Source organism: Aotus nancymaae, unplaced genomic scaffold, assembly GCF_030222135.1.
Source record: "Aotus nancymaae isolate 86718 unplaced genomic scaffold, 86718_ANA_hifiasm-v0.15.2.pri h1tg000006l, whole genome shotgun sequence".
Taxonomy (NCBI): Eukaryota; Metazoa; Chordata; class Mammalia; order Primates; family Aotidae; genus Aotus; species Aotus nancymaae.
The window spans coordinates 16,543,886-16,688,064 of record NW_026988417.1 but is presented as its reverse complement, the minus strand read 5'-3'; the positions used below and the strand labels follow the sequence as shown (position 1 = coordinate 16,688,064).

At 40.2% G+C, this 144,179-nt stretch overlaps 1 non-coding gene across 1 annotated transcript; it reads left to right on the top strand.

Moving 5' to 3' along the window:
* The first annotated feature begins 85,669 nt into the window (after positions 1 to 85,669).
* Positions 85,670 to 85,806, top strand: LOC135272111 (small nucleolar RNA SNORA75). The gene has a single exon (XR_010340212.1). It is a non-coding gene; the product is annotated as a small nucleolar RNA SNORA75 (small nucleolar RNA).
* The last annotated feature ends 58,373 nt before the right edge of the window (positions 85,807 to 144,179 follow it).

Here is a 144,179-nt window from a genome sequence, read left to right as displayed (position 1 = left end):
TTAATCTGTTACTATCATTATGTTTTTGATGTTCAAATTTCACCAGGTGACACCCATTAAAGCTGGCCCCTGTATCCTTTGACATGTCCCCATCATTGTTTGAGCATTTTCTTACTTTTTGGAACAAAACATTCCCAGCTGATCTTGTACTTTTCTTGTTTCAGTCCCGGAATCAGACACTTCTTCAAGGAATGCTGATTCCTTTGACTGGAAAATGACATTTAGAAACTAGATCTCATTGCTTTTGGGATATTGCTGTTCTCAGGTGCTCTCAGTGGAGAGAGCAAGTTGAAATATGTATACACATATTCTCTCTCTCAGATAGTCACATTCACATTCTATGTATGTATGTCATCCATCTGATATGGGAGGGAGTCAGGGAAGTGCAGAGTGGAGAAAGGTGGGGCCTCTGGTGAGGGCTCAACCCTCAGGACTGTGCCCACGGACCTAAGTGAGGACAGGCACTCCTGTTTTTGCCCCCACATATTGCATTTCCCAGGACCACCCTGGTTTGCCATGCCACCCATCCTGTGCGTATAAAAATCCCGAGACCCTAGCAGGCACATACACAAGCAGCTGGACATCGAGAGGAACACACCGGCAGACACTGGCAGTCTGTTGATGGTAGAACGACGTGGACACCAAAGGCAATTTGGCCAAGGTGGTTGGAGGAGAGCCCGGCCGCTAAGCAGCCCAACCACTCTCCCTCTCCTGGCTCGCCATCCATCTGCTGAGAGTGACTTCACCACTCAATGAAACCTTGTACTCATTCTCTAAGCCCACACGTGATCTGATTTTTCTGGTACACTAGGGCAAGAACCCCAGGATACAGAAGCCCTCTATTCTTACAATAAGGCAGAGGGTTGAATTGAGCTGATTAACACTAGCCACCTACAGACAGGCGAAAGAGCACACTGTGACACCCGCCCACTAGGGCTCCGGGAGCTGTAAACATTCAACCCTAGATGCTGCCAGGGATTGGAGCCCACACTCGCCAGGACCTGCCTATCTGCATGCTCCCCCTAGAGGTTTGAGCTGTGGGGCACCAAAGAAGCAAGCCACACCCCCATTGCATACCCTGCACGGGGGATAAGGGAAAACTCCTCCCATTTCACATCTATTTCCCTCCCCTCCCCTCCCCTCCCCTTCCCTTTCCTCCCCTCCCCTTTTCCTTCCCTTCCTTCCCCTTTTCCTACCTTCCTTCCTTCCATCCTTCTCTCTCTTCTGTTTCCTTTCTTCGTCTATTGTCTACTTACTTACCTATCTCAAGCCATGAGTTCACATTGATGCCTCCAGTTACAATCTAACAACACAGAGTTCTTTCTTGTTTTCTTTTTTTCTGATATTTATACGTTTCTTCTGTGGCAGTGAGAAACCTGCTGCTCGTTATCTTTAGTATGTTTACCGATGGGATCAATCACCCAGTGTGTAACCAACCTCTCTGCTGTAGCTGATCCTTCTGCTGTTCAGGTGCTTTCTTTGCTCCGTAGGAACCCAGACACTTGCATCAGGCTGCTGCTGCTTCTGTCCCCACCCTGCGTAGAAGCCTTCCTCACTCATCCTGGGCTCAGACACCCACCTATGGCACCACCTGTGCTGACTGCTGACCCCACCTATAGACACTCTCTTGTATAATTATTGTTTTTTAAATTTTTATAGCTTTTTCATTGTAGTAAATATATACAAGGTAAAATTTACCATTTTAACCATTTTAAGTGTATAATTCAGCAACCTTCAGTACATTTACATTGTTATTTAACCATCACCACCCTCCATCTCCAGAACTTTCAATCATCACAAACTGAAACTCTACCCACTAAACGGTAACTCTCCATTCCTTCATCCCCACAACTCCTGGTTTCACCATTTTATTTTCTGTCTCTATGAATTTGATTAGTTACCTCATATAAGTAGAAGTATGCAATATTCGTCGTTTTATGTCTGGCTATTTTATTTAGCACAGTGTTTTTAAGGTTTATCCATATTGTAGCTTGTACCAGAAATTTATTCTTTTTTAAAGCTGAATAATATGAATATTTCACTGATTGTATGTGCCACATTTTGTTTATGTTTTGGTTGCTTTACCTTTTGCCTATTATGAATAATGCTCCATGGATATTGGCATACAGATATCTGAGTCTCTACTTTTCAAGTCTATTGGTTTATACCTAGAAGGGGACTTGCTAGATCATATGATAATTCTATTTTTAATATTTTGAGAAATTGGATTGCTACTTTCCATAGTGTCTGTATCAGTCTAAACTTCCACCATTCATACACAAGGGTTCCAATTGTTCCTAATCATTGTGAACACTGTTTTTTTTATTTATTTTGGTAATAGCTATCTTAATAGGGGTAAAGTGGTATTTCTTTTTTTGTTTTTATTTGCATTTCCCAAATGATTAGTGACATCAAGAAAATTTTCCTGTGCTTATTGGATATTTGTATATCTTCTGTGCAAAAACGTCAATACAAGTTTTGATCATTTTTAAAAATCAGGCTTGTTTTGGTTGTGTTGTGGGAGTTCCTCCACATACAAATAGCGCACCTCTAAGAACTGGGAATGGAAAGCTAGGAAAAGAACGAAAACTCACATGAACTGGAGACACATGCAAGCAGATGAAGCATTCCATTCTCCAGAAAGTCTCCGGTAGAATTTTCTTTTGCAAAAAGCAAATGCTTCACAAGCTCCCTTCTGTGGGGAGCAAGAGTGAGTTGGGCAGCACCGAGTCCCCATTTCTCCTTGCTGGAAGAAGCAGCCCTCTAGCAATGGCTTCTGCTTGCTGGGAGGCTGGCAGGTAGAAGCAGGTGAAACAGAAGGGCGGTGTGATGGGAGGAAAAGACATGAAAGGTCTGGGAGCCTCTATGATGACTGGGAAACTCAGGGCAAATAATATTAGTAGGGAGAGTGTGGGGGAACATTTAAAGCTGGAGAGGAGAGTTTTTCAGAGTTACCATCAGAGAGAAAGTTTTTCTGGAGTCTACTGCTGGGTGAAGGAGAAGGATGACATGGGGAGAGGGAATGACAGTAATAAAACTGTCCCCAAAGGATATTTAAAATATTTTACTATGCATTGGGAATGCAGTGTCCTTTGTCATTTTTCTCAAGAATCTGAGTAAAGATTTGAATTGGCTTAGAACACTTTTTCGTGCTACTGAACTCTGATTCTTTGAAACATAGAAGTTACAATGTGCACAGCCTTTAATTATGCTTGAAATACTGTTGCGTAATGACCCAAAAGAGACAGGAAGGTACCTAGGACAGGGGCCTTGGCTACCACCCTTCTGAAGGAGTTAGCACATGTAACAAAGCAATGTGTTAGCTTGAAGTGGCAGTAATTAGAAAACTATAAAAATAGAGACAGAGAGGCCCCTGTCTCATTTACCCCCATATCCTCTGTCTGTTCTCACAACTGGCAGATAAATGAGTGATGGAAGTCTCTTTGGAAGCCTCTCTGTGTCAGCCTGCTGGGGTTCTCTCAATCCCAAATCTGAGCTTGCTCCAGAATCTGAAGTCATAGCTTTTCGCCCACTCCACCTCGAGGCTTATATTCAAATATAGAGTTCTCAATAGCTAGCCTCGCTTTTGACTGCTCTGTGTCCCTGCAGTTCTGGTTGTTAAATATTTAGAATATCACCCCCAGTTTATCCTACTTTCCCCAAGCCTGCTAGGAGCCCAGATCTGTCCTTAAGGTCAACATATGAGGTGATGAGCATTCTGTTGCAAAAGCTGTTTTAATCTGCACAGTTTGGGATGCTGGATGCATATATGAGGTGGAATTGGGAGTTGGGGGCTCATTAGACTGGCAGGCCAGATTCAGAGGAAGGCTGCAGGCCATGTGTCTATATCTAGCTAGGTCCTATATTCTTGTCTATCAGGTTCTGGTTGCAAGATCTAGTTTCCAAATGGAAATATGAGGATCTTAGAAGGCCCCCTAGGTGATAAATATTTTTTTATAAATGAAGAAATTTCACATTCATCACATTTGTTTCTCATCTATTCTGTGTTTAAAATTATACTATTGATAATGGAAACTATAACTGCGCATAGTGGGTACTCAGACAGGTTGGTCAGATTTGTGAATTGATTGTCCCCAAGGGGCTTACCTTTTGAATTATTTGGGATTGTTATTTGCAATTGATGAAATTCTACTTAAACTAGTTTAGATCAATGGGGAAATTAATTTTCTTGGGGAGATGGGAAGAGAGGGTATGACTTGGAAAAACTGAAGCCAGGCACTTGCTTTCCTTGGACTTGACTTCTTTTTGAATGTCAGCCTCAGTGTCCCTACAGCATCTGGCCTTCTCTGGAGGAGAGAGAGCGATGATTAGTAGCTTCCAGACTCAAATCTTCCCAGAGTAGCCTGAGAAGAAGGGACTCTTACCCTAACTCCAATTTGAGAAAACTTGGATAAGAATTCTTGTTGGCTAGGCATGGGTCATGTGACTAGTTCTTGGACCAATCACTATGCTTGATCAGGTTAAAGTACTAAGATCAGCTCAGAATGGATACAGTATCCACCACTTCTGTGGATACTGTATCCACCACTCAGCTCAGAATGGATACAGTATCCACCACTTCCCACCACTTGAGCTGGGAGCTCAAGCTTCTATGATCCACAGACCCAAGGGGTTGGCATTGTGGGCAGTAACTGTTAACTGAAGGAAAAGTAGAATATTTCCCAGCTGATAGAGGAATGTTGATGGGGAGAACTGCTGCTCACTTTACACATTAAAAAAGTCAAAAACACCCAGTTGATTGAATTGGGTGGTATTGACTCAGTGTATTAGTTATTTAGATTGTAGAGATCAAGCTAGATGAGATAGTCAAATTTTGAGAAGGTAAAACTTGATACTAAAGAAGTATTAAGGGATAATAATTACTGTGGAATACTTGTTCTGCCTGCTTGTGGGATTTTAGCACCATGTTTTTGTATGATTGGAGTAGTTCAGTATTTTTCTCAAAGACTAATTGCCTGGGCCAGATGGATAATTTCACATAGGAAGGGGAAGATCTTGTTTGAGAAGGTGTAGTCTCATTTGTCTGTGCACACATGACCACAGGAACCCTTGGAAGAAACTAGGATCAAGAGAGGCAGAAGAAATAGAATTCTTCCAAAGAAACCCTGGGGTATAGGACAAAGGCCTTTGGGAATACAGATGATTGGTCTGAGATGTGCATTAGAAACATGGGAGGACAGGAGTTCTGTGGGCAGGGCTGCAGCCAGGGCACCTTTGGGCCAGGTGCATGGAGGAAGTAACATGGGTGGTTTTAGTCTCTCCACTCCTGTCCCCAGGGAGCCTGTGGGTAGAATTAGACATGGAAGCTATGTCTCTTGGGGGTTCACAGAGTCATAAGTAACACTCTTCTCCAGTCCTGAGATAAGGACTGTTTCAGAGATGAATGGAGGAGTCAGAAAGATAGAGCTAGAAATTCCACTTCTGAGTATTCCCCCAAAAGAATTGAAAACAGGGACTCCAGTAGATATTTGCACACAGCAGCATTATTCATAGTAGCCAAAAGGTGGAGGCCACCTAAGTGTCCATTGACAGATGAGTAAATAAACAAACAAAATGTGGTCTATAGGTATAATGGAATATTATTCAGCCTTAAAAAGGAAGGAAATTTTGACACGCGCTACAACGTGGATGAAGCTTGAAGACATTATTTCATTTAATAAGCAATAATGGCTTATTTCATTTCTGTCATATTAATAAATAATAATTTATAATATATTAATAATGTCTTATTTCATTTAATAAGCCAGTCACAAATGGACACACAAAGGACACATATGTCCACTTATATGAGGCACCTAGAGTGGTTACATTTATAAAGACAGAAAGTAGGATGGTGGTTAGCAGAGGGTGGGAAAGGGCAGAATGGGGAGCGACTGTTTAGTGGGTATGGAGTCTCAGCTGGCAAGACGAGAAGCTCTGGACATGGATGGTCGTGACGGCTGCACAATAACGTGACAATACTTAGTGCCACTGAACTCTACAGTTAGAAGTGGTTAAAATAGCAAGTTTTATTTATGTCTATTTTGACCACAATTACTTGGAATAAGGAAAGAAAAAGAAAAATAGCAAACAAACATTTCTGCTTTATTTCTAGTATAAGTTAGATTAGGTGATGATACCTAGATGTGTGGCCACAAAGAACTTCTCAGCATCCCTTCTTTTTTTTTCTTTTGAGACGGTCTCACTCTGTCACTCAGGCTGGAGTGCAGTGGCATGATCATGGCTTACTGCAGCCTCAACCTTTCCTGGGCTCAGGTGATTCTCCTACCTCAGCTTTCCAAGTAACTGGGACTACAGGTATATGCCATCATGCCTGGCTAATTTTTGTATTTATTGTAGAAATCGGGTTTCACTATGTTGCCCAGGCTGGTCTCAAACTCCTGGGCTCAATGAACTGAATGACCTGTCTACAGCCTGATCAACATGTGGCCTCCTGCTTGCAGGAGAAGAGCGGGTCTCAGAAGCTCACTCTCCCTGGACAAGCGGAGAATGTGAGTCTTGAATTTGGCTCTTCGGCACAGCCCCTTCACAGAGGCCCTGATGGACATACTTAGTTCTCCCTCTGTCTCCAAACTCTCCAATCAGATGGGTTATTCTCCTTTTCTTCTGGACCAGATAGTGAGGGAGGAGGAAGAAGGTCACAGTATCCCTCCTGCAGTTTCCACATTGGGCAGCGACAGTGGAAATTCTCTCCCCTCTCTGGAGACATAAGGGGTAGAGAATAAATGTGCCTCCCTCACCGTATCTTAAGTATACATGCAAACTTATGGAGGTACATCTCTCTGTAACATGGTGTTCCTGCTTTATGTTTATTTTTGATTTTAATTTTGTGAGAGTTGTGACATTACCACTACTTCAGAATAAATGGAGTTGGACATTGACGTAGTTTGGATGTCCCCTCCAAATCTCATGTTGAGATGCAATCCCCAGTGCTGGAGGTGGGGCCTGCTGAGAGGTGGTGGGTCCTGAGGGCAGATCCCTCACGGATCAGTGCTGTCCTTGTGCTAGTGACTGAGTTCTTATGAGATCTGGTTGTTTAAAAGTGTGTGGCATCTCCCTTGCATTCTCTCTTGCTCCTGCTTTTACCATGTGACTTGCCCACTTTTACTTCACCTTTTGCCGTGAGAAAAAGCTTCCAGAGGCTTTCCCAGAATAAATGATCCAGTCTCAGGTATTCCTTTATGGCAAGGTAAGAATGGCCTAACAGACCTGTTCCACAATACCCCTGTTGATTCACTTATTCTAGTCCATGTTCTCTCAAGTTTCTGAATGTTTTCATACTCTTGTGGGATGTTGGTGAGTTGTACCAGGTCTTTAAGAGGGCAGATCCTAAAGTGGCGGGGGATGGGCCTGCCCCCCTCACCCTGCCCCAGGCCTCTCTTCTGTCTGGCCTCTCCATTGTTCTTTTCCCTACCAGCCGAAACCCGTTTACTGGGTTTCAGCTTGGAAAGGCAGATGGTGGTAATTCTTAGAGCATTCTTTTCAGCAGAGAATGTCTCTCTTAATATATTTTTTTTCTTTTTTTTTTAGTTGTTAAGACTTAAGACTTGTGAACACTGAGGCCCTTCAAATATAGAATCTTATATTCTAATGCTTTGATTGATACCAGATCCAGAAATTCAAAATTCACTCCAAAGTGTAAAATTTGCTACTAAAAGGAAGGTTTCTAATTTGCCTTTGTATTTAGAAAGCATATGGCTTTAAAAGTCCTTCATATCTGTCCAGCATTTGCACCTTAAAACTGAGCTTTGCTCTGACACACCCAATCCTTTCCTTCAGTGTGACGAATTGTGAATGTATTTTTCTAGACACACATATATACCAGCATGATCTCCTGATGAAGTCTTAAAGCCAGCTTGACTGAGGACGGCAGCTTAGTCCCTTGGAAACTGCTTGAGCAGTGGTTTTCAGAGGTTTATTACATAAGCTCAGGTTCAAGTCTGACTCATCTGGGAGGCAGCTGGGAGAAATCCCCCATACAATGGCCATGTGAAGCAGAGGGACGACTCTGACCCAGGCACTCATCTGCCCTCCTCTTTCCTATGACTAGTAATTCACCAGCTAGAAATGAAAAGATTGCGGGACTTTGCACTGCCTAAACAAAAATAAAGAAACATTCTAACAGTAGTTACTCTTTGCAAAGGCAGAATTTACCTTAGGTCTCTAGGAAGAAATAGGGGACTTCAGCTCCCAGGAAGGATGCTGCCAAAATAAGATTTGGAAAGCAAATCCACAAGCAGGGCTTAATACACCAGATTTATACATGCTGTAGGCTTCTGAGAAATGTAATTATTGTCATTTTTCTGCCTTGAGCTATTGCCTCTGGTTCCTGGAAATAGGGCTAGAATATTTCCCACTTGGTGACATTTATTACCACCATGCTTCATAACAAACCTCACCCCATCTTCAGTCCCCTGTCCCCTACTAAATCTCATGTTTAAAAAGAGCCCCCAGTCTTGTTTCCAATTGTTAACATGAAAATGACCAGGTGACAAAGATTCATTTTGACGATATTGTATTGTGATAGTTTTCCACGTCTCAGGCTTGTGAGAAATCACAGACAGTATCAGGTCCCAGTAAACATCTGGGTTAAAGCAAGATGAGAGCCCAAGTCTGCAATGCGACCTCTGTGGTGTAGACAGGTCTGCAGAGTGAACCCATGATAGATGCTTTGACTGATGAATGCAGCATGCCGGAGAGGCATTCCCCTGAGGAGATGGATTTGTTGGCGATGGGGTTCTCATGTATGTGTGCGTGTATACGTGTGTGTCAAATCTCTACCTTTGACCCTTTGTTCTATCCTGTCTCTGGCCTAGAATTGGTGGCTATTTGGCACTCAGGTGTTATTTTTTAACTCTATGGGCTGAGGAACATCTCCAGAGTAGGAATCTACAGATGAGCAATAGTATTGAGAATCAGTCTTGACACTCAAAGATGGAAATCAGTAGCTTGTGGAGAGGCAACGTTAGCCTTGATCTTCTTCTACAGCATCACCATCCTCATCTACATTCTCATCATCACCGCCTTCGTCATCATTGCCATCATTGATGACCGTCATTCCTAACGTTAATCAAGAGTCTTCTCTGTCCAGTGCTGTACACCTCAGAAGCACTACTTATTTAGCTCTTATAACCACACTGCAAATTAGATATTACTATTCCCATCTGGTAGCAAGGCAAATGTGGCTCAGAGTGACTAAGCATCTTACACCAGGTCGCAAAATGGGTAACAGGCCACATGATGTGCATACAGATGCTGCCTCTCTGAAAGATTTAGCTAACCATTTTTCTAAATAGAGGTTTGGTCATGCTCCAATTCAGTACAACTGATAAAGCTAGTTTAAACAAAAAATTTCCTAAAGGTGGATGCTGAAATGAAACAATAGATTCCTTTCCCTACGCTCATTACAGATATAAAGTATTTAGCAATTTAATTAGGGCATACTTTACCCTTCATTGCAGTCAGTGGCATACAAATATTTTAGAACTTGACCTTACTGTTTGGTTTTGTGTGGCTTTGACCTTGCAGGTCCACCTGCAAGTCCCTTCAAATAATATGTTTACACCAAGTTTTCCTTTTTCATAATAGAGTATTCCCACGCATGACTGTTTTTCATTAATTTTCTTGACTTCAAGAAAGGTAGGGGTTGGGGAGATTTTAGGCTCCTAAGATTTCACAAGAATCAATGACCAGGAAAGTAAAATAAAACAAGGCAAAATAACCCAAAACAGAACACACCCAAACCTCAAGAAAGGCTAGTGCTCGCGGTTTAACTAGTCTGCTGGATTACTGAGCATCACAGGTTCTGTGGGAAATAAAGGTGCCTGGGGGTGGGCTGGAAGTCTGGAGGATTATGAAGGGAGGCAGATTACATTCTAGGATGAAATGTAACATTTGCAGCTCATAAAATTTTTCTATGGGCTATTTTCCGCTGAATTCTCATTGCTTCTTGCCTGTTCAGGAGCTTGGCCTGTTAGCATTCATTGGCTTTATAACAGAAGCATTCAATTCAGGTATAAGGAAAGTGTCATTCTGTCACAGGCTGAAAAGAGAAGGGGAGATTTGATCAGAAAAATGTTTTTGGGGGGAAGATATAAACTGGCATTTGCTGCAGTTTTAGTTCTTATTTTTTTAAAGTTTCTTCTTTTTTATTAAAATACTTCTCTGATTAAAGAAGAGAGAATTATTTAAAATTGGAATGGAAATGTTAGCTTGTAAGCATCTCTTGATTTTAATGAAGTCTGGGCAGTATGTTTCTAAGTTGAGAGAGCTCTTAGATTCTCATCTATACTTTAAATCCTTTTGGTAATCTCAGCTCTTTTGGATGGGTACAAGAGGGGAGGAATTTAACAAATGCAGAAAGCTAGTAACTCAAGCCAAGTTTTTGAACAGTCCAAGGGGCAGGTGGTCTCCTGTCTCTGGCTCCACGGTTTTCTGTTTTTTAGTAGAGTAAAACAGGTGAAGCTCGCAGGGTTTGCAGGCATTACATTATTTACATAGACTTCAGTTAGTGGGTGAGACACTGCAGAACCAAGAAATTCTCAAGCTCCTGGGTTTAGATACAGTCCCTATTATTTATGATCCAGGATGGTTTCCTCATGATTCCATCTTTTGCCCCTGAACATTTTCTCCCCAATTTTTACCAACACCCTTTCCTAAGATGGGGCTAATTAAGCTAAATGTTGCATTCTTGTTCAACTGCCTTCATTTTCCTGTGATTTAAAAAAAAAATGATAGTATCGTAGGCTGAGGAAGGGCTTCTTGACCAAGGCAACCGGATTTGTGTCCTGTGCCCCTTCAGTGTTCACTGGATGGAACACTGGATCTCTGCTCAGTGTGCTCGATCCTTTGTGGGCCATTGTTTCTGAGCTATGTAACCCTTTTTAAGCTTTATATGATCCAGAACATGACAGATCTTTTCATTATCTCCAGGATGATCAGTCACTGGAAGCCCAAGGACAAGGGGGTCCAAAGAAATAGATTCGAGCAAGGGCAAGTTCCCTTTGTCCTTCACGGTCTGGGGAAAACGCACCTGACCTCAGGCATCCTGTTGCCTGTATCAAGCATTTTGCCTCTGCCCTAGCAGCTTGGGAGCCTTTATGCGACCATATCTTTCCTCAGCTGGCTTCTGGCTCTTGCCCTGGGTCCCAGAGGTTTTATATCCCTTGTTTATTCCTTTTGGACAATTGCTAGCAGTTGATTGAAGTCATGGGGATGCATTTGACTCACGTTTGTTACCCAGCACCGAGCCCAGGGCGTGGCATGTTGCAGAAGTTGGTTAATAGTCAGTTGGTGAATAATCTACTCTACCTTTTACCGTCCTGAGACCCAAGCAACAAACCCATCAACCAACAGATATTTATCAGATGCCTACTGTTTTTGGGGACCTGTGTTAACCTCTGAAAGTATCAGCAGGAGTGGTTTTCAAAATTCTTGACAACTAGTATGGCATAAATAGTGATCATGCAGGACTGACTTGGACCAATCAGAAAGGATGCCTGCTGTAAATAATTGGGGTGTGTGTGTGTGTGTCTGTGTGTCTCTGTGTGTGTGTATGTGCATACTGGCTTAATCCTGGCCCCAGACCCAGTAGTTTTTGGTCCCAGGCCTTGTGGAATTTGTAGTTCAGTGAGAGACCTAACAATGAATGAGTAATTCTGAGTCTGCTGAGTGTTGGAAGGGTTGAGTCAGGTTGCTATGGAGGTATAATGGGAGGCTTAACTCAGGGTAGGGAGCCATTCTCTGAGAAAATGCTTCTACTCTTGGCCAGAGTTTTCATCCCCAAGGCATCCTATATTGACAGGTATTATCTTCCCTCCTCTCTGGAGGGAAGGGATTGCAACTCTGGTTTCTATTTTCCCATAGTGCCCTAAAGACTCTTAAGCTTTGTATTTGTCTTTTTTGTTTCTTTTTCCTTCCTTCCTTCCTTCCTTCCTTCCTTCCTCCCTCCCTCCCTCCCTCCCTCCCTCCCTCCCTCTTTCCCTCTCTCCCTTTCTCCTTCTCTCCCTCTCTCTCTCTCTTTCCCTCTCCTCTCCTCCCCTCTCCTCCCTCTCCTCCCTCTCCTCTCCTTTCCTCTCTTCTCCTCTCTTCCCCTCCCCTCTCCCTTCCCTTCCACTCCCTCTCCTTTCCTTTTTCCTTTCCTTTTCCTCCCTCCTTCCTTTCTTTTCTTCTTTCTTTCCCCCTCCCCTCCCCTCCCCTCCCCTCCCCTTCCCTTCCCTTCCTCCTTTTGATTTCTTCATCTGTCTCACTCTGTCACCCAGGTTGCAATGCAGTGGCATCATCATAGCTCACTACTGCCTTGAACTCCTGGGCTCCAGCAATCCTTTCACCTTAGCCTCCTGAGTAGCTGGAACTACAGATGTGTGTCATCACACCTATCTAATTAAAAAAATATTGGTAGAGATGGGTCTTGGTTTGTTTCTCAGGCTGATTTCAAACTCCTGGTTTCAAGCAATCCTCCCACCATGAGCTTCGAAAGGGTTAGTGAGCCACTGCACCCAGCCCTTGTATTTATTTTCTAGGGCTGCCATAGCAAAATACCACAGACTGGGAGGTTTCAGCAACAAAAATTTATTTTGCACAGTTCTGGAAATCCAAAGTCAGGGTGCCAGCAGGTATGGCTTCTTCTGAGGCCTCTCTCTTCGGCTGGCAGATGGCCACCTCCTTGCAGTACCTTCATGTGGTCTTTCCTCTATGTGCAAACATCCTGGTGTCTCTCCTTGTGTCCTAATCTCCTCTTCTAATAATGATGGTAAGATTAGATTAGAGTCCACCCTACTGAACTCACTTTAACCTAATTGTCTCTTAGGGGCCTTATCTTGGCTGGGCGCCATGGCTAATGCCTGTAATCTCAGCACTTTGGGAGGCCGAGGTGGGTGAATCACTTGAGGTCAGGAGTTCGAGACCAGCCTGGCCAATAGAGCAAAACCCCTGTCTTTACTAAAAATACAAAAATTAGTGGGAGTGGTGGCGGGCACCTGTAATCCCAGCTACTGGGGAGGCTGAGGCACCAGAATCACTTGATCACGAGGCCCAGAGATTGAGACCATCCTGGTCAACAAGGTGAAACTCCGTCTCTACTAAAAATACAAAAATTAGCTGGGCATGGTGGCGCACGCCTGTAGTCCCAGCTACTCGGGAGGCTGAGGCAGGAGAATTGCTTGAACCCAGGAGGCAGAGTTTGTGGCAAGCTGAGATCACGCCATTGCACTCCAGCCTGGGTAACAAGAGCGAAACTCCATCTCAAAAAAAAAAAGAAAAAGAAAATCCAGACAATACCATTCAGGACATAAGCATGGGCAAAGATTTAATGATGAAAACACCAAAAGCAATTGCAACAGAAGCAAGCATTGACAAGTGAGATCCAATTAAAGAGTTTTTGCACAGCACAGTAAACTATCCTCAGAGTGAACAGACAACCTACAGAATGGGGGAAAATTTTTGTCATCTAGCCATCCGACAAAGGTCTAATATTCAGAGTTTACAAGGCACTTAAGCAAATTTACAAGGAAAAAAACAACCCAATTAAAAAGTGGATAAAGGACTTTAACACTCTTCTCAAAAGAAGACATACATGCAGCCAGCAAACATATGTAGAAAACCTCAATATCACTGATCATTAGTTAAAAGCAAATCAAAACCACAATGAAATAGCATCACACATCAGTCAGACTGGCTATTATTAAAAAGCAAAAAAAAAAAAAAAAAAAAAAAAGAGCCTGGAAGGGTTGTGGAGAAAAAGGAATACTTCTACACTGTTGGTGGGAGTGTAAATTAGTTCAATCATTGTGGAAGACAGTGTGACAATTCCTCGAAAACCTAGAGGCAGAAATACCATTTAACCCAGCAATTCCATTACTGGGCATACACCCAAAGTGGTGGTGCATGCCTGTAGTCCTAGCTACTTGGGAGGCTGAGGCAGGAGAATTGCTTGAACCTGGGAGGCGGAGGTTGCAGTGAGCCGAGGTTGTGCCACTGCACTCCAGCCTGGTGCCTGGTGATGGAGTGAGAGTCTGTCTCAAAAAAAAAAAAAAAAGGAATATAAATCATTCTATTCTATACATGCATGCATATGTTCATTGCAGCACTATTTACAATCATAAAGACATGGAATCAACCCAAATGCCCATCAATGATAGACTGGATCCAAAGAAAATGTGGTACATATACACCATGGAATACTATGCAGCCATAAAAAGGAATGACATCATGTTCTTTGCAGGGACATGGATGGAGTTGGAAGCCATTATCCTCAGCAAAATAGTGCAGGAACAGAAAACCAAACACTGCATGTTCTCACTTATAAGTGGGAGTTGAATGACGAGAACACATGGACACATGGCGTGGGGCGGGGTGGGGGGAACAACACACACTGGGGCCATTCTGAGGGGAGTGAGGAAAAAGGAGAGCATCAGGAAGAATAGCTAATGGACACTGGGTTTAATAGCTAGGTGATAGGATAATCTGTGCAGCAGACCATCATGGCACACATGTACCTATGTAACAAACCTGCACATCCTACACGTGCACCCCTGAACTTAAAAGTTGAAGAGAAAAATATGACAGGACCAAAGTCATAAGAGTACACAGATACTTTCTATTTGGAAGTATCAGGGAAGGCTTATTAATCATAAGAGTAGCTAACATTTATTAAGCATCTTCTCTTCATTCAACCAGTATTTATTATTATTATTTTTTGAGACGGAGTTTCGCTCTTGTTACCCAGGCTGGAGTGCAATGGCGTGATCTCGGCTCACCGCAACCTCCGCCTCCTGGGTTCAGGCAATTCTCCTGCCTCAGCCTCCTGAGTAGCTGGGATTACAGGCATGCACCACCGTGCCCAGCTAATTTTTTGTATTTTTAGTAGAGACGGGGTTTCACCTTGTTGACCAGGATGGTCTCGATCTCTTGACCTCATGATCCACCCGCCTCGGCCTCCCAAAGTGCTGGGATTACAGGCGTGAGCCACCGCGCCTGGCCCTTCAACCAGTATTTATTAATAAATATACATACCGTGTGCTGGATACTATTCTAGACATTGAGAACAGACACCAAATAGCAGGGAAGGTGATTTCTTTTATGGTTTTTATATTCTAACAAACTAACTACTTTTGTTCATAATAGTGATTGCTGCCTTGCCCCACCTAGACCCCCATTAAGCAATCAGGCACTCATTCTTCCTCCTGTTGGCCTTGGCCAGTCTTGGTGACTAGAGGCTGAGGAACCATTCGTGGCTGAATGGTTCATTATGTACAGTGGCTTTTTATTGCATGGAACATTTTAGCAGAAAAAAGAGTTTGTAGGCAGATATTGAGAAGATGATGGGAGAGGAAGATTTTTTTTTTCTTTTGAGACAGAGTCTTGCTCTGTTGCTCAGGATGGAGTGCAGTGGTGTGATCTTGGCTCACTGCAACCTGGGTTCAAGCAATTCTCCTGCCTCAGCCTCCTGAGTAGCTGGGACTATAGGCATGCGCCACCACCCCTGCTCCCCGGGCTATTTTTTTTATTATTATTTTTAGTAGAGATGGGTTTCACCATGTTGGCCAGGCTGGTCTTGAACTCCTGACTTCAGGTGATTTGCCCACCTTGGCCTCCCAAAGTGCTGGAACTATAGACATAAGTCACCATGTCTGGTAAAGATTCTTAAATGCTTATGCTCCTATAGATTATAGGAGATAAACAGCCCTGAAAAGTAAGGAAACATTTCCTAGCTGAATGATTGATTATGTACTGTGTTCTTTCACTGAATGGAAGATTTTGCTGCCTACAAACTCCTTTTTCTAATTCCCTCTTGTGACTGTATTCACAAGAGCTCCTTAGTTCTTCTTGTGACTATATCATGTTGTAACATATACCCCTGTGCAATCCGATGTCATTCCCTATGCTAAAAGTGGCATTTTGGATCATAGTCTTCAAGAAACTTTCTAGGTACAATCTTTATCTCAGAGCCTATTTTCTGGGAAACCTGAGTGTCTTTGTTTTGTGCTGCTGGAATGGAATTTCTGAGTTTGGGTAATTTATAAGGAACAGAAATTTGTTGGCTCATGGTTCTGGAGGCTGAGAAGTCTAAGGTCAAGGGGATGGCTTGGCAAAAGCCTTCTTAGTGTGTCCTTTCATGGAAGAAGGTGAGAGGGTGAGAGAGAAAGAGAAAGAAGGCCAAACTTGTTCTTTTTTGAGGAAACTACTCCAGCAATAATGAACTCACTTCCATGATAATGACATTAATCTATTAATGAAGGGAGAGACTTTATGACTTAATCACATTTTCTTAGGTCCTGTCTCCCAACCCTCTTACACTGGGGACAAAATTTCCAACATATGCTGTTAGGGGAACATATTCAAACCACAGCAGTGACATAAGGCATGATGAGGCTGACTAACTTGGGAGCTAGTAAACAATGAAATTGGGACATGAACTCATCTCTAACTGTCTCTAAAGCATGTTATCTTAAATACTACCCTACAGTATTCTACTCAGAGGTGGCAAGTATATTGGGCCTTGAAGGCTGACCAAATCTTGGGCAAGCCTGGGTTTTAAGGATGACTTCTCTTAGCTCTTATTAATCTGGATGTATTCATTGCCTGGGAAAGAATCAAGTCATTTACTATGGATCCTTAAAAAGCCACTGTTCTTTTTTCTTAAAGTGTCTCTGTAAGTGCAGCATATTGATTCCAGAGAGATAATCTAAGCCAATTTTTTAAATAAACTATGAAAATATACATTTTGTTAAAAACTAAAATCCATAAAGTCATTTTGATTTCTCATGACTACATTCTAACTGCTGACTCCCATCAAAGAAGACCAAATGCTAACTAAGTATAAGAAGGGATGATATTATTGAAATACTTCATCTACGTGAGGTTGAATTCTCTTATTAAAGCACTGAAGTTTTTAAAATGAAGTTTGTTTAAATGCTATCTTCTGTGTATATATTTCATAGCCAACAACATTGATATGGTTTGGCTGTGTCCCCACCAAAATCTCATCTTGGATTGTAGCTCTCATAATCCCCACATGCCATGGGAGGTAATTGAATCATGGGTTTATTTTTTTTCCCATGCTATTCTCATGATAGTGAATAAGTCTCATGAGATCTGATGGTTTCGTAAAGGGCAGCTCCCCTGCACACATTTCTCTTGCCTGCCACCATGTAAGATGTGCCTTTGCCCCTCCTTCACCTTCTGCCATGATTGTGAGGCCTCCCCAGCCATGTGGAACTGTGAGTCCATTAAACCTTTTTCTTTATAAATTACCCAGTCTCAGATATGTATTTATTAGCAGGGTGAGAAGGGATTAATACAAACATATTTTTTCTGTTTATTATCTCACTTGAAAGTCACCTGAAACTGGCAGGTAAGTTTTAGTATTCCTATTTTACAGACAAGGAAACTGGGACTCAGAAAGATTAAAGTGCCCCTTATACAGTTAGAGAGAAGAATCTACTCTCAAAAACTAATCCTCTGTCTCCCACCTCCTAAATACTGGGAGGTAGTGCAGTCAACTGAATATTCTTTATTAGCCATCCTGTACCATATTCACTCAAGCTATTGTTGCTAATCAACAAAAGCATCTTCATCTAGAAATTATCGTCATGTCCAAAACCAGATCTGATGTTCATTCTATATCCCTCGTCTGAGTTAATTATGCAAATGTTTATCTAAGCTGGAAACCCCAAACATTCTTGACTCTTTTACCTTTCTGTTGGCATCCTTATTTCCTCCGCCCTCTATTTATTTATTTTTTGGAGACGAAGTCTTGCTCTGTTGCCCAGGCTGGAGTGCAGTGGTGTGATCTTGGCTCACTGCAACCTCCGTCTCTCGAGTTCAAGCCATTCTCCTGCCTTAGCCTTTAGAGTAGCTGGGGCTACAGGCATGCACTACTATGCCCAGCCAATTTTTTAAAAATTATTTTTGGTAGTGATGGGATTTTACCATGTTGGCTAGGCTGGTCTCAAACTCCTTACCTCAGGTGATCCACCCACCTCAGTCTCCCAAAGTGATGGGATTACAAGTGTGAGCCACCACACCTAGCCCCTCCTCCCTCTATTTGAAACTTCATTTTTTTTTTTATTGTACCAAAAATCTTATCAAGACTTATTGTTACTCTGTCCAGATGATCATCATCTGTTATATAGACTAATATTAATTCAGTAGTTCTCTCACCTGTATAGAGTTAGGTGTCCTTGGTCTGTATTCTCGTTCAATACAAAGGAGTAACATCACATTGTGGAGTCTAGTACAGACTGCTTGTATTTAAGTCATGTTTTTACCAGTAACTCTATAGACTCTCCGGACAAACTCCCCTGGACAAACTTCCTTGCCTTAAGGTCTTTATCTGTTAATGAGGGAAAATAATAGTAACAACTTTCTTGGATTATTGTAAACATTAAAGGAAATAATATGTGTAATGCACTTAGAACAATGTTCAAGATACAGTAAGTACTCAGTAAGTGCTAGCTTTATTATCATTCATCTTTCTTCTGGACATTGGAACAGTCTTTCTCAAACATAAACCCAATCTGATTGCTTTCCTGTTTAAAAACCTACAGTAGCTCCCAGAACCTATAGAATATCATTATAGACACCTTTTCTAAAGTTCAAAAATAGCCTGGCATTATATATTACATTTGATATGGTTTGGCTCTGTGCCCCCACCCAAATCTCATGTCCAATTGTAATCCTCAATGTTGGAGGAGGAGGCCTCCCTCGTGGGAGGTGATTGGATCATGGGAGCAGATTTCCCCCTTGCTGTTCTTGTGATAGTGAGTGAGTTCTCATGAGATCTGGTTGTTTAAAAAAAGTGTGTAGCACTTCCACCTTTGCTCTCTCTTCCTCTGTCTCTGGCCATGTGAGATGCGCCTGCTTTCCCTTTCCTTTCCTCTTCTGTTATGATTGTAAGTTTCCTGAGGGCTCCCTGGCCCTGCTTTCTATACAGCTTGTGGAACTGTGAGTCAATTAAATCTCTTTTCTTCATAAATTACACAGTCTCACATAGTTCCTTGTGGCAATGTGAGAACTGATTAATACAGCATTCTACTCTATTTTCAGGCACTTCAGTTATTACCTTTAATCCTTTAATAGATAAACATGTATTCTTACACAACTTATATTATTATTTTTTGCTTCAACAATTTGACTTGGGAAACTTTTTATGTCAATATGTAAATTGACCTCATCCTATTTAAAACCTGCATAATATTCTATCATATAGATGCCAAAATTCAACTAGTCTCTTAGGTTTATCTTTTTTTTTATTGGTGGGTGTGTAGGTAATATGGTAGATTGAAAAAATGGCCATAATTCTTTACCTGACCCAACGTGCATGTACCTTTGCAATGTGATATTGTAGCTTCTTGAATCAAGAGGTTGAGATTATTTCTTTAAACCTTGAATTAGGAGTGACCTTGTGACTTGCTTTGACCAAAAGACTGTGGGGGAAGCCATGCGTATCAGCTTAAGCCTTGGTGTCTTGAGGCCTAGCTTTCACTTTCTTTCTTGGGAGGCTGCTGTCAGTGAACAAACTCCAGTGTTCTTTGTAGAATCAGAAAGTCAGTGAACAAACTCCAGTGTTCCTTGTAGAATCAGAAAGGCCATGTTGAGCAGAGGCAAGCCTCCACATGAGCTAGCACCCAACTGACCTACCCGCTGGCCACATTTATATGAATTAACACAGTGAAGGCCAGAACTGTCTGATTTAGCCCAGTCAAAATTCTTAACCTGCAGAATTATAAACTAAATAAATAATATTATAAACTATTAAACTAAATAAATAGTATTATAAGCTATAAATAGAATTATAAATGAATAAATATAAACTTGATAAATTAAATAGCTGCTTTCAGCAGTTAAATTTTGGGCTTATTTGGTATGTAGCAAATAACAGATATAAGTAATTTCCAAACATACGCTTCAGGGAACATCACTATTCATATATCTTTGTGTAAATATGTGAGCATTTTTGGGTTGTTTTTAATTGACAAAAGGTATGTATTTATCATATACACTGTACAGTTTGGAAATATGTATACAATTTGGAAATATTGTGGAATAATATTTATCATACACTGTACAGTTTGGAAATATGTATACAGTTTGGAAATATTGTGGAATGGCTAAATCAAGCTAATGAGCATGTGTAATACCTCACATACTTATCTTTTTTGTGTGGTGAAAATACTTAAAATTTATTTTCCTCTCAATTTTCAAGAATATAATACGCCATTATTAACTATAGTTACTATGCTGTACAATAGTGCTCTTTAATTCCTTCTATCTATGAATACTGAAATTTAAATGAAATTTTATATCCATATGTAAGCATTTCTGTAGATAGGTTTTTTAGTGGAATTTTTGGGTCCAAGGGTATGTACTTTATTAAGGAAAAGTGTTTGAGGCCAGGTGCAGTGGCTCATGCCAACACTGGGAGGGCGAGGTGGGAGGATTGCTTGAGCCCAGGAGTTTGAGACCAGCCTGGGCAACATAATGAGACCCTGTCTCTACAAAAAATAAACAAAATCAACTGGGCATGGTGAAGTGCACCTGTGGTCCCAGCAACTCAGGAGGCTGAGGTGGGGCAATCACTTGAGTTCTAGAGATTGAGGCTGCAGTGAGCTGTGATCACACCACTGCACTCCAGCCTGGCTGTCAGAGTGAGATCTCATCCCCTACCACCAAAAAATACCACCATCACCCCCAAGAAATAAAAAAATAAAGAACCCAAAGAAAAGAGTTTTCTTTGGTTCCTGATTCTAGTGGCTAGAAGGTTCAAGATTAGGCAGTTGCATCTGGTGAGAGTCTCATGCTACTTCAACTTGTGGCAGAGGCAGAAAGTGAGCAGGCAGGTGCAGAGAGATCATATGGCAAAAGAGGAAGCAAGAGAGAGAAACTGAAGAAGCCAGATTCTTTTTAACAACTCCGTCTCACAGAATTTAATCAATTACTGCAAGAGTGAGAACTCACTCATCCCCACTATTTATGAGAGATCTGCCCACATAACTCAAACACCTTCCAGTAGGGTCCAATGTGCCACATTGGGGATCAGACTTCGACTTGAATCTTGGTGGGGACTAGTCACATCCAAACCATAGCATTCCATCCCTGCCCCTCTAAAACTCATGTCTTTCTCACATGCAAAATGCAATCATTCCGTTTCAATAGTCCCAAAATCTTAACTTGTTCCAGCATCAATTTAAAAGTCCAAAGTCCAGCTATTAGCCTGTAAAATAAAACACAAGTTATTTACTTCCAAGATACAATGGTGGGACAGACATAGGATAGACATTTTCATTCCGAAAGGGAGAAATAGGCCCCAATAATAGAGGAATATGATTCCGAAGACTAGTTCTGAAGTGCAGCATAGGTGAGTCCTATTTCTCCAGCCATTTCAGTAATTTTGTAGTACATGGAAAAAAATTCCTTGCAATTGAAACCATCTAGAGAGATTTCTGTTGTCTGCAATGGAGTCCTAAATATGATGGTATCCTTTTTGATTATTTATTGGTTATTGTTGGTGTTTAGAACGCTATTGTGTTTTCCATGTTGATCTTGTGATGCTCATATTACTGAATTTTCCTATTAGTTCCAGTAGCTGGGAAAATTGGCTTTCTTAGAATTTCTAAATGGGTTATAGTATTACCTATAAATGTGGGATGTTTTGTCCCTTGCTTTTCAAAAAATGTTATTTCTTTTTTTGTCTCCTATTACTGAGATTATTAGAATCTTTAGCATAATATTGATTTACAGGAAGATTGCAGATTTTCCTGTGTTGTTCCTGATGACTGGGGATTTTCTAGTGTTTTACCATAAAGTGTGATATTTTCTGTTCATAGATACTCTCTGTTAACTTAAGACTTTTGTTTGTTTTTTAATTAAGCTGAGTGTGGAATTTAAAAATGCTTTTTAACATCTATCGCTGTAATTAAATATATATATTTCTTTTTCCTTAACCTGTTATAATACTGAGTTTCGTTAATGTATTTTTCCTAACATTAACCCATTCCTGAGATTTTTTTCCTAATATTTAAAAAAAGACATTGTGGCCAGACATGGCGGCTCATGCCTGTAATCCCAGCACTTTGGGAGGCTGAGTCCGGTGGATCACCTGAGGTGAGGCGTTTGAGACCAGTTGGGCCAACATGGTGAAAACCTGTCTCTACAAAAAATAAAAAAAAAAAAAAAAAAAAGACATTACAAGATTTGATTTACTAAGATTGTATTTAGGATTTTTCTGTTTATCTTCATAAGTAAACTCAGCCAAAGGGTGTGTGTTTGTGTGTACATGCATGCTGTTTCATGTGATTTTAGTACCAGGATTATGCTAGCCCAAAAGAATGAATTAAACATTTTATCATGCTTTTTCATGCTATGAAATATTTAGTTGACATAAATCTTAGTATTCTTCTTATAAAACAATTTTATAAAGTAGGTCCAATGCCTTTTTCCATTCTAAAATTTTCACTATCTTTTCTAATTTCTTAAGTATTTACCTACTCAGTTTTTAATTTCTTTTCATTTACATATTTTTAGGAAATCATATATTTCATGTAGATGAAAGTCGAAATTGTATTCATATAATATTAGCCAAAATGTATACTTTGCTTACTGTGGTGTCAGGTATAGTGGTAAGTACTTTCTTATATAGAGTAGTTAATCCTTTTTGAGGTGGGTACTATTATTATGCTCATTTTATAGATGTGGAAATTGAGACACAGAAGACTGGTTTAGTAGCTTTTCCAGCAATGGGTAGAGCTGGGATTTAAACCCATGTAATCTGCTGCAGATACTACTATAATTATTTCGCTCCCTCTGTATCTGTAATTATGCTGGCCAGTCTGGTGTCAGATTCCTGACTTCAGATGATCCACCTGTCTCGGCCTCCCAAAGTGCTAGGATTACGGGTGTGACCCACTGCACCTGGCCTCTTGAGTTAATTTTTATCTTCTCTCTTTTCCTCATAGCCAGACTTACTAAAGAATAGACAGTCTTGTTATTGCTGTTATTTCTCCATCTAAATGACTGGTTGTCATTTTATTGATCAAGATTATTTAAAAATTTTATTTTATATTAACTGTTTGTTTTACATTCAATTAACTTATACTTTTATTTATTAGTGCCTTTCTTTTCCTTTTCTTTACATTTGTTTTTTATTTTTTAATTTCTTGAATTGGATGCTTAGATACTTAACCTGATAAATGTATCAAAGATCTCTGAATACCACTGAGGCTGCATCTCAAAGTTTTGTTATATAATGCTGTCATTGGCATTAATTTTGACAGAATCTGTAATTTTGATTTTAATTTCAGCTTTTACTTAGAAGTTATTTAAAATAGCTCTTTAAAATTTCCAAATAGTTATTTTGGGATAGGATGATGCTGGCTATCTTTTGTTGTAAATTTCTAATGCCTTTGGATTGTGCAACAATTTCTAATTATGGAGCTTCCTGAGATTTTATTTTTAAATCTTTCATGAATGTTTAAAAATGTATTTTTTGGCTATTATTAAAAAGTCAAAGAACAGCAGACTCTGGCAGGGCTATGGAGAAATGGGAACGCTTATTTACCGTTGGTGGGAACATAAATTAGTTCGGTCTCTGTGGAAAGCCGTTTGGAGATTTCTCAAAGTACTTAAAACAGAAATATCATTTGATCCAGCAATTCTATTACTGGGTATATATCCAACAGGAAATACACCATTCTACCAAAAAGATACATGCACTTGTATGTTTAATGCAGTACTATTCACAAAAGACATGGCATCAACCTAGGTGCCCATCAAAGGTGGATGGCCTGATACTGAATTGGGGACTGGCTTTGGGGCATAAAGAAAATCTGGTGGGATATATACTACGGACTACTACACAGCTATAAAAAAGAACAAAATTCTGTCCTTTGCAGCAGCATGGATGCAGCTAGAGGCCATTATCCTAAGCAAATTAATGCAGGAACAGAAAACCAAATACTGCATGTTCTTATTTATAAGTGGGAGCTAAACATTGCATACTTACAGATATAAAAATGGCAGCAATAGAAACTGGGGACTACTAGAGGGGGAGGGAGAGGGAGCTTGGGGAGGCAAAGGTTGAAAAACTATTGAGTACTATGCTTAGTACTTTGGTGATGGATCAATTGTACCCCAAACCTCAGCATCATGCAATGTACCCATGTAACAAATCTGCACATGTGCCGCCCAAATCTAAAATAAAAGTTGAAATGATGCAAAAAAAGTATGTTTTCTGTTATGTACAATTTCTTTATATAGCTGTGATTAAGCTTGATGATAGTGAAATTCAAGTTCTTATTTCCACATAGAATCATTTTTTACTACTAATTCATCCTACTGTTTCTATGAGTTAGTGAACTTCTGTTTTCTTTCTAACAATTTTTGCCTTGTATATTTTTAAATGATGTTGTTAACTGCTGTTGTAGGTTTTTGGTAGGTTTTACATTTTATCAACACAAAAATTTCTTGCATCTCATTTAATGTTGCACTCCTTTGGATTTTATTTCATCTGAAATTAATATTAAGTCACTGTTTTGTTTTGAGGAGGACAGATTGGGGAATAGTAGCTAACATTTGTCTGACTTATCTTCCACTGTTACCTTGTTTAAATTTCTTATTTTAATGTGATTCGTGTGAACACCATGCAGACAGTTTTCATTTGTTAGATTTGGTTTGGTTTTCATGACCAATCTGGGAGTTTCTGTGTGGAAAATATAACCCAGATATATTTGTCATGATTAATGGTATGCTTGGACTTATTCTTGCCATCTTATTTATTTCATGTTTTCTTTGTGTTTTTCTTTTTTGCCCTTTGTGGAATTTATAAGGCTTTTTGTTAGATTTTTTTTTCCCCACTAGCTGTTAGAAACACTTGCATACTATTTATGTTCCTGTAGTGCTTTCTTTTAAATTATTGATGTACATTTAAACATATTTAATAATAAACATCTAGAATTATTTCCATGGTGCTTAATCTGGTGCCTTATTCAATTATGTAAATTTCTTCTTGTAGGGCTGTGGTTCTCAGTCTCTTTCATTTTATAGAGCAATAATATTTCCAAAAAATAAATTGTGGATCTATATAAGATTGTCAATTTTAATTTTGTCAAAAAATGATATACAAAAAGAAAACTATGTGACATCTGTCATACGCCATTGCCACCATTTCATAACAGATACTATATTATTTTATTTTTAAAACAAGTTTAAAATTTTTAATTTTTGTGGGTACATAGTAGGTATACAGATAGGATATTTTAATGCTAACAAATTACAGAGGATGTAGTCTCATAACAAAAGGTCATTTGAAACAATTGTATAAATACCTTACGTATTTAGCTTTGTGGAAAATGCCATGCTTGTTTTTCTCATTTCACTGTGTATTTATGAAAACTCCATCATGGCCTGATACTGAATTGAGGCCTGGCTTTTGGGCATTATTGGTTTGCAACCAATGTTTTTAGCCTCATTCCCCACTCCTCCACTTCCCACTGTTTCTTTACTATTTTAAACGCTCTTCCTTCCTTTCTGTTTTCCTTTTCTTTCTCCTTCTCTCCTTCTTTCTTGCTTTCTTTAATTCTTTCTTGCTTTTATGTGTTTATGAATGATACTTACCTTTTCATGAAATGCCTTTCCCCTGCTCTCATGGACAGAGATTACAGTTTATGTGAAGGATAGATTTTTAAAGAATTTACATAATTCAAAGCTAATATAATTGAAGATTAATTTTCTCAGAGACCCAATAAAAATATTTCTGATAGTGGGTTTCTGTTTACCAGCTCAAGTGGTAGTAACGTCAACACTGCTTACAATTCACTTTGCATAACAGCACTGAAAATAAACAGTTCCTGATGAACTAAACAATGTTTTGGAAATTGCCTAATTTTGAATTTTGTGCATAGATAGGGACTTCATTAATATTTTTATACCATATACTTTCACATTAATTCAATGTTGCATAATATGTAATTGCCCTTCATTATACTACCTCCTCTGATTTCTCATTAGTGCTTGATTATATTTGTCATAATAATTGCAATCGTTGCAGCAGAAACCTTCTCTCATTTTCTCTAAGAAAGGAGTTGCTGTTCTAATTGGGTAGAGCCTGAGCGCTCAATTGGGCAAAGTTAATGCCTGACTGGTAAGAGTATAGTGCCTGAAAGGAAGGGGGGCTCTGTCCACTCTCCGAGAACAGCTCTGATTCATGGCATTGGCCACCAAGAGGCCACTGATATGGTTTGGCTGTGTCCCCACTCAGATCTCATCTTGAATTGTAATAATCCTCACATGTCAAGGGTGGGGTCAGATGGAGATAGCTGAATTATGGGGACAGTTTCCCCCATACTGTTCTCATGAATAAGTCTTACAAGATCTGATGGTTATATAAATGGGAGTTCCCTTACACAAGCTCTCTTGCCTGCCACCATGTAAGACGTCCCTTTGCCTTTCCTTCATTTTCTTCCAAGATTGTGAGGCCTCCCCTACCATGTGGAACTGTGAGTCCATTAAGCCTCTTTCCTTTATAAATTACCCAATCTCTAGTATGTCTTCATTAGCAGCGTGAGAACAGACTACTATAGTCACTCTTGGGCAGGACTCATTGGCAGCAGCATCCTGTGCTGGAATTGCTCTCTTTGTGCATCCTGCTTCCAGGTGGCCAGAGTATCTAGGCAGGGCTTGCCTCTTTTTTGATTCTGCTTTGGTTCCCACATCTGAGACACTAAGTTAGAGGGATGCTATGCCCCATAGATCCTGCCATAAGAAGTTGAGACTTTTTTAGACTTTGAGTCTTTCCATATATTCAATTCAGCATTTACCTGAGGATGTGGTATGTGTTTTCAGGTGATTTTTCTTCTCTTTATAATTTGGCCCTTAGCTTCTTCCTTGCAGCTTGTGTGGACAGCTTCCTCTGTAGGGAGGGGATGGAGGCGTGAGTGCAGAATTGCCAAAACCTCTCTTCCTAACAAGCATATCCCAGGTTTGTTGGTTGGTTGGGAAGTGTGGAGTTGTCCTTTTCTCATTTTTCCAGGTGAAGCTTATGAAGCCCAGGGTTTCTGCTTTGTTTCTCTCTTTATATCCAGTCCTGGCAGGTCCTGATACTCAATATTTCGGCTTTATTAAATAAAACTCCTTCCCTGTTAAATCATTGCCCATGAATAGACTAGTCTCCCTTCTGGCTGAATGAAACACTTTCCTTACTGTTTGTTGAGTGTCATTTTCTCCCCCATGTGCTTCGGTACTCTGGCAAATGCCACTTATTGTGCCTCTTCTGGAATCTGAAGGCAGACAGTGTTACCCTCAAATTCTATTACTCTGGATTAAAAAGCCACAACACATTCAATATTTCCCCACTGTGATTCTGTGATTCAATAATTGAAGTCACTTTGTTCTTCTTGGACCTTTTCCAATTCCTTCTCATTCCCCTTTAGATATGGAGGCCAAAAACGCAAACCAAGTCTAGAGAAAAAAGGATTTTTCATTGGCAATTTCATATCCTTATCTCCCAGCTCAGCCCCTCTCATCTTAATTCTAGAGGAGCTCTTGACTCATTCCACTTGTCCCTGTGGTTCCTATGGGCTTTTATTCTCTTTCTATTTCTTAACAGGTCATTGACCCTCTTGTATCTGTGAGTTATGTTTGTTTGGTTACAGTCTAATAGCTTCCATTTAAAGCCTATTAAATTGCACCCTTTGATTTTGTGGTTTTTAGAATTCAAAGTCAACTTGACAGATTATATTGTGGATATTTAGCAAGTTTGCCCAAATCTTCATGAGCTATATTGATTACTACTAGTAATTTATTGTCATAGATTTGCTTTATACTTTGTTCTAGAACTGCACCATCCAATACAGTAGCCACTAGTCACATGTGAATATTTTAAACTAAATTAATCAAAATTAAATTAAATTAACACCACAGTTTTTTTTTTATGTCACATTAGCCACATTTCAAGTGCTCAATAGTCACATGTGACTAGGGGCTACTGTATTGGCTAGCACAGACATGGAATATTGTCATCATTGAAGAAAGTTCTTCTGGGCTGTGCCAGTGTAGAAGGTTTTCCAGTTTGAAGAGTGAATTGGAAAAGGTCACATTGGTGACCTCAAATCATAGAGTCAGAGATACTCTTGTTTAGTAATTCCTAATATTTTCACATCTGAGAACTTCTGTTTGTATTTTTCCTGTTAAAAAAGGTTCTTCCTTGCAAGGTTTTTATTAAATAATGGATGTCTTCTCCCACTTGTTCATTGCAGGCATGAACAATTGAAATGCCATCTATTAGGAAGCAGATATGATGTCATTGAGCTGACATGATTGTAGCCACATTTGAAAAAAATTATTATTTTTCAATTTTGGTGGCTTTATCACATGTAAAGGTATATTTTCCATTATAAGTCTTGAATTTCTGAAGAGGCTTTCTGGTCCTTACTCCCTTTCCTCTTTCTAGTTCTTTAACCCAGGCTGATCATGCCCTGTGACCCAAAAAGTGAGCTCCTGCTGTTGCTCTCAGATATCTCTGGCTGGTTCCCTTCTTGCTGTGCTGCATCCTTTATTACTCTGATCTGATTTCTGTATCTGTCCTCTCCCAAATGGAGTGCTTTTTACTCTAGGAGTTATGCAGTATTAGAAGCTTTGTATTTATTTATTTTTCTTATTGGTTAACATGTCTTTCTTTTGTACAAATTTCATAATGTATATAATTTATGAACATCGTTCTATACATATGCAATTTCCAGACAGTACAGTTATATATTGCACTCAATACATTGTAATCTGGTGCACAATCAAATAACATTGGGACCCTGTTGCTCATAGCTTTGTCTTCGTCCTGGAACCCTGGCTTCTGTTCTGCCTCTGCTCTTCTGGTCTTAGCACTTGCATTTTTGCCCTTCCCTAAGCAATGTTGACTCTTTGCTTTACTTGTAGCCCTGTGGACTCCAATTCTGGGTAATAGCCTCTTGAACATCTTGAGAAAACAGCTGCAATAGACCCACTTCTTTTACCGGAGGAATGTCTTGGACACCCACTATGACTTGTGTAAGCCTTGGCAGCCCAAGGAGTCTAGGCTGGAAAGCTTTGGTCTTATTCAAATATATTATTTTTAATTTTTGTTTACTGAGTTATTAGACAAATTTCATTCAAAGTTTTTTAAAACCTATAAAAAGCCAACTGAATATTGCAGAAAACGTAATCCATAATTTTAATCTTTGTCCAGTCTATCATGGATTCCTTTGTCTAGGCTATTCTTAATTCCAGAATGTTGCACACTATGTACAAAGGAGGCCATTTCGCCAAGTCTCTGTTCTTGGTCTCACTCTTGAACCACTCACCTCGAGCTATTCCTGGGACCTCCTAGCTTCATTTTCATGTCTCTTTTTCTTGTCTATTTGCCTTCACAAGGTCTTGTCTTTCTGAGTCTGAATTGCATTTCTCTTGACAAGGGTGTGGACCTGCTGCTGAGCCCACTGAGTTAAGCTGCTTGGGAATGTCTTTCTTGGGAATGAATGATCCAGATCTTCATACCCGCTTTCCTAGCGGCACTTCTTCCACTTGCACTTCCATGCAAGTGCCATTATTCTCGCCACGTTTATCCAAGTCCTTCAGGTGCCGTCCAATATTTTCTTTAGCCTCTCACCTTCATTTTCATTAGATTTTCTCAGGATCATTTAATTTATGAGAAAGAAGAGACCTCAGAACTCATCTAATCCAACCTTTTCATTTTCTAAAAGCATGAACTAAAGGGAGATGGGCTGCTCTGTGTTGTACAGTTAATTAAAACAAAGCTAACCTTGGGCTCTAGGTTTTCTGATTTGTCTCTGATTGTCTTTTCATTTAACAATTCTCAAAATGTTGTTGCTCACAAAAGGATTTCCTGGTCGAATACATTTAGGCAACAAATAACTAAATATAAATAGATTTCTGTATTGCGAGAGTTCCTTGAGCCTTTGAAATAAGAGATCCATAATATGAAACTCTAAGGTGGGTGGAGGTATACTATATTCATAATTCCCAACTTATTTGAAAATAAAGATCTATACTCACCTAGAATTATGTAAATATAACACTATCATTTTTTCAAAGCAGAGGTCCTTGAATATTTTCATGGGTAGTTAAATACTCTTAAATATGTGTTTTTTCCTTTACTCACCAAGAATTCTTTTTAATAATAAATTACTTGATTTTTAGATCATCTTTACTCAATGAGGTCAAAGTACAAAGTGTTAAAAAAAAAAAAGAGACTCTCATTCATCTTCAACTTTTTTCACCTCTGGCCAATATATGTGGGATTTTTGGCATTTTGCTTTGTGTTTAAATTGGGTTCATAGTTATCAAACCTTTAGATTTGGTTTATAAATGTCAAGGTTAAATGGAGGGGAAATCAAACAGTGCTAGGAAAGCCAAGAGGTAAATGCTCATAGTTAATCCATGTCTCTTCTTGGCCATTTAGCTTTTTTCTGCCATTAGCATTCAGACACTGTTATTAGCACATAGACACCCAATCACCCCATGTGCATTATCCAAATTAGATGTGTTGATTAAAGATACGAATTATGTGATATGTGTTTATATATCAAAATAAGATGATTTTAGCTTGACAGGAGAGTATTACTTTGCTCTGTGTGTGCATGTGTGTGTGTCTCTCACTGTGTGTGTGTGTGTGAGAGAGAGAGAGACAGAGGGAGGGAAAAGTGTGATAAGTTAATATCTATTTTGCAATTTTGAAAAAAGCAGTCTGACAAAAATCTATTTTCCTTTATGTGTTATGGTATTTCTAGGAAGTTACTTAAAACATTATCGTGACTATACTGTGAATTCTTGTGAGTGTGAAATCAGTTAAGAAATCAAACATTACAATAGCCATGTGAGACATGGTATACTGCTGAGTATTATAACTCTCCAATTTCTGCGTCACTTGTAACAAAAAGTAGGATTCTAGCAGGAGCCATGTCACTTTAATGAACAATCTCATTTAGTGAGTATTTGTCTTTAGTGGAAATGATAAACTGTGTATCAACACACACACACACACACACACTTATATGAGTGGTCATTGGGCAGAGACAGGAGTTATTTATAAGGGGCTTTTGAAGATAGCAGAATCACTTTTAATTTTTTATAAAACTCATAAAACAGCGTAGAATAAGTGCAAGATTATTTGCTTTTAGAAGAACATTAAAGTGATAGTGAATAATTATACTAAATGTTTGAATGTAGCTATTGCAGCTTTCCCCTTAATCTCCTAGGCTATATTCTCCAGGCTGCTAAGCTAAGGCTGTCTGCATTCAGACATTATTAGCTATTCACCTTGTGCATTAAGGAACAATGGTTACCTTCTAGGATACTTGCAACCTTTTATTTTTAATTACATGCTACAGAAAAGATTAGTAAAGTCCTCAGACCACTAGACCTTACATTTGCTGTTATTTCCTCTAAGAAAAATATGCATATGTAATAATTCAAGGTTTTTTTTTTTAACTTTTGACCTTATTTCATCAAACCTAGAACACCATTGTTTTATGTACTACTAAGAAAGAAAGACGTTTCTGTTTAAACTATGACATGCAATTATTCATAAGATTGAGATGTTAAAATTTAAAGAAATGTGTTGTAATCAGTGAAATATAGATATATAATGTTGAACCCAGGTAAAAGGTTTTGTTTTCCATAGTAAGTGGCATTTACTAGTTGTCTTGCCACCCTGACATCATGGTTGGTGATATGTATACAAGAAGGTTTAATGTTTTTGGTGATTATCTGTGTATTTGGTTCTCTTATAATTATTTAACTTTTCATCTATTTAGGATTATCTCCTAATTGAGTTATAAGATATTTTTTATCAGGTCTTCCCGTTTAGCTCAGAGTATTGACCCTTGCAAACGGCAGATATCAATAGACCTTTCATTTTTTCATTTCTTCATTCATTCAACGAATGAATATGCATATTGAACACCTACTATGTTCCAGGGAGAGGGAAACTGGAGAACATGGCACAGACTCTCCTGTTGAGGATCTCACTTGACCATGGGAGAGGCGAAAAAGGCCATTGCAACACAGAATAAGAAGTGATGGGACGCAGTGATTCTGGGGTGCGTGGGAACACAGAGAAGTCTGCTTAATTGAGACTTGGGTCAGGGAAAACTTCCTGGAGGCCGTGAGGTGTGCAATTTTGTAAGGGGATGTAAGTTAGAGAGGTAAGAAGGAACCGGTCCATGAAGATCTTAGTTTTTTAGTTTAATAATTTACTCAGTCATTTATCTTTTAATTAGTCAATCGGCAAGCATTTAGCCTCTCTCACACAGGAGAAAAATAATCATGATTGTATATGCTCATATAGGGTCAAACACTGTTTCTAGTGCTTTAGATAAATCCAGGCATTTTGATATTCACAATAACCCATCAGGTGAGGACTGTTATCCCATCTTTCAGATAGGAGAACTGACACAGAGTGGTTAGTAAGTTGTCTGAAATCCTACAGCTGCTAAGTGGGATTGAAACCCACATTCTGTCTCTACAACCAGCCTACTTAATATCACTCTGCAATATCACTTCCCATGATAAGTGGCGGCTCCAACACTTACCACAGCTTTGCCCCTTGTTACTTTCTGGGTGTGATGAGATGGCTAGAATTCTCTCTTCTTACTGGGAAGGAAATGCTAACAAGAGATGAAGGCTTGTGGAAGCTGCTTCAAAATGAAAGCAGTGAAGAAAGTAGCCTGCTTTTCAATAAAGACATAGAGACACTCTTACCAGCCCACAAGCTGCTCCCAACACTGGCCTTTGTGGCCGAAGGGCTGTATGTATCTTGGAGCCGCCTGCTTTTTGATCTTGACTTCAATAAAATGAACCTTCATTCACTGTAGCATGTTCCAATAGATGTGAATAGGAAATGGACTTGAGAGGGGAGGATCCTATACCGAATTTACAAAGGCACACGATTTTCCCTGGTGACATTTTACTCTGTGAGGTATTATTTGATCTTTTCTTTTGACTAAGGAAGGGGGCCAGCTGCTTACTCTTTTCTTTGTTCCTGTTTTTTAGACTTTCTATCTACTAAAAAATGTTTGGAAGAAAGCTAATCTCTTTTATGTTAGCTGAGATATTTATGATTTTCAAATACCTTGGCATCATTATTGAGAATAAATATGAAAAATAACAATATGGGCTAATTTTTAGCTTTGTAGGTGTGAGAAATATATTTCCTTCCTCTCTCATTTCAACAGTGTAACAGTGATAAGGAAAGGCACCTGAGTCTTGTCCAGCAGCCCTCAGGGGTGATCTCAGGCACGTTTGGAAGGTGGAGACCTTCATATAAGATTTGTCGAATTAGAAAATGAGTGTTGGATGCAAATTTAAAAACAAATTCTAAACTGACCCCATGAAAATTTGTTTTCATCTTCCTTTGCTAACTTTGTTTTGTATATATTTTCAACTTCATTGACTTCGCTGGAAGTCTTTCTTTCTCAGAGGCTGAACTGGTAGTCAGTACTATATATTCTTGGTGTGTCCTAAGACTCTCTCGTGTAATATAAACTGCACTTCTAAGAGAAATGATTTTTAACACATCAGAGTGTAGAGATTCCTTTTAAAAAATTGACCAACATGCAGTCATTTTAAAAGTGACAATCTTTTTCTTTGGAGATAAAATATAATTTACATTTCTCAGTGTGTTTTATGAATAAGACTGCTGATTGGACTTCACAATAGGTTCCTGAAGTCCTGATTACCGACATAGAACTCAGGGACAAAGAAGAAAATCACAGAAACCACATAATCTAGTCAGTTTGCTGCTGAGGTTTGAGAGCTAATTCTTAAAGTTTGAGCATCTTTGATGCCACCAGCAAAAGGAGATTGGCTGCTCCAATCCCATTCCAGGAGTGCCTATTAACTTTGGTAAAACACATTTAATTGAGAAGCCATTAGGCTGAGGCACCTGTAGTGTTTCTGGTTTCTATGTAAGCAAACCCAAAGCCCAATGTTAGCAGTAAAAGTAAATTTAAGCTTAATCAGTTAGAAACCACTAGCTTAACTCTAGCTATAGTCTTTAACGATCAGAAAACACCAACCAATCTCTATGTAGGGACTTTCCACTTTAACTGATCAAATATGTTTTCTTTGTCTGGCTTCCATGAACACCTTCTAAAAGTTTCTCACTCTTCCTCTCTCCTTTGGAGCATTGAACCACTTGAGGTCTGGAGCTGCCAATTTAAGAATAGCTGAATGCTGAAATAAACTCATTAAAATTTTAATGTGCCTAAGTTTATTTATTTATTTATTTTTTAACTTTTATCTTAGCTTCAGGGGTCCACATGCAGGTTTGCTACAAAGTAAATTGCATGTCACAGGTGTTTGGTGTACAGATTATTTTGTCACTCAGGTAATAAGCATGATATCCAATAGATGGTGTTTTTGATCCTGTCTCTAAGTTTATCTTTTAAGGTTTCTGAGCACATGGACTGAATGGAGCCTGAAAATTACATTCAGAGCTTCATAGACAGAGATCTCAGTTCAGCTTGCTACTTCAGCTCGCCACTGGCTGTGTGACCTTGGATATGTCACACAACCTTGCTCAGCATCAGTTTTCTCATCTGAAACATGAGGTCGGCAATGGTGGTTGACACTTTAAAGTGACTCCCAGTAAGTCACAACCCTGTGTAATTCCCTCTGCTTAAATGTGAAAGGAGCCTGTGAACTGCTTCTAACCAACAGAATCTGGTAAAGGTGATGAGATGGCATTTTGTAGAGGTTACAATGTAGAAAACTCTTTCTTAGCAACCTGAAAGTAGATGCTGTCCTTACTGGTTTTGCAGAAGTAAACTGCGGTGTTATGAGAGCCCTATGGAAAGGTCTGCATGGCAGGGACCTTAGGGCAGGCCCTAGAAGCTGAGAGCAGCCCATCTGACAGCGATCAGGAAAACAGAGACCACAGTCATAGAGCCCCAGGTAAAATAATTCTGCCAACAACCTGAATGAACTTGAAGGTGGATTCTTCCCCAGCTGAGACTCCAGCTGAAAAGGTAGCTTGACTCTCACCTCAGTTTCAGTCTTGTGAGACTCTGAGTTAAGCTAGGCTTGGAATCCCGATCCATGGAAGCTGTGAGATGGTAAATGTGTGGGTTTTTGGTAGTTAAATTAAAAAAATTAATTGTGGTTGTATTGGTCTGTTCTCATGCTGCTAATAAAGACATACCTGAGACTGGGTAATTTATAAATAAAAGAGGTTTAATTGACTCACAGTTCCACATGGTTGGGGAGGCCTCACAATCATGGTGGAAGATGAATGAGGAATAAAGTCACATTAACATGGTGGCAGGCAAGAGAGTGTGTGCAGGATAACTCCCTTTTATAAAACCATCAGATCTCCTGAGACGTATTCACTGTCATGAGAACAGCACAGGAAAGACCCACCCCCATGATTCAATTACTTCCCACTGTGTCCCTCCTACAACATGTGGGAATTATTACAATTCAAGATGAGATTTGGGTGGGGACACAGCCAAACCATGTCAGTGGTAAACACACATAATATTAAAATTACTGTCTTAACTATTTTTAAGTGTACTATTCAATAGTGTTAAGTATTTCACGTTGTTGGGTGACCAATCTCTGGAACATTTGTATCTGCTCAAGCTGAAACTCTGTACCCATTAAACAATTTCCCATTGTCCCTCCCCATCACTGCTGGCCACCACCATCCTGCTTTCTGTTCCTATGAACTTGACTAACTGAGGTGCTTCATAAAAGTGGAATCATATGGTATTTTTCTGTGACTGGCTTATATCACTGAGCATAATGTCTTGAAGATTCATCCAAGCTGTAGCATGTGTCATAATTTCTTTCCTTTTTAAGACTGAGTAACATTCCATTGACTGTATATAGACCACTTTTGGTTTGCCCATTCATCTGTCTTTGGACATTTGGGTTGCTTCCACCTCTTGGCTATTTTAAGTAAATGTGTGTGCGTTTTCTTTTTTTTTTAAATCTCTAAGTTTGTGGTAACTTAGTATTTATCAATAGAAAACTAATACAACAATAATACCATACAGGGATATGGTAAAGATTAAGAAATAAGCTTTATGAACTCTAGAGTATAATTTTACAGCGATGTCACATATCTGCATATTTAATTCAATAAAATGTAACCCTAGGGCTCAAGAAAATAATAAAACAACTTAAAAAGTGTGAGCAATCATGCTGGTTATTCCATGCGATGAACTGACACCCTGGAGAAAGCCTGAAAAGGGAGGTGTGGATCTGTGTCCTCAGGTTCCCAAGCACCACTAGTTGAGTTAGTTTCTGGTGTTTTTGAATGTATTGGTTTTTCAGGGTGCATGACAAATTATTACACATTTATTAGCTTGAAACATAATTTTTATCTCCCAGTGTCTATGGGCCAAGAACCCAGGCAGGACTGAGCTGGGTTGTCTGATGCGGGGTCTCATGAAGCTGCAATTGAGATGTCAGCTGGGCTGTATTCTCTTCCAGTGGCTGAGCGAGAGAGGAATCTTCCTCTAAATTCACTCATGTTGGTGGTGGTGCTCATTTCTTTGTGGTTTCAGGACTGAGAACTCCAGCTTTTTGCTGGCTGTTGGCTGGAGGCTGCTGTCAGCTCCTAGGGTGGCCCACAGTTCACAGCATGGCAGCTGCTTCTCCAACGCTGGCAGGAGAGTGAATCTGTAGAGCGAGTCTGCCTGCAAGATGGGGTCTCATATGATATAACAATCACATTATGTTTACTATATTCTACCCTTTAGAAGCAAGTCACAGTTCCCACCTACCTCCAAGGGGAGATTATACAAGGAATCCACCACCAGGAGCTAGGGATCATTGGGGTCACCTAGAGTCTGTCTGCCACACTTGATTATGTTTAGGTGGGGCCTTAAAGTGGCTCAGTGCTTCTTCAGTCTTCTTTATACATAAAAATTAACTACAGATTTTTTTTTTAAAGATCTCGAGTCTGCTCCAAACCCTCAGAATAATTTCTTCTGGGAGGTGGGTGGAATCCAGGCAGCTATAGTTCAAAAAAAAAAATTCCATGGTGATTTAGATGTATAGCCATGATTGAAAACTACTGATCAAGTCCAAATCCATTTTTAGAGACAGGGTCTCTCTCTGTTGCCCAGGCTGTTATGCAGCTGTGCAATCATGGCTGACTGCAGCCTTGACCTCCTGGGCTCAAGCAATCCTTCCATATCAGCCTCCTGACTAGTGGGCACCTGGGGTCTATACTGCCACCTGGATAATTTTTTATTTTTTAGTGGAGATGGGGTATTGCTGTTGCCCAGGCTGTTCTCCAATTCTGGTCTTAAGCAATCCTGCTGCTTTGAGCTCTCAAAGCACTGGGATTAAAGGCATGAGCCACTGCATCCAGTCAAATCCCTCCTTCTAGACATGAGACACTTGGGTTTGAAGTGGAAAAAATGACTAACCCAAGATCATATAAAGCTAAGCCTAGAACTCAGGGATTCCTAAATTTCATTTTGTGCTTTTTCTATTGCACTATGCTTTCTTCCTAATTTGGAATTTGCTGACAAAGTTTTACTTCTTTGCAAGTTTGTGGGAAGGACACTTTAATAGTAAAAGACATTTTTAGTGGTATGCTAGAGCTGACTAGCATTGGCTTCTGAGAGCTGATTTGCAAGTAACACTTCCCATCACCTCAGTTTAGTGACTTCACATTGGGAGCTCAAAACTGGCCATGGTAAAAATATTTACACCATGGAAATTGGCAAATGCTGTACATCATCAGGCTTTCCATTGATAATCCTTCCTGGAGAGCTGGTAAACCTTCACCAGCACGCCACTGTTTACTTTCATTTGAAATGTATTCTTACATTAAATATTATAAAGTTGTGTTTACTCTTGCCCAAATAGCAAATAGAGATAAGTAAGTTAAAAGTGTGAGCAATAATGCCGAGTGTGATGTCTTCCATCTTATCTTGACATAATATTAATGCTTAACGAATGTTTGGTGAGTGACAGAGTGAACCATTTGGAGTTCATTCTCCAGCTTTTCTTGTTTCCAAAGTTAGTGTGGACTGGCTGCGTTCACCATGCAGGTTGTTTGTTTATCTTCAGAATAGAGCTCGCCTTCTATTTTCCTTCCGTTTTCAGTGATGGTTTCTTGGCCCGGGGGTCTGTATTGTGGCTGGCTCTGTAATATATGACATTGATTGAATTCTCTGGGCATTCCCATGTGCCAGACTCCCAAAAGAGAGGCTTGTGGGACTCCTTACCTGATTATGTGGGCAGTCTTTGGGATGTCAGGCAGGATAAACCAGAATGGTGTTTACAGAAAACAAAATCTTCTGTTGTGTTCACAGAGTGAATTTTTCTACCTACTTCTGCCCTAAGGGGACCTTAAGGAAGTGTTTCTGTCAGTTCAGTTTCATGGCTATGAGGTGTCACTTTGAGCTTTGATTTCGTGGGAATCTCAGAGGCTGGAAGCCCCAGGATGGAGCAGAAAGCCAGCCTGTCCCTGAAAACAGTTCTGAAGAAGTTCCCCTGATGTGAGGTGCCTGCTCATTCTGTAGCCTGCCAGCACTTTTGACTCCAAATTGTGAACCATGAGCTTCGTATAGATCCTTCTCCTTCCCTCCTCCTACTTATTGATCTTCAACCACTGAGCTCTTCTTTCTTTGTTTTTGAGGGAAGTCAGTATGAAGAAAGTGGCAGCATGGTTTAACTAAAAAAAAAAAAAAAAAAAAAAAAAAAAAGCACCACGAATTTGAGGTTGGAGAGACCTGCATGGCTGCACCACTCACAAGCTGTGTGTTCCCCAGGGCCAGTTGCTCTCTGAGCCTCGGTCTTATAAAATGGAGCCAATAATACCTGTTCTTCAAGGTTGTTTTTTTTTTTTTGGGAAAATTATGTGAAAATTACATATAAAATAATGGTCAAATGCCTGGCACACAGCAAGTACTCAGTGAATAATAGTTCTCTCTAGTGGATGTTCCCTGTAATAGCAATACTAAATATTTATAGAATATTTTCAATTTTATGAACATTCACTGTATTCAGCATTTTACTTGCATTTATTTCATTTTATCTTCATGGCAACCTCTGTATATAGGAGACCAATTTTCATTTCCTCAATGACACTTTTCTTGAAAACGTTTTCTAAGGTTATCCCACTCAATGCCTTAGTGTATTTTCTTTGCAGCACTTACCATTATCTGGAGTTATATAATGTAACTGTTACATATTCATTTTTCTGTCTCTGTCTGTTAAAATATTAGTTCAAATGAGGGAAAAAACTTTTTATTTTTTGAGATGGACTCTCGCTCTATTGCCCAGGCTAGAGTGCAGTGGCACAATCTTGGCTCACTGCAACCTCCATCTCCCAGGTTCAAGTGATCCTCCTGCCTCAGCCTCAGCTGGCCTGCAAGAGTGTGCCACCACGCCCAGCTAATTTTTGTATTTTTAGTAGAGATGTGGTTTCACTGAGTTGGTCAGGCTGGTCTTAAACTCCTGACTTCAGGTGATCTACCTGCCCCTGGCTCCCGGTGTTGGAATTAGAGGTGTGAGCCACAAGTCCCAGCCGAAAAATCTGTCTTGAGCTCGATTGCATCTCCAATGCTAAAAACAGTGCTTGGGGTGTAAGAGATAATCAATATATTATTTTGAATAAATGAAGTAAATATTATTGCTTTATTCATTTTGCCCAATGAGGAAACACAAGCTTAGATATATTAAATGAGTGGTTATGGAGCCAGTAAGAGGTGGAAAGAGGCCAGATTGGAATTTAGGTTGTGGGACTCTAGAATCTATGTGTTTAATTACCATCTTACCCAGGCTTCTCTTCCATGGGTGAAGTTTTTACAGAGAGTCACTGTGTTTCTCAGAGTCTATGTTAAGCTACATTATGGGGTCAGGACTGTATTGAAGGATATAAGACTTAGGAAAGAAGTTTAAAGCAGAAATCTTCATTCCTAATCTTACTTCCTAACTAGGAAAATGAGGTGTATATCGTGAAACAGAGAGTAACAGAAAAATTCTCTTGGTTAAGTGCTCAAAAGTTGAAGAGGAAAGTGTGTGATTCTAATTTGTTAGAGATGGGGCAATAATGGACACCAAAACGAGAGTTTTCTTCTTTTGTTTCCAAGTCCTCTTCAATTGATTTGTTTACCTATGCGACAAACATTAAATGCCTACTAATGGCAGGCACTACACTTGTTATGCACTTTGCCTATACAGAGGAATATACCCGAGGGTCCTCCACACTCAAGGAGCTTATGGTTCATGGGAAAAACAGATATATACAGAATTAATCATGCTATAATGTGTTAGATATAATCATAAGAATTTTTATAGGGCATCAGACACACCATAGGTAGAGGGAGGGGAAGGTGTGGGAGTCGTAGCCAGGGACCAACTGATGAAGGGCCATTTTGGCTATATTAGAGAGCTTTGCCTTTGTTTTCTAGGTTGCTGACGCTCAAGAAGGGGTGATTTTGACCCCCCTAGGGGACATCTGGCAATGTCTGGAGACATTTTTGATTGTCATAACTTAGGGAGTATTACTGGCATCTAGTGGGTGGAGGCCAGGGGGGTGGCTAAACATCTTACAATGCAAAAATAGCCGCAACAAAGAATTTTCTGCCTCCAAATGTCATAGTACTGAGGTTGAGAAATTCTGCTTTCAAGAAGGGAGCTGGGTTATTGCAGGGCTTTAAGCAAGTGAGTGGTATAGGAGGACAGACTTCTGCAGCAGCACAAGGTGAGAACTGGTGAGCGTCTGGGCTAGAATCTTTGTAGTGGGATGGAGGACTTATTGACTGTTTGGATGTGAGTGGGAAAAGAGAGGGAGTGGTCAAGTTTCTGCCTTGAATGATGGGGCATCTGGTGCAGCTGTAATCTGAGCTGCATCTGAGGGCCACCCAAGAGGAATAAATGATATTGGCAGAAATAGATGAGATCAAGTCAAGCAAGCTGGTTTGAGCTGCCCACGGGTTATTCAAGTAGAGAAATTCAGTAGGCATTGGTCTAAGTGTCTCTGAAGCTTAGAGAAACATAAATTTAGAGTCATCAGTTAGAATAATGAATGAAAACCAGACGAGAATATTAGTTTATCCAGGGAGAATGGAAACAGCAGTGAATTTAGAATATTGTCCTCAGAAATACACACAGAGACAGGGCAGATGGAGAGAGAACTGTTGAAAGATACCAAGGAGTAACATTCTGAGAAGTAGGAGGTTACGGAGAAAGGGGTGTCAGGGAAGCCAAGAAAAGAGAGGGTTGCATGAAGAAATAAATCCTCATCTGATTGGATTCCTCAATCCAATGTTGCTGCAGTTCCTAAGAGAAGAATTGAAAGCAATCCTTAATGTTGGCAATTCAAAAGATGGGTAACCTTGAAGAAGGCATTTTGTTGGTTTGATGGTGACTGAAACCACATTTCAGTGGGTTGAGGAATGAATGGAAAAGGCAAAAGTGCAGATAAGAGAGTGTACATTATTATTTCCAGAAGTTTGGCTGAGGAGGGGAGAAGAGGGAGGGAAGTGGGGCTAAAGGGAATGGTAGGAAACTCACGTGAATTTGGTCATGTCCAACTCCCTGGTCCTTTTTAATTAATAACAGTAACAAACAAAATATTGCGGTATTTGAGGGTGATGATTGTTCTCTTGCAATCTCATTGCCAGGTTATAATGAAAGCAAGTCTCAGGCCAAATTCTGACACACATACATACATGTATTCACATATATATTATTTAACAGGCAAACAATACATTCAAATGTTCCAAAAGCATCACTCCCAACTTTCTGACCTTTTTGGTGATCTGATCTTCACTTTGATGACATGTTCATTTGAGGCTCAGTAAGTATTCCAGAGATACGAGTCCATTGCCATCTCATTATCAGGCAACCAAATGGCCAGACACTGTTAGAAATCAGATCTCATGTACCCTTTCTAAAATTAGGGTTCTATTATTTTTATTTTTTATTTTTTTTTTAGACAGAATCTTGCTCTGTTGTCCAGGCTGGAGTGCAGTGGCATGATCTCATTTCACTGCAACCTCCACTTCCTGGGTACAAGCAATTCTCCTGTCTCAGCCTCCTGAGTAGCTGGGATTACAGATGCATGCCATCAAGTCTGGCTAATTTTTGTAGTTTTAGTAGAGACGGGGTTTCACCATATTGGTCTGGTTGGTCTTGAACTCCTGACCTCATGATCCTCCCACCTTGGCCTCTCAAAGTGCCAGGATTACAGGCTTGAGCCACCATGCCCGGCCAGGTTTTAGATTTTTTAATAGTCTTATACTCTCTTTAAGCATGGACAGTGTACTGGGTTGAGTAGTGTCTCTTACTCCTAACCTCTCATCAAAATTCACATCTACCCAGAACCTCAGAATGTGACCTTATTTGGAAATAGGTCTTTGCAGAAGTAATTATGTAAGAAAAGGTCATATTGGATTAGGATAAGACATAAACACCATGACTCTTGTTCTTATAAGAAAGCCACATGAAGACAGACACAAGAGAGAAGACCATGTAAAGACAGAGCAGAAACTGGAATGGTTCAGCTATATGCCAAAGAACACCACAGACTGCCAGGAACCACCAGACCCTAGGAAGAAGTTAGGGAGTCTTACCATTGATTGCTTTCAGAGGGAGCAAGGCTCTGCCAACACCTTGATTTCAGGCTTCTAGCCTCCAGAACTGTGAGAGAATAAGTTTCTGCTGCTTTAAGTCACCCAAAGTACCAGTTTGAGGTATTTTCTTTCTTTCTTTTTTTTAATTGCATTTTAGGTTTTGGGGTACATGTGAAAAACATGCAAGGTTGTTGCATAGGTGCATATGTGGCAGTGTGATTTGCTGCCTTCCTCCCCTTCACCTATATCTGGCATTTCTCCCCATGCTATCCCTCCCCAACTCCCCACCCCCTCGCTGTCCCCCCCACTCTCCCCCAACAGACCCCAGTGTATAGTGCTCCCCTCCCTGTGTCCATGTGTTCCCATTGTTCAATACCCGTCTATGAGTGAGAACATGTGATGTTTGATTTTGTGTTCTTGTGTCAGTTTGCTGAGAATGATGGTTTCCAGGTTCACCCATGTCCCTACAAAGGATGCGAACTCATCGTTTTTGATGGCTGCATAATATTCCATGGTGTATATGTGCCACATTTTTCCTGTCCAGTCTATCATTGATGGGCATTTGGGTTGGTTCCAGGTCTTTGCTATTGTAAACTGTGCAGCAATGAACATTCGTGTGCATGTGTCCTTATAGTAGAACGATTTATAATCCTTTGGATATATGCCCAGTAATGGGATTGCTGGGTCAAATGGAATTTCTATTTCTAGGTCCTTGAGGAATCGCCACACTGTCTTCCACAATGGTTGAACTAATTTACACTCCCACCAACAGTGTAAAAGTGTTCCTATTTCTCCACATCCTCTCCAGCATCTGTTGTCTCCAGATTTTTTAATGATCACCATTCTAACTGGTGTGAGATGGTATCTCAATGTAGTTTTGATTTGCATTTCTCTAATGACCAGTAATGATGAGCATTTTTTCATATGCTTGTTGGCCTCATGTATGTCTTCTTTTGTAAAGTATCTGTTCATATCCTTCGCCCATTTTTGAATGGGCTTGTTTGTTTTTTTTCTTGTAAATCTGTTCTAGCTCATTGTAAATTCTGGATATCAGCCCTTTGTCAGATGGGTAGGCTGCAAAAATTTTTTCCCATTCTGTTGGTTGCCGATTCACTCTATTGACTGTTTCTTTTGCCGTGCAGAAGCTGTGGCGTTTGATTAGGTCTCATTTGTCTATTTTGGCTTTTGTTGCCAATGCTTTTGGTGTTTTGGTCATAAAGTCCTTGCCTACGCCTATGTCCTGAATGGTTTTGCCTAGGTTTCCTTCTAGTGTTTTTATGGTGTTAGGTCTTATGTTTAAGTCTTTAATCCATCTGGAGTCAATTTTAGTGTAAGGTGTCAGGAAGGGGTCGAGTTTCTGCTTTCTGCATATGGCTAGCCAGTTTTCCCAACACCACTTATTGAACAGGGAATCCTTTCCCCATTGTTTGTTTTTATCAGGTTTGTCAAAGATCGGATGGTTGTAGATATGTTGTGTTGCCTCTGATGGAACGTATCTCAAAATAATAAAAGCTATTTACGACAAACCAACAGCCAATATCATACTGAATGGGCAAAAACTGGAAGCATTCCCTTTGAAATCTGGCACTAGACAAGGATGCCCTCTCTCACCACTCCTATTCAATATAGTACTGGAAGTTCTAGCCAGAGCAATCAGGCAAGAAAAAGAAATAAAGTGTATTCAATTAGGAAAGGAGGAAGTCAAATTGTCTCTATTTGCAGACGACATGATTGTATATCTAGAAGACCCTATCATCTCAGCCCAAAATCTCCTGAAACTGATAAGCAACTTCAGCAAAGTCTCAGGATACAAAATCAATGTGCAAAAATCACAAGCATTCCTATACACCAATAACAGACTTAAAGAGAGCCAAATCAAGAACCAATTGCTATTCACAATTGCTACAAAGAGAATAAAATACCTAGGAATACAACTAATAAGGAACGTAAAGGACCTCTTCAAGGAGAACTACAGAACACTGCTCAATGAAATAAGAGAGGACACAAACAGATGGAGAAACATTCCATGTTCATGGTTAGGAAGAATCAATATCATGAAAATACTGCCCAAAGTAATTTACAGATTCAATGCTATTCCCATCAAGTTACCAATGACCTTCTTCACAGAACTGGAAAAAACCACCTTAAACTTCATATGGAACCAAAAGGGAGCCCACATAGCCAAGTCAATTCTAAGCACAAAGAACAAAGCGGGAGGCATCACACTACTGGACATCAAACTATACTACAAGGCTACAGTAATCAAAACAGCATGGTACTGGTACCAAAACAGAGATATAGACCAATGGAACAGTTTGAGGTATTTTCTTATGGCAACCCTAAGTGACTAAGATGGCTGAAGAGTGTAAGCAACTCACACATCTTCTTGAATACCATAAATTTCACTGGTGAGAGACCATTTCTAATATCCATGATGCTAATTAACAAACCATTAATTTTTACCAGTTAAAGCTCATGTCTGACCCTTATTATGTTAATTACCAAAGCCTCTGGTATTATCTCAGTGCTATGGTTTGAATGCATGTATCCTTCCTAAATTTACATGTTGGCACTTACACCCCAAGTTAATGGTATTAAGAGGTATGTGGTGTTTAGCAGGTGATTAGATCCTGACAGCTGTGCCCTCATGTATGGGATTAGTTCCACTAAAAAAGAGATTGAAGGGTGCTAGCTAGCTCTGTATTTTTGTCCTTTCACCATGCCCTTCGTGACATTCATCCCTTCTGCTGTGTGAGGACACAGCAACGGCGAAATCTTGGAAGCACAGAACAGGCCCTCACCAGATATCCAACCTGCAGGCACCTTGGTTTTGGACTTCCCAGCCTCCAGAACTGTGAGAAATAAATTTCTACTGTTTGTAAATTGCTCAGTCTCAGGTGTTTTATTAGGGCAGCACAAATGGACTGAGATGTTGAGATAGGAATAACAGAAGTTCTAGTAGTAACCTCCCCAGAAGCATGAGCCCTAGAGCACCATTTAGCTGAACACATGCATGTGTTATGCTTTTTACGCTGAAGTATTTTAAATAACAGACACTATTGGTAAGGGAGATTTATATTTTAGAATGGGAAAGATGTAGACTTAGGGAGAAAATTCAGGGGAAAGGAATGCTTGGAAAATACAGAAGAAACAGGCAGTAGTAACTGATAGTCATCAATAAATCTTTTCAATCAGTGGAGTGATCAGGAGCATCTCAATGTGTCTTTCTCTCTTTTTTTTTGAGATGGAGTCTTGCTCTGTCACCCAGGCTAGAGTACAGTGGCGCGATCTCAACTCACTGCAACCTCCGCCTCTCGGGTTCAAGGGATTCTCCTGCCTCAGTCTCCCGAGTAGCTGGGATTACAGGCATGCACCACCATGCCCAGCTAATTTTTGCATTTTTAGTAGAGACAGGGTTTCACCATGTTGTCCAGGCTGGTCTCGAACTCCTGACCTCATGATCCACCCGCCTCGGCCTCCCAAAGTGCTGGGATTACAGGCATGAGCTACCATGCCCGGCCTCAATGTGTCTTTCTGTTTTTACTTCTTCTGGGAAATCACCTTCCTTTTTCCTTTTTAGTAGAGCTATGGATTTTTTAAAGAAATTGTAGCTACATTTACTTTAACATATAGGGTTGCCAACTTATCCCAGTGTGCCTGGATCTTTTCTGGCTTTAGCAGTAAAAGTTCTGCATTGCTGGAAGTCCCCTAGTACTGACAGTTGATCACTATTTCTATATTTGCTCAAACAGAATTTCATGCTTCTTTTTCTTTCTTACTAAACATATTTTTCAACTAATTAGTAAGATCTCGTTAGTTCCTGTCTCCTGAGCCAGGGCAGTTCAGCTGTGCTGGGCCTCGGGGAAGAGTGGGGAGAAAGCGAGAGGGTCACCATCTGCAGACACTCTGGCAACTGGACAGCTGTGCTTTTTGGCCCGTGGGTTTCTTCTGCTTGTAAGTAACTGCTGAGCTTTTGGAAATGCCATAGAGCTCTAGCAGAATGGGGCCATTGATTGATTTCATCAATTTGCTGAATTTCTCAAACTTAGGTCTAAGTTATAGAATATTGATTAGAAATTCTTATAATATATGTAATGTGGATAAGTTGATCTGTAAACTTGTATGTGCAGAGTGAATATGAGTAATTTTTGTGATAGAGCTTTGTTTTTTTCTTGGTATGCATCTCTATTGTTCCTAGGTATTTCAAAAGCAGAGTGGTAACTCCTAACTTCTGTTGAACTTGGCTACCTGGAATGCAGTTGACATCCAAGCAGTAGAACAAACAGCTTCTGTGCAGTCAATAGAGGAGGCTATCAATTGTATATAGCAAATATGTATAGTTTAAGTAATTGAAGAATGCTTTAGACCCTCTCTCTTTGCATGCAGATTGTTGTTTTACACACAATTTAAAGACCTATGCTATCTTTTTTTTTTTTCTTAAAGCTCTTCATAATTTAGAAATGGGCAGTATGGATTCTACTGAAAGGCAGTCAAGAGAAGGGAGAGATGCCCACACATTCCAATTACATTAAAGAGAGAAAAAATTATGCCAGATGAAGTCACAGAATATACTATGGTTTGGGGTCATTTTGCATAGGGGCATACAGTGTCACACCCCCTGCTAATGTCTGAGCGTAGCATGGTGATAATAATGAGGACACTTAGGATAATATAGTCACAAAGCTCTAATGAGGTGGAGATTCTAGACTTGTGAAGCTGAGGGCCAGATCCTGACAAGTTCACCTTGTGAGATCTCTTAGAGGCAGCTAGCTGATCTTCCCCAGATTTTGTGTCTTTTTGCAAACTTCAGTGGTACCTGCAATATAACTGACTAGTGTATTGGAAGAGATGGAAGCAGAAGACTAGAGGAAATAAGGTGAAACTAAATCTTTTAAGTAGCTCAGCAGCAAGTATGATCTGAAGTATCTAAGCTGTAGAGGAACTCCCCGCCCCCCCAAAAAACCCTCTAAAAACCAAAACCAAATCCAGCAGTACAATACATCTGTGGGTTTTATGGCATTTGGAAATGGAATGCAGCATCATTATTGAACTCATTTAGGCAGGAGCAGCACATGTGACATGATTTGGCCAAGAATCCTAGGCAAACCACAAGAACAGTTTAGAAATATGGATTAAATTGCAGATCTTATTATGTGCAATAATTTCCCCAAAGCTTCACATCGGATCCAATGCTACTCAATCAGGGGGTCAGAAATTTTATGGGGTTGTAAAATCATGGGAGCACTCCTGCCTTTTGGGAGTTTCTGCCACTTTCTGATGACTGAAGGCTTACATGTCTCCATGATTTTTCCACTTTCAATTTCTCCCTTGCGATATCTTCTCTTCCCTTTCCATCTGGAAAACACCTACTCAACAGTAGAACTTAGCTCCCATGCCTCTTCTGAGATTTTTCCAGGCTGGCTTGTAATTTATCTGTTGATATCCCTTCCCTTAGATCAGAGACCACTATATTTTTTTTTTCCTGAAAAGGGTCAGGTAGTAAATATCTTTCTCATCCATATAGCGTCTGTCACACCTACACAATTGTGCAGTTGTGGCACATAAGCAGCCACAGACAATACATAAATAGATGAATGTAGATGTTTTTAAATTAAACTTTATTATTTATAGACACTGAGGTATGGATTTCATATAATTTTTGTGTGTCACAAAACATTCTTTTGATTTAGTTTTAGCCACTTAAAAATGTAAAAATCATTCTTTGCTTGTAGGCCATACAGAAACAGGCAGCAGACCATATTTGGCTTGTGGGCTATTGTTTGCTAACTATGTTAATTTTTGATTGCCACAAAACAAAAATTACCACAAATGTAACAGCCGAAAACATGAGCACACATTTATTATCTCAGTGTCTGTGGGTTAGGAGTGCAGCTACAGCTTAGCTGGGTCCTCTGCTCAGAGTCTAGAAAGGATATAATCTAGTATTGGCCAGGCTTGTTTTAATCTGGGAACTTGATGAGGGAAGAATCTAATCCCAAGCTCATTTATGTTGTTGGCAGAACTCATTTCCTTATGCCTGTGTGACTTCAGGTCCTGACTTTTGGCTAACTACCAGCTGGAGGCTGCCTGTAGTTCCTTGCCATGTGGGCTTCTTCAACATGGCGTCTTACTTCATCAAGCCAACAAGGTATCTTATGCAATGTAACCTAATCCCAGAGAGTGACATCCCATCACTTTGCCGTAAGGTATTGATTAGGAGCAGCTCATGTTTCCTGCCTGCACTCAAGGAGAGGAAATTATACAGAGGTATGAATATCAGAAGGTAGATTTATGAAGGGTCACCTTAGGGTCTGTCTATTACCCCAATCTCTGAACTATACCAGATGATGACTTCTGGAGACAGGAACAATTGCAGAAGAATCTATGAACCATTTTGGTATCTTCAGCATTTAGCAAAGGCTCTGGTACAGAATGAGTTCTCAGTAAATGTTGATTGAAAGAATAGATGGATGGTTGCTTGTACCTACTCAAAACAATGGCATAAAGTTATTGTAATTTTCCAGTAAAATTGTCATAATATTGCTGATATTAATAGTCATGATTCAAGGCTATTGATAACACTAAGACATATTTTTGGGATGGGATTTTAGGATAGGTGGCAATAGATGGCAATTGCCATCTATTTCTCGTGCGATATATAAGACATATTTGTGGAAATAGGATTTTAAATTTGACCTACATTCTTTCTTGGATTTGGGTTCATAGCTAGATTGAATTCATCAGGTATCAAGAGTGCTTTCCATGTGGGAGATAATGAACGACTTGAAATATGTTCCAGTTAATCAGCATAAAAACAAAATTGAAACCAGGGAATCCATTTTAAAGCTTCGACCAGGGTGCCAGTATAGTGAAACATTTCCAGAAGCAGTTTTCAAAGATGCACCAAATGCTGCTTTTTGAGTGTTTATTTCCCAGAATGCATATAGTAGAAAACAAGGTGAATTTTTATTTAAATAAAGGGTACCCAATTTTAAGCAGTAATGGGAAGGAAGAGAGAGCCAGAATGCGAATTCAGAAGGGCAAAAAATAATAATACTGAAATAGGTGTCTATGGAGTGAATATGACTGTGAGCAAAGTTGTCTGAACTGCCAGTGACTCCCCAAAGCCTCAACTCCTGAGCATCTTCTGATTGAAACACATGGAGCCACAGTCATAACACCTGTTCCATCTGCCAATCTCCATCAAACACCTACATCTATTGCCATCGATTGCAATTTCTGTTGTGTTATCTATCTAATTACCTATCTATCTCTTCAACGTTTGCTTTATGGTTCACCTGATTATTTCCTTTTCCATTCAGAGATTGGACTGGGGTGAGAGTTCTCTTTTATGTGGTTTGTTTTGCATCCTGATTGGAACAGATGGTTTCTCTAAATGCACATCTGGTTGTGGACTATAAAAGAACTCAAGTTGGGCTCTGCTGATATAAAGTGAGACTTGATTTTCTTTTTTTGTTTGGGAAGTATCCTCTTTTATTGGGATTAAGAATAATATCTTTCAATAACATCATAAAAGTCAGAGTTTTTATTTTTAGATTCAAATAGATCAGTGGCCTTTTGTCAGCTTTGGGCTGCTGCCGTCTTGCCAACTCCATCCTCAACATTATCTTCCCAACCCAAGAAGGCAGAATGTGCAGCACCCAGGAGAGCAGGTCAGACACTTGTATTCTTGCATTCTGATCTTGACCACTCAATTTCCATCAGCCTGTTTCCACATCTGTTTTTTAAGATGATCAAACTAGATCCTTTTCAAAGGCTCTTCAAACTCAAACACTAGCATTCAAGGGTTATCATCAGAATTTATTAAAATCAATTGTTCAGGTGATGTTTGGATTTGTTTTGTCATTTTGATAAATTGGTTATTTTTTCCTTAATAAAAAGCATGCATAGCTAAAATTCTTTATTTGTGAAATTCACACAGGAAAAATAACTTTGCTATTATGTATAGTTGCTAGTCCTCCTTCTAACCAAACACACCCCAGTGAATGTACTTTAAATGTGATTTTTGATAAAATTGTATTGCTTGGGAATCTCATTATTACACATAGTAGATCAGATTGTCCCATGTTAGACATTGGGGGGTACAAAGATGAATAGGATGTGGACTCTGCCTCCTGAACTCAGCCTTCTACACTCTTGTCATGGATGTAGATGAAGCATATGAGATGTTTCCTGTCACTCTACTATTTGAACTTCAGTGTTGTCCTTGGTTTCATCCATTCAGTCAACAGAGGTTTATTGAGCATTTACTACATGCCAGATGTTGGGCTCAACTGGGGCTACACAGTGAATGAGACAGACGAGGTACCTGCCTCCTTGGTTGGTGCTTACTTTTCTGGCAGGAGAATTCAGGAAATAAACAGTTAAACAATCAAACAGGATCTTTTCAGATTGTGATAAGTACTTGAAAGAAGTAGAGTGACATGTGAGGTAGTTAATCTTGGACAGTCTTATTTTGCAGATGTGGTCAGGACATTCTAGGAGCTGACATTTAAACTGACACATGAATGATGAGAAGGTGGAGAAAGAGGGTACAATAGGAACATTGGGGTGAAGGGCCTGAGGAGGGAAATATCTAGACATGTTCAAAAGGAAAGCAAAAATAAAGCAACAGAACCAGTTCCCAGAAGTTGGTAAGCAAGGAGGAGAGAAACATGAGCAAACAGACAGGTGGGCAGGGGCTAGATCATGTAAGAGCTTATGAACTAAGGTAATTTTTTCCAACATTCAGTGAGAAGCCATTGTAAGGTTTTATGTGGGTTCATGACATGACGTGTCATGATTTATGTTCTAAGAAAATCATTCTTGCAGCTCTGAGGATAGTCATTGTGTGTGTGTGCTGGTGGAATGGGAACAGGGCAGGGGGCCAGGAAGAGCAGTAAGGAGATTACTGAGGCAGAGCAGGTGAAAGATTTTGGTGACATGGATTTGAGTGGTAGAGGTGGACTGGCATGGATAGCTTTGAGATGTATTTTGCAAATGGAGCTGGTAGGACTTGTGGATGGACTGGATGAGGGAGCCAAAGGAAAGGAAAAATAATCAAGAAAAATTCTAAGTTGTTGGCTGGAGGAATGAGATCCTGGTATTTATTGAGATGTAGAAGACTCAGGTTGAAGAATTTTAGGAGAGGAGGCAGAGTCAAAGAGTTCTGGGGGACAGGATACTTTTGAGATGTGTTTAGCCAATTCAGATGAAGATGTGAAGTAGGATGTTGGATAAATGAGGGGAGAAGACACATTTGGGACTTACAGAACATAAATGGTATTTTTATTCATGGAGTAGGGGATGATAATCTAAGAAGAACAAAGAAGATAAATAACAGAAGGGGAGTCTTGGACAAAGCTGAGGACACACCAGCATTTTTGGTAGCCAGTGACAGAAGCCAAGTCAAACCAGTTTAAGCACATAGGGAAGAAAGAAAATTTACTAGAAGGATTCTGGGATATTTCAAGCAACTTATGCAAGAACTGGAAAGGAATGCGTAAGAACTCTAGGCATCCCTGTCTTCTTTCCAGCTGCTTCTTTGCTGGGTTCATGTGCTTTATTCTCCACATCCTGAGAGCAGCTTTTTCTGCTTCTCTCTGTGCATGACCACCACATAGTTTTTACTTTTTCATCTCTATTCAGGACAGCCTAGACTGATTAGTATGTTCTTATAGCAATTCCAGATTCACTAGAGAGAATCTGATTGGCCCAGCTTGGGTCACATGGGCACCATGGTCTGATAAACTATGACCTGGAGAGTCATGGGATAGAAATATGGCTGCTAGGAGCTTAATCCTGTGAGTGAAGGCTGCTTCTCAGAAAAAGGGTGTTTTTGTGAGCTGGGCATTTACTGCCATTATCAACTGGGCCACACCTTGCCTGTCTCAGCTCTGCACACTTGTCAAATGCAATTCTGATATCTCTGTCATACTATGTGCTGATCCATGTTTCCACAGCTTTCCCTCAGTGGTCTCCTCTGCTAGAAATGCTGGGTCCATCTTTCTTTGCTTGTATGTTTTAGTCTGTCTGGGCTGCCATAACAAAGTGCCATAGACTGGCTGGCTTAAATAACAGACATCTATTTCTCACATTTCTGAATCCTGGAAGTTAAAGATCAGGGAACTAGCATAGTTAGTTTTTGGTGAGGGCCCTCTTCCTGGCTTGCAGATGGCCACCTTTCTGCTGTGGCGTCACATGGTGAGAGGAGAGAGAGAAAGCAAACTCTCTCATATTTGCTTTTATAACAACATTAATCTTATCATGATGGCCCTACCCTCATGACTTCATCTAACCCTGATTATTTCCCAAAGGCCCCATTTCCAAATACCATCACCTTGTCAATTAGGGATTTAACATACGGATCTGGGGACACACAATTCAGTCCATAACACCATCTAACTTTCCCATCCTTTGGGGTTCAGTCCTGTCTGTTGTTTTTTTCTCCAGGAAGTCTTTCCAGATTCTCCAGAGGCCTAAGTGCTCAGCTACTGCCCTTTCACATTGAGAGCCATTGGGATACACAGGGATGGAAGCATTTACCACATTAGTTCAAACTACTTGTTTACAGCCTGCCTCTCCTCCAGGGCAGGGTCTGTGTTAAATTCGTTGCTGTATTCCCAGCTTCATGCAGTATGCTCTCAAAATATGCTGGATGAGCTCAACTAACAACTGGCCAAGATGACAACACCTGTGAATAAACTGTAATACAGTCTGATTAGGGCAAGGATAGAAGCAAGTTCAAGTTGCAGAGAGAAGTGATTATTAATTTCATCACCTAAGGATAGGAAGGATGCTTCCTCAGGGACTGAGGCTTCTCAGCTGGGTTTTGGAGGGTGTTTAGAAACTGGTTTATCAGACTGTGTATGTGTGTGTGTGTGTGTATGCGTGTGTGTGGGGAAGGGAGAGGTGGTAGGGATGGGTTAACTATTCCAGTTTTTTTGTATGTATTGGGAAGGTAAAGAGGGATACATCACAATCTCTGCCTTTGAGATGTGCATTTTATTTATTTATTTATTTTTTTGGTTTTGTTTTTGAGATGTAGTTTTGCTCTGTCACCCAGGCTGGAGTGCAGTGGCATGATCTCGGCTCACTGCAACCTCCATCTCCCAGGTTCAAGTGATTCTCCTGCTTCAGCCTCTTGAGTACATGGGATTACAGGTGTACGCTACCATGCCTAGCTAATTTTTTGTATTTTTGGAGGAGATGAGGTGTCACCATGTTGGCCAGATTGGTCTCAAACTCCAGACCTCAGGTGATCCACCCACCTCAGCCTCCCAAAGTGCTGGGATGACAGGTGTGAGCCACTGTGCCCGGCCCAGGAGGTACATTTTTAACCAAGTAGACAGGAGTGAGCTGAATGAGAAAGCAGGACTGCTCAAGCTAAGTACAGAATTATTTGCTGTTGGCTGATAAGAGAGCCACAGTGGTTTGCAACAGAGAAATAAATGTAGTCTGCACAATGATTAGTAAGAGGGATTACCCAACCTCTTCCCTTCATCTGCATTAAGAGGCATAGAAAGGCCTAGCCAGAGAAAGGCACGGGCCAGACATAGAAGGGAAGCTTGAAAGGAATAAATCTATGGACAGGAAGTGTCCATTCTTAGAATATCTACTACTTTTTGCCATTGAGTGCCATTCAGTCCTAGTACTTTATTTGTAAAATACTGGTGTTAATATCATTCTCAACATCCATCATTGTAATCAGGTTTATTATTTGCACCATGCATCATGTAAAGCACATTACAAATATTTTCTCACTTAATCCTCAAAGCAACTGTATGCAGGAGGCCTTACCTAGGGAAAATTCTCATTTTCTTTTCTTTTCTTTTTTTTTTTTTTTTTGAGACAGAGTCTTGCTTTTGTTGCCCAGGCTGGAGTGCAGCAGCATGATCTCAGTTCACTGCAACCCCTGCCTCCTGAGTTCAAGCGATTCTCCTACCTCAGCCTCCCAAGTAGCTTGGCTTATAGGTGCATGCTACCACACCTGGCTACTTTTTGTATTTTTGGTAGAGATGCAGTTTCACCATATTGTCCAGACTGGTCTTGAACTCCTGACCTCATGATCTGCCTGCCTTGGCCTCCTGAAGTGCTAGGATTACAGGCATGAGCCACCTCACCCAGCCAATTCTCATTTTCTATTTGAGGAAATTGAGGATCCACTAAGCTTCAAAGACTTGGAATTCCCTTTCCCCACATTCCTGGTGGGTGCCTGTTCATCACTCAGGACTCTCCTTAAATGTGATTCCTTGGAGAAGCCTGTGCTCACCACTTAGTCTCAAGTAGTCTCTCTCTGGCATCTCGCATAGCAGCCTGTTCTTAGGCTTCGTATTAGTTATCTATTGCAATGTAGCAAATTGCCCACAAACTTGCTTAAAGCAACACATATTTATTATCTCATGGTTTCTGTGGATCAGGAGGTTGAGCATGGTTTTTTGGTGTCTTCTACTCAGTCTCTTACAAGGTTATAATCCAGGTGTTAGCTGGGGTGAAGTCTTATCTGAAGACTTGATAGGGGAAGGATCTGCTTCTGAGCTCCCATGATTATTGATGGGTTTCAGTTAATTGTAGGTTATTGGACTAAGAACCTCAGTTCATTGCTGGATGTTGGCCAGAGACTGCCCTCAATTTCTTGTCATGTGGATCTCTCCAACATGGCAGCTTGCTTCATCAAAGACTGTAAGGCAGAGTCTTCCAGAAAGGTACAAACAATCTTAGGTAACCTAATCATGGAAACAACATGCCATCACCTTTGCCATATTCTGTTGGTAAAAGCAAGTAGCTAGGTTCAGCTCACACTTGTGCAGAGATTATACAAAAGTGTGAATACCAAGAGGCAGGGTTGTTGGGGGCTATCTTAGAGTCTATTGGCCACATGCGCATAGTATTTAACCCCATTTCCATTACGTTTGCTTGACCCTTGTCTGGCTCTTTAGTTAGACAGCTCTGAGGACAGGGTTTGAGTAGAGTTTTAGCAACAGGATGGAATGTTGAGCCTGGTACTTAGCAGGTGCTCAGTAACCTTGTGTTGAATAAACAAATGACTTGTTCAGGATCACACTGTGCCCAAGGCCTTGGGAGCCCACCCCTTGCATCACTGTGGCCTAGATGTGAGACACAGAGTCAAAGGAGATTAATTTGGAGTTTTAAGAATTAATGACTGCCCTGCTGGCTTTTGGACTTACAAGGGGCCTGTAACCCCTTTGTTTTGGCTGATATCTCCCTTTTGGAATGGGTGTATTTACCCAGTGCCTGTATTCCCATTGTATCTTGGAAGGAATTAACTTGCTTTTGATTTTACAGGCTCATAGGTGGAAGGGACTTGTCTCAGATGAAACTTTGGACTGTGGACTTTCTAGTTAATGCTGAAATGAATTAAGACTTGGGGACTGCTAGCAGGGAGGATTGTATTTTGCCGTATGAGAAGGACATGAGATTTGGGAGGGGCCAGAGGCAGAATGACATGGTTTGACTCTGTGTCCCTGCCCAAATCTCATGCCAAATTGTAATCCCTAGTGTTGGAGGAGGGGCCTGGTGGGAGGTGACTGGATCATGGGGGGAGATTTTCTCCTAGCTGTTCTCATGATAGTGAGTGAGTTCTCACAAGATGTGATCATTTAAAAGTGTATTGCCATCTCCCTTCACTCTCTTTTCCTCCTTCTCTAGCCATGTCAGATGTGCCGGCTTCCCCTTCGCCTTCTGCCATGATTGTAAGTTTTCTGAGGCTTCCCCAGCCATACTTCATGTACAACCTGAAGAACTGTGAGTCGATTAAACCTCTTTTCTTGGCCAGGTGTGGTGGCTCACACCTGTAATCCCATCACTTTGGGAGGCCATGGTGGGCGGATCACCTGAGGTCAGGAGTTTGAGACCAGACTGACTGACATGGAGAAACCCCATCTCTACCTAAAATACAAAATTAGCTGGGCATGGTGGAATGTGCCTGTAATCCCAGCTACTGAGGAGGCTGAGGCAGGAGAATCGCTTGAACCCAGGAGGCGGAGGTTGCAGTGAGCCGAGATTGCACCATTGTACTTCTGCTTGGGCAACAAGAATGAAACTCCATCTCAAAACAAAAACAGAAACAACCCCTCTTTTCTTTATAAATTACCCAGTCCCAAGTAGTTCTTTATAGCAATGTGAGAATGGACTAATATACATTGCAAGACACCAGCAGCATTCTGATTAGAAGTCAGGTCTGTCAGTCAGCAAAATTCTGATCTTTTTACTCGAATCACTCCCTCCAATGAGCATAAGAGGAAGTGGGTAAAGTGTTGTTTTGGAAGAAAACATTATGCTGCCTGATGAATGCCATTGGGGGCCCTGTTCTTACCAAGATTGTTAAGTTACAATGTCAGTTACTTGGTAGAACTTACTTCCTAGAGCATGGAAAATTGACTTTGATGTCCACAAATTGATGTAATATGTTTTCCTTGGTTTTATTTTCTATTTATCATGATAATAATTAAGAGGGGTCTTTTTAATTATTATTATCATCATTTAATTATTGTCATCTCTTAGAATTTGAGAAAAGCATAGGGAAAATGCTACTGTTTTTAACCTTTCATAACTTTTTAGGTTTGGAAGATACAAAGTCCAGTTAGGATTTAATAAGGAAAATCCCTATCATGGTATAGTGGAAAATGTCAGATGGAATAAGTTTGAACCCTAATTTCAACTGTGGTTTTGTGACCCACGGGAAATTTCTTAACCTCTCTGGACCACAATCCCCATATGAAAATGCTTTTTACACTTCAGTGTTGTGAAGACTTTTAAGATACAAAGTCCAGTTAGGATTTAATAAGGAAAATACCTATTATGGTATAGTGGAAAATATCAGAGGGAATACGTTTGAATCCTAGTTCCAACTGTAGCTTTGTGACCTGTAGGAAATTCCTTAACCTCTCTGGACCACAATCCCCATTTAAAAATGCTTTTACACTTCAGTGTTGTGGAGACTTTTAAGAGATTATGAGTGTGAAGCTGCTGATGTTTACTAGGCTTTCAAAAACTGGCAGTTTATTTCATGTCTCATCAGAGACTATAGAAGGTAAAATAACTTTAAAATAATAAGGAAATGAAATGTGCAAAGAAGGCAGGATTTTTAACTACCACTTCCCAGTCCAGGATTACAGAGAAATATACACTGGCACTCTAACTTGAGAGGGAAGACAGATTCCCCATAAGGATCAAACAATCAAGACAACACCTTCCAAACACTGGGGAGTGGAGGTTTACCATTATGTCTGTGCTGAGACTGAAGCAGCCCTCAACTTAGCTAAATTTTCATTCTGCTGTGTTTTTTTTTTTTTTTTTTTGGAGACAGAATCTTTTTCTGTTGCCCAGGCTGGAGTGCAGTGCCACAATCTCAGCTCACTGCAACCTCTGCCTCCCGGGTTCAAGTGATTCTCCTGCCTTAGCCTTCCAAGTACTGGGATTACAGGTTCCCACTACCATGCCTGGCTAATTTTTGTATTTTTTAGTAGGGTTTTACCATGTTGGCCAGGCTGGTCCCTAACTCCTGACCTCAAGTGATTGGCCTGCCTCGGCCTCCCAAAGTGCTGGGATTACAGGTGTGAGCCGCCACACCCGGCCTTTGTTTTGCTATTTTTTGAGGAATCCCAGAAACAAATGGGGAGACTTCTCTTTTTCAGAAACCATCAGATCACTGGAGATGGAAAGAGGATCCTACATTTTTACTATTTTTCCTCTATGTGGCAGAATGAAGTTTGAAACATGACTGTGTTTTGTTCTTGTTTTTCCTATTTCAAGAAAGTAATTGGGACTTCAGCTTCCATTGCTCCTAGGGAAATGTGTTTCAAGGTTGATCAAAGGCAGTCTGTTATTTTGGCTTTTGTTCTGGGTAGCCTGATCTCCTAGTGTGGAATTGTAGCAAGAAATGAACACCTTTGGGAGCAGGGAGATCAAAGCTCTAGTGGGGAGGGAAAACAGATCCAGTGCTGGAAAGGGACAGGGGCTGATGATTTTGTGAGTAGCAGGACCCATGTCTTCTACCTTCACAGTACCTGCAACAGGAGGTGGCAGGACCCTAGGTGGGAGAGGATGTGCAAGGCGTAAGAGTTAGGTTTCAGGCTTCCAACTTGAGGCCCAGCCAAGGCTTGCACATCCAAGCCTGGTATGAAGTGGTTTCTGTGGGGGCCCTGCCTATATCTCTAGACCCTACTCCTGTGTGCTTCTGTGGACTTCCAACTGCTAGTAGGTGCATCTCTTTGACATAGTGTCTCTCTAAAGCTTTGGAAGGCTGCTCTGCTGTTTTTTAGAGCAGGCCAATAGAGCTAGAGAATTAACACTCCTGGGAGAAGCCCTCTACCAATGACTCCAGGGAGCTGGAGTATAAATACCCCAGTTCCCTTACCCTTTGGAATACTTCCAAAGAGGGGGCTTTACAATGTATCTCATAATTTTCCTATGAGATTAAGCTCCAGTTACTTAATCCTTTAACTGCTGTCTTTCCATTTCTGCCTCACTTTCTCCCTCCCCTACCAGTGGTACCTTCACCTTCTAAATAAACTACCTCTCTACTCTCAAATCTTTATCTCAGGGTATGCTTCTCGAAAACCTAAAATAAAGCATCAGGAAAGCAACAGAGGACCCCTTCTTCCATAGAACCATGGCAAGGACATGGAACAAGTAGCAGTGACCAGTGTAGAACAATGACTGGAGGACGCTTCCTGAATTTTTGTTGTGAGATAGATCTCTGTGCCTTCACGTATGTGTAGGCATATGCAGGTGTGTGTAGAGTGTGTGTAGAGTATAGCAGAGGGTGTAAGGATTCCATCTAAGTGACTGTCAGAAACAGCTGAGAAAGATCAAAATGGACAAAGAAAAGATAATGAAGTGTTCTGTCTAAGCACACATTTTCTGCTTATCTGCCTTTTACTGTCTTGGAGCTATTTTACCAGACTGTAAATTATAGAAAACTGATGCTAGTGAAAAGGATTACTATCTATAGAAATGCAAATTAGCTATGTCAGGTGGGAGGTGATTATTTGCCCTATGGACAGGTCCATTTGGCTTCTATTTGCAAATTCACTTTGCATTTCCTACCCGCATAAATAAGTGTGGTTCTTTGAACCCCTCTTCAGACTGATTCCAACTAGTCGGAACTAATAAGGGAACACCTTATTAGTTCCCTCGAAAAGTATGTATCCTTAACATGACTAAGATTAAATTCTCTCTAGCCTGGTGTGATGGGCACAGAGTCATATTTAAGGAGCCCTCTGGAGGGATACAAAGGAATCTGGTAACTTTGATTGTTACTTTCAGGAAGGGAAACTGGGCAGCTGGGTACAGAGGTGGAAGGGGAAATTTTTATGTGTATTTTTCTCTTGGATTTGGAATCATTATCCAAACAAATTATTAAAATTATCAAACAAAAATTAAATAAATTAAAATTAATTTAAAAGTAAATTAATAAAGAAAAATATGACTTTAAAAATGTACTAAAAAATTTCAGTATCTTTAGTGACCCTTTTGTGCCGTGAATTTGGAGTGGAGAGAGGGTGGACAAATTTTTATTTAGACTATTAGGACTTTTTGGTGGAAACCTTTTGGAAGTATTACACATATTGAGAAAGAGATTGAGAGATTAATACACATATTTTGGACAAGGATAATCTTTGCAGCTATACATATGTGTAGCAGATATGAATTCTCTACAAATTCAGATGTGCCAAACATAGTTGTTATTTTCTCCAAATCATTCTTCCCATCTTCTGGCTTTTATTTTTTATTTTTTTTGAGACGGAGTCTAGCTCTGTCACCAGGCTGGAGTGCAGTGGTGTGATATTGGCTCACTGCAACCTCTGCCTCCCAGGTTCAAGAGATTCTGCTGCTTTAGCCTTCTTAGTAGCTGGGATTACAGGCATGAGCTGCCGTGCCCAGCTAGTTTTTGTATTTTTTTTTTTTTTTATAGAGACGGGGTTTCACCAAGTTGGCCAGGATAGTCTTGATCTCCTGACCTCCTGATCGGCCCACCTTGGCTTCCCAAAGTGCTGGGATTACAAGTGTGAGACACCACACCCAGCCCTTGCAGCTTTTAAAAAGTTAATTTGTTCTAAGAGGTAATACATTAAAATGGTGCAAAATTCTAAAGGCATACAAATATAGAGTGGATAGGAAGGCATTTAAGTAGATCACAGCTTTTTATTTCAAAATTTTATTCTATTTTATGTTATAGTATAACTATGCTTGTTTTAGAATAAACATGTTTATCTTCATTGTTAGAAAAATTGATACTCTAGCGGGGTCAATTGTATCTACCTCATCTTCTCATACGACCTGGCACAGAGTCAGGCAATTCAGGAGACTCTGCACTTCTGTTTGACGGGGCATGGCTACCTCTTCATTGCGTGTTTATTATTTTACCTTTGTTAGACACTTAGTGAATTAGTGAAAGTCATGCAGGCCAGGTTTGTTGATTGGAAGGGAAAAAAGGTTGTTTAATTTTATTGCTGGTTGTTTGAACAATTAACAATAAATCTTTTTGGTCAAGGTTTAATAGTTGAATAACTTATTCAGTACTAGGTTTTCTTCCGCATTGTGACAATAAAAACAAATCTAATTCTGGTTTCCACTAATTACTTGTTGAATGCTTTAAAAATGTAATGTGTTTATATAAATGCTTAACAACTTGTTATGTCCTGTTGTTTGGTTTTGTTTTCTTATGAGTGGGAATTCTATTTTCCTTTTGACTAATCGAGTAAAATAAAGTAATAACTTTAGTTTTTATTATAGGATGCTAAGTACCTGATAAAAAGGCTTGATACTTAAACAAAAATGGTATATACAGGTTGGAATTTTCCCCAATTGGTATTGATGTGTAAAGGCAATTAAAGTGTTTAACAGATTCAGGGGCTGAGTTTTAGTCCACAATACCAATAATTCACCTTCATTTCAAATGTTTATCCTGGCTTCACCTTAAATCACACAGATCTCTTTAATTGCATCTTATAGTTCTTTCCTCTAGATAATAACATTAGTTTTAAGTGTTTTTGAAAAAGGATTTATTCATCAAAACAGGTAGCTAAGGTTTTATACTTTTAGCTAGAGCTGCATACATACACATACTTTAGTTTAAGTTTGTATAAGTACTCATATATTCATAAATCCTAACAAACTTCAAAGCTTCTAAATCACAGTTTATCTGTAAAATTGAGGTATCAGTGATGACCTCATAGATTTGTTGAAAGAATAGAATGACATATCTATGTAACATACTTAGAATACTTCCCGGCACAAAATGAGGGCTAAATGTATATGTTTATTATTATTAGTAGTAGTATAATTTGAGTTGTATTGGTGAAGAATCATGATAGTAGAAGACTTTCAGAAGAAGGTGATATTTAAGCTGAAATTTGAAATTTGGGGAAAGAAGAGAAAGGATTAGTGAAGTGGAGAAAGACACACACAGTGAGCACAGCCTAAGATATCAACAGTATATGCAGGGAAGTTCTGGGGTGAGGGAAAGACTAAAGTGGGCTAAGCTAATTCATTTGGAATTTATTATAAAGTGTTGAGTAGGAGCCATTAAAGGCCTGTCTATTATAAATGAGATAATCAAATACTTGTTTATCCTAAATACACATTCATCCTAAAGAAATAATTAACCAGGTACCCAAAGATGTATATTCAAGAATGCTCATAAAATATTGTCTCTAGTATCAAAATTTTGGAAACAACCTAAATATTCAGCCATAGAAAGTTCATTAAATGGTTTATACTGAAGTCATTATGATGTTTACATGCTCTTATGTATTAACGTGAAAAGTTGTGTAAAATTTCCTGTTGAGTGAAGAAACACAACAGCCAGATTTTAAAACAGTTATAGTATTGTTTTTCAAATATATATACATGTATATAAGAGTTGGTATGCTAGGAAAATTCTGGAAGAATTACATTAACAAGTTAGCAGAAATTTTTTGGTTGTGGAACTCAGGGTGATTTTAATTTAATAATTTTTATTTTTGTTATCTCTACCAGTCATTTTATAGTAAATGTGAATTAGCGATTTGATTAAAATAACAGAACAAAATGAAAGTAGTTCTGTTCTGTGATATTAATGTTCATAAATGAAGAGGGAAAACTCTTTTTTGCTAGAGGAATAATCTTAGTAGAATGGTGTATGGAGCCATGGGTGGAGGTTGGATTTTGAGAAGGTAGGTGAGAGGAGGCCTTACAAGCCTAAATCCTACTGTATTTGCCCTTCCTGGAACCCCATTTACCTTCCTCCTTTCTTGGCACATCTTCCTATTGAGACAAAGATTCTCAGCTGGCTTGCTGCTAGCATCTTGTTAACCGTCTCAGGTGCACTGCTAAATTTTGATCAAAGTGTGAAAATGCATTCTTGCTAGAACTGCATATACCACGGCAAGGTCTATAATGTTGTGAGAGGCATGACATTCTATCTAAAGGAATCCCTGTTCCATGTTACTTCTGAAGTTTTTATACTTATGTAACAGTATGACACACACTAACCTTGAATGATGGAGAGATGCGTTCCATTTGTGTCATTTATTACTCTTGTTATAATTTTGGGCAAATCCTTGAACTGGTAGAAATAGCAGTTTCACAAATTTTAAAACAAGTGAGTATAAGTTAAAAATGCCTATTGTGAAGGATAGTTTGAGGTTTAAAAACTACATAATGTGGGTGAAGATGCTTAGGAAACCCCAACTGTAACAATGTTAATGGAGTGCCTAGTATGTGTTGGGTAGTGTTAGTAATGTGCTAGGTGCTAAAATTGATGTGATTCACAGATGCAATGATCCTATACAGTCCTCTGGATACCTGGTAATAGTCTCAACTGGTGTCTCCCCATATCGCATTGGATAATGACCTTGTGCAGTGTGGCTTGTGTCTATTTGTGTGATTTGAAGTTGAAGACATTGACTTGTTGAGATAGGTCACATTTATAGATTGATTAGCCATTGAGTCCCAGGAACTGATTCAATGAGGGCTTGGGGGTGAATTTCACAGTGATTTTTCAGAAATTGTGAGAGTTGTCATGAATGTATTTTTTTTTGTGAATGGATTTTTATATGTCTGCCTCTAAGATGAGACAGTAGAGAAGGATGATCTGTGAATTGGTTGTGATCATTGAAGGGTTTACGCTCAAAAAGTGCTTCGTATGCTAAAAAATGTTGTTTAGTTATTGCATGTGGTTCCCATAATCATCACCATCCTCTGTGTTTTAGTCCATTCTTACACTGCTATAAACAACTACCTGAGCTGGGTGATTTATGAAGAAAAGAGGTTTAATTGACTCATAATTTTACGGACTATACAGGAAGCATAACTGGGAGGCCTCAGGAAACTTACAATCATGACAGAAGGTGAAGGGGAATCAAGCGCCTTCTCATAGCAGTGGGAGATAGAGAGAGAAAGAGAGAGAGAGAGAGACAGAGAGAGAGAGAAAAGGGGGAAGTGCCACATACTTCTAAACCATCAGATCTCATGAGAACTTACTCACTATCATGAGAACAGCAAGGAGGTAATCTGCCTCCATGATCCAATCACCTCCCACCAGGCCCCTCCTCCAGTTCCACATGAGATTTGGGCAGGGATGCAAATCCAAACCATATTCAGGAAATGACCATCTTCTCTAGCTGAGTTAAAGTTGATGCTTTGGGATGGCAGAAAGCAGGGTGGAGCCCTACAGGACTTCAACAACATTCCTTTAAGTTTCAGGAACTGTAGATGCTGCAGTTCTGACTTGGTGATTGGGCAGGGGATATTTTGAAGTTGTCTAAAAGCAAACTTCCAGGCCCTCATTGTTTGAAAATTCACAGAAAGCTTTTGGGTAAGACTCATTCCACAGAGGTATCTTAGAGTGACAATTTTGGCTTTAAAATGCTTTCCCATAATGATGGCTACCACTTATATGAGCACTAACTCCTAACTCATAATGGCAAACACTTCTAAATGCTTTGCATATATTAGCCCACTTGATCCTCACAACAACCTTATGACCTTTGGATCATACAGGTAAAAAAACCTATATAGGATCTTTGCTTTTCCCTGCTTTACAAATAAGGAATCTGCAGCATATATAGGTTAAATGAATGAATGTATAATGTGCCCAAGGTCATACAGCTAGTGGGTATTGAAGATGGAATTTGAACCCAGGCTGTCTAACTCTGAATCTGACCTCTTAACTATGAACTGAGCTGCCATCCTAATTTAATCTTCACAATGGCCCTTGAAAGAGTCAGGATAGATGTTATTATTGTCATGTTTTTGGGTAGAAATTCAAGTCTTGGTGAACTTAAATGACTCAACTCAGCTAAGACCAGGGTTCCAGGGCCTGCCAAACCTAGTGCAAATATTTCTTCTCTGCATTAGATCTTAATTATTTTGATGGCCACGGGACAGATGCTGATCAAAGGGTTTTATGCAGACAGCATCAGACAATATCTAGTTATTACCTCCGGCTTAGGTTGGGATATCATCTTCCCATTTCAAATGATCTGGAACCTTAGTTTTGTTCCATAGGGTAGGGTTGGGGAGGGGGACATCAGTGGGATCTTGACTAAAACTTACAGCTAGGACCTTGAAGGGACTATTGGAATGCTTGTCCTACAAAGGGAGGGGATGTACAGCTGCCTTTCAAAAATTTCCCTAGGATCATAAATTGTGAACCCCTGACAACTGGTTGGAACTTAAAATTTGCCTTTCTGAGGATATATATAAGCAAGCGGAATTTCTAAACAAAGGGGATTTTTAGGCAGGAAATTTGCAGATGTTTTTTATTTTTCTCTCTCACCACAGATGTATAGCCTATATTTCAGGAAGGCACACTGGCATTCTTTGCTTTCTGGGTTTTTTTTTTGTTTTTTTTTGAGACAGGGTTTCACTCTTTCACCCAGGGTGGAGTGCAGTGGCATGATCTTGGTTCACTGCAATCTCTGCCTCCTGGGTTCAAGTGATTATTGTGCCTCAGCCTCTCGAGTAGCTGGAATTACAGGCATGTGTCATGACACCTGGCTTATTTTATTTTGTATTTTTAGTAAAGACAGGGTTTCATCATGTTGGCCATACTGAGCTCGAACTCCTGACCTCAAATGATCTGTCCAAAGTGCTGGGATTATAGGCATGAGCCATCTCACTGGCCTATTCTTTGCTTTCAAGATCAGTGGTAAGTATCTAGCAAGCCCATCCGTTCCAAGGAGGAGGAAAACCATGCAGTCTGATTTGCTGTTGTGGGCCTGTGGAGGGCGCCCCATGACAATTACAAAACTAGGAATTGATGGAGCCCGGACAGGAGCCCAGACTTTGGACTTTCATCTGTTGCTATTTTCATGACTTCACAGTATCTCTTAGGAGCTTTTGAAAAGGAGTTTACATGTAGATGCTAAAGGTTCTCCCTTTGCAGTACAGCTCCCTCAGCTGTTTCTCCAGCAAGTAGGCTTTCAGTGTTTGGCTTTGCTACTTTTGACTTCATTTTCCCCTAAGTTTCCTCTGTAAATTAAAACCTATTTCATGGGGTTGCTCTGAAGATTAAAGAGTTACCACATATAAAGCACGGAGTAAGTGCTCAGTAAATTAAATACTAGCACTTGCTATTGTCAGAATAGGAAAGGAACTGGAATTGTGATGGTTAATTGTGTCAACTTGACTGGGCCAAGGGATGCCCAGATAGCTAATTAAGCTTTATTCTGAGTGTTTCAGGTTGTGGGTGTTTCTGGAAGAGAGTACCATCTAAATTCATGGACTCAGTAAAGTAAATGGCCCTCCCCAGTGTGAGTGGGCAAGATCCAATCCATTGAGAGCCTGAATAGAACAAAAAGGTGGAAGAGCGTTAAATTTTCTCTCTGTCTGACTGATAAAGTTGGGACACTGATTTTCTCCTGCCCTTGGTGCTCCTGGTTCTCAGGCCTTTTGACCTGGATTGGAATCTGCACCACTGACTCTGGCTTTCAGGTCTTTGAATGACACCGTCAGCTTTCCTGAGTTTTCAGCTTGCCAATGGCAGGTTGTAAGACTTCTCAGGCTCCAAAATCATGTGGGATAATAGTGTCTAACACATCTCTCTCTCTTTTTTTTTTCCTATCTGATTGATTCTGTTTCTCTGGAGAACCCTGACTAATACAATCATCTTTCCAGTATCTGTTGCCACATGCAGCATTTATTACATTGTTTATTACTTAAGGTAGTCTTTTGAGTTTGGCACAATTAGTGTTATTTCATTAGAGTTGAAGGGTCCCATGTTTAGAGAGATGCTGGGTACTTAGAAAGGTCACATAGTCTCTGGTCTTTCCATTCCTCCATGCCATCCTTCAAGGTACTGGGTGGAGGTAGCAAGAAGGGTTTAATCTAATGCAGGAACAGAAAACAAAACACTGCATGTTCTCACTTATAAGGAGGAGCTGAACAATGAGAGCACATGGACACAGGGAGAGGAACAACACGCATTGGGGTCTGTTGGGGTGGTGGGGTGAGAGGAGGGAGAGCATCAGAATAAATAGTTAATGCTTGCTGGGCTTAATACCTAGGTGATGGGTTGACAGGTGCAGTAAATCACCACGGCGCATGTTTACCTACGTTACAAACTGCATGTCCTGCACATGTGTCCTGGAACTTAAAATAAAATTAAAAAATAAAAAGAGAAGGACTTAGTAGGAATCTAGATGATGATCCAGTTCCAAAAACCTTGCATTAAAAAAAATAGTTTAAGAGTTTGGAGTCAGATAATAATTCTGAGGAGATGGAAGATGATATACACATCAATATGCTGTATAATAAAAAAGATACTGTGGAATTTAGAAATGCTTTCTAAAGGCCAATTTAGGATTGAAACGTTTTGAATTATGATGTGTAGAGGTTCAACAACCAAGAAAAGATATCATTAAAGGGCGTAATAGGTGCGATAGGTGTAAAGATGATGTGAAACAAAGTGGTTGAGTAGATGGTCCAAGGTGAGATGCCTATAAAATCCCCTCCCTGGGGCTTCACTGGGTTGTCACACCTTCTTGCTTTTCAGGGCTGCAAACGTTCTTGGCCACAAAAGCCCTGTTCTTTGTCATGGACCTGCTGTAACATGTGGACGAAACTTTGCATGAACCCCTGCAAATCTAGTGGATCCACAGAAAATAAAAGACTAGAAGCCCGCTCCTCAAGGGATGCTTAAAGAATTGCCTGGGATGGATTAGGCTGAGACCAGCACATCTGAACAAGTGAGACTGAGAATGGAACCAAGGCTGGGCTCCCAGGGTATTTTCCTCAGCTCGCAGCATCAGTACACCCTGCACCAAAAAAGTCCATTCCCCTGGTCTCTGTTTTCTGGGATAGTTCTCTGGAAAAACTCATTTAGTTGCTACACCCCATTTCTCTTGCAGAATCCTGAATTCTCAGGCTCTCTAAGTGTGAGCTTTGGTGGGCCCAGTTTCAATTCATATTGCCTCAGTTTTTCAAGTACCTAGTGGATAAAAGAAGGCCAGGTGAGGTGACTCACACCTGTAATCCCAGCCCTGAGAGAGGCCAAGGCAGGCGGATCACCTGAGGTCAGGAGTTCAAGACCAGCCTGGCCAACATGGCAAAACGCTGTCTCTACTAAAAGTACAAAAATTAGCCAGGCATAGTGGGAGTGCCTGTAATCCCAGCTACTCAGGAGCCTGAGGCAGGAGAATTGCTTGAATCTGGGAGACCGAGGTTGCAATGAGCCGAGATTGCACCACTGTACTCCAGCCTGAGCAACAGAGTAAGACTTTGTCTCAAAAAAAAAGAATATCATTCTGTATAAAATAGATAGTATGGTTTCACTCATTTCCTCACTGATTTCCTCTAGGACAACATGCTTGAACACCTTTTGTATATCTGGCCATATCCTAGACACTAGGAGCTCTTAAAACAGCAACGCAAAATGCAATATTAACACTGTAGGAATGAAGAGTGTGGATGATAGAGTATTATTGTAAAGGAGGCAGATATCAGATTGGCCTGCGAAGAGCAAGTGAAAGATCAAGGAGGTATTTAGACTGGGGCCACTGAGATATACCAAGGGATTCAGGCAGAGGGAGCAGAAGAAGGATGCAAGGTCACTAAAAGTCACAGTGCTTCCCCAAGGTCGGCTCATAGAGGATCAAACTGTTGAATGATGAGTTTACGTAAAATTCAATTCACTTTCCCATTCTCCCCAACGTTTTATTTTGAAAAATTTCCACATTGTCTCACTCTCTCACAGCTCACAGTTTTTCTTTTAGCTGAATGTTTATAAATTGCAGGCATGATGACACTTCTGCCCAATATTTCAGCAAAGTTCTCCTAGGATCAAAGACCCTCTACCCCATAACCACGATACCATCAACACACCTTTGTGTGTGTATGTTTTTGCACATTTTTGAGGGGCTTATTATTGTTTAGTCTTTTCAGGATTTTAAAACAATAAAACAAACAAAACAAGTAGGTTACATTATAACAAAATACAAAGGAAAGTGACCGAAGTGTTCAAAAGTAAATGAAACAAAGAGCTATAGCCATAATGAACAACGAGAAAACCCCTTCATTTATGAAATGCTGCATATTGGCTCTCAGCGAAATGAGCTGGAAACTCAAATTACTTTGATGTGGTTTGAGCTCAGGTGTCTCTTGCTGACAGAGAGCGTGTGAAGCTGAAGTGACTCAGAGATTCTGGGTCTTGGAGTTCAGATTTTATACCCAAGGCAAGGGTGAGAGGAAAGTTTTAAACACGAGAGTAACATCATCAGCTCCATGAGAGGTGGCTCTGCATCTCCAGGCAGATGGACAGGCAGGCTGTGGGAAGGGGCAGGCTGGCTGGGTGTGAGGCTTTGGCAGTGGCAGGAGGGAAGATAAAAAGGGCCTGAACCGGGGCTCGGGGCCTGGTCAGGAAGGACGTTGCTGTGGTGAATCAGAGGAAGTCCACCAGCTGCTTCAGGCCCTCTGACCTTCTGGAAAACTACTGAATTGTGTCAAAATTACAAAAGTAAACTTGGATTTCTCAATGGTGCCTTTCCCCCCATCATGGAGAACACTAATCATGTTGCTTCTTGGCATGCCTCTTATTTTGCATACACATATTCCCAATAACAAAAACACCTGCAGTGTCCCAGGAATGTGAAATCACTTCATTTGGTTTGCTTTCACTGCATTCCTGAAATCTAGTGTTTTTGGGGAGTGGAGTAGAGATGGGTGCTGGCTGACTTAAAGAGTAAGAATATCACCTACCGCAGCACAATTAGCAGATCAATTATGGTGGGATTAGATATTGACTTTCTGCTTTAACCAGGTATCAAGAAAGATTCCATTCCTGGAGCCCAACATATTTTCATTTTTATTCAGATAGCTCTCAAGTGTCTGATGAAGAAGTAAATAAGAAAATGTCTTGAGGAGCAATGGATTTGTTAATGATAACATGTGTGATTTTGAACCTGAAAATGTAGATAGACAAGAAAATGTCCTCCTTCTTTAATTGCTACTGCTTGAAATTGACAATCACCATCATTATCAGTGTATTGATTGTGCATGGAAAATGTGTTTACTCATGACACACTCACAGATGCTGTGTGCTGATAGTTGGGCTGTGACGAGGACCTAGTTGAGAGAGGAGTGAGATCAGGATTGGGGGTGGGGGGCATCCTGGAACTTGCAGTAGCTGCCCCTGGGGATGCAGGTCGAGAGGACTGGGAGTGAGGGAACAGATGTCACAGGTGCAGAGGCTACACAAGGTCATGGAATCCAACTGGACTCCACGCTAAGTGGGGGAGACAGGGCAGCCAAGTCAAGAGCATGAGCTGACTTATTCCAGTAGAATTCTTGCTAGACCACATTGGATGATTTGCCCAGCTGGGGTGGAGGCTGGAAAGAGGGCACTTACATGGGGGCGGGGAGGGAGGTGTGAACCAGCCTAGACATGTATGGGAATTTTCCAAACAAAACCAAATCACAAACAAAAAATACTTTTACTCAGGTATATAGGCATCATATGTGTGTTTGTATCGCATTTCACAGGCATCCCCTATATCTGTTTCCTAGACCTGCTGTAACTGATTACCAGAAACATGGTGGCTTAAAACAAGAGAAATATATTCTCTTACAATTCTGGGGACCAGAAGTCTGAAAGCAAGAAGTCAGAGGAATGGCCCCTCTGGCGGTTCTGGGAAGAGTCGGTCCTTGCTGCTGTCTTAGCTTCTGGCGGCTCCACCCATCCTTAGTGATCCTTGGTTTGTGGATGGATCGTGCCAGTCTCTGCCTCTGTCTGCACAAGGCTTTCTCCCTGTGTGTCTCTCTATGTCTGTGTGTCTGAAAGCTCCCTGTCTCTTTCTCTCACCATGCTTGAATTTAGAGCCTATTGTAAATCCAGCATGGTTGCATGCTGAGATCCTTAATTACATCTGTAACAATCCTATATCCAAATAAGGTCACATTCACAGATACTGAATGGGGGTGGAATGAATGAAGGTGGGAGGCTTAGGACTTGGACAGTGCTTTCTGAGGCCTCTGTTCACCCCTGTTACCAAGTGTGTTAGTCTGTTCTCACATTGCCATAAAGAACTATCTGAGACTGGGTGGTTTATAAAGAAAAGAGGTTTAAGTGACTCACGTTTCCACAGGTTGTATGAGAAGCAAGGCTAGGGAGGCCTCAGAAAACTTACAATCGTGGCAGAAGGCGAAGGGGAAGCCGGCACATCCTACATGGCTGGAGCAAGAGAAGGAGAGAGAGAAGGGAGACGTGCTACACGCTCTCAAACAACCAGATCTCACAAGAACTCACTCACAAGACAGCACTAGGGGAATGGCGCTAAACCGTCAGAAACCACCCCCATGATCCAATCATCTCCCACCAGCCCCACCTCCAATACTTAGGATCAGAATTCAACATGAGATTTGGATGGGGACATAGAACTGAACTCTATCACCAAGAGTAAGAATAAGATACTGCACTGTTTACCATTCTGTGCTCTAGACTCTGCAAGGAGAAAAATGGAAAGGATGAAAAAGACAGAATGTGCGCACAAGTTGCTCATGGTCCAGTGTGGCAGGGGTGCAGGCAGGCCCTAAGGTCCAGCGTGGCCAGGGGCAGAAAAAAGTAGGTAAATTTGCTATGAGAGCCCAAGTCAGGAGGATACCAATCTTAGCCTGGGGTCAGGCTGGGCTGGGTTGGGCTTGAAAGTGTTCCTGGAGGAGATGCCGGCAGAAAAGAAAAGAACAAGGTGTGAAAGGTGGGGAGAGGCTTTCCAGATGGAGATACAGCCCATGCAGAGCCGCAATCAGAGGCGAAGAGAAGAGCACGGTGCAGGTCGGAGTCATGGGTCCAAATGGAAAGCAGAATCTGAGGCAGGGTGGAGGGAGACGGAGCAATGATGTAGGGAGGGCTCCAGGCATCAAGAGCTTGGCATATCAAGGCAGGACTTGGAAACTTGCCTTTAGAGCAGAGAAAAATCATGGAAGTGCCTTGAAAACTACCAATTGCTCTAGGAATGTGAATAAATGTGACTAACACTTTTTGCTGTATGCTGGACATTTGTACTTAGCAGAAGAAATTATGTGCAAGAAATATAATTTTGGCACCAGAAGGAAAATATGAATGCTTTGGTATTGCTAAAATTACTTTTTCGAGCCAGCCCGACATTAAATTTGAAAAGAAAAATATTTAAGAAAAATGGCAAAAATGAGCCCCATCTCCTGGTAGGAGAGAAAATGCAAGAAGGCTGATTGGCAGAGTGGCCGTTGTGGTTCTGTTCAAATAGGACACAGGCACCAGGACAGCATTATCCCCAGGAGATCCCCAGGGAGATCCAAGTAAGGAGTAAGGTAGGGCCCCAGCCTGGAGAAGCACAGGGCCCTAGACAGGGCAGCTGACCAGTTATGAAGAGAGATTCAAGCTCAAGCCTCATTGTTGGGCTGGATCAAGGTGCCAGGCTGGCGTTGCTGGTCCCCAGTGATTACTTAGTCTCCTCTATGCAGACAGCAAGGCTTCCATTGTTTACGGTCATGACTGTTCACCCACTTAGCCAGACTAGGGAAGTGAAATGTTACTAAAACCTTCTCCCTTCTCTCTCACACCCTACCTCTTATTGCTTGCTAAGTTTTGTTGACTTTGCTTCTGTTCACTCATCCCCATTCCCTACTGCCACTGTGTGGTTCAGGCACGTTTGGCTCTCATGTGGACATAGTTCTCTTCTCCTAGCTGGACCTTACTCTGCCAGTCACTCTATGGCTCTAATACGTCTCCAAGTAGTAGTAGCCACTCTATGGCTCTAGTATATCCTCCACGTAGTCTTTAGAAAGGAGGAGGCTCTAATACATCCTCCTTTCTAAAACACCCTGAGTCTGTCTCTTCAGTTTGTTCTCTACCCCATGGCTTCTGCCCTCTCTCTACTCCCAGCTCCCACTGGTACTCCCAATATAGCCTGTGATGCAGATAACGCAGCCCACCTCATTCCCTGGGAGACATGCTCCTTTACACACCTGTGCCCATTACCCATTCTGTCACCTCCGCCAAGATTCTTCAACTCATCTTCAGGACTGACTCCAGTGTCCCCTTTTACAGGAATTCTGTGCTCCATCCAAGTCACAGTCTATTTACAGGCCATCTCTCCCACAAGTGGGTTACCAGGAGGGCAGGGCTCCCTTCATGACATCATCTTCAGCTTCCAGCCGAGTGCCTGATCTATGATGATGACGACTCAGTAAATAATGGATGAGTAAAGCATGCATATTTACTTTCTAACGGGGGCTTTTACAGTCCCAACTTTAGCATATGACTATGGCAGGATGTCAAGGTCTAAAGCATACTAGGGGAGATCTCCCTGCACTCTCCTGGCATCATGCTTTCTATATTGATTCTTCAGTGCTAATGCACAGAGCTGTGCTGTCCACTCTAGAAGCCACTGGCCACATGTGGCTATGAAACCCTGGAAATGTAGCCAGTTGGAAATGTGGCTGTTTCTTTAAATGTAGCATGAACCTCACTTTTTTTTTTTTTTGAGACGGAATCTTGCTCTGTCACCGGGGCTGGAGTGCAATGGCATGATCTCAGCTCACTGCAGCCTCCACCTCCCAGGTTCAAGCGATTCTCATGCCTCAGCCTTCTGAGTAGCTGGGATTATGAGTGCACACCACCACGCCTGGCTAATTTTTGTATTTTTAGTAGAGACAGGTTTCACCACATTGGCCAGGCTGGTCTTGAATTCCTGACCTCAAGTGATCTGCTTGCTTCAGCCTCCCAAAGTGACGGGGTTACAGGCACAAGCCACCACTGCTGGCCAGGATATACTTCACATTTTAAAGACTTAGTATAACAGAAAGAATGAAAATATCTCATGAATAGTTTTTATATTGAGCTCACATTCAAATGATAATATTTTGGTATATTGGGTTAAATAAAATACATTTATTAAAATTAACTCCACCTGTTTCTTTGGGGTTTAAAAAATATTACTGCCAGACAATTTAAAATTACCTGCATGGCTTGCATTCTTCTATTCCTGTGGGACGTGGCTGTTACAGAGACTTCGCTGACAAGAGCAAATATTTAAATTGTTACAGTAACATTTTTTTCTACTGGTTATAAATGTTTTTGTTCATTGTAAAGCATTTTGAAAGTGTAATGATCAAAAATAGAAATCTTCAGTGGTGTCATCTCTCTAAGATAGGCAGATATGCATTTGGGGGATATTTTCTTTCATTATCCTTTCATGTAGAAAACAAAACTGAAACCACACTACATAGCCTCTTGAGCATGAAGCTTTTTTCACTTCCAATTGTATTGTAAACATTTCACCATGTTATTAAATATTGTTAGAAAAAATGATTTTGGTAGGTACAGAGCATTCCAGTAGAGGTTCAGGGTACTAAATGTCATTCCTCTTCTCTGAGTTTCTGACCAGTGGAGTGTACACCTAGATATCAATAGCCAATGATGAATGAAGACCTGTTGCATTAAATGATGTTTGGGCAGGCTCCCAACAACCCATGTTTCATCACCTGGTATAACATGCATTGGAGAACATAGCGTAGAACTGAATCTGAATCTTGAGACCTTCATGGGGTGTGTGTGTGTGTGTGTGTGTGCGTGCGCGTGTGTCAGAGAGAGATAGACTGAGAGAGCGAGAGCAAATGAGAGCACACTATTTCCTAACTGGCCACTTTAATGGGTGCCATAGTTAAGGTCCCAGTGGGAAGAACCAACATGATAGATGAGCCTGCCTTCAGCAGCCATGTCTTCCCAGGTGTGTCTACCACATGGAAGCTGCAAAGCTCAAGCAGGTCTCTTGAATCCAAGGAAGGAAGCAAAAGAAGACACGGAAAGAGAACAAGAGTGCATGTCAAGAATGTCCACTAACCATTATCACAGTGCAATGTGACCCAGTGAATGTCTATGCTCTGGCCATGTTCAGCTACTCCCATATTAGGGAAAAGTAAGTAGGAGGATGCAGGTGGACAAAGGGCAGAAACACCTTCCCCAGAACTTCCTCATACAAGGAGAGAAGGTAAAGTGCTTTTCCCTGTGGGCTGCAGCACAGGTAGAGGACATTATACTCTCCCAACAAATTCCAGATAGTGTAAATTCAAGCTGAGCTGTTGCTTGCTGTCCAGCCAACGTGGCGGTTTGGAATTGTCACGTTGTCTTGATTCATTGCCTCCAAGGATTAGAGGTGGATGAGAGCCATGGTGCTTCTCTCCCCCTAGCGTTGCTATCAGCTGATATGTTCCCATGAAGTTAAATGAATTCTGCTCCCGAAGTGCCAACATTTATTAGCAAACAGAACCCATAGAAGTCCTAGGTGTGATCTTGTATTTTTAGTGAAGCCCTAGCTCTCTGCCTTTTGGTACTCTTTTTTTTTTTTTTTTTTTTTTTTGAGACAGAGTTTAGCTCTGTCATCTAGGCTGGGGTACAGTGGCATGATCTCGGCTCACTGTGGCCTCTGCCTCCTGGGTTCAACCAATTCTCCTGCTTCAGCTTCCTAAGTAGCTAGGATTACAGGTGCCTGCCTCCAAGCCTGGCTGATTTTTGTATTTTTAGTAGAGATGGGGTTTTGCCATGCTGACCAGGCTGGTCTTGATCTAATCACCTCAAGTGATCCACCTGCCTCAGGCTCCCAAAGTTCTGGGATTACAGACGTGAGCCATTGTGCCTGACCTGCCCTTCGGCACTCTTAAAAGCACCTGCAGGAAAGATTTACTGAAGGCAGATGTCACGACGTTACATTTAGAGGTAGAATTAGTCAGCTTTCCAGCTGGATCAGGGAATAGAATCATCTGTCAAGTAGTGTAATCTAGTATCAATTGAGACCCAGGCTAGGGTGTCCCACTGAAGTAGACTGTTGGGCTCATCAGATTCTTATCCTTCATTTACACAGCAGCGGAGATAGATGTGTGTGTGGTGTTTCTAACCAACACAGATGTTTGATCACTACTCCTTTCAACAGTGAGAAATGATTTTAAATATCCCTAATGCTAAATTAATAAATCTCATAATATAGATTAAGAATTTGCTATTTGAAATGATTGTCATAGAGTTTCTGGAGTTGGAACTTCTGATAAGGATCTTTCACATGTTAACTAACACTCCTAAGGGGTATATTTTCTGATTAGCATTCTTCAAAGCCTAACTAACCTACCCTTTGAGGTAAATTCAAATTAATTTAGACACACACACACACCACTTCCTATTCTGATGTACTTTAAAATAAATTATTGACATTTATTTTAAATGAAAAGTCTAAAGTAATCTAGCGAATGGTACAATCCCAAACTTACTTTTCAAAGTCTTCAAAATGAAAAAATTAGTCTAGAAACACTGTAAAAACAGATGTAGTCATGAGTTTCTTGCTTCAAACTATGGGTCTGTTAAAACAAAAGAAGTTGAGGCAGAATCGGTTTGATGTATGAAATATTTTCTAGTTTTTCTTTCCCCGCCCATTTTAGTATTTCTTTTTTCAGTGTCAGATATTTGGGGGAGAGAGAGAAAACTATTAAAAAAATATATTAGAAACACACAATACAACCAAACATTCCCACGAACCAGAACTGAGCCAGCAATAGTAGGAATATGAAAAATTAGGTCCGTAATTAATCTTCGGCAGAGAATTGACGTTGCTGTGTACAGCTGCTGTGGCTCAGACTTTCTATGTCTTTTTGAGGATGTGCAAGCAGAGCTGACTGCTGTTTGTTTCTGCTAACACAGCTTGATCTGGGATTCCTGGGGTTAGAGTGGATGTATTCTTTTATGAACTGAGTAATTAGTCCATCTGGTGATATTCTCAGAAAGGTGCTGGGGCGGGAGAATTAACCTCAATCCTATTTCACATGGCTGTTATGGGAGTAAAGAGATGAAGTTTATGAAAGTGCTTTGTAAACTGTAAAGAGCTATTTATTTACCATTATTATGATTACCAGTAGCTTCATAAACCCTTTTTCTACACAACCCGGATGCTTGTGTACATTTTATTAACAGGTAATATGTATATAGAGAGACCCTTACATTTTCAGAGCTTATGTTTCAGTCACTGAATAAATATGTATTGAACACCTACTAGCAGCAATGTGCCTCGTACGAGCACAGATTCTGGCTTTTGCCCTCGAGGTCCATCAATACCACGAGACAAACAAGATATACACAGACACAGCTAGAGAAGAAGGCACCATTTCCTTAAGTGCTACATTTCCTACTTGCTTAAAAAAATTAGAGAAGGTAAATTTTGGGAGCCAGATTAGTGGGGGATATATCCCAATGATTCATTTCATTTTACATCTTTTTTCCATTTTGCATTCCTATTTCTTGGGAGTCAAAAGTGGACATCTGGGATGTATTTGGGGCAAGCTCAATTTTCATTTTCTTGAGTTCTCTCTAAAACTTTCCATGGGCACGAGAGCAATCGGGTATTTGCTGTTTCCTTGATTTATGTCTCTTTCCCTACTTCCCCCCAATGCCACCTTAGGTCATTTGATTTCCTGTTCAAACAGCAATTCCTCAGGACAGAACCTTTTGCCTTAATCTTTTACAATCAGCTTCAAACCATTTTCCTCTGTTGTTTGATGTTTGATGAATCTTTTGGTAATTTAGTGTCTGCTTTCGGTCCAGTTGAAATTCTTACTTATGTCCAGAAAGAAGAGCTCTGTAAGTTATAGAGGCATTGGAAAATTTTCTGAATGGCTGCTCAGGCAATGCCACAGCTTATCTGGGAAGGAAGGATGAGTGCGAGTGAGTGACTGTGCGTGTGTGTGTGTGTGTGTGTGTGTGTGTTTTGCAGTGTGCTGTTGAGAAAATAGACTGAGTTGGAGATTCTCTCTTCTCTTTGGATCTCCCCTGCCCTCTGTCTTAGGTCATACGTTTAATTCTGCTTCTAGAACTTTCCGATCTTAAGGTATTTGCTGAGGAAAACCAACAAAGATAAAGTCATTATGGCATCTAGTAACTTTAAATCTTTTATTCTTTTGGAATAACAAAAACAAAACCCAACAGCAATCCACATGAGAGAGAAGCAACAGGGCCTCTACAACCCATTTAAGAGTCTCTAACTTTTTTTTTTCTTTTTTTTTTGAGATGGAGTTTTGCCCTTCTTGCCCAGGCTGGCGTGCAAAGCAATTTTGTGATTTCAGCTCATTGCAATCTCCGCCTCCCAGATCAAGCCATTCTCTTGTCTCAGCCTCCTGAGTAGCTGGGATTACAGGCACCCGCCACTACGCCTGGCTATTTTTTTTGTATTTTTAGCACAGACAGGGTTTCATCATGTTGGCTAGGCTGGTCTCGAACTCCTGACCTCAGGTAATCTGCCTGCCTTGGCTTCCCAAAGAGCTGGGATTACAGGCCTGAGCCACTACACCTGGCTTTAAGAGTCTGATTTTTAGAAGAGTTGTTTGAGTCTCAAAAATACCATCACTACCCTCCTCCAGTCTCTCTCCTAACCAACATCACTGGACAGGGAGTGGAGAGAAGGTTATGAGGAGAACGGGAGCCTGCTGGCCACGGCTCATGGGTGCATGTCTGTGTTTAGAAGCCTCTGGCAACTCCCTTCTTGAAAGATCTTGGCATCTTCTAGCATTCACCACCAGTGCACGAGACCTGAAGAAGTCGAGCTTTTCTAAACATCTTGGCATCAAGGTACCTCCTGGATGTTCCCTCGTGGTCTTACCATCACAGATCTGAAGAATAACTGTCTCAGGCAGCCACTGAGTCACTCTGAGAACATCAGTTAGCAGAGTTGATATTATCCTCATTTGTGTGATTATTTATCATTTTTCACCCCTGCCAGAATGCCAGTTCTCAGAAGGTGGTGACCTTGTCTCATGTATTCTTCCAGAAGAGGTCCTGGCACATGGAGAACGCTCAATCAATGCTAGTTGAATGCATTCCAAATTCCATAGACCCTGCCTTTCAACCAAGGGGAGAAGAAAAATCTTTTTTTCTTTTTCTTTAGACAGTGCTGAAGCAAAGAAGAAAAATCTTCTAAGACATTTGAGGAATGTGAATTTTCGTGGGGTTGCTTTATTTAGGGGTAAGCAATTCAGAAGAGGCACCAGCCTCCTGACAAATGTGACTCTGGAAGGTCCCTTGGAGGGCCACATCATTGGCTGTCTTGAATGTGGATCTCTTGGGTCCACAAGCAGAAAGGAGAAGCAGGATGAGGTGGGCGGAGCAGGAGGCTTTGAGATGGAGCATGCTGGGGGCAGAGAGGTGGGAGGGAGATCTGGATGGAGAAAATGGGTCAGCCTCCCAGGCTGCAGAGTTAATATCTCTAAAAAGTTAACATCTTTGAAGTTAATATCTTTAAAATATTTTTTAAAGAGACCAACCCAATTATCTCATTTTCAGATTATAAATTAATGCAAGCTCATCATAAAACTAAAGCAGAATGCAAGAAAAATCAGCATTAATCCCACCACTCGGTCAGTTCACTTTGTGATTTTGGTAGGTTTCTTCTTTTTCGTTTCTCTACACACTCACACTTCTCTTATTTTGATTTGAAATATTTAATTACATAATGTGTGCCAGTTTTGCACCTTGCTAATGTCACTAAATGCCGATAAAAGTTCTTTTTCTCTTCACTTAGTATTATCAAAAATGCTTTAAAACATCATTTTTAATGGCTATGTAATATTCCATTTTATGACTACATCATAAAACCTGTTGCACAATTTGTTTTCAGGTTTCTTTTTTTGTAATTATAGGTGAGCTAGTGATAAACATATTGTGTATAAATTACTGCCCTCACTGTTTATTTCATTCAGATGAGTTGCCAGAAGTGAAATTAGAGGGCCCGAGCATAGGACTCTTTTGCAGACCTTGAGGCATGCCGCTGTATTGCTTTTCAGAAGTTTTATACCAATTTACATTTCTATTTTGAGACCTCTCCTGGAATAGGGAAAGATTTTCTAGCCCTAGAGAGAGAATGACCTGTAGCAGGATTTGGATCAGAATTTCATGCTTTGTAAATCATTGATTTTAGGCTTCTCCCACTTTCTGTGTTTATTTACCTTCTATTCTTTTGCAGTTATTTTAGAAACGGCATTGGGAAAATTCCAGACTGTTTCCATGGTGCTCAGAGCAGACAGCAAAAGGAGTTTGGTCCATGCTTTGGACAGAGCTGCCAGGAGTGGGGGACCGTGTCCTGCGGGGGCAGGGAGAGGTCCAACCTATGATTGCAGGAGACCAGATGAGACGCCTCGCGGGAAAGGAGGCACATGGGTTTGTAGTGATGGTGGCAGTGACGGGTGGAGATTTAAGCTGGACCTAAATTTTGGAGGTTCTCATTTTTGTTTTAACAAGAGTAGGATTTCTTGATAGCAGCCTGGACTGGGTCAGTGATTTTCAAATTTTCTTTCCTCCTCTGGGAACTTTTGGATTCTATGGTGGTGCTTGAGTTAAGCAAATGATTTTAAGGTCATCTGCACCTAATTTAAAACTGCGTTAGTAGTGGTAATAAATATGAACCCGTACGCATATAAATGCACATAGAATGTCATATTTTAACAACACATGGACCTGAGGGTAGGCACACACTAAGCGGTTTTAGAGCCGACTTTGAATGAAGCATCACTGTTTTGAATGGCAGAGGGCTCTGAGGTTGGAAGGGCAGCGTGATTTGAACAGCTGCAGCAGCAGCAACATTGTCCGTCAAACCAAGATAGAGTTTTACCTTGGGAAAAGTGAATCAGAAACTTCATGTTACAGAGTAAACAGAACAGAATATAGAGCCCGGATGCTCAAGCAGATCGAAAACTGCAAATGCCCTGTTTAACTCTCAGCTTTAATTTGGTCACAGCAGCATCCATGTTTCTCTGCTAGACTTTATTATATATATGCAAGTAGACACCAATCATTTTTGACTGTTATATGTACAGCAGGTCCAATTTCATCTGAAAAAGCATTCCTCTGAGGACCCTTTCTAACACTACCATTTTCTGATCAACAAGCAGACTATATTATCTCATTTGATGGATGGATAAGTTGAGGCATTAAGTAAAGTCCTGCAGAGAGTTGGCTTTGCAGTTTAGTCTCTGTCAGATTTTGAGCAAGTTAGTTCAGTTCCCTGAGCCTCAGCGTTCTCATTTCTATAATGGGAATAATAGCGCCCAATCTGCAGTACCGTTATGAAGGTGGAAACCAAACCCAATCTTTTCCTTCACTCAGCGGCTAGGTTTTGGAAATAAGCGTCTAATTCACATTTGCCAAATGCCAACTCCTGCCTGTTGTCCATGCTGACCTCATTCTTGCCATGACTCAATTTAATGTACTCTGATAAGTTTCAGGAGTAGAAGAAAGAAATATATGCATCTCTTGCATACCTGTTGGAACTTGGAATCCTTTAAAACATGCAGTCTTATTACAGTGATTCTTACGTAATGGCAGTATTTATCTTCTGATCCGGGGAACAAAAAGCCTTCTTTTCCTTTCTTCCTTTAAGAAATTAAAATCCAATAGCACAGAATCTCTTAGAATCATTTCTTGTATTGCTTCCTAACTTGACCCCAATATTCTGCGTGACCTTTCGAGCCCCCTTTTACCTCTCTCAACCTCTGCTTCCTGTAAAATGAGGTGGTTGGGCCAGGTGACATTAACGGTCCTTACAGCTTTCAGTTTTTAAATTCTACAAAGGTTTAGGAGTAAAACCTTGAAGTGTTAGTTTCTTTTCTGCAGGGGGAAAAAAATTACTGTTATTTTAAATTGGCCACGTGGGGTCGCTAGTGATCTAAGAGACTGGTTCGTAAAGGTGGTACTGTAAACGTGTGGCGCTTCAGCGAACAGATTCTGGGGGTGGTTTATGAAATTTTCTTTTTGTCTCTCCCTTCAGCTCTAAAATTCACTCGAAGACTTGATCACATCATTAGTGTTGAGAGAACCATAGCAGCTGCCAGAGACTGTGTTCAGAGCCAGACCATGGTATCTCATGCCCACCTCAAAAGAAAATAAAAAGGAAAAAAACGTAGTAATCCTGGGGTGCAGCTGGCTCTCCTTTTAGACTCTAACTCAAGCTGCTATGTAACGCGGCCTTGTAATTCCTTGACTTGAGAAGTAGGTCCTGCAGAGTTAAACTGGGTGGCATAAAACATGCCTTAGGAGCCAACCTTTGTCTTGAGGAATCTAGAGTTACTAAAGGCAGAAGCATGGCACAATTCTCACTGAAGAGCTGATGAGTGTCTCTCCTGGTGGTCTTTGCTGGTGGGCTTTGCTGATGGTTGAGGTGGGGTGGGTGGCTGTAGGCTTGAATGGCGCTGTAGGAATCAGGGAGGGTTCATCAAACAAAAAATAAAGAAAGCAAAAATCTAGAAAGCTCAGTATCTTCCCACACCAGGGACAGGGTTACCCACAGCATGCTCAGCACAGACCAGACCCTTTATGGAAAGTCAGCTGAATCTTGCCCTTGGGGTGCAAAAAAAAAAAAAAAAAAAAAGTCCTTTCTGCCAGAAGCATTGTATAAACATCCTTTTCCTACAGTCCTGTAGCTCCAGGACCCAGAGCAGCTGGGGAAAGTATCTTAATGGAGACAGATTTCGAACTCCTGCTGTCCCTTTTCAGATCATAAATTACTGTTAATGCTGTTTACACTCTTCCCCCTTCCTCTCTTAATAGTTTTAGAAACAGTAATTGACAACAAAATAGAGCCACAGAGAGTGTAAGGGAGCCCTGCTTGGCTGACCGAGAAGCAGCCAAGTGTCTTTTCGTGGTGCCCATCCCTGCAACGAAAGTTAAAGATTTACGTACACAGGTGCCCTTCCTGTAGTACCCTTTCGTCATTTTACTGTGCTGGAGCAGGGTACGTGTCTCAATTTCTATTAACTGGAAAGAGAAAAGTGTGTGCATTTGTTCGGTTGCTTTTTGTCCACCCTGCTCCCTATCTGGCAGGCTGCACAAAGCTGCTGTGGGCTGTGGGGCTTGGGGAGGAAGCTGCTCAGAAGTGGATCCCAGGATCTCTGCGGTTCCTCCCTGCCCAGGTGTTGTCTTGTTTTGTGGTGCACGGTCCCTGGAAGCAGTTTCCTAAGACAATTCTAATGTGAGGAACATGCTCAGGCTTGAAGTCAGAGCTGTATTTAAATCCTGGATCAACCCACTTACTTAGCTGTCAACCTCTTGGAGTCTCAGTGTTCTATTTAAAATGGGGAAAATACAGGTTGAATATCCCTCATCCCCAAATCCAAAATCTGAAATGCCCCCAAATCCAAAACTTTTTCTCATCCAAACATTTGTCATTGAGCGCTGACACGATGTTCAAAGGAAATGCTTTTTGGAACATTTTAGATTTTGGATTCTTAGATTAGAGATGCTGAACCCATAAATTTAATGCAAATATTTGAAAATTAGAAAATAATCTGAATCCAAAACACTTCAATCCCAATCATTTTGGATAAGGGATACTCAACCTGTAATAACATTCCCCTAAGGGAGTGGTTGGGAAGATTTAATAAAGCTGTGTTTATAGAAAAAGTAACTGAGGACTAGCAAGACGTCCATAAATGTCTGTTCTTTTTCCCCTCTTGACTTGTGCTGTTCAAGATGGTGGCCACAGTGGGCTACTGAGCACTTGAAGTCTGGCTACTTGGAACTGACAAGTTCTGTAAGTAGAGAATACACACCAGAAATCTTTTTTTTTTTTAAATTGCATTTTAGGTTATGGGGTACATGTGAAGAACATGCAAGATTGTTGCACAGGTGCACACGTGGCAGTGTGATTTGCTGCCTTCCTCCCCTTCACCTATATCTGGTATTTCTCCCCATGCTATCTCTCTCCAACTCCCCACCCCCCACTGTCCCTCCCCTATTTCCCCCCAACAGACCGCAGTGTGTGATGCTCCCCTCCCTGTGTCCATGTGTTCTCATTGTTCAACACCCGCCTATGAGTGAGAACATGCGGTGTTTGATTTTCTGCTCTTGACATACCAGATATCTAAGACTATACAGAAAAAATAAGATAAAACATCTCATTAACAATGTTTTTTACTGATCACATACTGAAATTTTAATATGTTGCAAATATTGGATGAAACAAAGTATATTCTAAAAGTTAATTTTACCTTTTTTTTTTTTACTTTAAAAATGTGGCTACTAGAAAATTCAAAATTATATATGTAGCTTGTATTTGTGGCTCGCGTTATGTTTCTCTTGGGCTGTGCTTCTGTGGTTTCCCTTTCACTCACCCTCTATTCAAATTCTTTCCTTCTTTTAAGGCCTTGCTGTCTTTTTGGGTCCTTTGTGTTGATCTCTCCCTTCCCTAAAATCTCCTGGGGGTTTTGTCATGGAGGCAGTCACACAATGTGTATTTGTAGGCTGAATTCCAGCAGGAAAAGCATGTAAAATGTTTAGCCCAGTGTCTGGTACATCACAAACAAGATATGATTTTTTTTTTTCAGTCTGGCTACCTAGTTCAGAGCTGGTTTCTTCTGCCTTGGATCCTTCTTATGTGTTTAGTCTCTCTTCCTCATGTGTTTAGTCTTGTTGAATATGTGAGGAGAGAGAACCCATCTCTTTTCTCTGGGTTTGTTCTTAACGCACAAGGCAGCTCTAGCACAATGGAGCCTCCCTGTGATTATTCCCGGACAGAGGCAGTGTGTGTTGATTGACTTGTCATCTTGGAGTCATTTGCCATTCTTTCCTTCATTCCAAAGGTATTTGTTCTTCGTGGGATGCTTTTTCACCTCTCTTTCTTCATCAAGCTAACTCTTTTGCATCCTGAAAACAGTAATCGTGATTAACATATATAGCATTCACTATAGACTCACTCTATTCTAAGTAGTTTGTGTATATGAATAGAGTTAATCCTCACAACTGCCCTGTAGTGCGAATATTATCATTTAACTCATCCTTCAGATGAGGAACCTGAAACACAGAGAGATAAGTAATTCCTTCATGGCCACACAGCCAGTGAGGGGTGGGGGCTGAATTCAAACCCAGTACCATGGTCCCAGATACTGTAGTACTCTGAATCACCAGGCTCAAAGTCATCGGCACTGGAAACCCTTTTGGAGCACTGTTCCTAAATTTTCAACATACTACTTAGTCCTTCCATGACACCCAGTCTCCTGTGAGTATCTGTCATAGGTCTTATCCCATATGATTGCAATCCCTGGTTTCCTCTTCAGTTCCCCTCACTGCCCTGTGATTTCCCTGAGGGTCTCAGTGAATCCTGATGAAAGAAGGAGGTTGGCTTTAAGCTACAGGGACAGATTCTCTCAGGATCGAAAGACATGAGACTTAAAGAAGATCTTCCTCTTCCATGTCATCAAACTGTTCATTTTTTTTTTTCCATACTACTTTTAGGAATCTGTAACTATCTTGTTTGTTTTCACTGACTTGATTTAAAACAAAAATCTTTCTTTCCCCCAAGAATGAAGGCAGAGAATTTATCTGTCTTTGTTTGTTGCTTTATTTCAGTGCCTGGCACAGAATGTATATTCAGTAAATATGTGTTGGGTGAAAAATTAATGAATGAATTTATTGTGTTTCTGTTATGTGCCTTATGTGCCAGGAACTGTGTAGACACCATGGTTCTTGCTTTCACAAGGTTAACAAGTTTATGGAGGGTGGCGGGGAAGACAGGCAAGAAGCAGTAAATATATAGCAATGGAGAAAGGACAGGGAGTTTGGCTTCTCGTTGATCTCCCTTCTGTCTATTGGTGGCATTTGATGGATTTACATGAGAAGATGAGAGAATTCACAGAACTAGCATTATTTTACCTTATGTCTTTACAGAGGTATATTTGACTGTTTTGTGAGACATTCTGGGAAGAAACAAACAAATAAACAAACATAAAAGGATAGGCAGTTTAGAGGGGCAAAAAGAAAGAAGCATTTAGCATTGGGTGGGGGGAAGTCCAGAATTTCTGCAGAAAGTGACAACTAGGACCTGAAACACGGCTGGGAGATGACCAGGCAGAAGGCAAAGGAAAGAGCTGAGTAAGGAAGGAGAAGAGAGATGTTTCAGGTAGAGGGAGGGAGACGGAGGAAATGTCTGGCAATCTGGTTGTTTTCAGGTCTGTTGGGTGCGAATGGTGGAAGGGAGGAGCTCCATGAATTTTGGGCACCTTGTTATCCAAGCCCTGGCAGAACTGGACTTCCCTTCTCATATTCCTTTCTCCACCCTGCACCGGCTGTCTGTTGCCTTCATTGTTCCCAAAGCCTCCTTTGCTCTTGTTTCTTCCTGGCTGGAATAGGTTCAGTGGAACCATATTCCTCCGACAGTTTGCACTGCTTCGCTTGCTCAGGAGCCTGCAGCACTGCCAGCTGCCTCTGGGACCGGAATTTCTTACATTTATCTCATGATCTATACTTTTCTGTCTATTTTTGCATGTTATCGTTTGATCCTCGCAGCAACTGTGTGAGTTCTCTCAATTCTTAGTCTAAACCTAAAACGTGTCTATTCTCAGCCTCTTACCCCCATCCCACCGTGATTCTCTTAAGTGTACTACTCTTCTTTCCTTTTCCCTACACAGATGCTTGAATCTGCCAAGAAATTTACTTCCCTTTCTCTCTCTACGTGTATCACTTAAGAACCCCCAAACCAAAAACACACCATCTGATGAATACTTAGAGAGGGCAGTAGGGTGCAGTATTTATACTCCGATCTGTACTTTTGATCTGTTCTGAGAGGTCAAAGATATTTGGCCTTAAATTTCATACTTTGTGTGTTTCCTTTGTTTTTGAGACTGTCTAGGTCTATTCTGTCTTTGGACAGCTTGGACCGCTTAGAACTTTCTTTTCAGAGTGAGTTTTGATGTGTCTACTCATGGGGCCCAACACTGGTCCTAGTTCTACAGTTAGGTCCAGGAGGGCAGAATAGCTGAGGCGCTACATGCATCTGAATCTTGGCTTGCCACTTGCTGCCAGCTTTGGGAGGCTATCATGACACTCGGCTGTCAGTATTGGCCACTACTCTGTAAAATGGGGCAATTAGTAGTATGCAAACTCACTGAATTTTAGCTGTATTCATCATCATTATTATATTACTGTTACTCCTTGTGGCTATAGCGAACAAGAGAAGAATGGGCTTAGAATGGCCCGGTGTAGTGTGCCTGAAGCTCACACTTTATGAAATGCTAATTTTACTCACCTCTCAGCAGAAGGGAAGAAATACTCTTAAGTCAAATGTTAATAACTTGGAACAGTCAAACTGTTCCAAGTTATTTCTCTTAGAGATTTGATACTATCACTTTGATAGTGAAGCTTTAATTGATGCAGCATACTTTTTTCAAGAAGCTACAATCTTTCCCTACATTCTTTAGATTATATCACAATAGTATTTGTAGATATAAGGTAGAGCTGGTGGCAGCTCTCTTTCATATTGTTTTTAATTGACACATAATAATTGTACATATTTGTGGAGTACAGTATAATATTTCAATACATGTATACAAAGTAGAGTATTCAAATTAGGATAATTAGCATACCTATCACTTCCAACATTTATCATTTATTTGAGGTGGGAACATTCAAAACCTGCTTCTCTAGCTATTTAAAAATATATGACACATTGTTGTTGCTAATTATAGTCACCCTACAGTACTATAGTACACTAGAACTTATTTACATTATCTAGCTCCACTTTTAGATCCATTAGCCAACCATTGGCCATTCCCTCTTCCCCCAGTGACAGTGGCTCTCTTTTTGCAGGCAAGGAGGGATGCAGCATGGGTGGCCTTATTCCCTGGGCATGTTCTCTCTGGATAATGGCCCTGAGTGGGAACTTGCTTCTCACATGTGAACTGCCATTGACATCCACTGGTGAGGCCAACAGTGTATCCACCAGTAGCAAAGAATTACTCTTTGGGAAACACACAGTGGGTAGACAGAGGAAGCAGGACTATTGCCAGCAGGAGAATCGGGGAAGGGAATCCATCCACGTAGCCCTCCCCTCCAAGTGCCACAATTGGGGATCTCTTGGAAAGATGAATGAACTGGTGTGTGGCAGTCAGAAACAGGGGTGTGTCCTGGAGGGGAAGCTTTGGGGAGCCCAGGAGCCCAAGAGCCAGGCCATATAGCTACCCAGACCCCTCCATGTATGAGTTGGGTGCAGTATGAATACTTTTTTGAGATCTGAACTTACCACTACTGTATCCTAGCCATTTTGGGATTTTTTTTTTTTAAAAAGGAGGAAATGAAGGAGAAAGAGAAAGGAATTTTCCTTCCTTTCTGGGTAGAGATCTCAAAGCATACAAATTGAAACAAATGAGTAAACTATATTTCCTTTAAACTACAGTATAGTTAGACTTGATGCATTCAGAATTTTTCTCCTGATTCTTTTGTTATGAAAGGAGCCTGAATTCAAGATGACAACTGATCTGCGAGGCTTTAGCCAGAGGAAGTTATGCTGGACAAACAAACCTGGATACTGCCAGTCTACTTGTTAAAAAATTATATTCTGATTCTGGTTTCTACTCAGCTGTTGGGCAAAACAAATGCATAATTAAGGACTTCACCTTTGACAGTTTAGCTCTTCTTATTTTTTGTAACACAAATAGGAATTTTCCATTTTCATATAGTACTATCAAGATACCCTGCTACATTGAATCCACCAGTAGGTTTTGAAAATAAGCATAACAAACCATATAAAAAATAAGAAAATCCACTTTTAGGGTTTTAGATTCATGCCATTTAATTGTTCGTCTATTTCCATGATAAGGTGAGACTGGTCTCGTGTCACCGGAGGGACTATATCCTGCTGTTTTTTCCCCATCCTCATTTACAATGATTATGTTATCAGGCTGGCCAGGCAAAAGGGTGGAGCAACTATAATTTCAAAGCAGGATTAGGTTGAAATAACGAGGTCACCAAGTTGTGGTTACCAAGGCAACGTCACATCTAAGAATATGGGATGCTTCCAGGAGATGAGGCAAAGCCTGGAGCATTTCTCTCCCCCTTGTGCAAAAATCACCCACTTCCTAGATAAAAATTGCTTATTAATTGCTTTTAAACATTTGATTCTTTATTTTTAGGAACCAGTTTATAAATTATAACGTGATTTACAGTTCGGTTTTTTAAACTAGTAATAAATATCAGAATAATCCTTTTCTACTCCCTTTTTGGATTCACATTTACTTTTTTCAAGTTTCATTCTTTCCTTCATTCTTTCCTCCCTTTCTTCCTCTCTTCCTCCATTCCTTCCTTCCCTCCTTTCTTCCTTCTTTCATTTCCATTTTAATATTGCAGGAAAAAGCCATGGAAGAAAAAGGAGGAAATTGAGAGTTGGGTGCTCTGTTCAGACCTTGAGATGACAAAATTGTGATAAGTGACGGAAGCTGTAACCTACACCCACGTTACTCATTTGACCCCCAAAAAACTACTGAGCACAAGAGAGAATAACCTTGGTCTTCATTGTTGTTTCTTAAAATTTCAACTCATATTTAAAATTGTGAACTATGGAGGTAAACCAGGAAAGAGGGAGAAGACCCATAGTCTGTTTCTGATCAATAACAACTATCAGTCTAAACAATTCCCACCAATTTACCTCTTTTTTCCTCTGTATTCATTTCTATGTCTTAGTTTTTCAGATGATAGCTTCAAGTTTCTTCATTTTATAAAAAGCAGGCTTCTTTTAATATGGGCTTGTGTTTGCAAAGCACGGATTTTACATAGATCTCTTTTTAAAGAGAATATTTCTGACCTAGTGTTGAATTACTGGACATGGTGCAGTGTGATTGGAACCCTCAGATTCCTTTGCATTACAACACAACTGCTCTTTAGGACATGTTAACTATTCACCTTTTGCCCTGGCTTTGCATAAAGAATATGAAGTGTGCTTGAAACCATGCCAGTATGCAGTATTTTCCACTTCCTGGAAATCCACGTCAGAGGAGTCTCATTGCCTTGAGAATGTGTTCAGTTTTCAGCCTGGGAGGATGGAAACTATACAGGCTCTAGAGCCTATCAGATCTGGGTTTGAGGCACTGCTCTGTGACCATGGATAGGTAAAGTCACATCTCTGACTATCTTCAACAGGGCAGTGTGAGGGCAGAATGTAATATGGAAACAGCCCTTAGCTCAATGTCTGATGTGTAGCTCGGGCCTCAAAATGAATCTCCTAATTAAAAAATAATAAAGATGCATATGAAGTTAATCTTCATCTTTCCAGTCTTGCTCCCTTCCTATCTTTTTCCTCATTATCCATGGAATAGTTTTTCTAAAATACAACTCAGATTATATCGTGTCTTTGCTGTACTGGGTTAATTTGTCTCCCCTTAGAATTCACTTCCATGTGGAACCTGGGAATATGACTTTTTGGAAATAGGGTCTTTTCAGATGTAATCAACTTAATATAAAGTCACATGGATCACAGTGGCTCTTAAATTCATTATGACTGCTGGTTTTACAAGAGAGAGATTTGTACAGAGATAACTACAGAGAGGAGAAGTCATCTGATGACAGAGGGAGGGTTTGGAGTGATATGTCTATAAGTCAAGGAACACCAAAGATTGCCGACAGCCACCAGAAGGTAGGAAGAGGCTCGGAGGGATTCTCCCCTTGAGCTTTCAGAGGGAGCGTGGCCCTCACCACACCTTGGTGTCAGACTTCTGGCCTCCAGGACTGTTAGAAAATGCATTTCTGTTGTTTTAAGTGGCTTGGTTTGTGGTAATTTGTTACAGTGACCCTAGGAGACTGACACTCCTGCTTGAAATCCTGTCGTGATTCTCTCTGTCGTTAAAGTGAGGTCCAGGGTCCTCAGCCTTGCTCAAGTCCCCTAGGAAGGCTCCCTAGTGGTCTCCCCATTCATTTCTCTGAACGTGATGCTCCATTGGTCCCAATGGCTTTCAATGCTGCCAGGTAAAGCTCTCTTTACCCTTGAGGTGGCACCGTCTGCACTGCACATCTCTTCTTAGAACATGCTCTCTCACCAGTCACCTGGTTAACTAGAGCCATCAGCTAAATGTCCTTTCCTAGAGGTCTTTCCAATACATAGACTGCGTCAGCACGCCTTCAAGTGCTCTTACAATGCTCTTCAACATTTCTGCAGTTACTTAGTGGGAAGGGTGGTCCTTCCTGCTAGACTCTGAGCTCAAGGGAGGTAACAACAAATTCTTTTTCTTGCTCCCTGCTGTGTTCCTGTGTCCCAGCATGGCAGCTGGCATTGTGCATGCTCACAATTACAGTTAGTATGCAATCAATGAATGACCGAGGAAATAACTGTTTGGCATATGGTTAAAACTATTAGAAAGATTTGGTGAGATGTTGAAATGCTGCTGATGGATTCAGAGATAAATTAATTGCTAATTTGCAACTTGAATTGATTATCATTAGCCAAAATTGATAGTGATTTTGACTGGTTTCATGAAATATAGAACCAAAGCCCTCCCCCTTCCCATTTGATTGTGTATGTTTAAATAAAAATTAATATATGCTCATGGTAAAAAAAAATAAATTATTTCAGCCTGGGCAACCTTATCTCTGCAAAAAATAGACAATTTAGCCATGTGTCCTGGTGTACCCCTGTAGTCCCAGCTACTAGAGAGGCTGAGGTGGGAGGATTGCTTGAACCCAGGAAGTTGAAGCTGCAATGAGCCATGAGCATGCCACTGCACCCCAGCCTGAATGACAGAACGAGATTCTGTATCCAAAAAAAAAAAAAAAAAAAAAATTAAATTTCAGTGAAGAGTAAGTTTTTCTTACATCTCGAACCATGTCTCCCACTGCCTTCCTTACAAACAATTATGAGATTCTTGTGTAACCAAGTAGAGATATTTTAAACATACAAAATGCATATTATACACAATGTTTTGCAGTTTGCTTTGTTCATTTAAAATGTACCATAGAATTCATTTTACATTGGCATATGTAGATGTATCTCATTCTTTCTTATTGGCTGCAAGATACTCTACTGGTGCATGTTCCATAATGTATTTAACTAACCCACTAATGTTGGAGATTTACGTAGTTTCCTGTCTTTTGATATTAGAAACAAAGCCAGGATAAACTGTATTTTATGAGATTATAACTGTAGGATAACTTTTTTTTTTTGAGATGAAGTCTTGCTCTATAGTCAGGCTAGAATGCAGTGGCACAATCTCAGCTCACTGCAACCTCTGCCACCCGGGTTCAAGCAATTCCCCTGCCTCAGCCTCCCGAGCAGCTGGGACCACAGGTGATTGCCACCACGCCTGACTAATTTTTTGTATTTTAGTAGAGACAGGGTTTCACCATGTTGGCCAGGATGGTCTTGATCTCCTGACCTCATGATCCACTCGCCTCAGCCTCCCAAAGTGCTGGGATTACAGATGTGAACCACTGTGCCTGGCCAGGATAACTTTTAAAAGGTAGCATTGCTATGCCCTTAAAAACATTATATGGTCAGACTCTAACCCAACCAAAAATATATTAGTAGTGACCAATTGCAGAAAGAGAATAATTATGATAGAAAAAATTCAAAGGTATAAAGAGTGGATAAAATAGCTAGCTGGTGGATTATTACAGATTAATTTTTTTTTTATCTTAGTTCTGCCTATTTCTTTTTTTAACATGGTCCAGGAGAGTCTAAAGAAAATGGCTGCTAAGCAAGAGAGCAAATAATTCGGTTAAAAAATGGGCAAAGGACCTCAGTAGACATTTTTCAAAAGAAGACATACAAATGGCCAATAGGCATTTGAAAAAAAATGCTCAACATCACTAATCATCAGGGAAATGCAAATTAAACCACAATGAGATATCACCTCACACCTGTTAGAAGGGCTATTATCAAAAAGACAAAGGATAACAAGTGTTGGCAAGATGTGAAGAAAAGGGAATCCTTGTGTACTATCAGTGGGAATGCAAATTAGTGCAGCCTCTATGGAAAAGAGCATTGAGGTTCCTCAAAAAATTAAAAATAGAACCACCATATGACCCAGCAATTCCACTACTGAGCATATATTCAAAGGAAATGAAATTAGTATGTTGACGAGATATCTGCACTCTTGTGTTTATTGCAGTACTATTCACAATGGCAAGACATGGAAACAACCTAAGTGTCCATTGATAGATGAATGGATAAAGAAAATGTGGTATCAATTCACACTAGAATACTATTCAGCCTTAAAAACAAAGTATATGCTGTCATTTGTGACAACATAGATGAACTTGAGGACATTACACTAAGTGAAACAAGCCAGGCACAGAAAGACAAATACTACATGATCTCACATATGCGGAATCTAAGATTTCCAACTCATAGAAGCTGTCAGCAGAATGGTGGTTACCGGGAGTTGGAGTGGCTGATCAGGAGATATTGGTCAAGTGTTACAAAGTTTCAGCTAGACAGGATGAATAAGTTCTGGAGATCTATTGTACAGCATAATGACTATACTTAATAATACTGTATTGTATACTTGAAAATTGCTAAAAGACTAGCTCTGAAATGTTCTCAGCACAAAAAATAAGTATGTGAGTTGATGCATATGTCGGTTAGCTTGATTTAAACATTTTACAATGTACACATATGTCAAAACATCACGTTGTACACTGCAAATATGTACAGTTTTTATTTTTCAATTGTACCTTAATAAATCTGGAAAAAAGAGAAAAAGCCTTCTAGACAAATTCTGAAATTATGATTCTAATTATTATTGCTTTCTTTTATCAGCTATATGGCTAATTCTGATATTGGCTAGATTTTTAATGTAGCATATTTAAGAAAATAATCAAATTAGTTTAAAAAAGGAGTACTGGCTCAAAACAATTTTGCATTATTAAAAACTAAGCATGGCCAGGCACAGTGGCTCACGCCTGTAATCCCAACACTTTGGGAGGCCGAGGTGGGCAGATCACCTGAGGTCGGGAGTTCGAGACCAGCCTGACCAATCTGGAGAAACTCTGTCTGTACTAAAAACACAAAATTAGCTGGGTATGGTGGCACATGCCTGTAATCCCAGCTACTCGGGAGGCTGAGGCAGGAGAATCACTTGAACCCAGGAGGCAGAGATTGTGGTGAGCTGTAACATGCCATTGCACTCCAGCCTGGGCAATAAGAGCAAAATTCTGTCTAAAAACAAAAAAACAAAACAAACAAACAAACAAAACAACTAAGTATAAGTAAAATCTTGCTTGAATTTCAAAAAGATTTAGTATGTTGTGTCGCCTCTGACGCCTCTGTTCTGTTCCATTGGTCTATATCTCTGTTTTGGTACCAGTACCATGCTGTTTTGATTACCGTAGCCTTGTAGTAGAGTTTGAAGTCCGGTAGTGTGATGCCTCCCGCTTTGTTCTTTTTGCTTAGAATTGACTTGGCTATGCGGGCTCTCTTTTGGTTCCATATGAAGTTTAAGGTGGTTTTTTCCAGTTCTGTGAAGAAGGTCATTGGTAGCTTGATGGGGATAGCGTTGAATCTGTAAATTACTTTGGGCAGTATGGCCATTTTCACGATATTAATTCTTCCTAACCATGAACATGGAATGTTTCTCCATCTGTTTGTGTCCTCTCTTATTTCGTTGAGCAGTGGTTTGTAGTTCTCCTTGAAGAGGTCCTTTACGTTCCTTGTTAGTTGTATTCCTAGGTATTTTATTCTCTTTGTAGCAATTGTGAATGGCAGTTCGTTCTTGATTTGGCTCTCTTTAAGTCTATTATTGGTGTATAGGAATGCTTGTGATTTTTGCACATTGATTTTGTATCCTGAGACTTTGCTGAAGTTGCTTATCAGTTTCAGGAGATTTTGGGCTGAGATGATAGGGTCTTCTAGATATACAATCATGTCGTCTGCAAATAGAGAAAATTTGACTTCCTCCTTTCCTAATTGAATACCCTTTATTTCTTTTTCTTGTCTGATTGCTCTGGCTAGAACTTCCAGTACTATATTGAACAGGAGTGGTGAGAGAGGGCATCCTTGTCTAGTGCCCGATTTCAAAGGGAATGCTTCCAGTTTTTGCCCATTCAGTATGATCTTTGACAAACCTGATAAAAACAAGCAATGGGGAAAGGATTCCCTGTTCAATAAGTGGTGTTGGGAAAACTGGCTAACCATATGCAGAAAGCAGAAACTCGACCCCTTCCTGACACCTTACACTAAAATTGACTCCAGATGGATTAAAGACTTAAACATAAGGCCTAACACCATAAAAACACTAGAAGGAAACCTAGGCAAAACCATTCAGGACATAGGCGTAGGCAAGGACTTTATGACCAAAACACCAAAAGCATTGGCAACAAAAGCCAAAATAGACAAATGGGACCTAATCAAACTCCACAGCTTCTGCACGGCAAAAGAAACAGTCAATAGAGTGAATCGGCAACCAACAGAATGGGAAAAAATTTTTGCAGCCTACCCATCTGACAAAGGGCTGATATCCAGAATTTACAACGAGCTAAAAAAGATTTACAAGAAAAAAACAAACAAGCCCATTCAAAAATGGGCGAAGGATATGAACAGATACTTTACAAAAGAAGACATACAAGAGGCCAACAAACATATGAAAAAATGCTCATCATTACTGGTCATTAGAGAAATGCAAATCAAAACTACATTGAGATACCATCTCACGCCAGTTAGAATGGCGATCATTAAAAAATCTGGAGAAAATAGATGCTGGAGAGGATGTGGAGAAATAGGAACACTTTTACACTGTTGGTGGGAGTGTAAATTAGTTCAACCACTGTGGAAAACAGTGTGGTGATTCCTCAAGGACCTAGAAATAGAAATTCCATTTGACCCAGCAATCCCATTACTGGGCATATATCCAAAGGATTATAAATCGTTCTACTATAAGGACACATGCACACGAATGTTCATTGCAGCACAGTTTACAATAGCAAAGACCTGGAACCAACCCAAATGCCCATCGATGATAGACTGGACAGGAAAAATGTGGCACATATACACCATGGAATATTATGCAGCCATTAAAAATGAGGAGTTCGCGTCCTTTGTAGGGACATGGATGAACCTGGAAACCATCATTCTCAGCAAACTGACACAAGAACACAAAACCAAACACCACATGTTCTCACTCATAGGAGGGTGTTGAACAAGGAGAACACATGGACACAGGGAGGGGAGCACTATACACGGGGGTCTGTTGCGGGGGAGTGGGGGGGACAGCGGGGGGGGGGGAGTTGGGGAGGGATAACATGGGGAGAAATGCCAGATATGGGTGAGGGGGAGAGAGGCAGGAAATCACACTGCCATGAATGCACCTATGCAACAACTTTGCATGTTTTCCACATGTACCCCAAAACCTAAAATGCAATAAAAAAAAAAAAAAAGAATATACTAAAAGAACATTAAAAAATAAACCCAAGGTAAGTAAAAAAAATAATTTGTAAACACAAAACTGAACTCAATTAATTAGAAAACAGAAAAATGGTCTAATAAGTTGACTGAAGAACTGGCTCTTTGAAGGAAAAAACGAAATAGAACTGATAAACTGTTAGCTAACTTGTCTGGGTCAATGCAAAATGTAAATATTTTAGTGCTTTCTTATTTTAAAAAAATCTGTGATGGAATTATATAAACAGGCTTGAAAAGTTAAAAAAAAAAGATTTAGTATAATCGTTTTGAGTTTATTATGCTAATCAGAAGTACGTGTGTCAAAATCCTTTAAAAAACAGGACATTGGCCAGGCGCAGTAGCTCATGCCTATAATCTCAGCACTTTGGGAGGCTGAGGTGGGTGGATCACAAGATCAGGAGACCTAGACAAGGCTCACCAACATGGTAAAATCCCGTCTCTACTAAAAATGCAAAAATTAGACAGGTGTGGTGGTGGGTGACTGTAGTCCCAGCTACTAAGGAGGCTGAGGCAGGAGAATCGCTTGAACCTGGGAGGCAAGGCTGCAGGGAGGGAGGTTGCAGTGAGCCGGCGGAGATTGTGCCACTGTACTCCAGCCTGGGCGACAGAGCAGCACACTGTCTCAAACAAAAACAGAAACAAGACATTAACAGAGTTGGAAAATTCACGAAATCAAGATACAAAATACCCAACACGATTTTGAAGACTCAAGCTATCTGTAAGTCAGAGGATGAAGAGACAGATCCTGAAAAATTAAGATATACTGCAGTGTTCTTGGAAATAGGGGGAATATGCCCATATAAAAATGGCTAGTTTTCAGGACTAGGAGTGCTAGGAATTTAATTCAATATTCATTGATTAAGCACTCATGGTATATACAGTTTTACAGTAGAAGAATGATGACTTTTAATGGGAAGGAGCTGGAATTTTTAACTGACAACAACTATTTGTAAGGACAAGGAATGTTTTATTCTTTTGAATTCCTTCTTTAAAAAACAGAAATATAAATTGCTAGAAATCATTTTTACTTTAAATATGTACCTAAACTTTAACCCAGTAATTTCATATTTAGAAATTTATCCTAAAGGAGACAACCTTGAATATACTCTCGCTCCCCTCAGAAAGGAAAAAGCAACAAAGATAGACACACACACATATTATAGGTGAGTGTATATATAGTATATGTGTGTGTGTGTGTATATATATAGTAATGTATATAGAGTATATACATATATAGTATATGTATACATATACTATATATACACTATATCTATACATATACAGTATATACATATACTATATATACACATATACTATATATATGTATATTCTCTCTCTATATATAGTGTGTGTGTATGTATATATGTATATATATATGTGTGTGTGTGTGTGTGTGTATATATATATATATATATATATATAGAGAGAGAGAGAGAGAGAGAGAGAGAAACGGAGACAAGGTGGATCCTCCTTGCCTTGTCTCTTGGAGATGCGAGTAAAATCAGATGTCCTGTTGTTTGCTTCCTGCTTCATGTTTCTTTTGCCTGGGTACATTTCGTGATGCTGAGGTTTGATTGAGCCCTTCCACCAGGTAGTGAGCGTAGTACCCAATTGTTAGTTTTTCATCACTTGTCCCTCTTCCTCCCTTGCCCCTTCGATAGCCTCCAGGGTCTATTGTTCCCTCTTTATGTCCATAAGTACCCAAAGTTTAGATCTCACTTATAAGTGAGACATTTGATATTTGGTTTTCTGTTCCTATATTAGTTCACTTAGGATAATGGCCTCCAGCTCCATCTAACTTGCTGCAAAAGACATTATTTTATTCCTTTTTGTGGCCAAGTAGTATTCCATAGTGTATATAGACAGTATTTTCCTTATCCAATCTATTGTTGATGGGCATCTGGGTGGATTCCATGTCTTTACTATTGTGAACAGTATAGTGATAAACATATGAGTGTATACATGTGTCTTTTTGTTAGAACAATTTATAATTTTTAAAATTTCAATAGTTTTGGGGGAATAGGTGGTGTTGGTTACATGGATGAGTTCTTTAGTGGTGATTTCAAAGATTTTGGTGCACCCGGCACCCGAGTGGTGTATACACTACCCAATGTGTGGTTTTTTATCCCTCATCCCCCTCCTGCCCTTCCTCTTCAGTCTCCTGAGTCCACTGTATCATTCTTATGACTTGTGTCCTCATAGCTTAGCTCTCACTTATAAGTGAGGACATTTGATGCTTGGTTTTCCATTCCTGAGTTACTTCATTTGGAATAATGGTCTCCAGCTCTATCCAGGTAGCTGCAAATGCCATTATTTCATGCCTTTTTATGGCTAGGTGGTATTCTATTTTACAGACATATATATCTCACGTGATTTATTTTCTTTTGGATGTATATCCAGTATTGGGATTGCTGGGTCAAATGGTAGTTCTCATTTTAATTCTTAAAGTAATCTCCAAACTGCTTTCTACAGTGGCTGAACTAATTTACATTTTCACCAACAGTGTATAAGCATTTCCTTTTCTCTGCAGCCTCACCAACATCTGTTGTTTTCTGACTTTTTTGAGTAGTGTGAGATGGTATCTCATTGTGGTTTTGATTTGCATTTCTCTGATGACTAATGACGTTGAGCATTTTTTCATATGTTTGTTGGCCAGTTGTATGTCTTCTTTTGAGAAGTGTCTATTCATGTCTTTTGTTCACTTTTTAATGGGGTTATTTGCTTTTTTGCTTGTTGAGTTATTTAAATTCCTTATAGATTCTGGATATTAGACCTTTGTGAGCTGCACAGTTTGCAAATATTTTCACCCATTCTGTAGGTTGTCTATGTACTCTGTTGGTAGTTTCTTTTGATGTTCAGAAGCCCTTTAGTTTAATTAGGTCTCACTTGTCACTTTTTGTTTTTGTTGAAATTGCTTTTGAGGACTTAGAATTTTTTTCCCAAGTCTGATTGTTCAGATTGGTGTTTCCTATGTCTTTTTCTAAAATTTTCAGTGTGAGGTTTTACATTTAAATCTTTAATCCATCTTGAGTTAATTTAGCTTCTTACGTGTCAATTCAGACATGGAATCCAGCCTCTTCATCTATTCGGGGGAGAAAAAAAGAACAAAAAACAAAAAACAACCCAACGAAGTGTTAAAGAGCCACGATTTGTGGGGACGGGTTCACTACAATATTCTGTTGTCTTGGATTTGTTTGGTCACCATGTCACTAGGGAACCTCTCCTGACCTGTCCCCGCTCAGCACCTACCATCACATCCTGCCCTTGCCTCTATCTCTCTATCTCTCTGCTCTGTCTCTATCCCTGCTCTGTCTCTATCTCTCTTTTTCTCCCTCTCATCTCTCCTGCATTCTATGCCTTTCACTCTGCCTCTCTAGAACAATGAGAATATTCATCTTCTTGTTTCAGTAAGTGCAGTGATTTCTTTCTTGAAGTTTTTGGGTCCAGTTGCCATACACCCCTTGGAATCTCAGTGTCATCCCAAGCTCTTAATAAGGGATTTTTCTCCAAAGGAAGTTTTTCCTCCTAAGATAAATTTTGGCACTAGATATTTGAATAATATCTCATTTTATTCTTTATGCCTCTCTCTTTTTAGTAAATATTTGAAAACAATCTAAATGGTCATGAACAGAAGAATGGCTAAATTTTTATCATAACTTAGATTGACTACTAGGCAGTCCTAAAATTATATTTACAAAGATATTCATTCTTCAATTCATCTATTCATTCAATAAGTATGTACTGAGTGCCTGTTATGTTTTGAGAGCTATGTTGGACATGTGAACAAGAGGGAAAACATCCCTGTTATAATCTAACAGGGAGGACAGATATAAAAACAAATATTTTTACATTAACTGATGAAGTGTGGTTTTGATATGTGCTATAAATGATCAGTAGCAGGTGCTAGGAAATTGTAAAAGGGGAACCAGAATTGAGGTAGCGAAAGTAAACTTTGAAGGTGGTGTGTGAAGCTCAGTTATCTAGGCAAGGGGGCGGTAAGTGGTGATGGGGGTGAGTTCTAGTAGAGGGAATAGCATGTGTGAAGGTCCTGGTGTAGAAATAAACAGATTGAGTTCAAGGAACAGGAAGAGGGTCAGTAAGACTGGAGTATGCAGAGCAAAGTAGGGATGATGTTAAACACCTGGAGAAGATGTCAGGGTCAAAACATGCAGAGCTTTATGGGCACATTACCAAATTTGGACCTTTGTCCTAAAAATAGAGGGAAGACATTGATGGTCTTAAGCAGCAAGATTACATGAAATTTGAGGGTTTTTGTTGTTGTTGTTGTTGATGTTTGTTTGTTTTTTGACACAGTCTTGCTCTGTTACCCAGGCTGAAGTGCAATGGCGAGATTTTGGCTCACTGCAACCTCTGCCTCCTGAGTTCAAGTGATTCTTGTGCCTCAGCCTCCCACATAGTTGGGATTACAGTCATGCACCACCATGCCTGGCTAATTTTTGCATTTTTAGTAAAGATAGGATTTTGTCATGTTGGCCAGACTGTTCTCAAACTCCTGGCCCCAAGTTATCTTCCCACCTCAGCCTCCCAAAGTACAGGATTACAGGTATGAGCCACCATGCCCATCTCAGATTTGAATTTTAAAAGATTATTCTTGCTGCAGTGTAGAATGAATTGTTCAGGACCAAGAGTACATATAACAGAACTGATTAAAGAGTTACTGAAGGTGTTCTCCCAAGAGATGCCGGTAGATTAAACTGGTGCCTCTCAGCCAGAGGTGGTTTTAACCCTCAGTATGTAACCCACAGTTTTGGCAATGGATGGAGACATTTTTTTCTGAAATTAATTTAATGACTTAAGCTTGCTTTTACTAGTGTTAACAGGGTTTATTTTTCCCTACCACGCTTCTTTTAACCTATCTGTGTCTTTATGTTTAAAATGAATTTCTTGTGGACAATATATGATTAGGTATTTTTTTAAATCATTAAAAACATCCAATTACAATCTCTGTCCTTTAATTGGCATGTTTAAGCCAATTCATATGTAAATGATTATTGATATAGTTGAATTACTATCTGACGTGTTTATCATTGCTTTCTTTTTGTTGTATCTGTTTCTTTTTTTTTTTTTTTTTTTTGAGAGGAAAATAGGGAGGAGGAAAAAGGAAGAGAAAGAGAGAGACAGAATGGGGAGGAGGGAGAAGGAAAAGAAAGAGGGAGAGAGAATGGGAGTATTGTTTTCTTGCCCAGGCTAGAATGCAATTTAGTAATGGGTATTGAAAACCTCTTTTATACTGATAATTATACTTAATGATGTAGTCAGGAAGGAATAAGGGAAGAAGATAACAAACAAACAGCCAACCAATATTTAATTTAAACCTATGAAATGCTATGCGATTACTGAGGAGTGATTTACTTCCAATTATATAGTCACCTTTGGAATAGGTGTGAGGTGGTAATGTATGTTTTGTGTATTTGAAGTGGAGAGATCTATAAATGTTTATTAAGTTTACTTGTTCCGGGTCTGAGTTCAAGTTCTGAATATCCTTGTTAATTTTCTATCTCGTTGATCTATAGAATCGTTAGCTCTTCTTGTTGCATTGATCCTTTTGCCATTATGTAATGTCATTCCTCGCCTCTTTTGATCTTTGTTGCTTTAAAGTCTACTTTATCAGAGGCGAGAATTGCATCTCCTGCTTTTTGTTTATTGGTTTATTTTTACTCTCTGTTTGATTGGTAAATCTTCCTCCTTCTCTCTGAGTCTTTGTGTATTGTTGCATGTAAAATGGGCCCGGATGCAGCATACCGATGGGTTTTGGCTTTTTATCCAATTAAAATATATATAAGTTTAATACCGGCATTTGATGCTAGCTGGCTGTTTTGCCCATTAGTTGATGTAAATTTTTTATTGTGTTAAAGTTCTTTGCTTTTTGATATATTTTTGGAAAGGCTGATATTGGTTGTTCCTTTATATGTATAGTGCTTCTTTCAGAAGCTCTTGTAAAGCAGGCCTGGTGGTGGTGAACTCTCTAAGTACTTGTTTGTTTGCAAAAGATTTAATTTTTCCTTCGCTCATAAAGCTTAGTTTGGCTGGATATGAAATTCTGGGTTGAAAGTTCTTTTCTTTAAGGATGTTAAATATTGGTCCCCACTCTTTTCTGGCTTGCAGGGTTTCTGCTGAGAGATCTGCTGTAAGTCTGATAGGTTTCCCTTTATGGGTAACCTGACCTTTCTCTCTGGCTGCCCTTAGTATTTTCTCCTTCATTTCAACCCTAATAAATCTGGCGATTATGTGCCTTGGGGTTGGTCTTCTTGAAGAATATCTTTGTGGTGTTCTCTGTATTACCTGGAGTTGAATATTACCCTGCCTTGCCAGGTTGGGAAAATTTTCCTGAATGATATCCTGAAGAGTATTTTCCAACTTGGATTCATTCTCTTCATCACATTCAGGTACACCTATCAAACGTAAATTAGGTCTTTTCACATAGTCCCATATTTCCTGGAGACTTTGCTCATTCCTTTTCATCCTTTTTTCTGCATTCTTGTCTTCTCGTTTCATTTCACTGAGCTGGTCCTCGACTTCTGATATCTTTCCTTCTGCTTGATCAATTTGACTGTTTAAACTTGTGCATGCTTCGCGAAGTTCTCGTGTTGTGTTTTTCAGCTCCATCAATTCACTTATATTCTTCTCTAAATTGTCCATTCTCGTTAACATTTTGTCAAACCTTTTTTCAAGGTTCTTAGTTTCTTTGCATTGGGTTAGAACAAGTTCTTTTAATTCACAGAAGTTTCTTATCACCCATGTTTTGAAACCTGCTTCTGTTATTGGAACACACGTGTAATCTATTAAGCCTTGTTCCATTACTGATGAGGAATTGCAATCCCCTGTAGAGGGAGAGGCATTCTGATTTTGAGTATTCTCTACCTTTTTACGCTGGTTTCTTCCCTTCATTATATATTTGTCTGTCTGTCGTCTTTATAATTACCGACTTTCTAACTGGGTCTCTGACGTCCAACTTGTTGATTCCCTGCGCCGAAATCTGAGCAATCCACTTAGCCGGCCAAAACAGCGGTGTTAAGATTGATGGTGCTTTTCTGCCTGGGAATCTCCGGACTCTGCACCAAGAACTGGCGTGCTAAGGCACCAGCAAAACCGCCACGCCGGCCACAAGAGTCGCCCTGGCGACCCGTGGAGCTCCTCCACTGGGAATCTCCTGGTCCGTGAGCAACTAATATTCGTCTGAAAGTGTGGCGTCCTCTCGTTCTTTGCGCTTTCACTGGGAGGTACGTGCCCGAGCTGCTAATCATCAGCCATCTTGGATCTCTCTCGTTTGTATCTGTTGTATCTGTTTCTTGTTTCTTTTTTCTTCTCCTCTTTTTCTGCCTTCTCTGGTTTTAATTGAGCATTTTATACCATTCCATTTTCTCTCCACTCATAACATATCAACTATATGTCTTAAAATTTTTTTAATAGCTGGCCTAGAGTTTGCAATACACATTTACAACTCACCAAAGTCTCTTTTAAATAACACTGTGTTGCTTCATAGGTGATATAGGTATCTTATAACAGAGCACTCTCAATTTCTCCCTCCCATCCTATAGCATTGATTTCACTCATTTCACTGATGCATATCCTATAATCACATAACACATTGTTATTTCTTTGAACAGTTTTCTATTTGATCAGTTAAGAATAAGACAAAATAGTTCCAGGTCTTATATTTCGGTCTTTAATCCATCTTGAATTAGTTTTTATATGTGGTGAGAGACAAGGTTCCAGTTTCATTCTTTTGCATATGGTTATCCAATTTTCCCAGTACCGTTTATTGAGTCGTATGTCCTTTCCTCATCGTATAGTTTTGTCAACTTTGTGGAGGATAAGTTGGTGGTAGGTATGTGGCTTTATTTTGGAGTTCGATGTTCTGTTCCATTGATCTATGTGTCTATTTTTAAACCAGTACCATGCTGTTTTGGTTACTATAGCCTTGTAGAATAATTTGAAGTTAGGTAATGTGATGTCTCTAATTTTTTTCTTTTTGCTTAAGATTGCTTTGTCTATTTGGGCTATTTTTTGGTTCTATATGAATTTTAGAATGATATTTTCTAATTGTGTGAAAAATACATTGGCAGTTTGAGAGGCATTGCATTGAATCTGTATATTGCTTTGGGAAATACGGTTGTTTTTAATAATATTGATTATTTCAATCCATGAGCATGAGATATTTTTCCATTTGTTTCTGTCATCTATGATTTCTTTCAGCATTTTTTTTGTAGATCTCTTTGTAGGGATATCTCACTGCTGTGGTTAAACATATTCCTAGGTTATTTTTTTGTGATTATTGTAAATGGGATTGAACTCTTGATTTGGTTCTCAGTTTGAACATTATTGGCGTATAGAAATGCTACTGAGTTTTGTATCCTGTTGATTTTGCATCCTGAAACTTTACTCCAGTGATTTATTGAGTCTAGTAGTCTTTTGGAGATGTCTTTAGGTTTGTCTAGTTATAAGATTTTGTCATCAGTGACCAGAGATAATTTGACTTTCTCTTTTCCAATTTGGATGTCTTTTATTTCTTTCTCTTGCCTGATTGCTCTGGCTAGACTGGAAACTATAAAAAATCCTATAAGAAAATCTAGGAAAAACTCTTCAGGACATTGGCCTAGGCAAATAATTTATGACTAAGACTTCAAAAGCAAATGCAACAAAACCAAAAATAGACAAGTGGGACTTAATTAAACTAAAAAGCTTCTGCACAGCAAAGGAAATAATCAATGGGGTAAACACATAAGCTACAGAATGAGAGAAAACACTTCCAAACTATGTATCTGATAAAGGATAAATATCCAGAATCTACAGGAAACTCAACTCAATGAGAAAAAACCAAATAACTCCATTAAAAAGTGGGCAAAGGATATAACAAACATTTATCAGAAGAAGACATACATTGGCCAAAAAATATATAAAAACAACATCACTAATTACCAGATAAATGCAAATCAAAACCACAATGAGATGCCATCTCATACCAGTCAGAACTGGTTATTACAATAATTTTTAAAATTTATTTTATTTTAAGTTCTGGGATACATGTACAGGATGTGCAGGTTTGTTACATAGGCAATTGTGTGCCATGGTGGTTTGTTGCACCTACCAACCCATCACTTAGGTATCCTGATGCTCCGTCCCCCTGTACCTCACCTTCCACATGCCCTATATGTGTTGTTTCCCTCTCTGTGCCCATCTTCTCATTGTTTAGCTCCTACTTATAAGTGAGAACATGCAGTGTTTGGTTTTCTGTTCCTGCATTAGTTTGCTGAGAATAATGGCTTCTAGCTCCATCCATGTCTCTGCAAAAGACGTGATCTCATTCCTTTTTGTGGCTGCATAGTAGTCCATGGTGTATATGTACCATATTTTCTTTATCTAGTCTATTATTGATGGGAATTTGGGTTGACTCCATGTCTTTGCTATTGTGAATAGTGCTGCAATGAACATATCCGTGTATGTATCTTTATAATAGAATGATTTACATTCCTTTGGGTATATACCCAGTAATGGGATTGCTGAGTCAAATGGTATGTTTGATTGCAGGTCTTTGAGGAATTGCCACATCATCTTCTACAATGATTGAACTAATTTACATTTCCACTAACAGTGTAAAAGCATTCCTTTTTCTTCACAGCCTCGCCAGCATCTGCTGTTTGCCACAGAGTGGCAATTATTAAAGAGTCAAGAGACAACAGATGTAGGTGAAGATGCAGAGGAAAGGGAATGCTTATATGCTGTTGGTGGCAATGTGGATTAGTACAACTTCTATAAAAAGCAGTATGGAGATTTTTCAATGAACTAAAAATAGAATTACCATTTGGTCCAGCTACCCAATTGTTGAATATCTATCTACCTTAAAAAAAAAGAAATATATATATATGTGTATATGATATATATATATACGTGTATATGTATATATGATATATATATACATGTGTGTGTATATATATGATACATATATAAATGTGTGTGTATATATATATCTGATATGTTTATATGAGATATATGTGTTTATTGTAGCACTTTTCACAATAACAAAGTCATAGAATCAACCCAAGTTTCCACCAATGGTGGATTAGATAATTTGATATATATAGACCATGGAATGCTATGCAGTCACAAAAAAGAACAAAATCATGTCTTTCACAGCAACATGGAGAAAGCTGGAGGTCATTATTCTAGGTAAAATAACTCAGAAACAGAAAATCAAGTATTGCATGTTCTCATTCTTAAGTAGGAGCTAAACAGTGGGTACACCTGGACATACAGAAGAAAATAAAAGATACTGGAAACTCCAAAAGGGAGAGGTAAGGGTGGTTGAGGGTTGAGAAATTGCCTATTGGGTACAATGTTTACTATTCAGGTGATGGGTACACTAGAAGCCCAAACCCCACCACTATGCAATATATCCATGTAACAAACTGCCATGTGCATACCCCGAATCTACTTAAAAAAAGAGTAAGAGGCCAGGCACAGTGGCTCATGCCTATAATCCCAGCACTTTGGGAGGCCGAAGTGGGCAGATCACATCAGGAGATTGAGACCATCCTGGCCAACATGGTGAAACCCCGTCTCTACTAAAATACAAAAAAATTAGCTGGGTGTGGTGGTGCATGCCTGAAGTCCAGCTACTCAGGAGGCTGAGGCAGGGGAGTTGCTTGAATCTGGGCGGTGGAGAATTCTGTGAGCTGAGATCGTGTCACTGCACTATCTGGGCGATGGAGCAAGACTCTGTCTAAAAAAAATAAATAAATAAGAAAAAAATTAAAGATTTTATATATTACCTTCATTTATTCCTTTTCTGGCAGCTTTCCTTTCTTTATGTAGATCTGAGGTTTGGACTATTATAATTTTCCTTCTCCCTAATAACTTCTTTTCATATTTCTTGGAGGAGCAGTTTGCTGGCAATGAATTTCCTAAGTTTTTGCTTGCCTGAGAAAATACTTATTTCTTCTTCACTTTGGAAGGATAATTTTGCTGGGTGTAGAATTCTAGGTTTTTTGTTTTGTTTTGTGTTGTTTTTAACATTTTAAGTATTTCAATCCACTCTCTTTTTGCTTGCATGGTTTCTGACAAGAAACATGTTGTAATTCTTGTCCTTTTTTAACTCTCTGTAGTCTATCAAAATATTCTGTTTGTCTTTGGTTTTCTTCAATTTTACTATCATATGCCCAGGTGTAGACATTTTATTACTTATCCTACTTTGTGTTCTCTGAGCTTCCTGGATCTGTGGTTTGCTGTCTGTTGTTAATTTTGGAACACTCTTGGCCATTATTATTTTAACTATTTCTCTCTTTTCTTTCTGGTATACAATTGTATGCCTGTTAAACCTTTTGAAATTGCCAACGATTCTTAGATGTTCTGTTCTCTTTTTAAAATTCTTTTTTTTTTTTTTTTTGTAATTTCAGTCTGGAAAGAAGTTCCTATTGACATATCTTGAAGGTCACTGATTTGTTCCTTGAAGGTCACTGACATATCTTGAAGGTCACTGGTTGTGTCTAGTCTACGGATGAGCCGTCAAAGCCATTCTTGATTTCTGTTTCAGTGTTTTTGATTTCTAGCCTTTTCATTTGATAATTTCTTAGAGAGTCTATTGTTCTGTTTATGTTACCCATTTGTTCTTGTATGCTGCCTACCTTTTCCATTAGATTCCTTAGAATATTAATCATGGTTATTTTAAATTTCCTGTCTGACAATTCCAAAATCTGTGTCATATCTGTTTGTTTCTCATGCTTGCTTTGTCTCTTCAGATGGTGTGTTTTCTTGTATTTTCTTGTGATTTGCAATTTTTTTGTTTTTTATTTATTATTATTATTTTTTATTATATGTTAAGTTCCGGGGTACATGGGCAAATCTTCCAGGATTGTTACACAGGTATACACATGCCATGGTGGTTTGCTGCCTCTATCCTCCCTTCACCTACATTAGGGATTTCTCCTAATGTTATCCCTCCCCAACCTCCTCAACCCCTGCTATTGATCTCCTAGCCCCCCACTCCCCAACCAGTGTGTGATGTTCCCCTCCCTGTGTCCTTGTGTTCTCATTGTTCAACACCCACTTATGTGTGAAAACATGCAGTGTTTGGTTTTCTGTTCTTGTGTCAGTTTGCTGAGAATGATGGTTTCCAGATTCATCCATGTCCCTGCTAAGGGCATGAACTCATGCTTTTTTATGGATGCATAGTATTCCATGGTGTATATGTGCCACATTTTCTTTATCCAATCTATCCTTGATGGGAATTTGAGTTGGTTCCAAGTCTATGCTATTGTAAATAGTGCTGCAATGAACATATGTGTGCATGTGTCTTTATAACAGAATGATTTATAATCCTTTGGGTATATACCCAGTAATGGTATTGCTGGGTCAAATGGAATTTCTATTTCTAGATCCTTGAGGAATTGCCACACTGTCTTCCACAATGATTGCACTAATTTACACTCCCACCAACAGTGTAAAAGTGTTCCTATTTTTCCACATCCTCTCCAGCATCTGTTGTCTTCAGATTCTTTAATGATCACCATTCTAACTGGCATGAGATGGTATCTCAATGTGGTTTTAATTTGCATTTCTCTAATGACCAGTGATGATGAGCTTTTTTTCATATGTTTTTTGGCCACATAAATGTCTTCTTTTGAAAAGTGTCTACTACTATCCTTTGCCCACTTTTTGATGGGATTGTTTGTTTCTTATAAATTTGTTTTAGTTCTTTGTAGATTTTAGGTATTAGCTCTTTGTTAGAAGGGTAGCTTGCAAAATTTTTTTCCCATTCTGTTTGTTGCTGGTTCACTCTAATGATTGTTTCTTTCGCTGTGCAGAAGCTCTTAAGTTTAATTAGAACACATTTGTCTATTTTGGCTTTTGTTGCCATTGCTTTTAATCTTTTAGTCATGAAATCCTTGCCTATGCCTATGTCCTGAATGGTATTGCCTAAGTTTTCTTCTAGGATTTTTATGGTGTTAGGTCATATGTTGAAATATTTAATTGATCTGGAGTTAATTTTTGTATAAGGTGTGAGGAAGGGGTCCAGTTTCAACTTTCTGCACATGGTTAGCCAGTTTTCCCAACACCATTGATTAAACAGGGAATCCTTTCCTCATTGCTCATTTTTGTCAGGTTTGTCAAAGATCAAATGGTTGTAGGTGTGTGGTATTACTTCCGAGGCCTGTTTTCTGTTCCATTGGTCTATATGTCTGTTTTGGTACCAGTACCATGCTGTTTTGATTACTGTAGACTTATAGTATACTTTGAAGTCAGGTAGCATGAGGCCTCCAGCTTTGTTCTTTTTGCTTAGGATTGTCTTGGCTATGTGGGCTCTTTTTTGGTTCCATATGAAGTTTAAGGTGGTTTTTTCCAGTTATGTAAAGAAGGTCAATGGTAGCTTGATGGGGATAGCATTGAGTCTAGAAATTACTATGGGCAGTGTGGCCATTTTCATGATATTGATTCTTCCTAACCATAAGCAGGGAATGTTTTTTCCATCTGTTTGTGTCCTCTCTTATTTCCTTGGGCAGAGGTTTGTAGTTCTCCTTGAAGAGGTCCTTCATGTCGTTTGTTAGTTGTATTCCTAGGTATTTGATTCTCTTTGTAGCAATTGTGAATGGGAGTTTGCTCATGATTTGGCTCTCTGTTTGTCTGTTGTTCATGTATAGGAATGCTTGTGATTTTTGCGCATTGATTTTTTATCCTGAGACTTTGCTAAAGTTGCTTATCATCTTAAGGAGATTTGGGGCTGAGATGATGGGGTCTTCTAAATATACAATCATGTCATCTGCAAATAGAGACAATTTGACTTCCTCTTTTCCTAACTGAATACACTTTATTTCCTTTTCTTTCATAATTCCTCTTGCTAGAACTTCCAATACTATGTTGAATAGGAATGGTGAGAGAGGGCATCCTTGTCTAGTGCTAGATTTCAAAGGGAATGCTTCCAGTTTTTGCCCATTCAGTATGATATTGGTTGTGGGTTTGTCATAGATAGGTTTTATTATTTTGAGATACATTCCATCGATATTTAGTTTATTAAGAATTTTTAGCATAAAGGGCTAGTGCTGTTGAATTTTGTCAACGGCCTTCTCTATATCTATTGAGATAACAATGTGGTTTTTGTCTTTGGTTCCGTTTATGTGATGGATTATGTTTATAGATTTGCATATGTTGAACCAGCCTTGCATCCCTGGGATGAAGCCTACTTGATTGTGATGGATAATCTTTTTGATGTGCTGTTGCATTTGGTTTGCCAGTATTTTATTGAAGATTTTTGCATCTATGTTCATCATGGATATTGGCCTGCAATTTTCTTTTTTAGTTGTGTCTCTGTGAGGTTTCGGTATCAGGATGATGTTGGTCTCATAAAATGAGTTAGGGAGTATTCCCCCTTTTTGTATTGTTTGGAATAGTTTCAGAAGAATGGTACCAGCTCCTCTTTGTATGTCTGGTAGAATTCAACCATGAACCCGTCTGGACCTGGACTTTTTTTGGTTGGTAGGCTATTAATTGCTGCCTCAACTTCAGCCCTTGTTATTGGTCTATTCAGGGTTTCAACTTCTTCCTGGCTTAGGCTTGGGAGGGTGCAAGTGTCCAGGAATTTATTCATTTCTTCTAGATTTACTGGTTTATGTGCACAGAGTTGTTTGTAGTAATCTCTGATGGTGGTTTGTATTTCTGTGGAATTGGTGATGATATCCCCTTTATCATTTTTTATTGCATCTATTTGATTCTTCTCTCTTTTCTTTTTTATTAGTCTGGCTAGCAGTCTGTCTATTTTGTTGATCTTTTCAAAAAAACAGCTCCTTGATTTATTGATTTTTTGAAGGGTTTTTTTGTGTCTCTATCTTCTTCACTTCTGCTCTGATCTCAGTTATTTCTTGTCTTCTGCTAGCTTTTGAATTTGTTTGATCTTGCTCTTCTAGTTCTTTTAATTTTGATGATAGGGTGTCAATTTTAGAACTTTCCTCAATTCTCATGTGGACATTTAGTGCTAATAATTTCTCTCTAGACACTGTTTTAAATGTGTCCCAGAGATTCTGGTATGTTGTATCTTCGTTCTCATTGGTTTCAAAGAACATCTTTATTTCTGTCTTCATTTCATTATTTATCCTGTAGTCATTCGGGAGCAGGTTGTTCAGTTTCCATGTGGTTGTGTGGTTTTGTGTGCATTTCTTAGTCCTGAGTTCTAATTTGATGGCACTGTGGTCTGATAGACTGGCTGTTTTGATTTCTTTTCTTTTGCATTTGCTGAGGAGTGATTTACTTCCAATTATGTGGTCAATTTTAGAGTAAGTGTGATGTGTTGCTGAGAAGAATGTATATTCTATGGATTTGGGGTGGAGAGTTTTGTTGGTGTCTATTAAATCCACTTGGTCCAGCTCAAGTTCAAGTCCTGGATATCCTTGTTAATTTTCTGTCTCGCTGATATGTCTAATATAGACAAGGGAGTGTTAAAGTCTCCCACTATTATTGTGTGGGAGTCTAAGTCTCTTTGTAGGTCATTGAGAACTTGCTTTATGTATCTGGGTGCTCCGTATTGGGTGCATATATATTTAGGATAGTTAGCTCTTCTTGTTGCATTAATCCCTTTACTATTATGTAATGCCCTTCTTTGTCTCTTTTGATCTTTGTTGGTTTAAAGTCCATTTTATCAGAGACTAGGATTGCAACCCATGCTTTTTTTTTGCTCTCCATTTGCTTGGTAAATCTCCCTCCATCCCTTTATTTTAAGTCTATGTGTGTCTTTGCACATGAGATGGGTCTCCCGAATACAGCGCATTGATAGGTTTTGACTTGTTATTCAATTTTCCAGTCTGTGTCTTTTGATTGGAGCATTTAGCCCATTTACATTTAAGGTTAATATTGTTATGTGTGAATTTGATCCTGCCATTTTGATACTAGCTGGTCGTTTTGCCCATTAGTTGATGCAGTTTCTTCATTGTGTCAATGGTCTTTACCATTTGGTATATTTTTGCAGTGGCTGTACATTTTTACTGGTTGTTCCTCTCTATGTTTAGTGCTTCCTTCAAGGGTTTTTGTAAGGCAGGCCTGGTGGTGATGAAATCTCTCAGCAATTGCTTGTTCATAAAGGATTTTATTTCTTCTTCATGAAGAAATAAAGTATTCTTCTTATATTCTTCTTCATGAAGAAAATAAGTATGAAGCTTAGTTTGGCTGGATATGAAATTCTGGGTTCAAAGTTCTTTTGTTTAAGAATGTTGAATATTGGTCCTCACTCTCTTCTGACTTGTAGGGTTTCTGCTGAGAGATCTGCTGTGAGTCTGATGGGCTTCCATTTGTGGATAACCTCACCTTTCTCTCTGGTTGCCCTTAGCATTTTTTCCTTCATTTCAACCCCAGTGAATCTGATAATTATATGCCTTGGGGTTGCTCTTTTTGAGGAATATCTTTGTGGTATTCTCTGTATTTCCTGGATTTGAATGTTGGCCTGCCTTGCTAAGTTGGGGAAGTTCCCCTGGATAATATCCTGAAAAGTGTTTTCAAACTTGGATTCATTCTCCCCGTCACAAACGTGGATTAGGTCTTTTCACATAATCCCATATTTCTTGGAGGCTTTGTTCATTTCTTTATACTCCTTTTTCTCTAATCTTGCCTTCTCATTTTATTTGAGTTGATCTTCAATCTCTGATATCCTTTCTTCTGCTTCATCAATTCAGCTATTGAAACTTGTGTGTGTTTCGCAAAGTTCTCGTGCTGTGTTTTTCAGCTTCATCAAGTCATTTATGTTCTTCTCTAAGCTGGTTATTCTAGTTAGGATTTAGTGTAACCTTTTTTCAAGGTTCTTATTTTCTTTGCATTGGGTTAGAACATGTTCCTTTATCTCAGAGAAGTTTGTGATTACCCACCTTCTAAAGCCTGCTTCTGTCAATTCATAAAACTCATTCTCCATCTGGTTTTGTTCCCTTGCCAGTGAGGAGTTGTGATCCCTTGGTGGGGGAGAGGTGTTCTGGTTTTTGGTGTTTTCATCCTTTTTGCGCTGGTTTCTTCCCACCTTCATGGATTTATCTACCTTTGATCTTTGAAGTTGGTGACTTTCGGATGGGGTCTCTGAGTGGGCATCCTTTTTATTGATGTTGAGGCTATTTTTTCTGTTTCTTAGTTTTTCTTCTAACAGTCAGGCCCCTCTGCTGTGGGAGTGCTGGAGGTCCACTCCAGACCCTGCTTGCCTGGGAATCATCTGCGGGGGCTGCAGAACAGCAATGATTGCTGCTTGTTCCTTCCTCTGGTAGCTTCATCCCAGAAGGGTACCCACCAGATGTCAGCCAGAGGTCTCCTGTATGAGGTGACTCTTTAGATATACAGGGGTCAGGGAGCCGCTTCAGGAGGCAGTCTGTCCCTTGTCAGAGCTCAAGTGCTGTGCTGTGAGCTCCGTTGCTCTCTTCAGAGCTGCTGGACAGGGACTTTTAAGTCTGCTGCAGCAGAACTCACAACTGCTCCTTTTCCCAGGTGCTCTGTCTCAGGAAGGTGTGGTTTTATTTATAAGTCCCTGACAGGCTGCTGCCTTTTTTCAGAGATGCTCTGCTCAGCAAGGAGGGGTTCTAGTCACAGTCTGCCTGGAGAGGTGTTGTTGAGCTGCTGCGGGTTCCCCCCAGCTGCTGTGTAAACTTCTTTGTGCTTTTGTTTACACAGGTAAGGTTAGAGCTGCCTCAGTAATGGCGGATACCCTTCCCCTGACAGAACTTGACCATCCAGGGTCGAGCTCAAACTGCTATGCTGCCTACGAAAATCCCAAGCCAGTGGGATTCAGTTTGCTGGTCTCCGTGGGGGTAGGACCTGTGGAGCCAGATCACCTGGCTCCCTGCCTTCAGCCCCCTTTCTCTCAGGTGTATGGGTGAGTCTGTTTCACAGGTGCTCCAGGCACCAATCAAAACGGCTGCTCCGGGATTTGTGCTGGTAACTTGGCGCAGGCTGAATCAGCCACCCAGATTTGCCCTGGAAACCTGCGGAGCCTGTCGGCATGCCGGTATCTCCTGGTCTGTGTGCTGCAAAGACCTCGGGAGAAGTGCAGCATCAGAACTGGAGCTCCAGAGTGGCCAGATGTTCCTGCTTGCCTCTTTTGGGTAGGAGGGAGTGCCCTCTGGCCTGTTGCACTTCCTGAGTGAGGCAGCGTCCCACCCTGCCTCGGTTTGCACTCCTTGGGCTACACCCACTGTCCAACAAGTCCCATTGAGATGAACCTGGTACCTCGGTTGGAAATGCGAAGATCACTCGCCTTCTGCATCACTCTCACTGGGAACTATGCTCCGGAGCTGTTCCTACTGGGCCATCGTGGTGGAAATCAATTTGCATATTTTTATTGGAAGCTGAATATAATATATCAGATAATAGGCACTGAGGCAAACAGGACTTTAGTATCAGGTTTTTTATGTATCTGGCTGGGATCGTGGCTATATGTAATGATTGTTGTAGCTGAAGGCAAAGGGGCTTCAAATTCCTCTAGTGTCCTTGTTTTAATCTTCCCTGTTGTCTTTGGTATTCTCTAAATGCTGTTCTTAAATAGAGTCTGTACCTGTATCAGCTTTAATCTTGCACCTGTATGAATTTTAATCCACTGTTATGATACTGAAGTCCTGTTGATGGGCTAGTAAGAAGTGAGGGAGGGAAGGGATTCTATAATTCGAATCAAATCTCAGTATTTTTCTGGGCTTGTGTCTCTAGGCTGTGACCTTCATAAGTGTTTCTTATCTTCCCCTGCCACCCACCTCCCTTAGGTGAGACAGGAAGGTTAGAAGGGGCTGGGATTAGGTAACCTTTTTCCCCCTGGGTGAGATAAGGCTCTGACAAAGTTTTTACTTGTAAGAGAAGGCTTTTGTTATGTAGAATGCCCTGCATGTATTTCAAAATGGGTACTCTATAATATCTAGGTCAGCCCCCTCTAAGTAAGAATTATCTGGCCTCAAATATCAATGGTGCCAATGTTGAGAAATCCTTGTCTAGGGTGATGAAATGGAACAAGAGAAAAGCTAATGTGTTTGAAATGTATTTAGGAGGTACAATTGATTAAGACTTATTGATACACCGAATATTGGAGGAGGGGGAATGAATGACAAAGATAACTCCCAGGTAGCTGGCTTAACTCACTGACAGATGCCATTACAAAGAAAGGAATGCTAGAGGAAGAGCAGGTTTGAAGTGGGGAAGGTCAAAAAAAACTTTCAGATAACACAGGGAAAGGTCTAAATGAAAACATTTGGGTAAAAGTTATCTATGTATTATTATGTTAAACATAAAGAAACAAAGTCTTAGGAATAGAGAAGAGACTGGGTGAAGGAACTCAACAATGTTAAATGTGATTGTTTTTGAGTAGTGGAACTGATGATTTTTTTTTTTAGATGGAGTCTCACTCTGTTGCCCAGGCTGGAATGCAGTGGCATGTTCTCAGCTCGCTGCAATCTCTGTCTCCCGGATTCAAGTGAATCTACTGCCTTAGCCTCCCAAGTAGCTGGGATTATAGGTGCCTGCCATCATGCCTGGCTAATTTTTGTAATTTTAGTAGAGACGGAGTTTTGCTATGTTGGCCAGGATGGTCTTGAACTCCTGATCTCAAGAGTTCCCTCCTCCCCACCCCTCCTCTGCCTCAGCCTTCCAAAGTGCTGAGACTACAGGCATGAGCCACCATGCCCGGCCAACTTTATTTTTATTTTATTTTTTTAGAAAGAAAGAAAAAAAAAGAATGAAGAAGAGGAAGAAAAAGGAAGAGAAAGAGAGAGAGAGAATGGGAGTATTGCTTTCTTGCCCAGGCTAGAATGCTTTTTAGTAACGGGTATTGAAAACCACTTTTATACCAATAATTATACTTAATGACGTAGACAGGAAGGAATAAGGGAAGAAAATAACAAACAAGCAGCTAACCAATATTTCATTTAAACCTATGAAATGCTATGCGATTACTGACAAGTGATTTACTTCCAATTATGTAGTCACTTTTGGAATAGGTGTGAGGTGGTAATGTATGTTTTGTGTATTTGAAGTGGAGAGTTCTATAAATGATTATTAAGTTTACTTGTTCCGGGTCTGAGTTCAAGTCCTAGATGTCCTTGTTAATTTTCTGTCTGGTTGATCTATAGAATCGTTAGCTCTTCTTGTCACATTGATCCTTTAGCCATTATGTAATATCCTTCTTTGCCTCTTTTGATCTTTGTTGCTTTAAAGTCTACTTTATCAGAGGCGAGAATTGCATCTCCTGCTTTTTGTTTATTTGTTTATTTTTACTCTCTGTTTTGATGGTAAATCTTCCTCCTCTTTGTTTTGAGTCTTTGTGTATTGCTGCATGTGAGATGGGTCTGGATGCAGCACACTGATGGGTTTTGGCTTTTTATCCAATTAGAATATATATAAGTTTAATACTGCCATTTGATGCTAGCTAGCTGTTTTGCCTATTAGTTGGTGTACATTTTTCATTGTGTTAATGCTCTTTGCTTTTTGATATATTTTTGGAAAAGCTGATATTGGTTGTTCCTTTATATGTATAGTGCTTCTTTCAGAAGCTCTTGTAAAGCAGGCCTGGTGGTGGTGAACTCTCTAAGTACTTGGTTGTTCGCAAAAGATTTAATTTTTCCTTCGCTCATAAAGCTTAGTTTGGCTGGATATGAAATTCTGGGTTGAAAGTTCTTTTCTTTAAGGATGTTAAATATTGGTCCCCACTCTTTTCTGGCTTGCAGGGTTTCTGCTGAGAGATCTGCTGTAAGTCTGATAGGTTTCCCTTTATGGGTAACCAGACCTTTCTCTCTGGCTGCCCTTAGTATTTTCTCCTTCATTTCAACCCTAATAAATCTGGCAATTATGTGCCTTGGGGTTGGTCTTCTTGAAGAATATCTTTGTGGTGTTCTCTGTATTACCTGGAGTTGAATATTACCCTGCCTTGCCAGGTTGGGAAAGTTTTCCTGAATGATATCCTGAAGAGTATTTTCCAACTTGGATTCATTCTCTTCATCACATTCAGGTACACCTATCAAACGTAAATTAGCTCTTTTCACATAGTCCCATATTTCCTGAAGACTTTGCTCATTCCTTTTTATCCTTTTTTCTCCAATCTTGTCTTCTCGTTTCATTTCACTGAGCTGGTTCTCGACTTCTGATATCCTTTCTTCTGCTTGATCAATTCAACTGTTTAAACTTGTGCATGCTTCGCGAAGTTCTCGTGTTGTGTTTTTCAGCTCCATCAATTCACTTATATTCCTCTCTAAATTGTCCATTCTCATTAGCATTTCGTCAAACCTTTTTTCAAGGTTCTTAGTTTCTTTGCACTGGGTTAGAACAAGTTCTTTTAATTCACAGAAGTTTCTTATCACCCACATTTTGAAACCTGCTTCTGTTATTGGAACACACTCGTTCTCCATTAAGCCTTGTTCCGTTACTGATGAGGAATTGCGATCCCCTGTAGAGGGAGAGGCATTCTGATTTTGAGTATTCTCTGCCTTTTTAGGCTGGTTTCTTCTCTTCATTATATATTTATCCCTCTGTCATCTTTGTAATTTATGGAATATTTTATGGAATAAATAATTTATGGAATATTTATGGAATAATTTATTGTGGCAACAACAAAATGATCATAGTATAACCAATACTTTGATAGTCATTAGAGATATTCCACTGAGATCTGCTTCTGTTTTCCTTCTGGGCACACGGTAGGATTCTACTTTCTTAGCCCCAGTAGTTGGATGAGGTCATGTCACTACTTTGGCCAATGAGTTTAAAGTGAATGAGATACTTTCATTCTGGATATTTAATTGCTGGTGCAAGACCTTCCAGGCTTTCTTTCCCTCTGACATGACAACCAACAGCATTCAAGATAGTGACTGCTGTGAGCTTGGATCCTTGAGTGACTTGATGAGCAGAAATCTCTTGTTGATCAGTTCAGTCTGTAGCATGAAGAAGAAATACATTTCAATTGTTTTAAGCCACTGAAACACAAGGTTGTTTGTTAACATAGCACATCCTGACTTATCCTGACTAATACAAAGCCTATGGACTCTTGCTATGTCCTAGGAACTTAGAAAATGCTTTGCATTTATTATCTCACTGAGTTTTCATTGCACCTCTGTGAAGTAGGTATTATTGTTGTTTTCATTTTTAGATAAGGAAACTAGGCATAGAATAAATAACTTGCCAATATAACAAGTTAGTGACAAAGCTGGGATGCAAGCCCAGGCGATCTGGCTCAACTGAGCTGTCACTTGCTGTTGGACATTGTGCAAAATATTTAAGGCTGAAAAAAAAAAAAAAAGAATGAACTATAGCTCTGCTTTTGAGAATATTCTCAATTCATTTGGGAAAAACAGGATACATATTTATAAAGACTTAACTGACAATTAGGCACAGGGCATCATATGAATGCCAAAGGAAAGATGTTGTCGGCATGCACGTTGACAGCAAAATTCAGAAGAAGGAGAGATGACTTAAAGCTTTGGGAATAGAAGAAAGCTTCCTGCATGTCAGAACTGAGATTTGGAAAGAATTTAAGTGAGCAGAAATTTAGTTGAAAATCTTGAGAAATATAAGTTCTAAGAGGACATGGAGTATGCTTTCTATTCTCTCTGCATACTTGTCAACATTTCTAAACATTGCAGAAATTAAGTAAGTCATAAGAATCCACTACAAATAAAATTTTCTAAGCAGATTAATATTTCCCACTGTCTGTTGGGCATCAGTGCTTGACTTCCCTTTGGCATCTCAAAATCAATCTTTCCAAACCTGATTTTTCTGTATTAATGATGTTAATTTCCACCCAATTATACAAGATAAAATATCTTGACATTATTTATTTCTCCTTTCCTCCTTTATTCTCCCTATTTGACTGTGCAATATCTTCTTTTCCTCTTCCCCTTCCCCTTCTTTCTTCTTTCTTCTTTCTTCTTCTGCTTGAGATAGAGTTTCACTCTCGTCACCCAGGCTGGAGTGCAGTGGCGCAATCTTGACTCACTGCAACCTCTACCATCTGGGTTCAAGTGATTCTCCTGCCTCAGCCTCCAAAGTAGCTGGGATTACAAATGCTCCCCACCATGCCCAGCTAATTTTTGTATTTTTATTAGAGACGAGGTTTCACCATCTTGGCCAGGCTGGTCTCAAACTCCTGACCTCAGGTGATCCACCTGCTTTGGCCTCCCAAAGTGCTGGAGTTACCGCACTAGGCCAATATCTTCTCCAATTCTAAATCAGGGTAATTTTTCTGATTTAGTCCTTTCTACTCATTCTTGATGTTACTCTTTTAGTTCAGGCCAGCACTGTATCTTACCTAGACAACTACAAAAGCTCTCATAAATGTTTTTCTCTCCTTTCCCTTGTCTTCAGATAGCTCCTAAAGATCCAATCTTACTATATGGCTCCCATGATTTAATATTTCCACTGGTTTTCCACTTTATCCCTAGGATAAATCCATATGTCTTCCCCTGGTGTCTCAGTCTGTTTGTGTGCTATAATGAAATACTACAGACTAGGAAATTTATAAAGAACAGTTCTGGAGGAGGGAAGTCCAAGATCAAGGAGTGGGCAGATTTGGTGTCTGGTAAGAGCCCAGTCCCTGCTTCTGAGATGGTGCCTTGAATGCTATGTCCTTACATGGTGGAAGATGAAAGGGCAAAAAAACCTGCTTCCCTCCAGCCCTTTTATAAGGCACGAGTTCATTCGTGAGGGTGAAACTTTTATGACTTAATCATTTCCTAAAATGTCCCATCTCTTAATACCACAACAATGGGAATTAAGTTTCAATAAGTGAATTTTTGGGGACATTCAGACCTTAGCACTTGCTAAATAAGCCCATGGGAATCTGTCCTTCTTTATTCCTGGTTTCATCTTCTGTTTGCACTCCCACAATACAAACCATTCAGAGGCATGGAGTGCACATCCTGAACTCGGATAGCTCAGTGTCTCTGCACTGCTGTTTCTTTATTTCATGATGCCCTTCCTCTCCTTCTCTAATTTACCAGTTTCTGCATATCCTTGATAAACCGAGTCAAACGCCACCTTTCCATGAAGTTTTCTATGACTTCTGTACAGGGGTTGTGAATCTCTTCTTCATGTTACATAGTATTTTTTGTTTATTTGAGTTCAATACTTAACCTAATGTATTTAATGACTCACTTCCAGATTGTCTTTCCCCATTAAGCTGTGCAAGTCTTCTTATTCTTTTAAGAAGGCACTTATTCCAATGACTTATTAAGCACTTATTATGTAGGTCCTAAATGTAATTCCTCATTGTCATTACTGGTGAGGAATTAAGCTATTAGTTTGGTTTGATCTTATTGGTTAGAAGAAAGGAAGACACTGGCTCCATAGATTTCTCTTAGGAATTTCTAGTTACTGGGAACTATTTCAGGGCCATGGTAGGTAATTCAGTACTTGAATGTTTGCTCTGCTCTTAGTAGCAGAATCAAACCTTGTGTGCTTCATCAAGAAGCCTTGACCAGAGTGTTCCAGCCAGCAACCCCTCTAGAATTCCAGAGGCACCCGGGCAAAGGCTTCAGGGAGGCAGTCAGACATCTCTGGCTTGCAGTTGCTTTCCACTTAACTGAAAACTTCTTTAGTACAAAAATTGAAGTGGTCACACAAAGTAAATAATGAATCCTGGAATTTTGTTTCCCCCTCATTTTTGAGTTCTCTCTTAAATAAGGGTGTCCTGTAGTCATTTGGTCATTTCACCTCTTAGCAAAAAGGTCTTTTTTAATGTAACATTTCTTGACCATTTGCTATGTGTGGACTATGCGTAGCTTGGATAATGAAAACATGGAACAATTCTTCAGTTGAAAAACAATGCCGACAGACCGACACATGCATGCACACACATAGTCCATGAAAGTATTTATCCTAGATGTATCTGCGCTAGAACTTTCTGGGCTGTTAGGTGAGCACAATTTACTACCAAGACTAATGGCTGGGCTTCGGTGTTGGTTCATTACAATTTTCCTGTCAAATCAGTGTATGCTCAAATATGATACAGATGATCCAGTTTAACTTGCATCCAAATTCCACTGCTCAAATTAGTAGTGTAGACATGGCCTGTGGTTTCAGCCTATCTCCCCACCTGGGAATTTACTGGGAAATGTTGCTTTTCCCTTTTTGTATGCATTACCTTTCTTTGCTTTTCCAGTAAAATTGATTTTTGCTCAGGATGAATCCCTTCCTATGATTACTCACAGTCTCGTTGATGGAAAATAAGTTCTGAGGAAGAAGCACATTTTATATTCCACGTGGGAAAAAACCTCACTGAGTATGATTATGTTTAACCATGTGAAGTTCCATGTGAATTTTCATTAGATGTACAACCACTTTCAACAGAGTTTGGAGAGAGAAAGGTGCTATACTTTGTGCCCCCCGTCTCTGAAAGCATTTGGTTGGCTTCAGCAGTTATCTGACCTAAAGGAAACAAAGTTCTCTTTCCTCATTGCAGTCTGCCAGCTTCCCCTTCTTCCTTGCCTAAGCTTTTCAAGCCTGTGTGTGTCGGCTCAGAGAGGGAAGCAGGGAAAATGGGCCCTGGTTAAATCCAGATAACATAAGCATTCATTTAAAATCAGGTGAGAGAAATAAACCTGACAGCTATTGGAACAACTAAGTTCAGCAGAAGGCCAAAAAGATATAAAAATATCAATAGCTTTTAAAATATACCAATTATGTGCTATATAAATAAATTATCATTGTGTCTATAGTAAAAAAAAACCCCACAAAGTCTTATTTAGTGGAGGATATTTTTAGCAGTTGGGCTATGCCTAATATTTGCAGCTTTTTAAAAACAGTATATCTGAGAAAAATTTAATAATTCTACATTAATGACTAGTCACTGGGTATTTTAAATAATTCTGCAAGTAAGTATAGACCCCTTCTTTATGAACTTTTGTGACATGACATTATTATGTTACTGCAGAATAGATGAAAAACAGCTTTCTGTTTAGCCACAATGAGAGGTGAGGTTACAGCCTACTTCATTAATCTTACAGAAAAGAAATAGACTTGTTTTTCCTAAACTGTTATGAGATTGATACCCCTGCTACTGTTGTGTTTTGTTTATTTGTGTAAACTGTCTGGGCTTGTGGGCACTGTACTCGATTTGTCACTTTTGGATAAGATAATTTGGGATCTTTCACATTTCCAAATTATGTTGTGCCTAAGGAGTTGAACCAGCTGACAAATGTGACGTGCCGGTGTTGTGGCTCCGAAGGGGGAAACACCGCAGGGGGCTGACGGTGTGAGCGGCGTGTTGGTTTATTAACAGACGCATTTGATTCCAGAGGTTAATGCTTTTGTGTGCAAGACAGATTACACAGCACACACTCTGCATCCTGAAAGGAGACTGAGGTGCGGTGAGGTGGGTTGGGGACGTTGTTCCTCAGAGCTGCTGTTGCTTTCAGGCTGCTTCAAGGGAAGTGCCATGGCCCCAGTTCTTCGAAGGCCATGTTTCTGGGTTTCTAGAATTGCATCCTTTCCTGCAGTTGTGGATTTTCAATTTTAATTTTGCCATTGCCTGTGTAAGCCAACTGTTAATAAAAAAGTTTGGGATAGGAATTTAGGAATGTTGCAGACATGTGCAACTTGTTGCATCATCATGAATGCAGCATTGAGTAAAGTCATTGTGTCAATCTATAAAAAAAAGTCAGATAGTAAAAATATGTAATGCTTATTGAGTGATTGCCATATGCCAGACACTGTTCAAAATATTCTCATGTATTATTTCATTCTCATTTCAAGATGAGGTGGGCACTACTTATCCATTTTACAGACAATAAAACTGAGGCTCCAAGTCATTAAATAACTTGCCCAAGGTCATTAACTTGAAGACAGACTCTCTGCAAATGTCTTTTCAATTCAAGTAAAGGCAGTTGCAGAGCTGCACTCTATGAGCTGTGGTGACAGTAGCTCCCACAGGTAGGAAAAAACCTCACTTGGAGGTAATTCTAACTTGTTAATTTTTCTCAGTGGGTCTAAGAGTCTGGCACTGAGTTTGATCTCCTGTTGATAGAGCATAAAAATGGTTCCTCAGTTCACATTTATCCACAGCAGAAAGATGTCTCCCTTGATCCAATACTTTTATACCAGAGACAGTGATATGATTTGGCTGTGTTGCCATTAAAATCTCATTTTGAATTATAGTTCCCACAATCCCCATGTGTCATGAGAGGGATGCAATGGGAGGTAATTGAATCATGGGGGCAGTTACCTCCATGCTGTTCTCATGATAGTGAGTAAGTTCTCACGAGATCTGATGGTTTTATAAGGTGGTTTCCTCACTTTAGCTCAGCACTTCTTCTTGCTGCCACTATGTGAAGCAAGATGCATTTGCTTTCCCTTCCACTGTGATTGTAAGTTTCCTGAGGCCTCCCCAGCCCTGAGGAACTGTCAGTCAATGAAACCTCTTTTCTTTATAAATTACCCAGTTTTGGGTATGTCTTTATTAGAAGCATGAGAATGAACTAATATAGGCAGAGAATTACTCTCTTTCTAGACAACTGCTCCAAGCGTCCTCACTCACTGAATTTCTGTAGCTCTGGGTTCCCCTAATGGCTACTACACAGATTTGTATAACTTGAGACAGTAATGACATTCCTGCTCCCCCCTGCATTTTTCTTCTGTCTGCTTTCTGTTAAAGGACGATTAGCCTTGGAACAATGTCTCATGGATTCTGCTGTTCACCTCATCTTTAAAGGAAGGAGGCCACTGATGCTTTTCCTGAGAAAGATGTCTACCATGTTGACCACAATCTGAGAAAGATCCCCACTTGCCTCCAAGTTACTGAATCTGTGACACGTTCTATGTTATAAAGAAATAAAGAAACATCTCCTTTTCCTTAAAGAACTAAAAGTAGAACTAGGGTTGGATCCAGCAATCCCACTACTGAGTATCTAGCCAAAGGAAAAGGAGTCATTATATGGAAAAGATAGGTGTACATACATGTTTATAGCAGCACAATTCGTAACTGCCAAAGTATGAAACCAACCTAAGTGCCCATCAACCAATGAATAAAGAAAATGTGGTATATATACACCATAGAATACTATTCGGCCATAAAAAGGAATGAAATAATGTGTTTTGCAGTAACTCGGATGGAGCTGGGGGACATTAATCGAAGTGAAGTAACTTAGGAATAGAAAACCAAATGTTTTATGTTCTCATTTATAAGTGGGAGCTAAGCTATGAGGAAGCTATGAGTTATGAACTCTGGGGACTTGATGGGGAAGTTTGGGAGGGGAGTAAGGGATAAAAGACTACATACTGAGTACAGTGTACACTGCTCAGGTGATGGGTGCACTAAAATCTCAGAACTCAGCGCTAAAGAACTTATCCATGTAACCATAAATTACCTATACCCCAAGAAATATTGAAATAAAAATGAAAATTAAAAAGAAATATCTCTCTGTCCCTGTTTTTCTCCTTCCTTACCTATGGTATATTCAGCAACCCTAATGTATGGCTGTTTTGTCATTTCACATCTGCTCTGGGTGAGTGACTCCATGGTACAGTCCAATGACTTCAGTCTCAATTTTAAGTTTCACATTTCTCCCCACATTTTAACATCTCTGAAATTGGGATCTATTTTAAAATTAATGGTACACAAGATTTAAATGGGGGTATTTTTTCTTTCTTAGAGATACATAAAACAGTGTATCATATTATTGATGATTACTTAGATTCCATGAAATAGGATAATATGTATTTGAGGACCTGGGTGAAAAAAATCTCTTTTCAAGTCAATGTTTGTCAAATGCCTGCTAGATATAGATGTTTGTCAAATATTAGAAACAAAAATATGAACAGGGCAGGTCCCTAGCCTCAAGGAGCTCACGATCTCCTATTTAATAAGGTGATAAAATGTTTATGAAGTGAGGACTGGGATGCATTAAGGCATGCAAAGGGATTTGCAGTTTTTAAAACAATTTCTCAGTATAAGTTGTTATTGTTATTTCCTGAGTTCTGTAATATTAAAACTGCCTTCAGAATTACAGTCGGGACCATCATTCTTCAAGGCTGTCATTATATTCCCTTGATGCGATATTTTTTCTGACAGAAATCTGACAGAAATCAACTGGTCCTCAGAGTTTTTACTCTTAGCCTTTCTCTCAACTTAACGAGGGATCCTTTATCTTAATTAGGTTTAAATATATCTTCGTTTGACCCTAATCAACCCCTACTGCAGAGTTGTGAATTGCTTATGCTTTTTTCTTTGTCATTTTTTGATTGACTTTCCTTAGTGAGTTCTTTTAGCTAAGAGACCCCTTTAGAAAATGAAGTGGTGGGGAGTAGAAGAGAGTGAAGCAAACTTACATGGAATCTGCTCTGGTTTAGCAATTTTTCTCTGTGCCTTCAGGCTTCAGTCCTTGGCATTCTGAGTATGGTCCATAAAACATCACGTGGAAGCTTTTTAAAAATGCTGAATCTCAAGTCCCACCCCAGACCTACAGAAACAGAATCTGTGTTTTAACAAGAATGCCAAAGTTGTTTGCATGCATATGAAAGTTTGAAAATTACAGCCTTATATCATTATCTTTTAAATTTTAATAGCCAACTGATAAGGCAGATTTTGGTATTCCAATTTACAGCTAAGGAAACAGATACTTAGGAAGGTTAAATAACTCATTCACCATTACATAGCTGAAAAGTAAAGGAGTGAGGATTCAAATCTAGTTTTTTACTGATGTAAATTATACTCCTCCACACTGATTCTTCTGTGTTCTAAAATGCCAGTGCACTGAAAGTCACATATTATCTTTACCTATTTATATTTTTTGTACAACCCTAGATATAACAAAGAGCTTATTAAAATCAAACGATAAAAATAAGCATTTACGTCTTGATGATCTCCTCAAAACATTGCACCCCATGTGCTCAAAGATCCAGAGGGCTCAGGATTGTCCTAAGAATGGGGGAGAATGAGTGGGATGAAGTCAAATGGATAACACCAAATTATGGCCATGGTTGTTAGAACAGCCATGTTCAGAGGTTAAAATTTCACATCCTACTCTTTCAACCACAGGAAGAGATAGGAAGGAATGGGAAGGCCTCTACTTAGGAAGAAGGAGGAGGAGGAGGCAAGAAGAGGGTTGCCAGTCGGCCACCAGCTGATGAAACATTGCCAAGGGTTGTGATAAATAAAGAGAAATAAAGGGAATTCTTGGATGCAGAATGGCATCAAATGGCTCCATTTGGATTCAGTGCCATTCTTTCTGTTGTTGTTGTTTTAGACAGGAAGGGTATTGCTCTGTCTCCCAGGCTGGAGTGCAGTGGTGCAGTCATGCCTCGCTGCAGCCTCAACCTCTCAGACTCAAGCGATCCTCCTGCCTCAGTCTCCTGATTAACTTAGGTGCATGCCATCACACTCAACTAATTTTTGTATTTTTTTGTAGAGATGGTTTTTGCCATGTTGCCCAGGATGGTCTTGAATTCCCAGTCTCAAGAGATACTCCCACAGCAGCTTCCTGAGTAGATGGGGTGATGGGCATGCACCACCGCACCCAGTTAATTATTTATTTTTTGTAAGGACTCACTATATTGTCCAGGCTGGTCTCAAACTCCTGGGTTCATATGATCCACCTCTCTTGGCCTCCCAAAGTGCTAGAATTATAGGTGTGAGCCACCATGCCTGGCCATGGATTTGGTGTTTGTTTTAGTTTTTGTTTTTTTTGAGACAGAGTCTCATTGTGTCACTCAGGCTGGAGTGCAGGGGTACCATCTTGGCTCGCTGGAACCTCAGCCTCCTGGGTTTAAGCAATTCTCCTGTCTCAGCCTCCCCAGTAGCTGGGACTACAGGTGCATGCTACGACTCCTGGCTAATTTTTTGTATTTTTAGTAGAGATGGCGTTTCACCATATTGGTCAGGCTGATCTCGAACTCCTGACCCCACTTGATCCACCAGGCTCAGCCTCCCAAAGTGCTGCATTACAGACATGAGCCACCGCATCTGGCCTGGTGTTATTCTTTATAGAGTAACAACCCTTTTCCTAGTAATACCTTTGGTAATCATTATAGAAAATGATATGGACAAATGTTCTTATCTCCATTTTATGGACAAAGAGTAGGAAATTTACTCAAAATGTTAAGTATGAAGCCATATCTAGAGAAGCACAGGGCCCCTGATGTAAATGCTTTCTTCAGTATACCCCTGTTCCTTAAACTTCAATCATTCTTGTTCAATACTTATAATTTTTGCTGCATCTACATAGCACCTGTGCTGCTATATACTGAATATTTTTATTTACATTAATTTCTTTAAATTTCGCCTCTATTAAGTACTAGTATCTGTGAAATTATAGGTTAGATGTGTTTGTTATATGTATATAAAAGAATATTAAAGTAGATTGATAATTATTTGAAATTTGCCTGCTTAAGTAAATTGCCATTCATTCATACATTAACCATTTGCCTTAATGCCACATTGTCAATTCTTTAAAACTTTATATTTGGAAATAAATTTAAATGGACAGAAAAGTTTCAAGAAGAGCACAAAGAATTCCTATACACCTTTCATCATCTCATCATGTTTGCTGTATCATAGTCCCCTTCGAAATCAGAAAATTTAGTGATAGTATACTATCATCTAATCTACAGCCCTTATTCAAATTTTGCCTGTTGTTCCAAAACTATTCTTCATATAACATTTTATCTGCTAATTCTCATAAATTCTGCCAAATTCTGATCAAGATCCAAATGAGTTTCAGGCACTACAGTTGGTTTTCATGTCTCTTGACTCTCTTTTCATCTGGAACACTTTTTAAGCTTTTCTTTGCCTTTCAGGACATTGACATTTTTGATGAGTACAGGTTTTTGTTTGGTAGAACACCCTTAGATTTTAGTTTGTCAATATTTGTTCATGGTTACATTTAGATATGCATTTCTTGGCAAGAGTATCATAGAAATGATATTGGATCTTTGTTAGTTGAGAAATTTACTTTTAAACATCATTTCCTGCTAAAAGGACAAGGACAGGGCAGGGAAAATATAAGATAAGCCTAGAACATCTTATTGCCCAAAAGGTGAGCAAGTACTTAGAAGATTGTGGAAGCCAGCTTGAAGGGACTATCTGTGGTCAAATATGGGATAATACAAGTATTAAAAGTGAATGACAGTAATGGATCAATCACCCATTGAATAATGTAATACTCATAATTATTGAGAGAACACTTCCTTATAATATAATTCTGGCTAATAAATGTAGAAAAGAACAGAAAGAAATAATACATCCCAACTAATAAACAGAAGGAAATAATAAATGCTGGCTGGGCATGGTGGCTCATGCCTATAATCCCAGCACTTAGGGAGGACAAGGTGGGTGGATCACCTGAGGTCAGGAGTTCAAGACCAGCCTGGCCAACATCATAGTGAACCCCATATCTACTAAAATACAAAAATTAGCTGGGTATGGTGGTGCATGCCCGTAATCCCAGCTACTTGGGAGGCTGAGACATGGGAATTGCTTGAACTTGGGAGGCAGAGGCTACGGTGAGCCAAGATCGTGCCACTGCACTCCAGCCTGGGTGACAGAGTGAGACTCTGTCTCAAACAAACAAACAAAAGAAATAATAAATGCCAACTAAGAATGGAGGAGTTAGAAAAATCACCATTTTGCAACTGTGATAGTTATAATTGGTTCAGGTAAGGCTCATCCATGGATAATAAAACTAGAGACTAATAGTTTAATGAAGAGCAGGTTATTTACATAATTTCAAAGTATCTTCCCTCATTGTCTATGGTAACCAAATATATTTTGATTAGAAGTCACTTTAAAGCTGAAATATGCTGGCTAAAAATAAAGATTTCATGCCTGCCATGCTGGACTCATCAAATCAGAATGTCTGAGATTGGATCCCAAGAATCAGCTTTTTAATAAATGTCTCAGGATGATTCTTAAGCATGTTAAAATGTGGTAACTACCTACTTCATGCTTCCAGTCTTTGAGTTGATGAGAACTTCACTTTTTTGTTATTTTACTGTGACCTAGGGTGGGTGCTGACAGGTATCAGAATCACCAATTTCATTTCCTCTTGATTCTGATTTTGATCTGATCATTTCAGACCAGGGATTAATTGGGGACCTTGTCTTTGCTACAAAGCATCTTCTTCTTCTTTTTTTTGTCAAACCAGCAACAAAGATTTCAAGATACTAAACATACAGTGTTCTACTTGTTATCCATGTGGTTTTAATTAAGTTTTAACTAATTCCCTTTATCTTGTCATAGTTATTATGACTCTCCACATCATGTCACATTAATCTGTGAAAACAGCTTCCTGGCCTTTATGGCCAAGGAACAAAGCCATTATGACCTGTCGTGTTAAATTAAAGTGGGGAGACTGATCAACTTGCAGTTTTCTACCTTCTTTGATAATTTATGCTAAAGGTGAGCAAAAGTGCAAAGGAGACAACCATCATAGCTTATCACCCCTGCTGCAAATGCAGTGCATAGAAAGAAATATTGCAGATTGTTAAAATTTACATATATCACCAATGGGATGGAAAACAAGATGGGTCATTTCAGGGAAACTATTGGTAGCAATTGAATCAATCTATTCAAACTCAAACTTTCAGAATGTTCAAGTCTTTATAATGACCATATTTTCTCTAATATCAAATTGGCACATGTCATGGACAATGATTTTTTTTTTAAAAGAAGGGTTTTATAACAGTGAACAAATTAAGTCACACTTACCTCCTTGCTATTGGAAAAATAAGAAATAGCAATTCACCTTGGACAATCTGGGAATAGATAGAGTCACTGCAGGTGGGAATCATACTTTGGGTAAAGCCAGACAAGGTAGGTTGGAAGGGACAGTATGTGTTCTCACTGCTGCTAGAAACACATGCTGACTATTCCAGATGTGTTTAATGCAATTACTTTCAAAGCCTCTTGCTGTGCAAACTCTCAAGTTATCTTACAGGACAGGACCACTAAGCCTCATTAAATGTTTATGTTTATATATAAATAAGGAGGTCATCATGTCCAGTTTAAGAGATCTTTAATTTTTAAAATAAATTTTTTGTTAATCTTTATATATATCTATCATTTAATGAGCACCTGCTGTAAGTCATGTATTATGCTGAGACCTATTCTCCACACTAATTCAATTCAAAGAATAAAACTGGAAGATAATAGGTATTATTACTGTCCCTATATATGATGAAGATACTGAGCTAACAGAGGTTAGGTAACTTGCTGTGCTTCTCAGTGGCAGAGCCAGGATTTGAACACCGGTTTCTGGCTTCCAAATCTATGGTGTCTGGCTCACTCTAATGCTCTTACAAGAGGGGAAAGTCCAGTCATGATGTCATCCTATGACTCTCTAGCTACTTTGTCCTTTCACTCTGTGAGCAGGGCCTTATGGGAAGGCTTTATTCTCTGTCCCTTGGACTAGGTCAGCCACAACACATACCTGTTATGTTTCTATGGTTCCTTTATTTCTTTTGTCATAACATGCAATAAAACTTCTTTAGTACGACACATTTAATGCTTCTATTCTTCACTAGATTGTAAGCTTCATGAGGGCAGGAGCTATGTCTCTATTGTTCAAAACTGTATCTAGTATTTTCATGGCACACAGTAGGTGCCAAATGAATACTGAATATGCAAGGAATGTGCCTAATCATCACTGAGTTGCTGTCATAGTGAAAAGTCTTTTCTTCAGCCCTGATGTCTCTCCCTCATTACACCTTTCATCACACCTCCTTCTCTTCTCTTACCTTTTTGTCCCATCAGAACATATAGTAAGTGGTGGGGCAAAGGCTCAAATGCAGGCCTTATTTCTGTGTTCACGTTCTTTCCTCTACCCTATCCTGTATTTAAAAGTGCAAAAGAGACTTCTGGTTGTGGCCCATGTCAAATCATCTGATGGTTTCCCTTTTGCTTCTTATTTTCTGTCCCTAACACTAATTTTTAACTGGCTGCAGCACCATGGCAAGAAAGCACCACCCTTGAGTGTCCTGCTTACTCAGCCAAAAGCAGCAACTGTTCCAATAAGCAATTTGTTGTTCAGCACCTGAGATTGGCTTTCTCCTTCCAGCAAGACTGCAAGCTCAACAGAATGTAGGAAAGCATGAAAAAGTTTCTAGCTTGTTTCTCATAATGCACCAAGGAAAGCAGCACAGGTTGAGGAAGGACATTTGCATTCTCAGCAAGGAGAATGGGTCCCTACATGTACAATTTCAGCTGGATTTCTCTTGGTGGAGTTCTGGAAATTGACTATGGTTTGTTTATTAAGGGCTATAAAGAAAAGACTAAGAGATGATTTTGTTATTATGCTATTGTCTGCCCCAAGTGGTGTGCTGGAAATGTGGCTTTCCCCCACATTTACCAGCACACCACTTGGGGCAGACAATAGGATAATAAAAGCCCTGATTGGCAGCATTTGCCAATTTCCATGGTGTAAATACTTCCATCATGACTGATTTCAAGTGAGCAACATGATGTCATTGAATACACTGTAGAGAGGTAATGCACATGACAGACTCATAAATTAGGATAAGCAGATCCAGCACACTGCTGTATGTTTGGATCCCATTGCCTCCTATAGGGAAATAGTGTGGTTGAGCTGGGGCCTAAATTAGACCTGATATTTCTCATGGGACACCATGGTAGGCGGTGAGAAGCAGGGGCTCAAGCCAGTGCCTATGACAAGCTGAAAAGGCACCTGAGCTAGAGAGGATATAAACAAACATCCCGTCGTCTAGTGAGCTGGAGGTGGAGGTGTAGGGGGATTAAAGTGATGACCTCAAACATGAAAGTTTATCACCAGAGGCAGATAGATTTATAGTGGAAACATTAGTGGTCCCAGTATCTGTGACCTTGGATATGTGACTGAAACTCTCTATGCTTCAGTTGCTTTAGCTATAAAATGATATAGCTAATAACAGTCCTGTCATTGAACTGAACTGGGTCCATTTGCCTGTGCATCAGAAAGCCAAACACCACAGCACCACTCAAATCTGTCTCTTTGAGTTGGGGGTTGGGTCAGGTTTTATAAGCATAGGGTAATGAGGCATGATCTAATTTGATCTTGTGACAAGGCTAAGTTGGGAGGCAGGATCGACTGGATCCTGCCATGGGGTGATGCCAGGGCTCAGACTCATTGGATTCTGGATCCTCCCATGCAGCGTCTGCTACTTAATTCAGTCCTCACCTTCTTGGTCCAAGCATTTAGGTTCCTCTGTGGTTGCATGATTGGTTCACCTGGGCATGTTCAGGTTATATGACCTGAGGGTCCATAGCAACTGACAAACAACTCACAACTTCACCAAGTAGAAGTTGAAGCAGATTGGTCTGGTGTGGCTACGGTTCTTGCCTTTAAGAGTTTTTGTGATGCCGGATAATTATAATATAAAGTGCTCAGGTGCCTGGCACTGAACAAGTGCTCAATGTATAGTAACTATTCAAATAAGGCTAGAACGCATGAGTGAAGTGGGGCTTCCTGAGAAATTGTCTCAAACATTAGGAAGTGTTCACAGTTCATCTCCTTGGGCTGGCAGTAGGTTTATTGGGGATTAACTGTCCCAAAGGGTCAGGACAGAGGGGGAATGCTCAGTGTAGCTGTTGGTGAGAAAAAAAATCAAAACTTTTTTGATAATTGGCGGTATTTTTGTTTTTTGGTCTTGTCTTCAAAACGAGTTAAAAAAATCTCATTCTTCCCTTTGTGGCAGGTTGTGCAAAAGTCTTTAAAATGGATTTGCAGTGGCTCATGAACAACGAACAAGTACATTTTCATGTTGAAATTCTGTTAAAGGAGAGATTAGAAACCATATTTATAGCGAGGAAGAAGAGGTGAGAAAATTACTGTACTAGAATGTAAAATTTAGCTCTGAGCTTTTTGGTGGCTTGAGGAGGAAATATATATATCTATGTATATAACATGCTATGTAGCTTTCATGAAGAATGCCTGTTTTTCAAGCTAGAGCATCTCTTCTGTTTTTTCTTTTTGCTGCTGTTGTTTTTTAATTAATTTGTTTGTTTGTTAAATTCCAGTAGATTGTGTTAGTCATAGGGAGCCTGAAGTACGCATGGCGCCTGTCTTTCTGGTTTTCTGGAGTCTGTAAATTTGAGGAAGGCAACCACTCAGGACTTGTTGCGCTGTTTCTAAGAAGTATGTTGTGTGCTTCTGCTGGGCCTCCACCCTTATTCCTTCTCCCAATCCATTCTTGAAACAACAGTAAAAGTGATCTTAAACATATAAATTGGATGTCAATTTCCTACTTAAACTCTGGAATGCCCTCAGAATCAATCCAAACCTTTCACTGTGACCATATTGCCTGATGCAATCTGCCTCTGATGTCATGTCCCATGCCCTGCCCTGTTCCAGACCTTGTAGTTTCACTGCTTCCTCTTTCATGTCCCAGGGCCTTTGCACGTATCTTCCCTGGGCCTGGAGCAGTCTTCCCCCTCTCCAGTGAGAGAGATGGCGCCTCTCTCACTACTGTTTGCTGCCTCAGCCTTCCCAGGTGGCAGTTTCAAAAGTAGATTTCGTCTCTGCTTGTCTCTTCCTCAGCTTCTTTTTTGCCTTTATGCCTGGCATTTGAACAAGCTATATTTGGTTAAGATAAGATAAGGAAAGAACTCTATTTTTCACCCACCGCAGCTTCAAACCTGCTTGGGAAGGATTTGACAAAAATAATATTGCAAGCAAATCCCATGGCTTTTATGATAACTTTTAAGTATTAAAATCATCTTGTTTTTAGATATTAAATGGTTTTAATCCAATTTAATGCCAACCTTTCAGTTCCTCATTCAGTTAGTTTTCCTGCCCTGTAGACTCAAGCTAGGCTTAGGTCCTACTGACGGCAGTTGCAAATACACTGTGGTTCCATCTTCCACTTTTTCACCTTCTTCACTCTTCCCTCCTCTGCTTCCCCACTGGACTTCTGGCATTTCCGGAGTCAGGCTGAAAGACGAGGGTTGAGGGAGAAATGAGGGCTTAATGGGCAAGTTCTTTTCCAGGTAGCTGGTGCTGTTTGCGGCTCTCTCCTGACTGTCAATGTCCTCTGTCAAGGTGGATTCACAACTGCTGGCCCTTCTTCGGGAAGAAGACCCCCGCATAGGAGGCCTCTATCCTGCCCACCCAACCTCAGTGGGGGGACTCTCCAACTCGCTCCCATGAGCTGCCCTGCAGTTCCTTCTCAGGCAATGTACCTCACAACCTCTCTGTCTGTGAAGATGAGCTCATTCCCCTGAGCAGCTCTTTCAAGACAATTTGGGCCAGGCAGCTTTGCACAGCATCCACTCTGCCCACTGGAAACCCTAGGTTATCTTGCTGTGTACTCCTGAGGGAACTGGCCAATCCCAAGTCAGCCTTCTCCCTTGGGTTCTGTCACTGGCAGCTGCAGCCAGCCTCTGGCATGTAGACTCTTTCTCTGGTCTCTGTGCACTGGGAGACCAAAAAGCTCCCCGAAGAAGTCACCGTCTGTTCTGGTCCTCTGGTAGCAGTACCAGGGACAGGAACCACCCCCTCCCACTCACCACTTGCCTGAGATTATCTTCCTCTATTTCTAGGCTTCCTTCATACATATGGACTGGGGGGTGGGAGGTGGACTGTGGGTCACAAGACTTCCCGAATGGGTGGTCTACACCTTTGCATCTTTAGTTTCAATGTGCTGGTGGAGGAGTGGGAGGGTTTTATTTATCAGCTATTGTTCTCAGCTTTGGGCTTCAGCCAAAGTTCTAAGACAACACCAAAAATTCCATTTGAGATCTTATTCTCTGTAACTATTTGTTATTTTTTCTCAGGAACTCAGCTGAGCTGGAGAGAGGGCTGAGCTATCAGGTGTAGGAGTAGCTGATTAAGCATCAGGGGGCTGAAATGGAAGAACCAGCGCAGCCTTTATTCACTAACTGCTGTGGTACAAGCAAGGGGCAAAACCCACGCAGTGAAATTTTCCCCTTTGCCCCTGGCATGGTGCACAGGCCGAGGTCACGTGAGTCAGAGCAGATGTGGGGTAGAGGGAGCAGTTTACGGACTCTGGGGTTGGGGAGGGTCAGGGCTGAGGGCCAGGAGTGGAAAAGTTCTGGGTACTGAGTCAGAGTGGGGCATATAGTCTTCCAGGTTTTTCCGGTCTTTTCACCCATGAGCAGGACTTGGCAGAGATGCCTGAAGAGGATCTCTGCCCAAGGCCTCAGATAAAGAAACCCAGGAATGAGGGCTCTGGGGCTAGGAATACAAATATGTGAAAAGCAAGACCAGCTAGAGGGGCCTGAGTCCTTTCCAATTCCCTTCAGAGCCAAGTCTGCTGTGGGAAGGGCAGATGTTGCCCATGGAGCCAGCCAGGTAAAGCCTTTGTACTTGCCTATGGTCGGGCCTGAAAAAAATCACATATAGGTTTTGTTTTGTTTTGTTTTTGAGATGGAGTCTTGCTCTGTGGCCAGGCTGGAATGCAGTGGTACGATCTTGGCTTACTGCAACCTCCACCTCCCAGTTCAAACAATTCTCCTGCCTCAGCTTCCCGAGTAGCTAGGACTACAGGCATGTGCCACCACACCCTGCTAAAAATTTTTGTAGTTTTAGTAGAGACGGGGTTTCCCCCATGTTGGCCAGGATGGTCTTGATCTCTTGACCTTGTAATCCACCTACCTTGGCCTCCCAAAGTGCTGGGATTACAGGCATGAGCCACTGCACCTGGCCCACATGTAGGTTTTTAACCAGGAGCTGGACTCTTCATTTTTATTTATTTATTTATTGTTTCTTTTTACTGGAATGAAATCCCTGTGAAGATAAGGACCTTCTCATTGGTTCCCTGTTGGTTTCCCTCATGCAAAGCACAGCACCTGGCACCTCTTAGGTATCTGATAAGGATGTGTTGAGTAAATGGAGGAATTCCAGGCAGTGGGGTACAGAGGGAAGACCCTGTTATGGTCTTCAAGGGAATCCTTGACAGATGAGGCCAAAATGACAATATTTGACAGAACAGCACAGGTTTAACCAGCATTTATTATTATTAGAGGAAAGAAAGATTGCTATGATCCAGGGGTCAGGAGAGGCTTCAGGGAGGGGCATGGCTTGAGGTAGTGGGTCCGTTATGGATGGGATCTGAAGAGGTGGAACTCAGAAAACACCATTTGGCTCATAAACTTGACGTCAGGCTCACCCACACTTCCTAGAGCCATCTGTCTCGGTATCTGCCACTTTCCTAGCGGAACACTTAGAGCATGCAAATATCTGCCCAAGAGCTCACAGCTCCCTACTGGCATCAAACCAGGAGGCGAAAGGAGAGGGTGGTATTTTGGGGACCCAAATCCTTCGTCTCATTTGGTCCACTCCTTATTTGGGTGTGGACATTTCATTCCCTTGTATTTTTTTTTCTCCTCCAAATCATTTTTACTCTCTTTCATCTTCTGTCACTACTTCCTGCTCCTACTGAATTCTAAGCTTCTGTTTATTGAATGGGGATGAGAGTATTTTCAGGTTTGTACAAATGCACAAAGGAAAAGGGGGATTTGTAAATGCATGGCAATCCTCGCTGTATTCTAGGAATCTTTGATCCTCAAAACTTGTGAGCCTTAATCCTCCCACTCTTGACTGTGGTGGAGGGGTAGGGGGCTAGTGCTCGCTGTTTCTTAGGCACTTAGCCATTTGAAGACAAAAAGCAAAACCACAGAATCATAGAATCTCAGCTTAGAGGAGAACCTTCAAATTCCCCTGTATGTAAAAGGCAGTATTTTTCTCTTGGGTGGATGAATTTATAGGAACATTCCTTGGTAGGTCTTTTAGGTGAAGAAGACAAGCCCTCTCTCACCCTTCCTTGCTCCACCCTGGGTGTACACTGGATGGCAAAGATAGGTCAATAAGGGTCCAGAATGTACTGGTACAGGAAAAGAAGTCCACATTTTGAGTATCAATGGCAGGCAAGACAAAATGTTGTCAGAACCCAGGAGCCAAGGGTCGGAAGAGATGGAAGGATGCAAGGAACTTTGCATGCTGCTGAGACAAGAGGATCCATAAGAAGCCAATCGGGAACTCTCTGTGGCCGGGAGTGGAAAATACATTTCTAGGGATTTGATGTCTGATTTTTAGTTTGAAGCTGTTTTCTGCTTTATGCTCTAAATACCTTCTGCCATCCGCAAAACTTCAGTAGAAATCTGCAGCACACGATTGTCTTGTGTTAGTGGCACTCTGGGGAATAAATGCAGAGGGCTGTTGTGCATGGGGAAGTGTCCAGGAAGGAGAGGGCATCAGCCTCAGGAGCCAGCGGGTCCACTGGGCAGCAGTGATGAAGCAGGCATTAGCGTGCACTGACTCAGGCGGGAAGAACAAAGAAAGCCTGTGCAGCACTTCCAGCACCGGAGAGAGGAGGCGCTTGAAGGACAGTGGGCAGGAACGTGGTTTAGAGTTCCCTTTATCTTTTTTCTTTTTCTTTTTTCTTTTCTTTCTTTTTTTTTTTTTTTTTGAGATGGAGTTTTGCTCTTGTTGCCCAGGCTGGAGTGCAATGATGCTATCTAGGCTCATCACAGCCTCCACCTTCCGGGTTCAAGTGATTCACCTGCCTCAGCCTCCCGAGTAGCCAGGATTATGGGAGCCTGCCACCATGCCTGGCCAATTTTTGTGTTTTTAGTAGACACGGCGTTTCACCATGTTGGCCAGGCTGGTCTCGAACTCCTGACCTCAAGTGATCCAGCCCTGCTTGGTCTCCCAAAGTGCTGGGATTGCAGGCATGAGCCACCGCACCCCACCTAGAGTTCCCTGTATTTTATCTCACCTTTGAAAAAAACCCATGGATTTGATGAAATGCTTTCTCAGTTGGCATCCAAATCATTGATCCAGAGCAACAGGCCTGGAAGAGGCTGCTGATTTATGGGACCATAACATCAGAGACGGCCGTTATCTCTCCATATCTACCTGCCAATCAGAATTCTTTGGTTTCTGGAATCAACTAGTTACAAATCATACAAGCTGTCTGTTCCTCCAGCCCACACTTCTCCATTTCCTCAGAACATTCTGATGCATCTTGTCAGATGTGTCTGGAAACCAGTTATCCCATGTCTGATGAGTTTTCTTTACTTTCTCAATTAGGAACATCAGTCGAAATGGGAATAAGTCAATCAGATAAGACTGATTTTTCACAAATGCGCAGCTTCTCTTTGGCTGTATTTGGTGTTCTAAATGATCACAAATCTATTTTCTGATAGACTTCTCATCTGTCAGGTCTGGAAGCGACAGTAGTGATGGATTGTCTCATTCTGCACTCTTACTTTGTGGAAGACCCTGAGCCTCAACTTGGCCAAGGTCACACAGCTTGCAAAAAGTAGGGGAATGAATTTAGCTTGTAATAAACATCTCCTGTAGTTTTCTACCATATGCCTTTTTTTTTTTGAGACTTGTATATACTTTGTAGCTCAACTGAAGTCTTTTTTTTGGCTTTTAAAATGTGCATATACTCTTACACTAACGAGAGTGTAAATTCCTCTAAGGATGGATATTTTTATTGTGTGTAGCAGAGGCCAGGGATGCTGCTAAACATCCTATAATGCACAGGGCTATGACCCGCAACAAAGAATAACCCAGTGTAATACTCCTCTGGTAACAGTTCTATTAGTACATTAATGTGTTCCCTCTTTATGCCCTGCACCCAGGAGCTCTGCAGAGAATTCAGTCTTCTGCATCTATATTCAAAAGAAATTATTTAAGATTTTGCTTCCAAGTGACTGTCATTCTTGAGTTCTGCAATGATGAGCTAGTCGTTGTCAAATCAATGTTTCTGTTGAGAAATAGAAAAGCAAATACACACACATGCGCATGCACATATGTGCTCATGCATGCACACACACACACACACACACCCCTGTGTCAAGGTGCTGGCCAGGTTAACAAGGTAGGGAAGATGTGTAAGTCTCTGGGAGGAGGGAATTAAGGGAAGTGAGCTACCTCTTGGGAGCAGCTTTTTCCCTCATTCCAAAGTGGCAACAAAGAGGCTGAGAAGTGAGAGCAGCTTTGACAGTCTCAGGGACTGGGGACTTTTAGTTGGGATCCTGTAGGGCTACACCCTGGGAGACTGGTTCTTAGTCGGGCACCTTTGCCCCTTCAAGGGACATTTGATAATGTCTGGGAACATTTTTGGTTGCCACAGTTGAGGATGTGCTACTGGCATCTAGTGGAAAGAAATAGAGCATTCTGCTAAATGCCCTGCAATGCACAGAGCAGCTCCCCCAGAACAAGGAATTTCTGGTCCAAATGTCAATAGTCCTAAGGCTGAGAAACTCTAGTAGGAAACCCTTCCTAGGAGTAAAGGCCTGGAAATAAGCCAGCCCTCACAAAGACCGAAGCCTGGCTTCAAATCATCAAATCTCTGAAAATGTCTGATTGGTTCTTCAGCCTAAGTGCCTGACAGAAGCAAAACCAGATTCTCCCTGGAGAAGGATAATGTTAAAGGAGCTTCAAATGTACACTAACAATCACACATAAGGTGGGATGGGGATAAAAGGAATCAAATGTCAAAAGATTCTAAGTTCCTTACACAGCTCACTGACAAAATGCTAATTTATATTAGCCCTTAAAGTTAAGGATGTATATTGTTGTCTTTAATCACTGAAAGAATGGCAATTTTTATATCTATCTATCTATCTATCTATCTATCTATCTATCTATCTATCTATCTATCAATCATCTATCTATCTATCTTCTACCATCTACCTACCTACATACATACTATTTATCTACCTATGTATCATCTGTTGATAAAGTTTGGCTGTGTCCTCACCCAAATTTCATCTTGAACTATAGCTCCCACAATTCCCACATGTCATGAGAGGGACCTGGTGGGAGGTAATTGAATCATGGGGCGGGTCTTTCCTGTGCTGTTCTCATGATAGTGAATAAGTCTCACAAGATCTGATGGTTTTCACATGTTCTCACTCATAGGTGGGTGTTGAACAATGAGAACACATGGACACAGGGAGGGGAGCACTACACACTGGGGTCTGTAGGGGGGAAACAGGGGAGGGACAGCATGGGGTGGGGAGTTGGGGAGAGATGGCATGGGGAGAAATGCCACATATAGGTGAAGGGGAGGAAGGCAGCAAATCACACTGCCACGTATGCACCTATGCAACAATCCTGCATGTTTTTCACATGTACTCCAAAACCTAAAATGCAATAAAAAAAAAAAAAAGATCTGATGGTTTTATAAAGATGAGTTTCCCTGCACAAGCTCTCTCTCTGTCCATTACCATGTGGCTTTTGCCTTCCACCATGATTGTGAGGCCTCCCCAGTCATGTGGAACTGTGAGTCCTTTAAACCTCTTTTTCTTTATAAATTACCTGGTCTCAGGTATATCTTTATCAGCAGCATGAGAATGGGCTTATTCATCTATCTATCTATCTATCTATCCATCATTTTCTATTTATCTACCTATCTACCTACCTACTTATATATCTACTATGTATCATCTATCCACCTACCTACCTATCTACCTACAATTTACTATCTATTGACCTATAATTTTCCATTTATCTATCTATCTATCCATCCATCCATCCTTCCTCTCTATCAGGAGAGGGAGATGGGACATTAAAATATCCCAAAGAAGTCAGGAATCTGAAAGAAATATTAAAAAAAAAGATGGTAAAATTAACCACAACTATCTCAATAGTATATGAAATGAAACCTACTATTTCCACTAGAAGGCAAAGATTGCCAAATTAAGTGAAAGAAACAGAACTCAACTAGAAGATTGTAATTCTTTTAAATTATTCTGACTCTGAAAAGCAAATTCTCTTAAGAACCAGCATTACACTGAATGATTTCTGTTTTAAGCCATTGCATGTATTTATCATGTAACCCTTGAATTTGGATCTCTTATTTCCTCTTATTTAGATGAGGAAACTGTGGCACAGGGAGGTTCAGCAATCTGCTTGAGGTCACCTGGCTAGTATGTGTTAAAACAAGGATTTATCTGAGGCCTTCTCATTCCAGGACTCATGTTCTTATCAACACTGCCAAATCTAACTGAGGTGTTAGTACTATCTGGTGTTTTACGACATTTCTGGGAGTCTCAACAGATGATATTTTGTCCCACAAGTTATTAAACAATATTTTCCAGAACATATTCTCTTATTCTTTTGTTCAGATAACAGCACCTCTTATTATCCCTATCCTCATTTTAGCCACATTTTCATTAAGGATTCTTTGGTTGCAAGCGACAGAAATGGGCTCTTTTTGCCTTAAGTAAAAATAAAGTTTCCTGAAAGAACATGAGAGAGTTCATAGAATTAACTCAAGTTTGGAGAACCAGGCTCAGGAACCAGGCATTTCTGGAGGGGAGAGGGGTATAAAGGTGGCAAGAACAATGCAGTAGTCTTCCATGGAAATTGTACTGGATGTATAAGGTTAAACTATTTTTATCTTCATCTCTTTCTGTCACTTTATTCAAGATGCACATCCAAGCATGGAAGTTTCTGATTGGCCAATGCCCTTCCCAGGGTGAGAAGAACACAGGACATTTCAGGTGACATTCCCATCAGGTATATCACTGGAAAAGTAATAGCCAAAGGAGAATGTGGCCACAAGTACCAAAGGAAGGTTACATAGATGCTGGGAAGCCAAGAATAATATATATTCATCATGTCTCTCTTTAAAAAAATTTCAAGTAGCTCTACTATGATTACTGATTTTTTAAGAAAGGAAATTTAATATGAAAGAGTGCCTATATAGGAATGAAAGACTGGGAAGAATTATAATAAGGTATAAATATTTTTGTTTGAGTTGTAGAACTAGGGTTGGTTCCTTTTTTCTTTGGTTGTTTTTTTCTATATGGTGCACTTATTACTTTTTGATAAAACACTTTATCTTTCCAGATGAGTGGAATGAAGGCTGAGAGTCCCTTTTGATGGTCTGAGGATATAATCACTAGCTACTCTGCATTAATAACAAGATCATATGTTCCTCTTGAAATACAACTGTCTTAGGATTTTATTAAACTCTAGACGGAAACAAAAAAGACACATTAACAAAACACACACACACACACACACACACACACACACCCAAACACCCCAATTTGGAAGGGACTTGTGCTTATGGGTTGGGTGCAGAAGGAAGCAATTTCCCTCTGTTTTTCTCTGCATGAGCAATGCTTTTTCACTTTGATATTTGTTTCACCAATAAGGTGTTTCATTATTTCTCACACATAAAAAGCTGGTGCCATTATGAGACACTGTTAAAGACTCTGGCTTGCCCAGATGTGTCTCAGTAAAAACAGCCTTTCTATGCAGTGAACGAGACTTGTGAGGATGATGGGAATGGTGGGGAGAAGAGACCCTTTTTCAGAGACTGGAAAAAGAAAAAAATATAAAGCTATTTGCCCTACAGGGATGACAGAATACATTTTTCCTAATCAGTGGTCACTTCACCTCTGCGCTATGTTTAGGGGAATCATCATCTAATTCCAAGCCTAAGGCGGGGTCACCAGATACGCTGTCTTCTGCTGACCCTTCTCTGAGCTTCTTGTTCCGGTTTTCATGATCAAATTTCCCTGCTCCCTTGGACCAGCTGAAAATAAGTTATGAGATCTCTCCATCATTTTCTGCTCTCCTAGGTCCTTCTTCCTTTGACGCTTTCCCAGTTTGGGTCTCTTTCTCTCTTCCTCTCAGTGTTTCTCCCTCTCTCCCCAACCTTTGTATTTCTGGGGATTTCTTTCCGTGCCCCAGGGCCTTTCTCTTTCTATTTCATTCTCAAAACCCATTCTGGGATTCTATTTGAGTCTATCCATCTAGCCAGCTGACTGCAGCTAAAACCAGGAAGTTGAATCAGCCCTCGCCGCCGGGCCCAGGCTCCGGTTCTGCCCCGAGTTGCTCCGAGTGTGGGCTGATATCTGCTGTTTCCCGTCATTCTCCAGGAGCGCTGCCTCTTCCGAGCTTGGATTGTGCTTTCTCTCTCCCTGCCAAGGGGCTCTGCTTCCAAAGCCCAGATTAGAAAAGATGGGACATTTGGGGAGAAAAAAAAAAAAAAAAAAGAGCTTGTGCTATCTTGGCATTTCCTGTTTCAATAGCAGATTTCTTGTGCTTTGATGATTCCAGAGTGAGAACACAAATTGTTAAGTGGATTGGGGGTGGGAAGGTTCTAGTGAGAGAGAAAAGCTTATTCCTTCGGGCCTCTTGCTGTGGTCTCTGCACCCTCCTTGCTGCCCTCCAGCCAGAGTAATCCTGGAGGCCCGGGACTCCGTCTACCAGGTTTCAGTGCCCATTAGGTGTTCAACAAATGTATGGATTAAAGTTCTCTTTCCCATCTTGAAGATTTGTTTTCCAGCCTGGCAATGCACTGAATATGTCCTGAGAGCTTATGTGGTGTCGACTCATTAAAGCTGAGAAGAGCAATGAGGAGGAGGGGGAGGCATTAAGCAGAGAGGAGGTTGGAAGGAAGAACAGTGGCCTGGAAGTAAGAGAGTAGCACGCGCTCCAGCAGTCAGGACTGGAATTCACGCCCCTACAATAGAAGCAGAGCAAAGGAGCCCTTTAGACCTCCCATCTCAGAGGACCTGGTGGATTTCTCAAATCTCTTCACTTCCATGGGTTATAAAAATGGTAACATGACAATAATAATAGCTAAACATTGACACGAATACAGCATTGCTGGAACTGTTCTAAATGCTTTACATGGACTAACTCATTTTGTTCTCAAAATAATCCTAAAATATGTGTCTTATTATTACCATTCCCACTTTACAGACAAGGAAATGGAGACTGAGCAACTTGCCCCAGGTCCCACAGCAAGTAAATCATACAACAGAAGTCATGAGACCAGTGACAAAAGAAAAACTTTAGACAAGATAAGTTTAAGAGTTTATCTGAGTCAAGAATGATTCATGAATCAGGCAACCCACAGAAGCAGAAGAGGTTCAGAGATCTCTGATTTGCAATGTGGGGAGTGAGTATTTATAGACAGGAAAAGGCTGAAGAAAGCAAACACGAGGAACAAAAAGTGAATTGGTCGTTTCAAAGTCCTTTACTTGTAAAGGTTA